The following is a 144,179-nucleotide window of genomic DNA, read 5'->3' as shown; positions in this document are numbered from 1 at the left end:
GTTCAACAATGGCATGTAATTACAATTCTTGATATAATCGTTCACAGCAGGGCGCTCCGGCGCCCACCAAGAGTCACTTTGAGGGCTTACAATGTTGTGGCAAAACCAACACCTTGTTCCGCCATTTCTGCAGAGCATATAGGGCAGGCCCCTACTTTCAAACATCCAATTTACAAACATCGCCTACTTGCAAACGGAAGGAGACAACAGCAAGTGAGATGAAAAAAGATGGACAACAAAACAAATTATACAGGGGTGATAACCCTTCCCTATGTTTTCCAAAAAGCTTAAAAATAGTTTTTTTGACTGGAGCTACACTTTAAAAATGTACCAGTTGAAAATGACAAACAGATTCAACTTAACACAACAAACCTACACAGTCCCTGTCTTGTTTGCACCACCTGTATACTGCTGTTCTGAGTATATAGGGCCTGGGGGCCACACACATTTCCTTTTTTTAATATGGGTACGGGGTTCCCCTTAATATGCGTACAAGACCCAAATAGGCTGGTAATGGGCAGGGAGGGCTACCCATGCCATTTTTCTGAATGATTTTCAACCATATTGCAGGAACCAGATATAACATTAAAACCGCAAGCAGTTTTAAATGGTGTTATTTCCGTTTAATGTCATTTTGTGCAGGGACTGTTCTAAACACGGGAAACACGTGGCACTTCACAGGCATACTACAGACACCCCCCAGGCACCATATTTAAAGGAATATTTCATTTTTTTTTTTCACTTTAATCGTCATTAAAATCAGTGCTCCCACCAAAACGGCCGCTTTTAAAACTTTTTATTGCATTGACCCATGTCCCCTGGGGCAGGAGTCAGGTCCCCAAACCATTTTTAGGACAGTATCTTGCATATCAGCCGTTAAAATTAGCACTTTCCATTTCGAACGTTCGAATCCCATAGACTTCAATGGGGTTCTAACGTTCGTTACGAACGCGGGGTCCGTTCGAAAGTTCTGGTGCGAACCGAACCGGGGGGTGTTCGGCTCATCCCTAACCTTCATTCCTCTCAGAGCAGGTTTCAGAGAGGACTGAAGGTCTAGTGGGGTTGGAGATGCCAGCTGATGAGGAGTAAGGAGAGGTCCGCTTTGTTCTTTGGTGTGGGTCTTTGAGGTACGCTTGCCAACGAGCTGCATGGCAGGTCAACATATGTCTGGTCAAGCATGTGGTGCCCAAGCGGCTGATGTTTTGGCCACGTGAGATACGCTTGAGACATATGTTGCAAATAGCAGCGGTGCGATCTGATGCACTCGTCTCAAAAAAGGCCCACACCAAAGAACTTTTAGAATAACGCGCAGAGGCAGTGCCCTGCACAGGCGGAGCTCTGCGGTGTGATTCAGTCGGTGTGCTGTCCCTAAGCTGGCCCCCGGAGGGCATCCTGCCTCGTTGGACATGTGCCTCCTCCTCCTCCTCCTCCCTCCTTCCAGGCACCCACGTGGAGTCAGTGCCCTCATCATCCCCTCCCTCTTCATCGCTGTAGCAAACCTGGCAGTATGCTGCAGCTTGTGGAACATGACGGCCAGATTGCTGTCCTTCTTGAGCATCCCCTCTCTCTGCGCTCACGCTACTGCCTTCCTCTAGCTGAGTGTCATCATCAGAGCCCACAAAACACTGGGCATCCTCCTGGAGCATGTACCCAACACTGTGCTCAAAGAGTTCAGGAGACTCCTCAGGAGGACGTGGTGGGTCTAGGGAAGGAGTCACTGATGATGACATTGAGAGAAGGGAAGACGATGCGTTGGCAGCTGCTTTGCTACTACCCTGAGACTGGGGGAGAGAGGATGAGGAGGATGAAGAGGGCTTGGTCATCCACTCTACCAAGTCATTGGCATGTTGCGGTTCAACATGTCCAGCTGCCGAAAAGAAGGACAAGCATGTCCCATGGCCACGTGCTGATGACAATGCACCGCGTCCACGACCAGCACTGTTGTCTCTAGACACAGAGCCTGCTTGCCCTCTTTTATCGGCTCGCGCCTGTCTGCCTCTCCTTGCTGGCCTTCCAGACATGGTAATGGCCTGAAGGGAGTTGGGTAAAACAGCAGTTGGGTAGTGTATATTGTGCTGGAGGCACACAACACCCACTAACTCCTGCAGATGCCTTTATTATAGAACACCAGAGATAAAGGGGTATATACAGATGTATACTGTGCTGTGCTGGAGGCACACACAACTTCCAATAACTCCTGCAGATGGCAAGTGGGCTCAAATAGAGAACAGCTATGTAGGTGGATATAGCGGTGTGTACTGGGTACAGAGCACGCAGACAGCACGCACTATCTCCTAACACTACTGACTGCAAGCTCTATTATTAAAGATAGATCACTAGCTATATAGGTGAGGTGAATAAAGCGGTGTATACTGCGGTCAGGGCACGCAGACAATAACCACTACACAACAGCAAGATCGAAAATCGTCCGAAAACGATCGGTGTGTACTGTGTTGAAGGTACACAGAACACCCACTGCTTCAGACGCCAACACACTACACGAGGCCGCCACAATGGTGGCCTTATATAGTGTGGGGCGTGCACTACACAGCCTGAGCTATGATTGGCCACAGGCATCCTGCCTGTGGCCAATCATGGCTCTCCCCGCTGCTGGCGCTGCGATTGGCCAAGCATGCGGGGTCACAGTGCATGCTTGGCCAATCATGAGCCAGCAATGCACTGCGCCATCGCAGTGCATTGTGGGCCGTGAGCGCCACACGAATTTGACGCGAACGGACCAAAATGTTCGGACTTCGCCGAACGGACGAACAGCCAATGTTCGAGTCGAACGTACGTTCGACTCGAACACGAAGCTCATCCCTAATCTCTATCATATCTCTATGATCTCTATCTGTCATCACTAGCTCTATCATCTCTCTCTAGCTTTATACTCTCTGGCTCTATCATATCTCTCTACAGGCACATCTCTCTAGCTCTATCATCTCTCTGGCTCTATCATCACTCTTTTCTCTGTATCTCTCTTGCTCTATCAGCTCTCTCTATCCTCTGGCTCTATCATCTCTCTATGATCTCTAGCACTATCTCTGTATCTCTCTCTAGCTCTATATCTATTATTATTATCTATCTCTAGATTTATTCTAAGCCTGAAGGTGCCAAGCGGACATATTTTTAGATTTTTAGCCGACCCGTCGGATTTAACGACCGTAAGAATAGTAGACCGTCAGAATAGTCGACCGTCAGATTTGTCGATCGTCAGAATAGTCGACCGTCAGAATAGTCGACCGACAGATTTGTCGACCGTCAGAATAGTCGACCGTCAGATTTGTTGACCGTCAGATTAGTCAACCGTTAGATAGTCGACGCCGTGCCCGAAGTGTGGTGAAGGGCTCTGTTACAAACTGCTGTTTTACAACATCGGGAGCATGTGAAAGGAAGGTACTATTAAGTGCGCAGACGCCGTTCTTCTTCGGAGACTTTTGCCATCTCCTTTGTCCCCCGCACCGTGCAAGCGCTGCGCCTGCACAGTATAGGGTGGACACTATCTGATGGGGGGACACTATCTGATGGGGGGGACACTATGCGAGCGAAGCCGTGCCCGAAGTGTGGCGAGGGGCTCTGTTACAAACTGCTGTTTTACAACATCGGGAGCATGTGAAAGGAAGGTACTATTAAAGAGGGATTCCACCTACAAAAAAAATATTAAAAGCCAACAGCTATATATACTACAGCTGCTGACTTTTAATAAATGGACACTCACCTGTCCCGCGGTCCAGCGATGCCGGCAGCCGAGGCCGATCGATCGCTCGGCTCTCGGCTGCTGCCGCCACCATTCTAGGTGTGGGAATCAGGAAGTGAAGCGAATCGGCTTCACTTCCCGGTTCCCTACTGCGCATGGGCGAGTCGCGCAGCGCAATAGGAATTGTCCGCGCTGTCTCTGGGACCCGTGTGTGTCCCAGCAGACAGCACGGCAGGACAGGAAGAGGCACAGATTCCCGTGGGAGTCTATGCCCGGAAGTGGGTGTAAATACCTGTCTTTGACAGGTATCTCCACCCCCCTCCCCCCTGAAAGGTGCCAATTGTGACACCGGAGGGGGGGAGGGTTCCGATCAGCGGAAGTTCCACTTTAGGGTGGAACCCCACTTTAAGTGCGCAAGGGCCATTCATCTTCAGAGACTTTTGGCGTCTCCTTTGTCCTCCGCACTGTGCAAGCGCTGCGCCTGCACAGTATAGAGTGCACACTATCTGATGGGGGGACACTATCCGATGGGGGGGACACTATTCGATGGGGAGACACTATCTGATGGGGGGACACTATCCGATGGGTGGACACTATCCGATGGGGGGGACACTATCTGATGGGGGGGGTCACTATCTGATGGGGGGGACACTATCCGATGGGGGGGACACTATCCGATGGGGGGGACACTATCCGATGGGGGGGACACTATCCGAGCGAAGCCGTGCCCGAAGTGTGGTTAGGGGCTCTGTTACAAACTGCTGTTTTACAACATCGGGAGCATGAGAAAGGAAGGTACTATCAAGTGCACAGGCGCCGTTCATATTCTGAGACTTCCGCACTGTGCAAGCGCTGCGCCTGCACAGTATACGGTGGACACTAACTGATGGGGGGACTCTACATGGGGGGACACTATCTGATGGGGGGACACTATCTGATGGGGGGACACTATTTGATGGGGGGGACACTATCTGATGGGGGGGACACTATCTGATGGGGGGGACACTATTTGTTGGGGGGGACACTATCTGATGGGGGACACTATCTGATGGGGGACACTATTTGATGGGGGACACTATTTGATGGGGGGACACTATGCGAGCGAAGCCGTGCTCCCGAAGTGTGGCGAGGGGCTCTGTTACAAACTGCTGTTTTACAACATCGGGAGCATGTGAAAGGAAGGTACTATTAAGTGCGCAGGTGCCGTTCATATTCGGAGACTTCCGCACTGTGCAAGCGCTGCGCCTGCACAGTATACGGTGGACACTAACTGATGGGGGGACACTATCTGATGGGGGGACACTATCTGATGGGGGGACACTATTTGATGGGGGGGACACTATCTGATGGGGGGACACTATTTGTTGGGGGGACACTATCTGATGGGGGACACTATTTGATGGGGGGACACTATCTGATGGGGGACACTATTTGATGGGGGGACACTATGCGAGCGAAGCCGTGCTCCCGAAGTGTGGCGAGGGGCTCTGTTACAAACTGCTGTTTTACAACATCGGGAGCATGTGAAAGGAAGGTACTATTAAGTGCGCAGGTGCCGTTCATATTCGGAGACTTTTGGCGTCTCCTTTGTCATCCGCACTGTGCAAGCGCTGCACCTGCACAGTATAGGGTGGAAACTATCTGATGGGGGGACACTATCCGATGGGGGGAAACTATCCCATGGGAGGGACACTATCCGATGGGGGGGACACTATCCGATGGGGGGACACTATCCCATGGGAGGGACACTATCCGATGGGGGGGACACTATCCGATGGGTGGGACACTATCCGATGGGGGGGACACTATCCGATCGAAGCCGTGCCCGAAGTGTGGCAAAGGGGCTCTGTTACAAACTGCTGTTTTACAACATCGGGAGCATGTTAAAGGAAGGTACTATCAAGTGCGCAGGCGCCGTTCATCTTCAGAGACTTTTGGCGTCTCCTTTGTCCTCCACACTGTGCAAGTGCTGCGCCTGCACAGTATAGGGTGGACACTATCTGATGGGGGGACACTATCCGATGGGGGGACACTATCCGATGGGTGGACACTATCCGATGAGGGGGACCTATCCGATGGGGGAGACACTATCTGATGGGGGGACACTATCCGATGGGCGGACACTATCCGATGGGGTGGACACTCTCCGATGGGGGGGACACTATCCGATGGGTGGACACTATCCGATGGGTGGACACTATCCGATGGGGGGGACACTATCCGAGCGAAGCCGTGCCCGAAGTGTGGCGAGGGGCTCTGTTACAAACTGCTGTTTTACAACATCGGGAGCATGAGAAAGGAAGGTACTATCAAGTGCGCAGGCGCCGTTCATCTTCAGAGACTTTTGGTGTCTCCTTTGTCCTCCACACTGTGCAAGTGCTGCGCCTGCACAGTATAGGGTGGACACTATCTGATGGGGGGACACTATCCGATGGGGGGACACTATCCGATGGGGGGACACTATCCGATGGGTGGACACTATCCGATGAGGGGGACCTATCCGATGGGGGAGACACTATCTGATGGGGGGACACTATCCGATGGGCGGACACTATCCGATGGGGTGGACACTCTCCGATGGGGGGGACACTATCCGATGGGTGGACACTATCCGATGGGTGGACACTATCCGATGGGTGGACACTATCCGATGGGGGGGACACTATCCGAGCGAAGCCGTGCCCGAAGTGTGGCGAGGGGCTCTGTTACAAACTGCTGTTTTACAACATCGGGAGCATGAGAAAGGAAGGTACTATCAAGTGCACAGGCGCTGTTCATCTTCGGAGACTTTTGGCGTCTCCTTTGTCCTCCGCACTGTGCAAGCGCTGCGCCTGCACAGTATACGGTGGACACTAACTGATGGGGGGACACTATCTGATGGGGGGGCACTATCTGATGGGGGGGCACTATCTGATGGGGGGACACTATTTGATGGGGGGGACACTATCTGATGGGGGGGACACTATGCGAGCGAAGCCGTGCCTGAAGTGTGGCGAGGGGCTCTGTTACAAACTGCTGTTTTACAACATCGGGAGCATGTGAAAGGAAGGTACTATTAAGTGCGCAGGCGCCGTTCATCTTCGGAGACTTTTGGCGTCTCCTTTGTCATCCGCACTGTGCAAGCGCTGCGCCTGCACAGTATAGGGTGGAAACTATCTGATGGGGGGACACTATCCGATGGGGGGGACACTATCCGATGGGGGTAAACTATCCCATGGGAGGGACACTATCCGATGGGGGGGACACTATCCGAGCGAAGCCGTGCCCGAAGTGTGGTGAGGGGCTCTGTTACAAACTGCTGTTTTACAACATCGGGAGCATGAGAAAGGAAGGTACTATCAAGTGCACAGGCGCCGTTCATCTTCGGAGACTTCTGGCGTCTCCTTTGTCCTCCGCACTGTGCAAGCGCTGCGCCTGCCCAGTATACGGTGGACACTAACTGATGGGGGGACTCTATCTGATGGGGGGACACTATCTGATGGGGGGACACTATCTGATGGGGGGACACTATCTGATGGGGGGGACACTATCTGATGGGGGGGACACTATCTGATGGGGGGAAACTATCCGATGGGGGGAAACTATCCGATGGGGGGACTCTATCCAATGGGGGGACACTATCCGATGGGGGGAAACTATCCGATCGAAGCCGTGCCCGAAGTGTGGCGAGGGGCTCTGTTACAAACTGCTGTTTTACAACATCGGGAGCATGTTAAAGGAAGGTACTATCAAGTGCGCAGGCGCCGTTCATCTTCAGGGGCTTTTGGCGTCTCCTTTATCATCCACACTGTGCAAGCGCTGCGCCTGCACAGTATAGGGTGGACACTATCTGATGGGGGGACACTATCCGATGGGGGGGACACTATCCGATGGGGGGACACTATCCGATGGGGGGGACACAACCCGAGCGAAGCAGTGCCCGAAGTGTGGCGAGGGGCTCTGTTACAAACTGCTGTTTTACAACATCGGGAGCATGTGAAAGGAAGGTACTATTAAGTGCGCAGGCGCCGTTCACCTTCGGAGACTTTTGGCGTCTCCTTTGTCCTCCGCACTGTGCAAGCGCTGCGCCTGCACAATATAGGGTGGACACTATCTGATGGGGGGACACTATCCGATGGGGGGGACACTATCTCATGGGGGGGGACACTACCTGATGGGGGGGACACTATCCGATGGGGGGACACTATCTGATGGGGGGAAACTATCCGAAGGAGGGACACTATCCAATGGGGGGACACTATCCGATCAGGGGAGACACTATCCGATCGAAGCCTTGCCCGAAGTGTGGCGAGGGGCTCTGTTACAAACTTCTGTTTTACAACATCGGGAGCATGTGAAAGGAAGGTACTATCAAGTGCGCAGGTGCCGTTCATCTTCAGAGACTTTTGGCGTCTCCTTTGTCCTCCGCACTGTGCAAGCACTGCGCCTGCACAGTATAGGGTGGACACTATCTGATGGGGGGACACTATCCGATGGGGGGGACACTATCCGATGGGTGGACACTATCCGATGGGGGGACCTATCCGATGGGGGGACACTATCCGATGGGGGGACACTATCCGATGAGGAGGACACTATCTGATGGGGGGACACTATCTGATGGGGGGGACACTATCCGAGCGAAGCCGTGCTCGAAGTGTGGCGAGGGGCTCTGTTACAAACTGCTGTTTTACAACATCGGGAGCATGTGAAAGGAAGGTACTATCAAGTGCGCAGGCGCCGTTCATCTTCGGAGACTTTTGGCGTCTCCTTTGTCCTTCCGCACTGTGCAAACGCTGCGCCTGCACAGTATAGGGTGGACACTATCTGATGGGGGACACTATCTAATGGGGGGGGACACTATCTGATGGGGGGACACTATCCGATGGGGGGGACACTCTCCGAGTGAAGCCGTGCCCGAAGTGTGGCGAGGGGCTCTGTTACAAACTGCTGTTTTACAACATCGTGAACATGTGAAAGGAAGGTACTATTAAGTGCGCAGACGCCCTTCATCTTCGGAGACTTTTGCCTTCTCCTTTGTCCTCAACACCGTGCAAGCGCTGCGCCTGCACAGTATAGGGTGGACTTGTAGCAGTAAACACCCCCCTTCCCCATACTCACCCAAATTAAACTTTACATCGTAAACTAGCGCTCTGAGAGATGACATCACTGACTGTAATTTTTGATTTATTGAGTTGGAAGTGTACAGAGGCTAGAAGATCGAGCAACCCTTGTGGATTCTGTGGATGGCCAACAAGGTTTTGATTAATGCATCAGCCCAAAACCGCGCGCGGTGATAAGTGATATGGAACAACCCGGGACAACAGCCAGGACCACCGCAAAGAGGTTCACGTCTTTTCAGAAAACTCTGGGAGATATCACACCATTTTGTAACTTTTCAAGAACTCTGCTAAGCATTGTTTTCATCTGAACTGGCAATGTAACAAATCCCCAATGCGGTCTGAGAAGAACAACATAAGCGTGCTCAGCGACGCACAGACCATGTAACAACCCAACTGACCTGACCTCAGGAAATGAAAATCCGGTTCCTGTACTTTCAACTTTAGCTTTCCTCTTTGTATTGTTTAATCAAATGAAGCTGATGGGGATTACAGAATCCTTCTCTGTAACAGCAGGGCCGTCTTTAATATTGATTGGACCCTGGGCAAAACTTTTCTTGGGGGCCCCCCATGCAGTTTTGCTCTCCACCTGCTCTGAGACATACAATAAATAACAGCTAGACTCAAAATCAGTTTACTTTACAGTATATCATTACCGCTCACTGACTGGTTGCTAGAGGTTACAGTGTATCATTACCGCTCACTGGCTGGTTGCTAGAGGTTACAGTGTATCATTACCACTGACTGGTTGCTAGAGGCTACAGCACACATTACAGCTCACTGATTAGTTGATAGAGGTTACAGCACATGATTTCTGCCTGTTGATTGGTTGCTAGAGATACTGTGGACATGACCTCAGGGGGGCATGATATACATATCAATGCTGTCGGCCATCCCTATTTACATGTGAATTCTGGTTATTTACATGGAAACACAGGGTCTGCAGGTGAGTCATCTGTACACAACAATAGGGCAGAGCTGGGCATCATTAGTACCAGAACTTCACACTGAGATATCGGGACACATCACATGACTAAAACCTCAAGGGACAAGGGAATTTAAACCAGGATAGTTGGCAAGTATGAGGCAGCTGCTTTGGGCCCCAGGACCATGACAGGGCCCAGGGCAGCTGCCCTTTTTGCCCTACCTTAAAGACAGCCCTGTGTAACAGTCAAAGCACAGGCTGAAGAATTCAAACTTTAGGATGCCTGTGGCCACTACTTCTTACTGATAAAACACATGTACAGGATCTGTTTTACCTGCCAAGGGATTTGTATTTAGGGATGGCCGAACTGTTCGCCCCGGTGGTCGGTTTGCGGCGAATTTCGGCTGTTCGCAATTCGCCCGATCGGTGGACTATTGCCGCTGTTCGCCCGACGGACTCACGTGTTTACTGTGTAAAAGAACTTTGACCTATGATGACACATCCATCATGGGGTACAGGACAGCCAATTGAGACATTACAGCACATGGACAATTGGACATTCCCCCTAACTTATAAATAGACCCGATCCGGCAGCCATTTTACATTCTTTCTACTGTCACTATAGGGAGAGGTTGCTGTGTGGAGCAGGGAGAGACTGCAGTGACCCAAATAGCTAGCTATTAGGTCCACAAAAGTCCTTTTAAGGACTGGTATGGTGTAGATGTAGTTCGGGATATAGGATTGAGGCACTGCTATTCAAGTCATTGTTGCAGCAGATTGTCTTTTGTCAGTGCAGACTGCAGAGAGGGACAGACAGGACGCTGTGTGTAGCAGAGAGCAGAGAGGGACAGTCAGTTTAATCATTAGCTGTTACTATTAGGTCCACAAAAGTCCTTTTCAGGACTGGTATGGTGTAGTAGTACAGGATATAGTTTTGAGTGCAGTGCTATTCAAGTTATTGTTGCAGCAGCCTGTGTTTTGTCAGTGTAAATAGGGACAGACCGGACGCTGTGTGTAGCAGTGAGGGACAGTCAGTTTAATCATTAGCTGTTACTATTATGTCCACAAAGGTCCTTTTCAGGACTGGTATGGTAATAGGGTTGTACACGTATAATATTCTTTCTTCCAAATATAGAAAGAATATTATACTTGACTGCTGCCCTTATGCTGCAGCAGTCCTTTATCAGTATAGGGACTGAGGTACAGTCTGCTAATCACAACCTGCTAGTTCCACAAAGGTGGCTGCATTCCGGGCTAATAGTGAGCGAAATCCTGGCTAATGGTGGCTGCATTCCTGGCTAATAGTGAGTGAAATCCTGGTTAATGGTGGCTGAAATCCTGGCTAATGGTGGCTGCGTTCCTGGCTAATGGTGGCTGCGTTTCTGGCTAATGGTGTCTGCGTTCCCGGCAATGGTGGGAGCTGCATTCCCAGCAATGGTGGGGGCTGCATTCCCAGCAATGGTGGGTGCGCAGATGGGCACTGACCCTTATTTTGCTTCAGTTTTTTTATTAAAAATTTTAAGTTTTTTTTTTCCTGAAACTTCCCTCTTAAAGTGAAGGTGCGTGCTATTCGCGAATAAATACGGTATATCCAAATAACACACCTGAGCTCATCTCTTCAACACACAGAGCCACAAAGGCAAAATAATTCTTGTTGGGCTGTGTATTAGTGTTCGAACGAACACACTTAGACCGAATTTTAATGGTTCAAAGAATGTCAGGCAAAATGGTCGGCCCTCGCGCATGTTCACTTCATCAAATCTGGCCCTCTTTGAAAAAATTTTGGACACCCCTGGTATATAGGGTTGAGTGAGGTACAGTCTGCTAATCCTTAAGGACTGATATAGGTCCACAATATATAGGGTTGAGGTGCACTACTGCTGACTGCTGCCCTATTCTGCAGCAGTCCTTTATCAGTATAGGGACTGAGGTACAGTCTGCTAATCACAACCTACTAGTTCCACAAAGGTCCTTATAAGGACTGGTAAGGTATAACATACTACAGTATATAGGGTTGAGTGAGGTACAGTCTGCTAATCCTTAAGGACTGGTATAGGTCCACAATATATAGGGTTGAGGTGCACTACTGCTGCCCTATTCTGCAGCAGTCCTTTATCAGTATAGGGACTGAGGTACAGTCTGCTAATCACAACCTACTAGTTCCACAAAGGTCCTTAAGGACTGGTATAGGTGTACTATTTGGTGTGCAGTATATAGTTGTGTAATACACGTATAAAATACTTGCACATATAGAAAGCATAGTATAGTGCGTTTCCACTGTGCAGCATTGTGACTGCTGAGCGGTTCTGCAGCGATACTACAAAGAGTGAGAAACGCAATCCAAAAAAAAAGTATTGTAACTGGTGTGATAGACCATTGGCCCCCAAAAACAACAGATTGAAGCGGGGTGTTATATACCTTCTTCCACATACATACTGCACTTCTGTAGAGAGTTTTGTCACAGGGTCATTTAAAAAAAATGACAGGCAGACGAAGAGGCAGGCCTTTCCGCAGGGGTGGTAGGGGTAAGGCAGGAGCAACAGGCTTGAGCCAAAGTGGGAAATTGCAGAAGGTGCGTGCGATTACGTCAAAGGAAGCACCAGAATTGGTTGAGTGGCTCACTCAGCCTTACTCTTCTGCACCCTCCTCATCCTCTCGATCTGCACCCTCTTCTTCACTCTCTGCTATGTGTACCCCCAAAGACACTACCACCAACAACACCACCACCACATACCTTCCGCTTGATTCACAGGAATTATTTTCCGATCCATATCAAGACATTTCTGATGCGCAGCCACTCTTGGCATTGGATCAGGAAGAGGAGGTAGCAACAACTGCCACTCAACAGTCTGACGACAGTACCCAGATCAGCCCAAGGAGGAGGTTGGTCCCCGGTGTTGCTGCCTACTCCGAGATCTCTAATTATAGCGGTGGGGAAGGTGACGTCGATGATGATGTGTCTAGTGATGTCACGTGGGTGCCCACAAGAGAGGAAGAGGAGGGGAGTTCAGAGGAAGATATGGACCATCAGATAGGGAGGAGAAGCAGGAATAACTTACATTGCACAGGAGGGATAAAGCAGACTGCTAATGTATCAGGAGCGAGTCATCGACCATGTACGGTCACATCTGGCGCTCCCAGGACGCCGACACATGGCTCCGCGGTGTGGGCTTTTTTTAACGTGTCCGCTGCTGACAATAGTGTTGCCATCTGCAATCTTTGCAATCAACGCATTAGTCACGGTAAGCCCAACACTCACCTAGGGACAACCGCCTTAAGAAGGCACATGAGCAGCCATCACCGAGCCGAGTGGGAGCAACGCTACACACAAAGCCACACTCCGGGCTCTCACCGTCCAGCCTCGTCTTCTACTTCTCCTTCTCCTCTCTCCTCACAATTGTCCTCCACTCCACCTTCCATCACGCCAAGCTCACGTTTTTCTGCAAAAAGGCAGGCTTCCGTGGGCCTAATGTTGGAGCGTAAAAAAAATTATGACGCCGTATAACCCTCTTGCCCAACAGTTGACGGCTGGCTTGTCAGAACTGATAGCCCACCAACTACTGCCATATAAACTGGTGGACTCAGGGGCCTTTCGAAAATTTGTGGCCATTGGAACACCACAATGGAAGGTCCCAATAAGGAAGTATTTCTCACAGAAGGGCATCCCAGAGCTATATGGCCATGTTCAGCGGCAAGTGAATGTATCTCTGGCACACAGTGTCGGTGCCAAGATACATCTGACCACAGACACGTGGTCTAGCAAACACGGGCAGGGAAGGTATATCACTTTTACTGCCCACTGGGTGAACCTTCTGACGGCCGTCAAGCATGTAACCCGTGGCACCCGTGTAGATTTGGTTTTACCGCCACGGATTGCATGCAGGCCTGGCTCTTCTTCTCCTCCTCCTCCTAATCCATCCTCCTCCCTCTCCTCTCCTCGGCTGACTCCTCCTTTTCCGCTGCTAGCGTCTCTTCCGCTGCGCCGCCCAAGCTCCCCAGAACCTATTCGACATGCCAGGTGAGACGTTGCCATGCCGTGCTGCGTCTGTTGTGCCTGGAAGCCAAGAGCCGCACTGGCCCGGCACTCCTTTCAGCTTTGCGTTCAGAGGCAGATCAGTGGCTAACACCGCTCAATTTGACAGTTGGTAAAGTGGTGTGTGACAAATGTGCCAATCTGCTTAGCGCATAGAAACAGGGCAAAATTACGCACATGCCATGCGTGGCACACGTCTTAAACTTGGTCATGCAGCGATTCGTTGTCAAATACCATGGGGTCCAGGACATCTTGCGGCAGGCAAGGAAAATCTCGGCCCATTTCAGAAGATCTTACACGGCCATGGCTCGCCTTGCTGACATTCGCGGCGACACAATCTGCCGGTCAGATGTCTTATTTGCGATTGCCCAACGCGATGGAACTCAACCTTCTATATGCTTGATAGGCTGCTCCAGCAGAAACTTGCAGTTAACGTCTACCTGTATGAACTCTGCGGCAGAACAGGTTCTGGGGAGCTGGGTTTTTTTTCACCACACCAGTGGCTGCTCATGCGTGACGCATGCAGACTTCTGCGGCCATTTGAGGAGATCACCAAACTGGTCAGTCGCAGCCATGGCGCCATCAGTGACATGGTACCTTATGCCTTCTTTATGGAGCGTGCATTGCGTCATGTCATTGATCAAGCTGTGGAGGAGCAGGAGCGGGAAGATGAGGAAGTCGCAATGCTGGATGAATTCCCAGGGTGGCTACTCTATCTGAGACAAGTCAACAACAGGAGTCTGAAGAGGAGTCAGAGGAGGATGGTGCCGGGGCGGATGAGGAGGAGCAAGAAGAGCATGCTTTAAACCTTTCTGGGATCCCTGTTGTTGTGTGTGGATGGGGAGAGGAGAATGAAGAGGACGACATTATCCTGGATGATGAGCAGGAGCCAGGCCACCATACCGCTTCCAGTTTAGTGCAAATGGGGGGCTTCATGCTCCAGTGTTTTAACAGGGACCCCCGTATAAAAAGCATAAGGGTCAAGGACCAGTACTGGGTGGCAACGTACTTAGACCCCTGGTACAAACACAAAATGGCAGAAATGTTACCGCCGTCACAGAGGGCTGTCAGAATGGAGCACTTCCAGGCCTTGCTTCGAGAAATGCTGCATTCTGCTTTTGCGTGCCCTGGCAGAGGAGCAATTTCCACTCCCAGAGAAGGAGTTGCGGGTACCAATCCAACAGCGCCTGCAAGAAGAGGCCGGTTTGAAGATGTGTTGGTGACTTCTGAAATGAGGTCATTCTTTCAGCCGACCCATCGACAGGTGTCATCCGGATCCAGCATCAGGGAACTCCTAGACCGACAGGTTAACGGCCGATGTGGACGCTCTGAGGAGTGATGAACCTCTGGACTACTGGGTGGGCAGGTTTGACCTCTGGCCAGAGCTTGCCCAATTTGCAATCAAACTGTTGGCTTGCCCCTCGTCCAGTGTCCTGTCCGAAAGGGCGTTCAGCGCAGCAGGGGGGATCGTGACCGATAAGCGTACTCGCCTAGCTCACGACAGTGTTAACTACCTCACATTTCTAAAAATGAATGAGGCATGGATCTCGGAGGAATTCAACACATGTGACCAGTAGACCATGTATATGTCTATAAACTATTTTTTTAATCGAGCACACAGACCTTCTTTCTTCATTTGGTTCACTTCCTTGTACAAAAAAAGCACACCGTACTATATGCCTGTACCCTCCTGTTTGAAGAGGTTGAGCGGTGTCATATTTTGGGGCCCAGCAGCAAGTTGCTGGTATCAGTGCTGCTGTTAGTGTTCTCTATCTCGGTGCTGGTGTCAGTGCACTCTATCACGGTGCTGGGTTAGACATGGGCGCCGTCAATAAATTTGTTTCGTTCTGTTCCATTACGATTCGTATTAAAATTAATTTGTACTTCGTATTTCGTGTCCGAAACTCTGTTTTGTTTCGTACGAAATATGAATTTGTATTAACGACGTTCGTTACGATGAATTTAAAGGCAAAAATATACCTCAATATGACAGTCGATGCTGATGGAAGTTTGGTTTTTATCTGAAATACAAAATTCCGTTGAAGAATTTTCTATCCGAAATACCAAGTTTCATTAGATGAGAAAGAGAGAAGCGGATTGTCTGCCATGCACCGCTGGTCCAGTTTGCGCCTGCTCCGCCTGGGGCTGCTTATTATGAGGGGCTCCCACCATCCCTGTGCTGTGCTGACTTCCTCCTGGGGCTGTACCTCTGCTGTGCATATTATGAGGGGCTCCCACCATCCCTGTGCTATGCTCATTATGAGGGGCTCCCACCATCCCTGTGCTATGCTGACATCCTCCTGGGGCTGCTTATTATGAGGGGCTCCCATTATCCCTGTGCTATGCTGACTTACTCCTGGGGCTGCTTATTATGAGGGGCTCCCACCATCCCTGTGCTATGCTGACTTCCTCCTGGGGCTGCTTATTATGAGGGGCTCCCACCACCATCCCTGTGCTATGCTGACTTCCTCCTGGGGCTGCTTATTATGAGGGGCTCCCACCATCCCTGTGCTATGCTGACTTCATCCTGGGGCTGCTTATTATGAGGGGCTCCCACCATCCCTGTGCTGTGCTGACTTCCTCCTGGGGCTATACCTCTGCTGTGCATATTATGAGGGGCTCACACCATCCCTGTGCTATGCTCATTATGAGGGGCTCCCACCATCCCTGTGCTATGCTGACTTCCTCCTGGGTCTGCTTATTATGAGGGGCTCCCACTATCCCTGTGCTATGCTGACTTCCTCCTGGGGCTGTACCTCTGCTATGCATATTATGAGGGGCTCCCACCATCCCTGTGCTATGCTCATTATGAGGGGCTCCCACCATCCCTGTGCTATGCTGACTTCCTCCTGGGGCTGCTTACGGTGCAGGTGTCAGTGCTGTATATCACGGTGCTGGTGTCAGTGCTTTATGTCACGCTGCTGATGTCAGTGCTGTATATCACGCTGCTGATGTCAGTGCTCTCTATCATGGTGCTGGTGTCAGCTCACTCTATCACGGTGCAGGTGTCAGTGCTCTATATCACGGTGCTGATGTCAATGTTTTATGTCACGGTGCTGATGTCAGTGCTCTCTATCACGGTGCTGGTGTCAGATCACTCGATCACGGTGCAGGTGTCAGTGCTCTATATCACGGTGCTGGTGATCATCTCCTGCACCCTCTTCTTAGCCTACCCTGACCTTCCCTCTCCTCCATTGCCTTCATGCGCTCCTGAGTCCTGAATTGTCAGAATTTCACATATAAAAAAAGAATGCTTGTAGTTGTCGATCCCAGATTCACCTCATACATGTGTTATGTCATTGGCCATGTGGTGGGACTATGTGTGCACAGCTAGTAATTATTTTGTGGCTGCAAATTTGACCTGTAGGTTTGTAAAGTTCGCCTCCCATTGAAGTCAATGGGGTCCGCCGCGAACGTTACAGTTCGTGAACTATCGCCTGCGTTCGCGAAACGTCCCGTCGGAAGTTCGTCCATCACTATTTGTATTTCTTTATATCCTGTTTTGAAACTTACACAGAGCAACACAGGTGGGAGACCTGCTTTTCCTATGCTGCAGTTAAGTAACAATTACAAGTCATATCCGGTCATATCCGACCCCTAGCTTGTGATTGGGCAGGGAAAGGAGAAGCAGATGACTGATGAGTACATCTCTTTGTCACTCTGCTCTTTCCTTGATAGTTACATTGGTCCAACAACATTTGTATGCAGGCTGCCCCTGCTAATGCCTACAAGTGAAGCTGATTAAAAGAACTGAAATCTAAGAAAAAAAAGGGGGGCAGGCCAGGGCAATCAGATTGGAGAGAAAAGTGCTAGAAGAGGCCTGATGTCCTCCAGACAGGAAATAACCTGTAATATCTGGTTTTCTGCAGCTTTTAATGCACATAGTAAGAAGCTCACAGTGTGCAGTGAAAAAAAGAATAAGCCATTTCAGTCCAGTAGAGCAGCCTGCACAACTGTGGAAGACTGAAGGGAAGGCTGGAGTTCAGCTTTTTATAAATCTTCAAATATATTACTGGAGAAGAGTAACCATTCTCAACCAGCGTTACTTCTGAGGTTTTTAGGTGTTCCTTGAACTGTGGTTGATTGACCTCCCATCTGATGGTGCTTGTATAGATCCTGCCTGGGCTAACACTCCTTGGCAGAGCTAGCGGTATGCCACTAATGATCTTTTTATCTGTCTTTAAGGATGGCATTTCAACCACCAATATAAGAGGACATTCTTCCTACCAATGTAAAGGGGCCTTTCTTCCTATTGACCACTAATGTAAAGGGGTAATTCTTCCAGTGGCCACCGGTGTAAGGGGGGCATTCTTCCTAATAGCCACCAATGTAATGGGCATTCTTCCTACTGGCCAGCAAGGTAAAAGGGACATTCTTCCTAATGGTTACCAATGTAAAGGGTACATAACTCTACTGGTCATCAGTGTAAAGGGGGTCATTCTTCCCTCTGGTCATCAATTTACAAGGGGCCTTCTTCCTACTGGTCAGCAATGTAAAGGGAATGTTCTTCTCACTGGCCACCAATGTAAAGGGGGCATTCTTCCCACTGGCCACCAATGTAAAGGGGACGTTTTTCCCCCTCTCCACCAGTTTACGAGGGAACTTCTTCCTTTAAAAATGGGCATTTATTGAAAGATAACTGATTGCACGGCATTCCCAGTCAATGCCTAATATGGGGAAAAGCGTCGGGTGGAGATGTGTTCTGTGACGTCACCACACATCAGCCTAAAGGACGAGGTCCACAGCTGTGTTTATTTTTTTCCCCTTCTTGCCACCAAATTCCTGTAAGTACAATCAGTTATCTTTCAATAAATGCCCATTTTTACATACTACACCATGACGTTTCTCCCTTCTCGATACTTTCTGTGCCAGAGAGCTGAGAGCACTAACAACAGAATGATAGGTGGAGCCGCCAGTGTATGAGATATTCGTATCCAGGCGAAATTAATATCCTACCAAGAGGGAGCTTTCTTACTGAAGTTTCAGGAGTGGAGCATCACAGCTGATCTAAATCATAGCAAGCAAGTGAGATCCCTATCAACTGGGATCCACTACTTCTGGTAATAAGTGCATAATTCCCTGTGTACTGGAGAGAGCAACGTTTTAAGCACAGATGTGTATGAACTCACACAAAGAGCACTTCTTTGGACACTTTTGTTATTATGAGATTTTAATGACACTTTTTAGTATGGACTATCCTTTCGTTGAGCTCTTTAGCACTGCAATATTCAAATAAGTTGTGCCCTTATTTGTTATATACCTTCTTTCTACTAGCCACCAATGTAAAAGGAACGTTCTTCCTACTGGCCACCAATATACAAGGGACCTTCTTCCTACTGGCCACCAATGTAAAGGGGACATTTTTCCTACTGGCCACCAATGTAAAGAGGACACTATACCTACTGGCCACCAATGTAAGGAGATCATTCTTCCAAATAGCCACTATGTAGTGGCCATTCTTCTTACTGCCCAGTGCCCACCAATATAAGGGACATTCTCATCCCTGATCACCAAATAATTGGTTTCAGCAAGGGCTGCCTGCTGTGACCTGAAAACAATTTAAGGGTTCCTCTGGGGTAAAAGGGTTGAGAAAGGCAGAATTCATGTATCTGCAGATTATTCTGTTCCTTATAGAGTCCATAACTGTATTACTAGACTTCCAGTTTCAACATTTGGAATCTCTGATCAGGCCAGGGTCAGAGAGTGCGTGCTTTATAGATCTCGGGTCCATCCCTACTATCTTGCTGATTTTACTAAAACCTGCTGCTCTGTTTAAAGGCAACCTGCACAGATAGAAATACCGAGGCTGCCACTACAGATCTGAAAATATAATTTTTTGGCTGCCAAGCTAATCCTCTGGCTTCAATGCTTTCTGAAACTTAAGAATCATTATGATAGCCAACTAAACTAGCAGTTTCAGAAGGAGATCAGTAACATCAGCTTATATGTATCTCGCTGGGCACTTACAGGGTACTCTGAAGCACTGGGTACTGGGCACTTAAAGTTATGGAAACCGTTTATAAATTTATAAAGTCTATAAAACACTCCATAACTGTTTTATAGACTTCCAGTTACAACATTCCGCATCTCTCACCAAGCTGGGGTCACTGAGTGCAAGTTTTATAAACCGTGAGTTCATCTCCTCTGCCCCACTGATTTCATGAACACCTGTTGCTTAGTTTAAAGGAAACTTGCACTGAGAATAATATAGGGGCAGTTCAGAAGTGCTGGGTACAGAGACCTAATTAGCACTGGGAACTAGGCACTCAGAAGAATTAGGTACTGGGCACATGGGTGTCCGCAGAACTTTTTTTGGGGGGGGGGCATCATTTTAGGGTCACTCATGCACCGCCCCTTTTCAACAATGTCATTATCACATTATCATGGTCAGAGTCTGCAGACAGAGTACATTCCCTAGGATAAGTAATGGATAATGGCCAACAGGCCCTCTTACCAGACCCAGCGAAACTACAGCAGTGATCCCTCCAGCTGGACAATTGCTCACTCTTGTTTCCCTGGGGGCGATTCTGGTCAGTAGTTTAGTATGTCTCTACCCTGGTAGTGGCTCAGCCTTTCTCTCTCTGGTGGTGCTGGGCAGTGTGGCTCTCTCTGGTGGCGCTGGGCAGTATGGCTCTCTCTCTCTGGTGGCACAGGGCAGTGTGGCTCTATCTCTGGTGGTGCCGGGCAGTGTGGTTCTCTCTGGCTTCCGCCCAGCACATTCCTTTCTTTGTCCTGTAGCACTCTCTCCCTCAGCTTTTTTCCAGGCTGCAGTCTCTCAATCTCTCTCTTGATCAAGCTGTAGCCTCCTCCCTGTGGAATATGGGGCCGCCAATCTTTGGGACTACATGTCTCATGATACTCTCCTCTCCTAGTCTCCTTTGATTGGCTCTCAGTTATGGCCAGTAGGGAAGGAGCGAGCAGGAAGCTGGGCGGGGAACCTGGTGAGAGCCGCAGTCTCTTCTCCCTGACAGGAGAAAGGAGGGGCGAGTGGAAGAAACCTCTGATAGCCCGCAGCTCGCCTTTCTCCTGTCACAACACCGCATAGTTCTCTGCTGGACTGAGCAGGGAAAAGAGCCAAAGTCACACTACACTAATGGGGGGGCTTGACAGCACCTTGATGGTGTCACCCCACTGGCGGTACTGCCTGCACCCTGATAGCAATGCAACTGTGCTGAATTTAAGATCCAATCCCTGATTCCGGGGGGGGGGGCACTTGACCCCCCTTGCCCCTAAGTGCTGGATACTGAGAACTAAGAAGAACTTGGTACTGGGCTTTCAGAAGCTGTGGGTATTGGGTACTCAGAAGCACCAATTATGCACCAATTATGCACACCTAGGCACTCAGCACTTGGCATTCAGAAACTCTGGGTACTGGGCACTTAGACGCACTGGATACTTGACTTTCTGAAGCACTGGATACTGGGCACTTTGAAACGCTGAGTATGGGGTACTTAAAGCTCTGACACTGGGCACTCAAACACTGGGTACAGGGCACTCAGGTCTCTGGATACTGGGTACTTGACTTGGTAATGGGCACTTAGAAACTATGGCCACTTAGACAAACTTGATACTTGACTTTCAGAAGCACTGGATACTGGGCATTTTGAAATTCTGAGTATGGGGTACTTAGAAGCTCTGACACTGGGCACTCAGAAACTCAGTACAGGGCACTCAGAGGGTCTGGGTACTTGGCACTAAGCGGCTCTGGGCTTTTAGAAGCACTGGATATGGGGCACTTTGAAACTCTGAGTATGGGGTACTTAAATCTCTGACATTGGGCACTCAGAAACTTTAGGTACGGGGCACTCAGAGGCTCTGGGTACTGGACAGTCAGAGGCTCTGGGCACTTAGAAGCACTGGGTACTGAACACTCATACACACTGGCTACTGCATACTTAGAAGCTCTGCGATTGTGAACTGGGCACTGAGAAGCACTGGGTACTGGACACACAGGAGGCCTGTGCATTGGGTATTCAGAAGCACTGGGTACTAGGCACTCAGAAACTCTAGGTACTGGGCACTAAGAAGGGCTGGGCACTCAGACAATGAGAACAAATTACTCAGAAACTCTGGGTCCCAGGCATTCAGAAGCATTGGATACTGGGCACTCAGAAGTATTGGGAACTGGGCGTTCAGGAGCTCTAGGCATACAGAAGTATTGGGTCCTGGCCACTCAGTATCTCTGGGTGTTGGACTTTCAAAAGTGCTGGGTGCTGCGAATTTGGTATTGGGCATTCAGAAGTGCTGGATAATGAGAACTAAGTAGAACTTGGTGCTTGACATTCAGAAGCTGTAGATATTGGGTACTCAGAAGCACTCGTAATTGTGCACACCTAGGCACTCAGTACTGGGCACTCTGACGCACTGGATACTTGACTTTCAGAAGCCCTGGATACTGGGCACTTTAAAATTCTAAATATGGGTACTTAGAGGTTCTGACACTGGGCAATCAGAAACTCAGTACAGGGCACTCAGAGGCTCTGGGTACTGGACACTCCGAGGCTCTGGGCTTTTAGAAGCAATGGATACTGGGCACTTTGAAACTCTGAGTGTGGGGTACTTAAAGCTCTGACATGGGCATTCAAAAACGCTGGGCACTGAGCACTCAGGGGTGATGAGTACTGGGTGCTCAGAAACTTTGGGTAGATGGACTTGCTACTGGGCACTCAGGGGCGATGAGTACTAGTAATGGAAGCATTGGGTACTGGGCCTTTAGAAACTTCAAGTACTGGGTACTCAAAAGTATTGGGTAATGGGTGTTCAAGAGCTCTGGGTATACAGAAGTATTGGGTCCTGGGCACTCAAGCATTGGATGTTGGACTTTCAGAAGTGCTGGGTACTGGGAACGCAACAATATTGGGTACTTCTGGGTCCATAGTGTCTCTGATTTTGGCAATAAAAAATAATTCCCACAGGCCCAAGAAAGTCATGTTTAGCCACCAAGTGTGCTCCTTCTGGTTTCCTTATGCCATTAAATTAAAAGGGCTAGAAGTCGAAGGTTTCAGATATGCAACTCTACTTTCGCACTGGTCCTTGTAGTCTTACAACCATCGGCATGTCTTTTGCCATACATTGTCTTCAGCTCTATCCGCCCAGCACCCTCCACATCATCACTGGCACTGTCTGTCTGGCATTTGCTGCCGCTGCTGTGCACAATCCAATAATCTCAAGGACATGCTCCTGTAAAGGGACCGCAGCACTATACACACCTCTGGCGCCCCCTTGTGGTCGGATAATGTTTGTGCAATCAAACAGCCTATCATTATTGTTCTTCTTTCAGCACAAACCTGCCCCTTATTAGTCTCATTATTTTATTTATTTATTTTATTTTTCACTTCTTGTCTGCTGAAGCTGTTGGTAGTAAAACAGTAAATGGGGGAAAATCTCTATAGCCAAATAAAAAAGAAAAGAAAAAAAGCTTCGATTTGACATACACTTTAAAATGTAAATTCCTTCAAAATTTCACACAAAAAAAAAAGCAAGAGGGATGCAATCCTGTTAATGACCTGAAAGCGCCAACTGGAAGTTTAACAGTCATGAATTCTCGCCCTCAGTTTGCGTTTACACTTGTGCAATTCTGCGCATGCTGGCCGGAGTGTGACAATGGACGACAAGAGGATCGGCATTTTTTCTCTCTGGGGCCCCGTTCACACCTATGTGTTTATTTTCTTTGTATCCTGGAAAACATGCGATGAGGCTTGACAAGAGGAACCTGATGTCTAGAGAACCAGCTCACACTGCCGCAACGTGCATTTGATTTGGAAAAGAGGTGCAGGCACTTTTTGGTGCTTTATGGCCCCCATAGACTTTAATGGGAGTGCATGAAAAACACCTGAAATGTATATAAAAAAAAAAAAAAAAAAAGTATGCAAATGCATTAAAACTTAACAAAAATGCTTTTAAAAATAACACAAAAAAAATGCAGGGAGATGCAGAGGCACAAGGGTGCAGGCGCTTCTTTTGGTGCAACATAGTGTGTTTTTGTGGCCCCCTTAGACTTCAGTGGATGCATATGAAAAACATATGGGAAAACGCATAAAAAACACATTTTAAAAAATGCACGAAAAAGATAAAAATACAGACGCACAAGTGTGAATCTAGCCTGCAAAAAATAACTAGCACCTAGCTGTACATATTTCCACTGGATCTTTCTTAAAAGAGCTGGAAAACAAATCCATAGTAAAAAAAGTGAAGTGAAAAGGGGGTTCTTATGTGAGGGAGAACTCGGAAGTGAAAGGGGAGGGGGGGGGAATTCTGATGTGTAATGAGGAATTCTGAAGTGATGGAGGAGCTCTGGTGTGCAAAGGGGAGCTCTGAAGTGAAAGTGAGGACTCTAATGTGAGAGGGGAGGCTCTGATGTGAGAGTGGACTCTGAAGTAAGGGGGAACTCTGAAGTAAAAGGGTGGGGCTCTGATGTGCAATGGGGGACTCTGAAGTTAAAGAAGACCCCAGATGTGCAAGGTTGGGGGGGGGCTGTGCAGTAAAAAGGGGTGGCTTTGATGTGCAAGGGGGGTGCTTAGAACAGAAAAGAGGGGCTTTGATGTAAGGCTGAACTCTGAAGTGAAGGAGAGGACTCAGAAGTAAAGGGAGTGGGGGACTCTGATGTGCAATTTGGGGAATTTCAAGTGAAAGAGGAGCCCTGATGTGCAAAGCGGGGTTTGAAGTGAAAGGGGGGCTCTAAAATGAGGGGGGTCTGAAATAAAAGGGGGAACTCTGCAGTGAAGGGGGGAGCTCTGATGGGCACTCAAAAGTAAGAAAAAAGAGCCCTGATGTGCAGGGGGTAGGGAGGGGGTGTGTGATGTGCAAGGAGGGGCTCTGAAGTGAAAAGGGGTCTCTGGTGTGGGGGGGGGGACTCTGATGCGCAATGAGGGGGGCTCTGAAGTGAAAGAAAAGCTCTGATGTGTAAAGGGGGGCCCTAACGTGAAAGGGGGGGCCCTGTGAAAATTTGTAAAATATACAATGTATACAGTGCTTAAAGTGATTTTCCACATTCATTGATGCTTTTTTTTCCCCATGCATCATACAGTAATGTGCATTCAGTTAAAAATATGCATAAAAGTAAAATAATAAAAAAAATTTAAAAGTTAAAAAAAATGCATAAAATTTAAATAATAATAACAACAATAACAATAATAAAAATGTAAAAGTTAAAAAAAAAAAATAGATGCATAAACGTAAAAAAAAAAATTATATATATATATATATATATATATAAAATAAAAATGTAAAAAATACAATAAAAAATGCATAAAAAGTAAAATAATTTTCTGTTAAAAAAAAAAAAGTAAAATAAGAAAAATGCATAAAAGTAAAAATATAATAATAATAAATAATAATAATAATAATAAAGTAAAACAAAAAAAAATTACATAAGTAGTACAAAAATATGCATAAAAGTAAATAAAATATATAATAATAATAATAATAATAATATGTAAAATATATATATATATATATATATATATATATATATAAACTACCATATAAACATATAATACAAATGTTGCACAGTATGGAAACACAGACACGTTGCAGAGCTGTGAATGGGGATAGGAAAGGGGTGGAAGAAGAAGAATTAGGGGTGTCAGTGTGAGGATTGTACAGGGGAGGTGACCACTCTGCTCTCTCCTTTACACCATCTATTACTCTTGTAGTCACTGCTCCCCCTGCTGGACACTATGTAGAGCTACAACAGGAAGAGGAGACGATTCCCTGCCGCTGTTGCCATGGAGAGAGGAGCTCAGGTCTCCATGGAGATGTAAACAAGCTAGAATCACACCACGTGGTAAGCATTGTGTGGCCTCTATGGAGGTTTATCAATATTAAACACACAGGGGAAGGTGAGCAGCTGATCAGGAGGTGAGTGAGCTGTGTGTGTGTGGATTTGGGGGGGATTTTTCGGATGGTAAATGGGGGGGCTCATTCACGTTGTGCGTCGGCCTGCCGTTTCTCTGCACCTGATCTACTCCAGTCACCCGCAAGGACATATAGAAAACAATTGTCTTCTATGTGCCCTGTTAACGCCACAATGCGGTGGGTTACAGAACGTCCAATGAAATGCGGACATGTTGCATTTTTCTACAACGTGTGGGAGTTTATGTGAACAAGCCATTTCCGCACCGCATAGGAATGCATGACTTTGATATTTTAAATAAAGTTTAAAAAAAAATGGTAAACAGTATCTGGCGCTGTAAGGCCCCCCACAGTGAAGGTGGCCTGCCTGGGGCCGGGTTCACACTGGAAGACGGTGCAGAAAAGGCGGATTCTGTGCGTGTTTCCTGCACCGCATGTGAACGCATTGTTCTTTTGAGAAGCAAATGGATGCCATTAATTGTCAATGGCACCCCAAAACGCGCCACGTTTGCGGCCACCAAACTGCATGATACCGCAATACCACGCGGTTTGGCGCGGCGTGATCTGAAGTAGTAATGCTTGTGCTACTTTTTCCATATTCCAGTATGTTTGGTAGCAGTGGCGGCCCGTCCATAAGGGGCACAGGCACGCCACACCCTTAATCTCTATGTGCCAGGCCCTTTAATCTCCAGGTAGGGCGTGGGACACATTGAGTTCTACAGGCAGGGTTTTTTTTTTTTTTTTTTTGCGATTAGAGCCTTCCTGCTACTTATCCCAGCCAATCAGGACAGGAAGCAGGTCCCAAGACCGGATTGGCCAGAAGGAGAAGTGACCGGATTGGCCAGCGAAAGCCATCCAGGACTAAGATGGGGTAAGTGCGGGGATGGTGGGCTTGCAGGGGCCATCCCCCCCAAAAAAATTAAAAATCGAGTACCAGTCACCACTGTTTGGTGGTCAGCTAAAATTAAGAGCTGCCAAAACTGGAACGCGCAGGCGTGCGCTCTAGTGTGAGCCGACCTTAGTTGTGAGCAATGAGGTATACAGTATATACGCCTGCCTTTACACACACATAAACATTAATGGCACTCCAGTCTTCTTCCGTAGGGTTTAATATTGAGTTGGCCCGTCCTTTGCAGCTGTAAAGGCTTCAACGCTTCTGGGAAGGCCGCCCACAAGGTTTTGGAGTGTGTCTATGGGAATGTTTGACCATTCTTCCAGAAGAGCATTTGTGAGGTCAAGTACTGATGTTGGACGAGAAGGCCTGGCTCGAAGTCTCCACTAATTCATTCCAAAGATGTTCTATCAGGTTGAGGTCAGGACTCTGTGCAGGCCAGTCAAGTTCCATCACCCCAAACTCGCTCATCCAGGTCTTTATGGACCTTGCTTTGTGCACTGGTCCAAATCATTTGGTGGAAGGGGGATTATGGTGGGGGGTTGTTTTTCGGGGGTTGGGCTTGGCCCCTTAGTTCCAGTGAAGGGAAATCTTAAGGTGTCAGCATACCAAGACATTTTGTATAATTTCATGCTCCCAACTTTGTGGGAACAGTTTGGAGATGGCCCCTTCCTGTTTGAGCATGACTGCCCACCAGTGCACAAAGCAAGGTCCATAAAAACGGAAAATTGTAAAGAAGGGGTGGGATGCTGTGTGCTGCTATGGGGATGCGTCAGGCAGCACACACACTGGGAAATAACTCGGCAGTTGGGTGGGTGCAAGTTAAAGTAGTAGTGTTTATTATATAGCTGAAGAATTGGCTCGAACAACGGCTCTTCCAAAATATACCGTTGATAACCGAGCCGAATCCACTCTATAGTGGGACATGAAAGTATGCCTGGAGGACCAGGTAGCTGCTCTGCAAATTGTCTCGGAAGACACTCTGCAATACGCTGCCCAGGAAGCTGCCACTGCCCTTGTTGAAAGAGTCCTAATGCCTCCGGGTACCAGCAGATTCTGAATGTCATAAGCTTTCTTGATGGTCTTGACCAACCAAGAGGCGATGGTGCGGGATGATGACATGGCTTGATCCATAGAGCTCTTCTGGCTGTAACTGATGCCAGCATAGCCCTGGCAGGGGAACAAATTACATCCACTGCAGCTTCTGCCGCAAAATCACCTGCCAGTTTCAATTCTTGAAGAGAACCGATTATCTTCTCCTGGTCAACCCCCTCACGAACAGATTTCTCTATATCGGCAGACCAACCAGAAATCACTTTTCCTATTGCGGCTGATGCTATCGCAGGTTTACATGCGCCACCTGCTGTGCAATATGCTTTTTTTAAACATCTTGATCAATTTTTCGATCCAACACGTCCCGGAAAGTTACTGCATCCTCTATGGGTAAAGTAATGTGTCTTGCAAGTCGCATCAAGGAAGCATCGACCACCTGTGGTTGGGATAGCAAATTCACCTTTTGTTCTTTCAAAGGATACAGTTTAGTAAATCTATTATTCAGATTAGCTCTCTTGTCCATTCTCTCCCACTCATCCTCGATGAGATCTTCCAGTTCTTTGATAAAGGGGAAGGACTCTGGTTCCCTCTTTAGATTAGGGAAGTACTTCCGAATCTTGCGAGGGGTCTCTTTCGCCTCGTCCCATCCTATGGCTTCCTTCAATTACTTTATGAAGGACTCCACTAGAGTGAAGTCAAATCCAGTAGCGGTCTCCGCATCAACATTGTCGGAATCTGAATCCGAATCTATGGGCAGATTCTGAGCTACGGAAGATGTGCTCGGGCCGGCCTTGTCTTGTTCAGAAACTGATGTCTCCAAGATAGTCTCCCATACAGACTCTCTGATGAGATCAGTCACCTCCATTAGGCTGCTTTCACACTGGGGCGGTATTCAGGCGTGTAGCGCCTGAAAAAAAACGGCCCCTTTAACTCCAGTGTGAAAGCCGGAGGGCTTTCACACTGGGGCGGTGCGCTGGCAGGACGGTGAAAAAAGTCCTGCTAGCCGCATCTTTGGATCGGTGTATTCACCGCTCCTATACCGCTCCTACCTATTGAAATCAATGGGACAGCGCGGCAATACCGCCGGCAAAGCGCCGCTGCAGCGGCGCTTTGCGGGCGGGTTTAACCCTTTTTCGGCCGCTAGCGGGGGTTAAAACCACCCCGCTAGCGCCCGCAGACCGCCGCTAAAAATAGCGGCGCTTTACCGCCGACGCCCACACCGCCCCAAAGTGAAAGCAGCCTTACAGATTCCTTTTCTCTGGTTGCTTCATTGAAGCAAGGCCAATTTGTCTGGCAAAGCTGGAGCTCCGCACACCCAGCAAGCGTTTGCCGTAGGGCTGGTGTGATAGCTCCTTTCGTGATGGGGAGAAGGTGACATTCTATATGAGCGACTATAATGAGAGTGACTGCGACCAGAGTGATGATGGCGAGATTAAGATCTTCTAGCTCTCCCATGACTGGAAGTATGACTGGAGCGTCTGTGATGCTTGGAATTGGTACATTTAGACCCGGAAGGGCTACCAGAAATCGCATGATTAGCGAATATGCACTCTTTTTTTTCTCTCCTTCATACCTACCAAGAATGTTGGCACCTCTTACCTCATATGCTAAGGATGGTCTGCTTGGGCAGTGGCTTCCATGAAAACAGGGCACTAGAAGACAGTATCTAGAAAGCATACAGTATAGGGTTGCACAAGTAGTCGCAGACATAAAAAGATCACTTATTAAAGAGGAAGTAAACCATGATGGGTTTACTTCCTCTTTCATTCCCTGCAAAGGTAAAGCATAATGGACTACTATGCATCGCATACTACCCCATTATGTGTCACTTACCTGACACAGGAGCCAGCGAAGTCACCGCTGTCCCCTGTAGTCCAGCGCATCCATCTTCTCGGTGGGTCTCGCCGCTCCGCCGCTGTAATTTGGCGAAGCCGCGATGACGTCACTCCTGCGCATGGGCACGGGAGCCGCCACTCACGGCATATCGCCGTTGACCACGGCGTGCTCAGTGCGCCTGCGCACCGCTGTCTACGGCGCATGCGCCGTAGACAGCGGTGCCTGTCTTTCTGCAAATACCTCCTAAACCGTGTAGGTTTAGGAGATATTTCTTGGACCTACAGGTAAGCCTTAATCTAGGCATACCTGTAGGTCAAAGTGTGTTGTAAGGGTTTACAACCACTTTAACACAAGCAAAAGAGATGTGGACTTACCTGAGACTGAGGGCAGCAAAAACACCAAGGAAAATCCTTTTGTAATATGGCTGTATAACCATCAGCAAAAACTGACAGATTACAAGGCTTTTTAAATTCCCCTCCTCCGTCACGCCGGTGTAGCGTCATATTTTGCTCCCCATTGTAGAATGCTCCGGAAAGTGACGTTGTGGCCAGAAATTTCGCACTGCGCATGCGCGATGTGTTCCAAACACTTGCACCATGCATTCCAGAGGATTTGCGACAATGCAGTTCAGTGAAACCATCAGATAATGTCACGGAAGTGAGGGGAGGTAACCGTAACGTTAACTTAACTTTAGACAGAGTGTCGTTAACTTTAGAGAGAGCGGGTAACCGTGGCTCGGGGAGGGGGATTACCTCCCCTCACTTCCATGACATTATGTGATGCTGTCACTGGTCTGTATTGTCGCAAATCCTTTGGAACACATGGCACAAGCGTTTGGAACTCATCGCGCATGCTCAGTGCGGAATTTCTGGCCGCACCGTCACTTCCGGAGCAAAATATGACACTACACCGGAAATGACATCACTGCACATGTGCAGTAGTGCTGTGTAGTCCCAGGCACCATCTTGGAGAAGGGCAAAAGTTCCAGTAGTATGACCTCACTTCCCCCAGCACCTGTGCAGAGAGTTGATGCGGACACTGCAGCCATCTTGGAGGCTCCCCCCGCCTGTGGAACTATAGAGCCCAGCAGAACTTTAAAACACACAAAAATGAAAGGAAATGACACACTTATAGGAGTGGAGATGGGTAGGAAGCCACTGAGATTTTTTTTAAGCTTCTTTAAAGCTTGCATGTGCCAGAAATCCTTGCCCCTGAGACCACCAGAGTGGGGCTCTCTCCATAAAGACTCCTTTAGAGGCTGAACAGGATTCTGACCTCAACCGATAGAACACCTTTGGGATGAATTAGAGCGGAGACTGTGTGCCAGGCCTTCTCGTCCAACATCAGTGCCTGACTTATGGAAGAATAATCCTGCCATTAATGTGGATACTTGACACGTACCACCTACCTAAACATTGTTGCTGACTAATTACACTCATGGAAACTGTATAGTTGTGGCCTCTTTCATCCGGACAATGCAACCTGCCACACTGCAAAAATGACTCAAGAATGACTGAACAACACAAAAATGAGTTGGAGTTGTTGACTTGGCCTCCAAATTCTCTCCAAACCAATTGAGCATCAGCGGGGTGCGCTGGAAAAACAAGTCCGATCCATGGAAGTCTCACCTCCCAACTTGCAGGACTTAAAGGATTTGCTACTGCCGGCTTGGTGTCAGATACCACAGCATCCCTCCAGAGGTCTACTGGAGTCCATGCCATGATGGGGCAGGGATGCTTTGGTGGCAGAAGAGGGATCTGCTCTGCATTTGTTTTGTTTTATTAGGCTTTCTCCCTTCCGTTTCCACCTGGTGATCTGGCTAGTAACAAACCTCCAGTATTAGAGCGCCCCCACCCTGAGTGAAGGAGCACAGGGGCACCTTGGGTCAGTCTGGAAATTTGATGTACTAGCAGATTTAGATACACTAAAAAAAATTGAAGCCAAACTCCAGCTAACACTACAGTTAGACAAGCAGTTGCAGCAATGTTTTTATTTCCTTTTTGGGATAAAGGTTTTACATAAATTGAATTAAAGCTGTTCATTGCAAGCAGTGGTAAATAGTTTGTCTCATCCATGTAATTTATATGTCTGCACTGCAGCAGTGCTTGTTCTGTTGAAAAACAACAGACTTACTGGCTGCATCACCAGATGAAAGTAGAAGGGAAAAAAAGCCTAAAAATGAAAATGAATGCAGTCATCACTTCTAAGAATTGGTAAGCTACAATATGTTTGCTTTTGTTATTAATACTGCAGTGAATAAACACATGAATAGAGGTCGGAGGTATTAAAGTGTTACTAAACCCACAACAGTAAAATCAGTGCGTATATGCATTAAAGCATGCTTGTTATAGTCACTGTGGAACCTAAAGGGTTAATCCTTGTCGTGTAAAAAGGCTGTGTGATCCTGTCTTTTCTGATCCTCCCCTTCTTCCACTGTCCCCAATCTATCTCCTGATAGTACAGAGCATTGAGGACACTTTGCACATGCTCAGTTTGGTGTGTATTGCTAGAGAGTTTATTTTTTTTCTTGGGCGGGTGCATGTGATCAGCGCAGGGCCAATCAGCACTGTCCAGACAGGGTCCGGGGACATGCAGCCACATCGGATAGTTAGGGGAGAATGAAAACTCCTCCTACAAGCTTTAACCAGACACTGATAGAAGTCATAAGACTGCTATATACTGCTGATGAGAAAAGGCATTTCATATTTACTAAAATAATTGGATTTCCATGTTCTGTGTACTGTAGGAGACAAGATATAGTGGATATAGGGTCCTGGGTTTAGTAACACTTTAACCACTTAAGGACCGCCTCACGCCGATGTACGTCGGAAGAATGGCAGAGCTGGGCACAAGCACGTACCTGTACGTTGCTTTTTAAGTGCCCAGCCGGCGGCGTGCTCCCGATCCGGTCCTGAGCTCCGTGGCTGTGGGACCAGCGGACCCGATCGCCGCTGGTGTCCCGCGATCGGGTCACAGAGCTGATGGAGGAGGAGAGGTCTGTGTAAACAAACCTCTCCCCATGCTTCCTACTGTGGCTGTCACCGATCGTCCATTTCCTTTTATAGGGAAAGATTATCAGTGACGTCACATGCCAGGCCACGCCCCCTGCAATAAAGAAAACACATAACATCATACATAACACCTACACTGCCCCCTAGTGGTTAACTCCTTCACTGCCAGTGTCATTTACACAGGATTCAGTGCATTTAAATAGCACTGATTGCTGTATAAATGACAATGGTCCCAAAAAATGTGTCATAAATGTCCGATGTGTCCGCCATAATGTCGCAGTCACAATAAAAATCGCTGATCGCCACCATTACTAGTAAAAAAAAAAAAAAAAAAATTATAAAAATGCTATAAAACTATCCCCTATTTTGTAAACGCTATAACTTTTGCGCAAACCAATCAATAATCACTAATTGCGATTTTTTTTTTTTTTTTTTTTTTTTTTTAAACAAAAATATGTAGAAGAATGCGTATCGGCCTAAACTGAGGGAAAAAAAATGTTGGGGGGATATTTATTATAGCAGAAAGTAAAAAATATTGAATTTTTTTCAAAATTGTCGCTTTATTTTTGTTTATAGCACAAAAAATAAAAACCGCAGAGGTGATCAAATACCACCAAAAGAAAGCTCTATTTGTGGGGAAAAAAAGAACACCAATTTTGTTTGGGAGCCACGTCGCACGATCGGCCAATTGTCAGTTAAAGCGACGCAGTGCCGAATCGCAAAAAGGGGCTTGGTCCTTTTGGCTGCAAATTCATCCGGGGCTTAAGTGGTTAAATCAAATGTGATCTAGGTGATCATGTTGGGATTTTGTGTATGGACACCACTTTGCACAGCAGCCCAAGACACGCAGTCACATGATCTGGCTGGAGTAATGCGATATCCGGTTGCTGTGGGTCACTGCACTTTATACTTCACCTTTGCTGTTTGCAGCACTTCGATGAATACACAAGGATATCTCCATCAATGTGATGTCATTGTTACAGCTGACGATGATACTCGAGGTCCCATGTGATTTATATTGTTTTGTGGTTTTCCAGGATCTTCCCTTCTGTGATCGGGTCACGGCACCAAATTCCTGAACATCTCCCACTGACCCCCCACAAACACCCACAATGTCATCTTTCACTCTGGAGAGATCCGTTGTGTCACGAGAGAGCACGGCGTCTGGATCCAGTAAGTGTTCTTTTCATGTCCTGATCCTTTTTTAAAGGGTTCATTGACATCTTTGCACTGATGTTTAATTTGCTATTTTGCCTTTCTCTGGTTACTCTTTGCAGGTTTAATAACATGAAGTTTTCAAATATCAGCTTTTCTTTTGATTACACACAATTTTAGACCCAATTACATCATCACTGGGCCTCTGTGCTTCTCTATGCAATGCAGGCAGTATATGGGGTGAGGTGCACAGGTTGCTGTACATAACTTTCCAAAAACCTCATGGCTCCCTGCCCTGCATTGTCTCCCTATTGGATGGATGTCACTCTGGAGGGGTGGGCATTCCTAGGCAAGGCTGTATTTACATATAGACTGCGTTAGGTAAAACCCACATGCTTTGCTGAGCCTCCGTGATAGAACTGAAATCCAATCTATGAAAGGTGCGGGCCCAGGGATAGTAAAGCTGAGAAGGAAAGGGCTAGATCAGTGGTCTCCAAACTGCAGCCTGGGGGCCAGATGTGGCCCTTTGCTTTCCTTTATCGGGCCCTTGGGACACTGTTCCTCCAAGTATTCCTTCCACTCATACCCCTAAAGTAGGGTAGTATTCCTTCCACTCATACCCCTAAAGTAGGGTAGTATTCCTTCCACTCATACCCCTAAAGTAGGGTAGTATTCCTTCCACTCATACCCCTAAAGTAGGGTAGTATTCCTTCCACTCATACCCCTAAAGTAGGGTAGTATTCCTTCCATTGACACCCCTAAAGTAGGGTAGTATTCCTTCCATTGACACCCCTAAAGTAGGATAGTATTCCTTCCATTGACACCCCTAAAGTAGGGTAGTATTCCTTCCATTGACACCCCTAAAGTAGGGTAGTATTCCTTCCATTGACACCCCTAAAGTAGGGTAGTATTCCTTCCATTGACACCCCTAAAGTAGGGTAGTATTCCTTCCATTGACACCCCTAAAGTAGGGTAGTATTCCTCCTACTGACACCCGTAAAGTAGGGTAGTATTCCTCCTATTGGCACCCCTAAAGTAGAGAAGTATTCCTTCCACTGACACCCCTAATGTAGGGTAGTATTCCTTCCACTGATACTCCTAAAGTAGGGCAGTTTTCCTTCCACTGACACCAAAAGTAGGGCAGTTTTCCTTCCACTCATACCCCTAAAGTAGGGTAGTATTCCTCTCTTCCAATCTGAGACTTGGAGCAGTTGCCAAAGAAGAGCGGTCCAAAATTTCAATAGAGTGGTGTAAGAAACTCATTGATGGTTACAGGAAGCAATTGATTTATTTTTTCCAAGGGGTGTGCTATCAAATATTAAATAGAAGTCCTGTCAATTTTTGGAGCTTTGTGTGGAATGTGTCAGATTTGGCTTTTTTTTTTCTCCGCTTTTTTTGTCATGCCGATACAAACAAAAGAAATAAACATGAGAATGCCTAAACATTTGTAATTGCAACAAAAGTGGTGCATTATCTGACAGAAATGCAGGGGTGGCAATATTTTTGGCCATGACTGTATGTACCGCGTTTCCCCGAAAATAAGCCCGGGTCTTATATTAATTTTGGCAGCAAGAGACACAGTAGGGCTTATTTTCCGGGTAGGTCTTATCCTGTCATGGCTGTCTTATCTCCCCCTCTTCCTCCCTGCATGTCAGGAATCCCCAGTGGAATCAAGTAAAAGTGTATGTTTCTGTAATATAATTGTGTCAAATACCTTCGGTACAGCGCCGCCCGGCGCTTTCATAACCAGAAAGAACTCTCTTCCCCGCTCCGAGCACTGCAGGGGGGCCGAAATCCTTGCTGACAGCAGGTAGGAGAGCAACTGGAGGTCAGCTGAACCGAAGGTATTTGGCACAGTTATATTACAGAGACATACACAGTTTACATTATATACCACTATATTATTATTATTATTATATGCTTACAGTGTTTCCCTGAAAATAAGACCTACTGTGATTTTCGAGGAGGGCTGCAATATAAGCCCTACCCGAAAATAAGCTTTAGTTGAAAGTGCTTGTAAAATGCGGTGGCTCAGTGTTCTCTATACAGCACTGCAGTATTTGTCAGAGCTATATACATGTATAATAATAGTGTATGACTGTAAGTGCAGAGTGTAAGCTCCTCTGGTGTAAATGTACATATGTCAGTGATATATATAACATGAAGACCTTATCTCCTCGGACAGGAGGCGCTCGTACAACATCTCACCGCTCTGCTCCAAGGTCCATAGTGAGCTCCGCTAAGTCCGGCACCGACACAAAGTCTGTGGTTTCAGGTAGATGGGGCTGTGGCGAGGTGGGATTTCGTGCCACCATCTGGGTGTCTAGTTTTTAGAACTGTCCCACTTCTCTCTCCAGCTCAGGCCAAAAAAAAGAAGAATGAACCAAACCCCTTCAAGATCTCCCCAGATGCCGACTTCTTCCTCATTCGGGATCAGGAGCGGGAGAAGATGCAAATGGCGAGTACTGAATACACAGACATGACCAATGGCACACATTGAAAGACCAGTAACCCTGGTATTGACTTGGTGGTAAAATCACGGCAAAATGCAGTAAAATCGCAGCAAAATGTAGTCAAAAGCGCTTTTGGTGTATATATATATATATATATATATATATATATATATATATATATATATATATATATATATATATATATATATATATATATATATAATCATAATCTCTACATACATTATATACACATTTTTAGTATTGGATAGAGTAGGCAATGGTAAAACTCCTTTTTTTTTTTTTTTTTTTTCTCCTATAATATAATATATATATATAATATAATGGTAAAAGGTTGAAGATTTTTATATTGAAGGTTTCAATATCTCCATCCTTGTACAGGAAAAGGAAAAGAACAAAAATTTGAAAGTCCACCAAAAGGGGACGTACACCACAATGATGAACGCCAAGATGGCCAGGCTACGTAAAGAGATTGAAGCGGAGGAGATGGAAGAAGCTGCAGAGGACGGGGAGAAGGCTGTGGCTGTACTGGACAATCCTTCTTGGAAACTGGCGGTGACCAGAGGTGAGGTTGGAGGGGAAAAAAAATGACCATTGCAATTCAATAATGGGGCATGCTGAGCTAGTGAATAGCACAGAACCAACCCTGAGCCTCATAAAAACTTCCATCACCCTCTAAATCGGCACCATACTACCCCCAGAAGTGCACTTCCACCATGCTTCCCGGGGGGGCGCTGTGGCACCTACAGACCTGGGACTGGAATAGCTGGTGATGATGGGTAGAGGGGAGCCCAAAAGGCCATGTATTACTTTGCTTCCTGGTTTGAGTGTCACTTTCCCCTGCAGCTGTGTCCCAGGAGGAAGCGAATGGAGCATGGTCTGATTCTAATTCACTATTGTTCTTCCAGATAGACAAGTCCCGAGGGAAAGTCTCCATGAATTCATTGATAAGAAGAAGGAAATGTTCCTCCTGCAGGTAACATAATCTCTGGGCCTCAGTTGTCTATGAGAAATTAGTTCTTATATACGACCAGTTGTTCGATTCGATATTCTTAAAATAAAACCTGGAAGCTCATTGGCTGGTAAAGTAAATGAGGTTCGCTAACTTCAGGCATCCATTTGGGCCTGGTGCAAAGTTACTTATTTCTCAAAATGAGCTAATTTGCACCTGACTGCTAAAACATCTTGCAAAACTGTCGAGTGCCACTTCTACAAAGTCTAGCATGATCAAATGTGCCATTTATGATTGGTAGTATTCCCTGACCGTGAAACGTGACGAGATCCAGAAGCTGGAGGCCATGGCCGCTGCTGAGGAAATGAAGCTGGAAAAGGCCGAGCAATTCTTGGAGGAAGATGCTGTGAGATTTGATGAGTTTCTGAAACAAAACGACAGGAACTCGGTGGAGGCCTTAAAAAAGTGAGTCCATATATCCTAAATCTTACCATGGTCCAAGAGCCAATACCATAATTGGTGGTGATGTCCAGAGAGGTGCCATACTGCTAGATCATTTCCATTTTATCAGGACATGAAGGGTGCTATACATTTACTGGTACATCGCTGAGCATATGCGCACTGATGTGGCCCCTGGCTGCCAATCCCCTGACTGTTGTGTCCGGCTGGGGTGTCAGGTGATTGCTATGATTGGTCTATGAAATCAGATGATTACAATGTAAATAAAACAGTCATGAATGGCTTCCATTCATGACGTTTTTGTTTACTATTGTGATGCTGTGATTGGCCCTCAGCTATCACATGGTGCCTGGATCAATCACAGCACCCTCTGCCATGTGATTAGCTGTAGCCAATCACAGATCACAAGCTGTCATAAATGGCTTCCATTCATGACAGCTAAAACTATTGCTTAGAACAGTGATCATTACTGTTATAAACAATAATGGTGTTTATTTTTTACATACTGGGCTCCATTGACAAAGTAGTATCTTACCGCTCAAAGGGCCTGGTATGGATTAGGGGGGGACTCCACGCCATTTTTTTCTTAATTTTTTCATTGCCGGTATTTTTTTATTTATTTTTTTTACATTGAGCCGTCAGCTGGGCTAACAACTGATGGCTCATTGGTTGTTAAGGACACGGCCGTCTGCTCCTTAACAACCATGTTGTTTACTGGTTGTAAGGATGCCAGCGGCTGCCAGTTCTTTAAGTATCGCATGCCTGGACCACTGCTTATTTACTGCATGCTTTTTTTCCCTTTAGGCCCCTTTCACACTGGGGTGTTTTTGAGGCGCTACAGTGCTAAAAATAGCGCCTGAAAAAAATCTGGCCCCTTTCACTCCAGTGTGAAAGCCGGAGGGCTTTCACACTGGATCGGTGCGCTAGCAGGACAGTGAAAAAAGTCCTGCTAGCCGCATCTTTGGAGTGGTGAAGGAGCGGTGTATTCACCACTCCCACCCATTGAAATCAATGGGGCAGCGTGGCTATACCGCTGGCTGCACTTTGCGGGCGGTTTTAACCCTTTTTCGGCTGCTAGCGGGGGTTAAAACGCCCTGCTATCAGCCCCAGACCGCTGCTAAAACTATGGTAAAGCGGCGCTAAAAATAGCACCGCTTTACCGCCGACGCCACTCCCGCTCCAGTGCGAAAGGGGCCTTTAGCGAATTGACTTTCATTCCTGTTGTATGCGCTATTTACCAAGCTTGTAATTTACATTTTCAGGATCGCATGTAATATTTGGGAAAACACCTAAATACCACATGCGATCTGGTTCTGTGAATGGAGCACTGTTACCAGTGAATATCCTTGATCACCACCACATCAGTCATATAATGACGCTGTACTGCATTGGCGACAATATGTAAAAATTAATTGTGCTAAAAACCCAAATGTTGTATTTAATTCTTTAATTTTCCAAAATCTTCTGATAAAAAATTGCAACTTCAAAAAACTTGTCATGCCTCTTACGAAATATGATGGGCTGTACACTTTCCAAAAAGGGGTCATTTGAGAGATACCTGTACTGTCCTGCCATTTTTGGGGTTCAAGAAATTAGATAGACCGTCAGGACTGATCAATTTTTATATATATATATATATATATATATATATATATATAAATAGATCTCACAGTTTGTAGACGCTATAGCCTTCACACAAATCGATTAATACCTGTATATACTTATCGTTTATTTTTTACCAAAGACATATAGCGGAATACATTTTGGCCTAAATTTATGAAAACAAATTAGATTTTATTGGATATGTTTTATAATAGAAGGTAGAAAATATAGTTTTTTTTTTTTTTTTTTTTTTCTTAAAACTTTTCAGTCTTTTTCAACAAAAAATATAGCAAATCAGTGAGAGGTAAGAGGTGAATAAATACCACCAAAAGAAAACTCTATTTGCCTAAAAAAATATATACATTTAATTTGTGTACAGTGTTGCATGACTGAGCAATTGCCAGTTAAAGTAGCGCAGTGCTAAATATCAAAAAATGCCCTGGTCATGATGTGGGTAAAACCTTACGGGGGGTCAAGTGGTTAAAGAACCAGGGCCATGGGAACACCTTGGTGCCATGGGTTATATGTAACAAAAATGTATCTTTTGGGTGGGCTGACCCTTTAAGCACTGGAAGATCCCTAAACAGCAGTAACCTATCATTGATTCTCAATTTTTTATTACTCAGAGCCGACAAGGAAACAAAACTAAAGATGGAGCAAGTTGCACAAATCAAGAGTCACACAGCCCAAATGATGAACATCAAGAGGTACGTAGTTCATTTTCTCGTATTGTTACTCTTGGGGTTAGAGATGGCCCACGGGTCCCATCCAACTGACCAATTAACAGTTATGACAAAAGGCACCTTCAGGAGGGGCTTATGGAAAGATGGTCAAATTGGAAGCCACTTACTGGACGCCTCTTGTTTCTCTCTATTAAGAGAAGGATGTTATCTGTTCTTTGTTCCTTCTCCAGTGACATTTCAAAGTGTGAGGAGATCTTAAAAGAGTATCTGATGTACAAAGAATTCCTCTTCCGCCTGTCTCCCAAAGAGTGGAAGGAGGAAGTAATGAAGAAGAAGAAGCAGAGGAAGAAATCTCTTCCTCCTGTCTCCAAAGAGAAAGAAAAACAGGACTCTGAGACCAAAGTATCCACCTCCCCCATCCCAGGAAGGAGTAAGTACATCAGAATGGGCCGCTCTTGTGTTTAACGCTCATAAAAAGGGAGCGAACACCACTGTAGGCTCTCTAGAAAATGGGGCTAAAAACATCTTCCCCGCCCCTTCTTCACTGTTAAAAAGAACCTGTTGTTGCTAAAGGTTAATCAGATCATGCAACACCTCCAACTCTCAGTAGTAGAACCAAAATAATGCACTAGAAGGCAGCACCAGTAACTATTCATTAGATCCACCAGCACAACACACAGGAACAGATCAGGATAAGGACCACTAAAAACCAAGTCTGGCACTGGTAGTGCAGGGGGTACAGATAATAAAGGGTGGTATGGGTAGAGAAGGGAGGGCAAAACTGTGGAGGGGGGAAGTGGAGATGGGCACAGGTAAGCAGAGGTGGGCACAGGAAGTGGAGGAGGGTTGAAGGAATAGGAAGGGGGAGAAACAAGTGTGGAAGGGGGAAGAGGTAGAAGAGATGGGCAGAGGTAGCAGAGGTGGGCACAGAAAGTGGAGGAGGGGTACAGGTAGAGAAAGGGGGAGGAACAAGTGTGGAAGTGGGAAGAGGTAGTGGAGATGGGCACAGGTAGTGGAGGAGGGTACAGGTAATAAAGGGTGGTACAGGGAGAGAAGGGAGGGCACAAGTGTGGAGGAGGGGGGGGAAGAGATGGTAGAGGAGGTGGGCGCAGGTAGTGGAGGAGGGGTACAGGTAGAGGAAGGGGGCACAAGTAGGGCAGGGGGGTACGGATAGGAGGGGCATAGGTAGTAAAAAGTAATTGAGGGTTCTGATAGTAGAAGGGGATACATGTAGTAGGGTGGGGACACAGGTAAATGACAGACACAGGTAGTGGAGTGTGCTATTCAGGGGTACTACTAAGGTTAATACACATTTTACAGTTTGTTTTAAAAATTCAAACCTTTTCCTCTATATTAAAAATTATGATACATTGATTTTGTAATGTTTACAAGGAAATCTTAGTCCTCCAAAAACATTCATTGCGCCATAATGTACATGGCACCTGTGGCCACCAAATGGACAAGAGCAAAAAGTATCTCTTCCATGGATCTCAGCGTTGTGTTCTGGAAACAGATCTCAGGTGCGTTTGTTTTTCTTTTCAGAATCTGAGACACATTCTTCAGGCAAAATCAGTCTTAGTCGTGATTCTGGCCGCGATCCCCGACTGTCTTCTAGGCAGAGCCTGAAAACAGTGGGGTCCAAGAAATTGTAAGTGTTGTATATATCGTCTGTATAAGCTGGGTTTAGCAACTAAAAGGTTGAAAGGCTGAAAACGAAAAGGTTTACTATCTGTTGTCTTGTCTGTGGCAGACATAATTTAAAGTTATGAACACATTTCCAAATATGATGGCCTTTAATTTCTTTTTTCAGGAGTAATGCATCCTACCAAGCAGAAGATAAAAGTGTCTCAGAAAGCCTAATATCCTCAGATAGTGAAGAGGTGGGTAGTACTCTGTTTACAAGGTGGGCAGTTGAAAACGATAGACCTTTTTTTCTATTATCCGATACTGAGAACCTTTTAAAGGGTCAGTCCTCTCAGCACTGATATGCTATATGGTTAAGAGGTGTGAAAATGTAATTTCTGGAATGGACTGTAAAAAAATGCTTATGTAGGAGAATTGTCCTGGTGGAGAACCGACTTGTCAGGCCAGAGTTCCACTCTTTACCTCTGAGTAGATTCCCGTAACCTTTTTAGTAACAATGTTGGTTGACCATTATACCGTGTTCTATGAACTCGTAGTGAACGGTCCAAAAACTCACCAGCATGAGCGTACAAGGGTTCGCTATCTGTCCACATTTGCATCTGTCCTTTGTGTTGTTGGTTGTCTACTTCTTGCGTTATTGTATACATCTTCCCGCCCCTCCTTAACCACTTCAATACAGGGCACTTTCACCCCTCTTCCTTCCCAGCCCAATTTTCAGCTTTCAGCGCTCTAGCGCTTTCAGTGACAATTGCGCGGTCATGCTACACTCTACCCAAATGAAATTGTTATCATTTTGTTCGCACAAATAGAGCTTTATTTTGGTGTTATTTATTCACGACTCCGTTTTTTTTTTTTTTGCGATATAAGCGCAAAAAAAGCGGAAATTTGGAAAAAAAACAATATTTTCTTTTTTCTATTTGAAAAGAAATCCAATAAAATCAAATTTTGTCATAAATTTAAGCCAAAATGTATTCTGCTACATGTTTTTGGTAAAAAAAATTCCGTTAAGTGTATAATAATTGGTTTGTGTGATCACGGACATATGTACGCAAATGATCATGTACATATGTGTGCAGGTGATCACGGACATATGTGTGCAGATAATCTTTGGGACATGTGATTTTAGTGGGACATATGTGGGGGACATGTTTTTATTATTAGGGACATGTGTTTTTATTATTTGGGGACATGTATGTTTTGGGGACATGTGTGTTTTGGGGACATATGTGGGGACTGTGTTTGTACTGTGTGGTGTGTTTTGTGTTTACACTACACTGATGATCAGTGAGTAAAAAGCTGTAAAAAGCAGCCCATACTCACTGATCATCAGCCGGCTGCAGCGTTCTGCTCTCCTCTCCTCAGCGGTGACTTCCGTGTGAGGAGAGGAGAGCCGATTGCCTAGCAACCGGCTGTTTGTTTACATCACATGACGGCCGTGATTGGACACGGCCGTCATGTGATCAGGAGGGCCAATCACAGAGCCCTCCTGCCGATCTGAGATGTGCCGTGTCCGGGTGACACGAGCACATCGGGATCGCGCCGCTGCGCGGGCGATCCCGCTACTCCTGAAGGACGTTCCTGAACGTCCTATCAGGAGTAGACGGCTCCCACCCGGCCGTATATATGCATTGGCCGGGTGGGAAGTGGTTAAACTGTGTATGCCATTCAGAAACACTTGATTCATTAATGGAATGTTACCATAAGCCTGTTGTAACAGAGATGTTTAACTCGCATTTTTGCAAATTTTCATGCAAAAATTTACGTTAATCTGCTGCTCCATGTTCCTGTCACTCATTTTCTGCCAATAGCGCAATGCACATGTGTTATTTCTTCTACTCCTCCATAAATACGGAGTCAACTGGTCTGCAATCCAGGCAAGTGCAAGTTAAAACAATAGTAAACATGATGGAGTTCAGGTGTTTTCAGTTAATGGTAGTGGTAATGCTACAGCATATAAAGAAATTGTAGGCAATTGTGCACTTCCAACTTTGCATCAGCAATTTGGCACAAAGGCAGATCCAGAAGGACATGGGGTTGATTTACTAAAACTGAGAGTGAAAAAATTTGGTGCAACTGTGCATGGTAGCCAATTAGCTTCTAACTTCAGTTTGTTCAATTAGGCTTTGACAAAAAAAAAATGGAAGCTGATGGGTTTCTGTGCAAAGCTGCACCAGATTTTGCACTCTCCAGTTTTAGTAAAGCAACTCCATGGTTTAATATTTGGTGTGGATAAACTTGAGTGGCTTAGATAGAGCCCTGACCTTAACCCTATCCAACACCATTTGTGGGCAAGATTTTCTCATCGAACATCAGTACTTGACCCAATAGTGGTGTTTTGGTTAAGCACAAATTTACGCGAATCTGGTAGGCAGCCTTTCCAGAAATGTAGAATCTAATATAGTCACAATGGGCCATCATTTTGGAATGTCCAGCAAGCTCATGTAGGTGTAATGGTCAGAGGTCCCCACACATTTTTGGAAGCCACATACTGTTCTGTGGAGTCTTCATTTGTGTTTAATGTGTTTTTAGAAAAACATCTGCAGAAAGAATACTCGTAGACCAATGGCGGCTATATGTTGATCAAAAGTCAGTCGGTTCACCAGGGACCGGACAAATTTCGATCCATGTATGGGCAAGCTGGTTGTACAGAAGTCAATCCACTTGGTCTATCTGTGTGGGTTTTTCCAGAAAAATTAGTGTCGTTGGCTATAGCACAGTGGATCAGTGCCATTTGGGCACAATAGCACAGTGGGAGTGATTCTCCATCCATGTAGATGGGGGAATCAGATTGTTTTTTTTTTTCATTCAACTTGCTGGTTGAACAAAAAAAATTGTAAATGTATGGCCAACGTACATGTTCAGGCTTGTTGAATGCATTGTATCTTTGTGATTTGAACCAAAGACTTTGATATCTGACTAGGAACCTGAGCTGTACTTCACCGACCCCCAGCAGCTCCTGGACATCTTCTCCGAGTTGGAGGAACAGAATCTTTCTTTAATCCAGAACTCACAGGAGACAGAGGAAGCTTTGGAGGAAATCAAACATACTATTGCCACCACTGAGGAGAAAATGTAAGGCTGAATAAGTAATAGAAAATACTTGAATGTTAAAAGAGGCCTAACCTTTATCTAGATTACATTTTGTATGCCAAATCACGGTTTTAAAGAAGCGTTGGGCTGCATTTACTAAAAGAAAATAGACTGTGCACTTTGCAAGTGCAATTACATAGTTACATAGTAGGTGAGGAAAATAAATAAATAGACAAATGCCCATCAAATCCAACCTATGTGTGTGATTATATGTCAGTATTACATTGTATATCCCTCTATGTTGCGGTCGTTCAGGTGCTTATCTAATAGTTTCTTGAAACTATTGATGCCCCCCGCTGCGACCACCGCCTGTGGAAGGGAATTCCACATCCTTGTCGCTCTTACAGCAAAGACCCCTCTACATAGTTTAAGGTTAGACATCTTTTCTTCAAATTTTAAAGCGGGAGTCCACCGGGACTCCGCGTTTTTTTTTTTTTTTTTTTTAAAAGCCAGCAGCTACAAATACTGCAGCTGCTGACTTTTAAATAGTGACACTTACCTGTCCAGCGCGCCCGCGATGTCGGCACCCGAAGCCGATCGCTCGCTCGGCTGCCGGGTCCCGCCGCCATCTTGGGTATGGGAATCAGGAAATGGAGCCTTTCGGCTTCATTTCCCGGTTCCCTACTGCGCATGCGCGAGCCGCGCGGCGCAATCCGGACGGTCCCCGCTGCCTCTGGGAGCTGTGTGTTTCCCAGCAGGCAGCAGGGCACTTGCGGAAGGGGGCGGGCGCTTGCGGAACGGGGCGTAACGTATGCCCCGTTCCGCAGAGAGCTAGCCCGGAAGTGGGTGCAGTTACCTGGATTATCCAGGTAACTGCACCCCCCTCCCCCCTGAAAGGTGCCGATTGTGGCGCCGGAGGGGGGGGGGATTCCGATGAGCGGAGGTCCATTTTAGGGTGGACCTCCGCTTTAATGAGTGGCCACGAGTCTTGTTAAACTCCCTTCCGTGAAAAAGTTGTATCCCTATTGTGGGGTCACCAGTACGGTATTTGTAAAGTGAAATCGTATCCCCTCTCAATCGTCTCTTCTCCAGAGAGAATAAGTTCAGAGCTCACAAACTTTCTTCATAACTAATATCCTCCAGACCCTTTATTAGCTTTTCTGCCCTTCTTTGTACTCGCTCCATTTCCAGCACATCCTTCCTCAGGACTGGTGCCCAGAACTGGACAGTATACTCCAGGTGCGGCCGGACCAGAGTCTTGTAGAGCGGGAGAATTATCGTTTTTATATCTGGAGTTGATCCCCTTTTTAATGCATGCCAATATTCTGTTTGCTTTGTTAGCAGCAGCTTGGCATTGCATGCCATTGCTGAGCCTATCATCTACTAGGACCCCCAGGTCCTTTTCCATCCTAGATTCCAGATTGCAGTTGCTCACATGGTAAGGGGCCGGGACCGGTGATCAGCCAAGTCTCCGTGACTTGTACAGGGGAGGACTTCCTTTGACGGCCTCTGGGAAATTGAGGTCCGCTCTGTAGCTGTCATTCGGCTATGGCCCGGACCTCAAGTGGTTAAAGCGCTCCAAGCATGCCCCAAAGATGCTGCTTGCAGGACTTTTTTTTTTACGACAAAAAGATCTAAAAACACTGAAGCAGCAAACTTTGTGAAAATTAGTATTTGTGTCCTTCTCAAAACTTTTGGCCATGGCTGTATGCTGTCACAGGTTTTTACTGTGTGGTAAGTCAACCGATAAGCACACATTCGTATTGAAACTAGACCTCCATTAATGGTAGAGATACTGTTTCTGTGATACCTACATTTTTTGGTATTTTTTTTTTTATCTATTCTAGATAATAGTGCATCCCCTAAAAGTATATATTCAATAGCTGTAGCAACCATGTATTTTTTTTACTAGGGAAAATGAGACACAACAGCTAAAAGATCAGATTGCACATCTGAAGACTTCCATTGCACAGGAGGAGGAGAGGGCCACAGACCTTGAGCTCAAGTCCCGGGTGTTTGCCTTTGGTCAATACAAATCTGAGGATCAGGTGAGGTGGGGAGGTTAATTCTATTAAGCAGTGGTACCCAGAGCAACCAATTTGATTTCAAATCACCAAAAGAGGAATTATGATTGGATACTTGATGATTTCTTATTAAATAAGCCTCAGGGATGTTTTGGGTGATTTAGAGGAAGCATTCGCTTAATTTCAGATTATTGGAAATTTGAAAGACAGCTATAGTTGTTCTGTTCTATTCTATTTTATAAAGCAGCCTAAGTAAGAATAATCTTATTTCACTTTTATATTTATTGCAATATGTTTCCATTTTGAATTTGAATTCTTTTTTTTTTTTTTAAATCAAATCCTTTTATTATTTTACACGAAAACAACATTGACACAATACAGACAAAACCACAAAAATAGAAATCACACCAAACCAAAACCCCCACAAAAATAAATAAAATAAGAAATTTTAAATCTGGATCATTCATAATAATAATAATTTATTTTGGATTTGCTGAAACTTGTCACTATTATAATTCAGAAATTCGGATACATCCAAATCTCTGAATTATGAAAATTTTGTCCGAATTTTCGATTCGTAAAGAAACGAATCGCATATGTCTATTTAGAGCATCCTCTTTGGGATTTCAAACCCTAGGACAACCTTTCTCAATCTTTTCACCCCAGAGGAACCCTTGAAAGAATTTTCAAGACTCAGGGAATCCTTCCAAAAACCAATTCATTGGTGGTTAATGGGAAAATGTCCCCCTTGGGCTCATGCAGCTGGCTATGCCAAGTGGCCCTAGAACTATGCAGGCACCATCAAACGGGAGGTCAACCAGCCACAACTTATGAAACCTTGCACAACCTCTGGAGGAACCCTGGTTAAAAACGGCTGCCCCTCCTCTCTTCTACTGCATTTTTCATAGACTAGTGTATATTAAGGAATACATATACTGTATTTATCGGCGTATAACACGCACTTTTTTCCCCCTAAAATCAGGGGGAAAGTGGGGGTGCTTGTTATACGCCGATCTCCCACAATTTTCAACTCTTTCTGTGGCTTCGGGGGTATTTTAGAGGCACTCGGCCGTTCCCGGCTATCTTCGGCCGTTCCCGGCTATTTTAGGCCATTCTCGGGTATTTTCGCCCGCAATCGACTGTGGCCAAAAATAGCCGAGAGTGGCCGAGAACTACCGAGCGCCGCCGAGATACTCAGGACATCCGCTCTGTATCTCGGCGGCGCCATTTTTAAATGACAAAGCCACAGAAAAGACTGCAAATGACTCACGAGACTAAATGCAAGGCTGCAAGTGACTGACAAGGCTGCAATGGAAGGCTGCAAATGACACTGACAAGGCTGCATTGATGGGCATTTAAATGTCAGGTTTTTTTTCTTAAACTTCCCTCCTAAAAGTTTTTTTTTTTTTTCTTTTAAATTCCCCCCTAAACTTGGAGTGCGTGTTATACGCCGATAAATACGGTAAATTAAAGCAATTGTGCCTGGCATTCTGCTTTATATATCTTCCCTGGAGAGCACTGATGTACTGATGTTTTCAGTGGTGCTGTTGGTAGTCACCCCTGATTTTTGTTCACAGGACAAGATGCTGACATCTCTGAGCTCCAAGGTGGAGGACGTTTACAGAGCTTGTATCGGGGAGAACCGAGCAAATCTAAACGCTCTGCAGATGTTAATGGTGATTGAACACCAACTGGAAGAATTGATGGACAGCATCGAGGTCATCCCTAAAGAGAGGATAGAGATTGCCGAGAAGGCCAAAGAAAAGGAACGCAGGCTGAGGTCTGTACAGACTTTCCTTACAGATTTACATTTTTAGGGTTGGTGTTGACTGGATTTGGACAGCTGTGTTTGACCTGCAGTTGGTCTCCATCTAAGCTGCATCAAGCTGCATCAAGCTGCTTTTGCATTCTCTTCTAAGGGATAGAAGCAGTTCTTTGGCAAGAAAAGCCCATCATCACAGGGCTGTAAGGAGTAGAAAAAAAGTGGAAATCTAATATGTTGGGATGTTTGTGCAAGTTTAGCACAATTCAGCATATAGAAGCCGCAAGGACTCATAATTTCATTGCTTTATCACATCCAAGCAAAGTGTATTTGAGGACTTGTAGGTTGTAGCTGCTTTGTATAAGTGGTAGACTTGGCTATAGCTCTTATTGATGAGCACGTTCAGGTTTTGTTTGCACATTGGACACTATGGGGCCTATTTAATTTTTTTAAAATTCACTGTGCGAATGTTTCAAACATTTGCACAACCATCATGAATAATTTCCAGATTAGTGTTGTATGTTTTCTTCCTATGATCATCGGCTCCAACTAGTGGCTATAATGCAGTATTTTGCTGATTGGGGTATTTCAGGAAAATACCACATTATGGCGACTAGATGGAGCTGACGATCAAAGGAAGTAAACATATTACACAAATTAAGAAGATTTTTTGTGATCTTGAGTCATACAACAAATCTTTAATAAGTAAATAGACCCCCTTAACATCTGGAGCAGTATCTGTAAAACAGTATATTCTTATGGTGGGCATACACATTGTGTATTATTTTAGTGGATTTTCTGCAGCACGCTCACATTGATATACAGTCAGTATAGGATTATGGGAAATCCGTCCCATTCATATCAGTCTGAGCAGTTTTGTGTTCCGTTTCCATACGTCATGCGTGATCATGTATGATGTAATAGAAGTAAAAAAATGACAAGTATCATACTCTGTTGAAAGTCTGTTCAAAGTGAATCTCACCATAAAGGAATGCTTTCATCCCCCAATATTGGTCACAAGATGACAAGCCCACCCACCATGACAAGGTGGACTCTTCTAAGGCAGGGTCTCCACCAAACTACAATAACCTGACCTATTCTATGCTAGTCATCTTTATCTGGAAATCCCAAGCAGTGTTGTCAGAATTCAGTCTGCTGTCATGTGACCTTCAGCAGCACCTCTTTTGGGAGTAAAGACCAGAGATCCTCTGCTGTTGGCTGTGCCTGTTGCTGACCAGTCTTGTTGCCACACCCTCTATTGACAATACTGCTGGAGTTTTCAAGACCTGTGAAGACCCCGCCGATTGGCACCCTGGGTCCCTACCTGGACTTCAGCCCTAAAGCTAAACTCCGGAATAATCCAGTACTGTCAATGTGTATTCCTGCTCAAATCTTGGTGTGCTTTGTGTATTTCTTCCATTGTGAGACTTTACCTCTGTGCAAAAACTTCCTGTAGTAAAGACCAGTCACTGCTGCTCTCCCTCCTTGTGCTGGGTGGCTGGACTTGTCTCCGCCCCCTCATGTAATTTTCTGTAGTGGGTGGAGCCTTCTGGGTACCTCCAACAGTTCTGCTTTTTGCATAGACTATGTACAGCACATTGATAATGTTGCTGCTACTTTTAAAAAGTAGTATCTGGGTTTAGTGCGCAGAAAGTGGATTGATATCTGTTGTCGCTATTGAGGAATATACAGTATAGTGTACTGTGTATAATATAAGTGAGAGTTTTTGTACCCAGAGTTCATCTTTTAAAAACGTGACTTTACTTCTTTTCGTTCCTCAGACTCAGAGAGGAGAAGATTAAACAGCAGAAGTTGCACCAGGAGGAGAGGCTACGCCGGGCCCTGGAAAGAGCACAAGCCGACCCAAAGAAAACAGTAAGGATCCTTCAGTGTTCTGGGATTATTCCTTCTTGTATCAAACGCTGATCAGATGCCTCTAGTGCCCTGATGTCCAAATTGCAGCCCAAGGGCACATGTGGCCCTTCGGTACTTGTAGTGTGGCCCTCGGACCCAAGCAGTCAGTCGTGGGAGCATTGATTTGTAAAGGCACTGCAAAGATGGTGCTCTCTAGTAGCATGTCCCCAGACTCTGGCTGCGTCCTTCACCATGTCTCCAGTCTCCAACCACACCTGTAGCATGTCCATAGTCTTTGACCATCATCCATGGTAGGGCCACAGACAGTCTTCTGTAGTATTATATACAGCAGTGGTTGTCGTTTTTTGAGCTAAAGGGGGCCCCAAATGTGGCCCCAGACCGCTCCAAAGGGCCGTACATAATGTTCAATATATTTTAATGCTTTAGAGGACTGTCAGAGACTGCAGACCCAATAGAGGAAATGAGGGTCACAGAATGTGGACATGCTACATTTTTGGCTGGGGATATGCTGCAGAAGACAAAACAAAAATGGGAACATCAGATCTGAGTGCCGCACATCACATACCAAAGAGTCACATGTGACCCTCAGGCCCATGGCTGCCCCAAGACATTGTGCTGCCTGTGTCCAAGAATGAAATGCTGTGCCCCCCCCCCCCCAAAAAAAAATCACGCCCATTCACCAAAGAGACATCTCCAATCCAGCAGAGTCATCCCCGTATAGCAAAGAGACCTCTCCATATAGCAAAGAGACAGCCCAATCCAGCAGAACATCCCCATATATTCTGCAAGAGACATCCCCATATGTTTAGCAAAGAGAAATTTCCATAAAGCAAAGGGACATCCCCATATAGTAAAGAGACATCCCCGGTCCAACAAAGAGACATGCCCAATGCTGGGAAGCATGATGCAAGGATGACACTGCACGCTAGAGGGAGGAAGCCTCAGGTTCTTGGGCAGTGCGCCCCTGTTGCCTCAGGGTCGGCCCTGCTCGGGCCGCAGGTTGGGCACCAGGGACATATAGTGAACTTTATGTGAGACCCTGTGGTGATGTCAGAGGCCGCAGTTGAGGTCCTCTAAACCTTATAAGTTGACAAGCACTGCTCTTATGGTTTTGCAGGCACTTGGAAAATATTTCTGTAAATTTTCAGGTGTTGAGGAATACGGTTAGATGAAAGTATTCCAAAGTAAACTATTTGTTAAACATTCTCACCCCAGCATTTGCAGTTTACAACTTTCAGTGCTGCTGGTTTGCTCTATCAGTGTTGCTTCCCTGAACTTCCACTCTTTTAAAAAGGAAGGAGTTAGCAGTGGACAGTGCAATCTTAAGCCAGATTTTTAGCTTGAAGAAGAGAGGGAGGAGCAGGGGAGTTCCTTGCCATGCTAGGCTATGGGGCTGTGTGTTTCTATTGATGCACACCCACCACAGCCCCGCCCCCCCACAACCACCACACACCCCGTCCTTGCAAATTAATGAGTGATAATTTCATGTTATCCCACAGACCGGCAGAAGACTCATGACACGATCTGATCCACCTGCACTGAAGCTCAGAACAGACAAGGACCAGGACAAAATCGACAAAGAGAAGGAGGAAGCTCTGCTGTTCTTCACCTAATACCCAACAAAGACTTGCCAGCTGTACTGTGAGCTCATCATATTACTGGATGAACTGACCTGTGTTCAGCTGAAATAAATCATTGCAGTAAATGTTTATCTGCCATTATTTTCTATGCAACAAACATGGAAATGGAGATCATATAACATGCTGCTACTGAGAAAAAGGATGCCAATACTGATCTTTATCTGAAAATGTCAGTTTTGGGTGAAATGGACAGGGTTACATCTCACTCCGCATCCCCCCCCCCCCCCCCCCCACCGCAAGATGTCCCCAAACCTCTGGCATGGTGGACAGGAAAGTTGAGACTTTGCAGCTAAGTTACCTGTTGCACCAGCCAGCCAGTTCTCCCTGTATTCCGAGGGAGAGTCCACTAGAGGGCGATGGATGCAATATTCCTGAACCTGCTACTGGATTCTTACTGGGATTATACAGAAAACCCATATAAGGCTGGATTCACACCTATGGCATTTTTAGTGCTTTTTGCATTTTGCAGATTTGCACTACAGAACGTGGTCCATAGGAAACCATGTTAAATGGACTGTAGTGCAGATCTGCGAAATGCAAAAAGCACTAGGCTGGATTCACACCTATTCAATTTTAGTGCTTTTTGCATTTGGCAGATTTGCACTACAGTCCATTTAACATGGTTTCCTATGGATGTAGTTCACATCTGTGCATTTTATGGAAAGGGCCAGGGACTTTTTTTCTGCTTTTTGATTCCATAGACTTCAATGGATTAAAAGAGTGTATTGAAAAAAGCAAAATGCAACCTGCAATATGCGAACTGCAACCTGCATAGGTGTGAACCAGGCCTTATACTTGGGAAACATTTACTGTAAAACTAATTTGCATAATTGCATTAAAGCTGAAGTTTAATTTGCTTAACATTTTGCATTCCCTTGTTCATGCATTCCCCATCAACATATCATTTTTTTAAATAAAACCTGTTCAATTTACATACCTTATTTTAGGTCTGGTGACATCATCACTGGGACTCTGCGCTGCTCTATGCAATGCAATCGATCATGGCGGGTGGCAGAGAAAAAAATGGAGCGGCTCATAACTTCTTAAAAACATCACAGCACACTGCCCGAGTACATGTCTAAACGCAGGGGTCTCAAACTGGCGGCCCTCCAGCTGTTGAGAAACTACAAGTCCCATCATGCTTGTGCCTGTGGGAGTCATGCTTGTAACTGTCAGCCTTGCAACGCCTCATGGGACTTGTTTCAGAAAATCTGGAGGGCCACCAGTTTGAGACCCCCTCCTCTAAAGCCCCCTTAGCCCTGATGCATACCTGCCAACTGTCCTTGATTTCGAAGGACTGTCCCTGATTTGGTGCAATGTCCCTCTTTCCTCCTCATTTGCCCCTCATTTTGGTCTGATCTATATAGTTGTATATAAAATGCACTTTTTATCTTTCAAAAAGTGTTTCCCAGCACTAAACCTTTCATCTGAGTTATACATTTCTACATTTGTAGATTCCAAAAGCTTGCAGAACACATAACTGACAGCACAATTCTCCTTTTACGGGGGCGTGGCAAGAGGTGTGTCCTATGCCTGCTTACTTTTGCAGATAGGTGTCCCTCATTCCCATCTCAGAAAGTTGGGAGGTGTGCTGATGCTAGCAGTGATTTGGCTCTTTGGAGGAGTTATGCAAATATCAAAAATGCCTTGATGGGCGTGTGTGAGTCTGAAAGAATGTGTGTTCCAGGGCAGACTTATTTGCTTGCAGACCACCCTAGATAACACCCACATGTGATGCAGAGACTCCAAAATTGAAAGGACTGAAATCCAATGAATTAAATAGGGCGGGTCAGGGACAGTCAGGCTGGGGAGGAAAGTGCTGGATGGTTCTGGGTGTCCTCCAGCCAAGAAATGAGATGGGCTCTGTCTGACTTGCTGCAGCATCTAATGCACATTGTGAGAATCTCGCAGTGTGCAGTGGAATCAGAGTTAGCCCCTGTACACACGGTCGGAGATTTCGACAACCAAATCCGTCTGATTTTGTCCGTCGGATTGTGTCCGAGACTGTTGCATACACACGGTCGGACTAAGTTGTCGAAAAATCTGATCATTCAGAACGTGATGACGTAATTTCATTACAATGGGACTACGTTCAGGCTAGTAGCCAATAGCTTTGATGTAGGAATTTCATCTGAGCATGCGTGGCACTTGGTCCGATCAAAATTCTCTACACACGATCAGAGTATGTCCGATCAAATCAGTTGGTCGGGAAATATTTCCAACAAGTTGGAAAATTGGGTCCGACGGAATCAGTCCGATGCATACCACACACAGTCGGATTATCCGACAACACAGTCCGAAAGGACACATTCCGACGGATTCTCAGACCGTGTGTACAAGGGCTAAGTCATTTCATAAAAGCTAAAAAGCCTTAAGGCTGAAGGAGAGGAGCACGACGGCCAGGAAACTAGCATTGTTTAAGAAAGTGGTCAGCAATGGCAACCTACATGGTCTCCTTTACCTCTCACAGTCAGTGTTGTAAGAAACTTTGTTGAAAGTCAGGGGACCCTTAAAAAGTTATTATGTGTGAGTTGCTGCCCTCTAGTGTCTAGTGAGGAAAATACATCAGGTAAAGAATCAATGCACAGAATGTATTTGATTTGCAGGTCTCTGGAACTAAAACAGAATTGCTTGTTAATTATGTGCCATCATACTAAGAAGTGTGCAAAGAGGGTGACAACGCTTCAGCTGAACTGAGTAAGTGTTGTCACCCATGACAAGAAGTGCCTTTAGATACAAATTACTTGTATCATTTAATTGAAAGCAGGGCATATAAAAAGAGTAAGCTTTCTGACATCACAGGAAAATGTATAACAACAGATGGTTTAGGTGTGTGGGTTTAGATACACTTTAACCACTTCAGCACCTGTACAACAGTGGTCTCCACACTGCGGCCCGGGAGTCCGGACGTAGCCCTTTGCTTGCCTTTAATCGGTCCTTCATAACAACAATCAGACACTATTCTTCCCACTGACCCCAATCATGGGGCACTATTCCTCCCACTGACACCAATGATGGGGCACTATTCCTCCCACTGACACCAATGATGGGGCACTATTCCTCCCACTGACCCCAATGATGGGGCACTATTCCTCCCACTGACCCCAATGATGGGGCACTATTCCTCCCACTGACCCCAATGATGGGGCACTATTCCTCCCACTGACCCCAATGATGGGGCACTATTCCTCCCACTGACCCCAATGATGGGGCACTATTCCTCCCACTGACACCAATGATGGGGCACTATTCCTCCCACTGACACCAATGATGGGGCACTATTCCTCCCACTGATACCAATTATGGGGCACTATTCCTCCCACCGATACCAATGATGGGGCACTATTCCTCCCACCGACACCAATGATGGGGCACTATTCCTCTCACCGATACCAATGATGGGGCACTATTCCTCCCACTGATACCAATGATGGGGCACTATTCCTCCCACTGATACCAATGATGGGGCACTATTCCTCCCACTGATACCAATAACAGGGCACTATTCCTCCCACTGTGGCACTATTCCTCCCACTGATACCAATGATGGGGCACTATTCCTCCCACTGATACCAATGATGGGGCACTATTCCTCCCACCGACACCAATCATGGGGCACTATTCCTCTAATCAATATTCACTGTTGTAACACTAATATTCCTCCTGATTAATCAGAAAGCTGGTTTTGACACCGATCACCCGATTGGATGAAAGGACAGCCGATCCAATTGGGTGCCTAGGAGGAGGAGGAGGAGCTAGGAGGACTGCGCCCTAAGCCCACCCAGTTGTGTGACATTAGCAAATTTATATTCGATAATGTCTTCCTGCTTCTTCTCCCAGCCAATCAGGATGCGGGTCCTGAGACCCAATTGGCCAGGGAGTCTTAAGGCCCATACACACGATCTGACTTTTTGACAACAAACATGCAAATGAGCTGTTTTAAGGCAACATCCGACCGTGTGTACGCTCCATCGGACAAACTTTTTCGGTTTTCATCAGACTTTTGTTGGCTGTTTGAATGGACAAACTTTCCGGCAACAAAAGTTCGATCGTGTGTACAGGAAACCATAGGACTTTTGTACAAACTACAAACACGCATGCTCAGAACCAATGCAAAAGATCAGACAACAATACAGAAGTTGACCAAAGGTGGCGGTAAAGAGCAGAAAAAACACGTGCTTTGGTGAAAGTTGGCTGAAAAAGTCCCGCTGTGTGTAATACATTGCAATACAACTTCACACCCTTTGTATAAAAATTCACTGGAAAGTTTGTACAAAGTCTGATTGTGTGTATGAGGCTTTAGAGCGAGCGAGTGAGGGGGGGGGGCAGGTTTGTTTGGTGAAACCATCCCCCCTCAAAATATTGAGCACCAGCTGCCACCGATTTGGGTACAGTGTAGCATGAACGCACAATTATCATTCTAAGCCCTCGTACATACTGCCAGAAATTCAGACGGAAAAGGTCCGATCGGATTATATTGTCGGAAAATCCAATTGTGTGTGGGCTCTATCGGAGTTTTTCCGTCTGAATTTCCGACAGAAAAAAATTTCAGAGCAGAAATTTTCTGACAACAAAATCCGATCGGACTTTTTCCGATCGTTCGTAGAGAATTTCAATCGGACAAAGTGGCACGCATGCTCAGATCAAATTACGAGACCAAAGCTATTGGCTACTAGCCGCGACGTAGTCCCGTCCCAACGAACGTCATCACGTTCCGAATGATCGGATTTTCCGACAACTTTGTCCGACCGTGTGTATGCAACACCAGTTTCGGACAGTATCGTAAAAAAATTTCAACGGATTTTGTTGTGGGAATGTCCGACTGTGTGTACGGGGGGGCTAATGCCGCTTACACACGACCACACTTTCCAGCAGAATAGGTCCGAAGGAATCATTCCGTCGGATATTCTGATCGTGTGTGGGATAATCCGATCGTTTTTCTTTTAAAAAATCAGACGGACCTAGAAATAGAACAGGTATTAAATCTGTCCGACGGATTCAACTCCTATCGGGAAAACCATTCGTCTGTATGCTGGTCCGACAGACCAAATACGACGCAAGGGCAGCTATTGGCTACTGGCTATTGAAGCCTTTTCTAGTCCCGTCGTACGTCATCACGTTCAAAACAAACGGACGTTTGAACAGACTTTAGTCCGTCTGTGTGTGGGCAAGTCCGTTCGTTCAGAAAGTCCATTGTAACTCAGTTGAAAGTCCGTCGGGAAGACCGTCTGACCTTTTCTGCCGGAAAGTCCGGTCGTGTGTGTAGGCGGCATTAGTGTGACAGCACTGAAATCTGAATATTGGCCTTGGCAGGAAGGGGGTGAAAGTGTGTCCGGTAGGCAAGTGGTTAAAAGGTTAGTCCATTTATCAGAAAAAAAAAAAAAAAAGTGAACTAAGTCCCTACAACCAGCCACTGAATAAACATTGTCCGGATAATAATTCACAAAATTTTTAATGAACACAATTTATTTCTTCCAGCTGGCAAGGCAACAATGTTGAGTTTTGGAAGGACGCTATTTTAAGTATGGGCGGAGCTTGGCGTCCCAGCAGATAAGACGCTGCTCCTGGGACTCTACACCTGTTACCATGTTGCTTTCCTTCCGCAATGTGATAACATTATTATTAGACCAATCAGTTCCCTTCCAGTGTAAAATACACGCAGAGTACATAATACATCATCACATCTGCTTATAGCTGCCATTTCTTTTTCATCTTACACCATCCAGCATTTAATCACCTTTCTAAATGAACCTCTTGCACATATGTAATGTATATAATATATATATATATATATATATAAGCCACCTCCATCAAATCATTCTCTGCAGCTATTACCTTTTGTACCACCACCCCCTAGCTTTAGAATGTAAGCTCTACGAGCCGGGCCCTCCTGTACCTTTTATATTGTACTGTAATTGTGTTGTCCCCCTATACACTGTAAAGCGCTGCGCATACTGTTGGCTCTATATAAATCGTGTATTTTATATATATATATATATATATATATATATATATATATATATATATATTATTATAATAATATATAATAATATAATATATATAATGTATGTAATGCAGCAAAGCGGGTGGTCTTTAACGCCAACATGGCACATAAATGCGTCCATAGGCATCCGAGGTCTCTGTGCTGAGGGCACACAGTGACTGAGCAATCATAGACTTTGATAGATTTTGAAGCACCTGAGTAGAACAAGAGGCTCCAATAGGCTTCAAAATAGGGTGGGCTTGGGGCACAGAGCATTGTGTCTGGAGCCCACCCAGTTGTGTTGCAACAGCGAATGATGCAACACTAGTCCTCCTCCCAGCCAATAGGGAAGTGGGTCTGACACCCGTCGCCAAGTTGGCTGAAAGGACAGGTGATCTTATTGTATGCCTAGAAGGCCTGATCTCCGCCGCTGCCCGATGGGCCCGTCGCCTAGATGGGTTAAGTGCCGGTGGACCGGCAGACAGCGAGGGGGGAGTTTGAGGTGCCACGGGGGGGGGGGGGGGGATGGTTGTTTGTCGCCCCCCAAATAAAAAAAACACCAGCCACCTCTGTTTTTCACTATATTGTTTTTTTTATTTTGATTTCCATTCAACAAGAGCTTAGGAGGGCTTAGGAGAGTCATTATCTTCTTACACTTCAAGGACTAGAAGAACATCCTCTGTACTAGTGGTGTTGCATGAATCTATTTATGGCCGCTGTATCCACCCCCTATTCAGGCATCTGGCCATATTTTGGACTCCGGGTTCTAGCGGCGGCGGGGGGGGGGGGGTTCGGGTGTTTTTGAAGCACCTGATTAGAGCCATAGGCTCTAATAGGCTTCAAAAAAGGTGACCTACGAGCACAAAGCATTGCACTCACAGTTAACCCAGGTTTGTTACAAAAGCGCCTCTAAGCGCCTCTCAGCCAACACTGAACCGCCTCTCAGCCAATCAGGTGCGCGGGTCTGTTACCCATCACCTGATTGGCTGAAACGATAGGCGCTACGATTGGACGCCTTTTGGGAGGAGGGGAGGAGATGCACAGAGGACACAGGAGACGCTGCAAGGTCCCACTGTTCGCCACCGTCACCCGCTGCCTGGCCGAGACAGGATAAGTGTTGGGCAGACGGCAAGCAGGTAGGGGGTCACAGTGGCACTATTTGATCGTTACAGTGGCTGCATTTAATGGGGCACAGTGGCATTGTTTGGGCATAGTGGCAGCGTTTGATATGCAGTTTCATGGGCATAGTGGCAGCATTTGATGGGCACAGTGGCAGTGTTTGATAGCACAGTGGCTGCGTTTGATGGGCACAATGGTTGCGTTTGATGGGCACAGTGGCAGTGTTTGATAGCACAGTGGCTGCGTTTGATGGGCACAATGGTTGCATTTGATGGGCACAGTGGCAGTGTTTGGGCACAGTTTGATCGGCACAGTGGCAGTGTTTTGAAGTTCAAAAAAAGTAAAAAAAAAAAAACTATACAACCACTTTAAGCTGCCTGTGGATGGTGCCAAGTCAGCAAGTGACCATACCGTTCATACAGACTGGGTTTGATTTACTAAAGCTGGAGAGTGCAAAATATGGAGCAGCTCTGCATGGTAGCCAATCAGCTTTCAACTTTAGTTTGTTCAATTAAGCATTGGCAAAAAAAAAAAAAAGCCAGGAAGCTGATTGATTTCTATGTATAGCTGCACCAGATTTTGAACTCTCCAATTTTAGGCACCATTCATTACAATGGGCCTCCTACTGCTCCAAAGACGCGCTGAAGAAGCTCAGGTACCAAATTTTGCATATGAGCCAAGTGCATTTTGCTTTTTTTTGCTAATTTTTGGGATTTTTTTTTTTTTGCATTCTGTTGTGTGTAAAATCCGCGACTGCTACCTGCCTTGGGGCTTCCATTTAAAAAAAAAATGGCAACGCAAGGGCGTTGTGTGTTTAAACGCATTTTCCACACATTTGTAACGCTAGTTTCTGCCCGCGGTTCTACTACGCTCAAGTGTGAAGGGGACAAAGCTGTCTCTTCTGATGACATTATAGATGGAGATCAGACATGGCTGCCTTGTCTCCTTCTTCCTCCTCCTTTTACAGATGTGACAATGAACTTTGTGTTATAATTGTCTATACAGTTTTATATACAATGGAGATTGTAAACCCATCTAGTAATGTGTATTGTCTTATTGTATGTGTGTTGTCTGTCTCTGGATTACAGCGGAGAACCTGGAATATGTGCAAACCTCAACACAATGATAAGACTCTCCCAGCATAATGTCAATCTATGTGCAGAACCAAAACATTTGTTTTGTTTCTTTTTGATTTGTTATTTACATATATTTGTTTAGTTACATTTTTTTTCATTCATTTAAATCCGTTTTTGGAACTTGATTTGTTTATTCATTTTTGAATCAATTCAAATTTTTCAAATTCAACGTTTTCTAATCAATTTCGAACAGTTTTCGAATTTTGAAATGTTTTCGAATTCGAATCGTTTTCCAAAGAGAATAAAATAGAATAGAAAATAAAGAAATAGAATAGAAACAATTGAATAGAAAAGGCTATAACAGAAAATAAAAGAATATAATATAATAGAGTAAAACAAAACAAAATAGGATAGACAAAAAAGGAACATAATAGAATAGAAATGAAAGGGATAGAATAGAATAAAAAATAATAGAATAAGAATAATAACTATCTTCTGAAATTCAAATAGAATAGAATAAGAAAAAACAATAGAATAGAAATAATATAACCATTTTCCAAAATTCAAATACAATCAATTTGAATTTGTATAGAATAGAGTAAAATAGAATATAAAATGAATAAATAAAATAAAATAACACAACAGTATCGTAAAAAAATAAAACAATAGAATATTCTTTCTATACTATTCTGTTATTTTCTATTATATTCTAAACTATTCTTTGTTAATCTATGTAAATTCGAATTGATTCTATTTCAAATTCAAATTTCAGACGATGGTTATATTCTTTCTATGTTATTCTATTTGTTTATATTATATTCTTGTCTATTCTGTTCTTTTATTTTCTATTCTATGTTGTTCTGCTTTACTCTATTATCTTCTGTTCTTTTATTTTCTGCTATATTCTTTTCTAGTCTATTTTTTTTTTCTATTCTATTCCTCAATTTTCTATTCTATTGTAATCTCTTTGGAAGTTGGAAAACTATTCAAATTATAAAACTATTCAAATTCCAAAACGATTTGAATTCAAATTTCCTCTTAATTTTTATTTTTTTTTCATTATTAAGCATTCATTTAATTTTGGTACTATTATAATTCGAAAAGTCGGATACACCCAAATTTCCCAAAATTTGTCTGAATTTTAATTTGGAACGAAACTAACCACACAGATGTCACACTGTGATATCCGACTCTCTGATACAGTGGGGAAAATTATTATTTCATCCCCTGCAGATTTTCTAAGTTTGCCAACTTGCAGAGAAATGAAGGGTCTATCATTTTTATCATAGGTGAATTTTAAATGATGGAGACAGAATATCAACCAAAAATCCAGAAAAAGCACAGGATACAAATGTTATAAATTGAGTTGCAGTTCAGTGAGTAAAATAAGTATTTGATCCCCAAGCAAAACATGACTTAGTAGTTGGTGGAGAAACCCTTGTTGGCAATCACAGAGATAAGACGTTTCTTGTAGGTGGTGACCAGGTTTGCACACATCTCAGGAGGCATGTTGGTCCTCTCTTCTTTACAGATCTTCTCTAAATCCTTAAAGCGGGAGTCCGCCGGGACTCCGCGTTTTTTTTTTTTTTTTTTTTTAAAAAGCCAGTAGCTACAAATACTGCAGCTGCTGACTTTTAAAATAGTGACACTTACCTGTCCAGCGCGCCCGCGATGTCGGCACCCGAAGCCGATCTCTAGATCGTCTCTCGGGTGCTGCCGCCGCCATCTTGGGTATGGGAATCAGGAAATGTAGCCTTTCGGCTTAATTTCCCGGTTCCCTACTGCGCATGCGCGAGTCGCGCTGAGCAATAAGGACGGTCCCCGCTGCCTCTGGGATCTGTGTGTTTCCCGGCAGGCAGCGGGGCACTTGCGGAAGGGGGCGGGCACTTGCGGAAAGGGGCGTAATCTACGCCCCTTTCCGCAGAGAGCTATCCTGGAAGTGGGTGCAGTTACCTGGATTATCCAGGTAACTGCACCCCCCCTCCCCCCTGAAAGGTGCCAATTGTGGCGCCGGAGGGGGGGAGGATTCCGATGAGCGGAAGGTCCATTTTAGGGTGGACCTCCGCTTTAAGGTTTCTTGGCTGTCACTTGGCAACGCAAAGTTTCAGCTCCATCCATACATTTTATTTAGAGGGCTTTCACACTGCGTCGCCCATAGCGTCAGCGGTAAAACTCCGCTATTTTTAGCGGCGTTTTACCGTTGGATTTGCAGCGCATTTCGGCCGCTAGCGGGGCGCTTTTACCCCCCCGCTAGCAGCCGAGAAAGGATTAAAACCGCCCGCAATATCGGCGTTATTGTAGCGCTGCCCCATTGATTTCAATGGGGAGGAGCGGTAAACGCACCGCTCCTTCACCGCTCCAAAGAAGCTGCTGGCAGGACTTTTCCTGACGTCCTGTCAGCACACAACTCCGGTGTGAAAGCCCTCGGGGCTTTCACACTGGAGACAATGGTGCAGTAGTTTGAGGGGGCGGATTGCAGGCGCTATTTCTAACGCTATAGCACCTGCAAAACGCCCTCGTTGTGAAAGGGGTCTTAGGATTAAGGTCTTGACCTTAATGTGCTTCTTCTTGAGCCTCTCCTTTGTTGTCTTGGCGGGATGTTTTGGGTCATTGTCATGCTGGAAGACCCATCTTCAGTGTTCTGGCTGAGGGAAGAAGGTTCTCATCCAAGATTTTACAATACATGGCCACGTCCATTGGTCCCTCAATGTGGCAAAGACGGCCTGTATCTTTAGCAGAGAGACATCCCCAAAGCATAATGTTTCCACCTCCGTGCTTGAATGTAGGGATGGTGTTATTAGGGCCATATTCAGCACAAAAAGGCACATGTACAGGCCCGTCTGAAGTTTGCCCGTGAACATCTAAATGATTCAGAGAAGGATTGGGAGAAAGTGCTGTGGTCAGAAGAGACCAAAATCGTGCTCTTTGGCATTAACTCAATCCGCTGTGTATGGAAGAAGAAAAATACTGACTATGACCCCCAAGAACACCATCCCTACAGTCAAGCATGGAGGTGGAAACATTTGGGGCTGTTTCCCTGCTAAAGGTTGCCGCACTGAGGGGCCAATGGACAGGGGCATGTATTGTAAAATATTGGATGAGAACCTTCTTCCCTCAGCCAGAACACTGAAGATGGGTATTCCAGCATGACAATGACCCAAAACTTACCACCAAGACAACAAAGGAGAGGCTCAAGAAGAAGCACAGTAAGGTCATGGAGTGGTCTAGCCAGTCTTCAGACCCTAATCCTATAAAAAATGTATGGAGGGAGCTAAAACTTTGAGTTGCCAAGCGACAGCCAAGAAACCTTAAGGGTCCGTTCACACAGGGGCAACTCAGATCCGACTTCAGGTCGCCCCTAGTCGCCTCAGGTCGAACAACATGTAAAAATCAATGTAAGTGAATGAGAGCCGTCTTAATGCACACTACTGAAGTCGCTCCGACTTCAGAAAAGGTTCCTGTACTACTTCAATCCGACTTTTAGGTGACCGGTAGCCATTGATTTCAATGGAGGTCGTCTCCAAGTCGGATCTCCGTCTATACAGGGGTGACTGACAGAGTTATCAGTTCTCAAGAGGGAACTCCACGCCAAATTTATTCAAAAAATTTGGCGTGGGTTTCCCCTCCGAGAGCATACCAGGCCCTTAGGTCTGGTATGGATTTTAAGGGGAACCCCCCCCACACCGAAAAAATGGCGTGGGGGTCCCCCCCAGATTCATACCAGACCCTTATCCGAGCATGGCCGGCCAGGAAAGGGGATGGGGACAAGCTCGCACCCCCCCCCCCTCCTGAGCCATACCAGGCCGCGCGCCCTTTTTTTTTTTTTCTTCTCACGCTAACAGCGTGAGAAGGAAAAAAGCGAATCACCGGCTTCTGTTTGAAGGGACATCAGTCCCGAAGAGGAAGAGCCTCTGTGCCCACCAGTACCACCTGCCAGTGCCAGCAATCAGTGCCCACCAATCAGTGCCCACAGTACATCAGTGCCACCTATCAATGCCCACCAGTGGTGCCAATCAGTGCCTCATCAGTGCCACCTAGCAGTTCTGCCTATCAGTGTCACCTACCAGTGCTTATCAGTGCCACCTATCAGTGCCCACCAATGCCACCTATTAGTGCTCATCAGTGCCACCTATTATTTCCCAATCACTTACATCAATGAAGGAGAAAAATTACCTGTCTGCAAAATTTATTAACAAAATATAAAATGGTTTTGTATTTTTTATTTTTTTTTTAACAAAAAATGAAAAACCCACAGGTGATCAAATACCACCAAAAGAAAGCTCCAAATAATGATACAAATTTCATTTGGGTATGGTGTTGTATGACCTCGCAATTGTCATTTAAAGAGTGACAGCGCCAAAAGCTGAAAATTGGTCTGGGCAGGAGGGGGGTTTGGTGCCCAGTAAGCAAGTGGTTAAGGAGGTTTGAAGGCCCCTGCCGTAGTGCGTTGGGTTGCCCCTGAAAACCGTATACATTCAGTGGCTCTGCAGTGTAATTCTTCCTGTGTTTGGAAGAAGGAAAAAGTTTACTGTAGATAATACCCGAGCTGACCTTGTAGCTGTCATACCACCTGTGAATGAGTAACCGCAGCCCTGCGCCGCCAGCCACACTTCCAGCTGGGTTTATTCAAGCTAATCTCCGGGCACAAAAACTTTTATTTAAATATTCTCCTCAACAGCTACAACTCCACATTAAGTGCTCCAAATACTTTTGCAAACCCAGCTTATCCCTTAAAGTAAAAGTAGCTGTAACCTCATTATTGTGCTGTACATAGCCTGTGCAGAGAGTAGAGCTGTGGGAGGGACTCTGCAGACTCCACCCACTAGAGCAGGTGTCACTATATGGTGGACCGTGGTCCGGACACGGACCAAGTGACAGTCCTGCCTGGTATGCAGCCGCACCATTCAGCAACCTGAGTGGACTACTCTCCTGTGTATCCTTGTCTGTCTGCCATCGCCACAGCTGCTGTCAACCTGAAGTGGGCTGGAGAAGGTCTACATGGTGAGCGGGAGCTGCCCAGCTTTTCAAATTAAAAAGCAGGTGATGGGTTGCTAATATGAGAGGCAGTCCTAGCAACCAATCACTTGCTTGTTAACATAAAAAGTTGACAAGCTCCCGCCTTCCGTGCAGACCTGTTTTAGGTCCCGCCCTCTGCCCTGCTGTGTTAAGGGAGAGGGGACCTGTAATTGCAAGGGGGACTGTGTTTTGATGAGGGGCCATGATGTGAGGAGGGGGTGGAGCTGTGAGATGAGAGAGGGTCTGTGATTGCAAGGGGGTCTATGTTTTACTGGGAGCTGGGATGTAAGTGGGGAGGCTGTGATGTAAGGCGGGGATGGAGCTGTGAGATGGGGGGGCCTGTGATTGTAAGGGGGGCTGTGATGAAAGAGGGGCTGTGAGGAGGAGGGGGCTGTTATTTAAGGGGGAACTGTGATTGGTTGGAGGGGGGGCTGTGATGTAAAGGGCGACTGTCATGTGAGGAGGGGGTGGAGCTGTAAGATGAGAGGGGGGTCTGTGATTGCAAGGGTGGCTGCGTTTTACTGGGGGCTGTGATTTAAGAAGGCGATGGGGCTGTGCGATGGGAGGGGGGTCCTTAAATTTCAAGAGGGTTTTGATGTGATGTAAGACTGTGATATATAATGGGGTCTGTGATGTAAGGGGGACTATTATATAAATGGAGCTGTGATGGTGAGGGGGGACTGTGATGTAAAGGGGGACTGTGATTGGAGAGGGGGTGAGATGTGATGTAAAGGGGGACTTTGATTGGAGGAGGGAAGCTGTGATGTAAGGGGGGCTATTAAGTAAGGGGGGGGACTATTGTGAGGACGGGGTGAGCTGTGATGTAAGGGGGAGGTCTGTGATGTGAGGGGGGCTATGATGTGATGATGTGATGAAGGGGGGCATGATTGGAAGAGAGACAGAGGGTTTGTAATGTGAGGGGGGGCTGTGATTGCAATGGGGACTGTGTAGTGAAGGGGACTGAGGACACTGATGTAAAAGGGGGGGTCCGGTCTGTGATGTGAAGGAGAGCATTGAAGACACTGATGTAAAGGGGGAACGAGCTGTGATATAAAGGGGGGCGGACGAGCTTCTGATATAAAGGGGGGGCGAGCAGTGATATAAAGGGGGGGAGCGAGCTGTGATATAAAGGGGGGGCGAGCTGTGATATAAAGGGGGGGCGAGCTGTGATATAAAGGGGGGGCGAGCTGTGATGTAAAGGGGAGGCGAGCTGTGATGAAAAGGAGAGGCGAGCTGTGATGTAAAGGGGAGGCGAGCTGTGATGAAAAGGAGAGGCGAGCTGTGATGTAAAGGGGAGGCGAGCTGTGATGTAAAGGGGAGGCGAGCTGTGATGTAAAGGGGAGGCGAGCTGTGATGTAAAGGGGAGGCGAGCTGTGATGTAAAGGGGAGGCGAGCTGTGATGTAAAAGGGAGGCGAGCTGTGATGTAAAGGGGGGGGTGAGCTGTGATGTAAAGGGGGGGGTGAGCTGTGATGTAAAGGGGGGTGAGCTGTGATGTAAAGGGGGTGCGAGCTGTGATGTAAAGGTGGGGAGAGCTTTGATGTAAAGGGGGGGCGAGCTGTGTTGTAAAGGGGGGCGAGCTTTGATGTAAAGGATCTAAGTCATAGAGCAGAAGTGGGATTTGGAACTCTGCAGGAAGGAAATGTTACTGACTGGATCTTTGTGAATTTTATTTTATACCCCTGCTCACTACACTCTACAGGAGGGGGTGGAGACAAGACCATTCACCCTGCACAAGGAGAGAGCACAGGGCTGTGGGAGGGTTCCAGCAGTCTCCACCCACTACAAGATGCCTGTAGAAAACTACAGGAGGGGGCGGAGACAATGCCAGTTACCCTGCATTAGGAGACAGAGGAGCGGGTGCTTTGCCCTACAACATTACATTTTGAAAGGCACCTCAACTCAATAACAGGTTAGGCCCCTTTCACACTTGTGTGAATTTTCTTGCGACTTTGAACATCAGGGTCACGTGACAAGTCATACCCCATGATTCCCAATGATCACTTTTCATACTTGTGCAACTTAATTCATATCTGTGCGACTTCAAGTTCCTGCACTACTTTGGTCCGACTTTGATGCGAGTTGAGGTCCATATCCCTGAAATCGTGGAAAAATTGTGGCAAAATCACATGACTTTCAAGTCGCGGTAGTGTGAAAGGGGCCTTAAGTGCGGTATCACGTAACCCGGATGTGTAATTGTGTGCTGGTATTTCTAAAATGTCACTTAATGAAGATTTTAATCTTTAAAAAGAACGGTTTTCCTAATGTGACTGTGTGGTTTGGGACGTTTGCCATGCTGGACTAAATAAAGATGGGGTGATCGGAATAAAATAATAATCATTAACAGGAGGTTGGCACGTATTACTAGCTTAGTCATGCCTGTGTGTTCTAATCGTACTGCTGATCATTCCACTCATTCTCACAATGATATTGTTAAATTACACAGCCAGTGCTAGCTGTACATTACTTTCCCTGCACTGCTGATTGCACAGCTCTGTCCGGCATGCTGGAAAATCTCTGAGAGGGACACATCTGTCCGGTAGAAGCACTCATCACCCCTAGTGTAGCTTCCTAAAATCTCTGTACAGCAGAGCTCAGAGTGGGAGAAGGTGAAAAAGTACACAAGTTAAGTGTGTTTCAGTGATAAGAGCATGCTGATAGCTGGAGAATGACAGAAAGTGTACTGCTTCTCCATTCACTGACAAGTTAAGCCTCTTGCTCTGAGCCTGTGCAAAGTAATTGCTGCATCTGTCCCCTGCCTGGGAAGCCTGGGTGTAGCATACATCCTTCCATAGATATGAATGGCTGTGTTGGCAACTTTTTAACTTCAGAATGAGGGACACTTGAAGGTTGAATCGACCAGCGGCGCGCTACGTGCACTGCGGCAAAAGTGGGTGTGGTGCGGACTGACAGTAGGACAGCCATCAAATGCAGCTTTGCTGTGCTCACGAATGCCTCACAGAGCCCATCAATGTGGCCTCACTGCCCATCAATGCGGCCTCACTGTGCCCATGAATGCGGCCTCACTGTGCCCATGAATGCAGCCTCACTGCCCATCAATTGCAGCCTCTTTGCCATGAATGCAGCCTCATTGCCCATAAATGCAGCCTCACTGTGGCCATGAATGCAGCCTCACTGCCCATCAATTACAGCCTCATTGCCATCAATGCAGCCTCACTGTGTCCATCAAATGCAGCTTTATGTGCCCATGAATGCGCACTCATCATTGCCTGGATCACACACGCAGCAGGCATCTCCCGCCGTTTGTGACGGAGCTGGTTCTGTGTGTGTTTGGCGGCCTTGTAACAAGGTCCCGCCTCCTACACTGGCTGATGTGATAGGCGGAACACTGAATCAGTGTTCCATGTAGACTATCACACAAACCAGTGTGGGAGGTGGGACCTTGTAACAGCGCCGCCGAACACACAGACCCAGCTCCGCAACACACAGCGGGAGATGCCCACTGTGTATGACACACGAGAGGAGGAAGAGGGATGGGGAGGAGGTGGGTGGAGCTAAAGCTACCTTTACCTTGGCTGTGAGTTAGTAACAGGGAAAAGACACAAGAGCGTTTAGCGGTAATTGAACTCAATGTATTGGTATGGGTTATGCCACGTACACACGATCAAATTGTCCGGCGTACTTAGTCCGCCGAAACGCATTTCACCGGGCAATTCGATCGTGTGTGGGCTTCAGCGGACTTTTCCAGCGTAAAGTCCGGCGGACTTAAAAAGTATTTTTGCAGTCCAATCTTTCCGCCGGACTTGGGTTTCAGCGGACAATATGTTCGTCAGTATGCTAGTCCGACGGACTAAGAATGACGCATGCTCAGAAGCAAGTACGAAAAAGGAAGCTATTGGCTACTGGCTATTGAACTTCCTTTTTCTAGTCTCGTTGTATGTGCTGTACGTCATCGCGCTAGCAAACGCCGGACTTTCTGTGTGTCCGTGTGTGGCCAAGTCCGTTCGGTAGAAAGTCCGCCGGACTATGCGCCGGATTGTTTGCTGGACTAAGTACGCCGGACAATTCGCTCGTGTGTACGCGGCATAAGAATAAATGATGGTGTAAGCGTAAGTGAACACACAGAAGGTAGGTTCAGACACAGTCTGGTAATTACTATGCCAAGGCAACTTTGAATAGAATTCTGTACCACTAGACTGGAATTAACGCATGAATCAGAAAAGTCAGCAATGAGCAGTCCATATAAGCATTAACTGCAGTGCGGTTAAGAATACTGTAACTGTATACTCATAGAGTATGGCTAGGATATAGTGCAATATCCTCTGAGAGGTACCTCTTAGCATAAGCAATAGGTGAAGGTCTCTGTGTAGCAGCTGTAAAGGGGCAATCATTCCTAACTCTGCTGGCTAGCGTTGGGGCCCAGTTCTATCATTGGTGCACATGAGAATAGTCCCAATCACACCTGCAGGCAGCTAATAAAACTACTAGGTGACTCTATGGTTAAGTTCCTAATAGGTTCTGTCTCTCTTTCTAGCAGCAGATAGGAAATCCCCACAGCAACAGCTCACCACACCCAGCGATATTGCAGTTCACCAATACCATTGGGGTACCAGGGATTACTATATACCAGAGAGTATTATATTGTCATATTGTTCATGTAAATTGTATTTTTTTTTGTTTTCTGTATGTATCTTTTGTATAATATTTGATGTCTTTTATCATCAATTATTTACATGATCGAACAGTGTATGTGTTGCCTTTATAGTCCCATTGAAGGGGGATTTCTCTTTAAATTGTATATTAGGGATGTGGCAACCACATTACTCTAAACTGACATGGTGAAATACTCTCTCTTGCAATTCACCATCTGGTCACACACAGCGAGTAGTCCACATTCTGCTCCACACCCAGGTGACTCTGGCTATCGACACCCCCAAACTCAGTACTCTGAATGCCCCTCAGGCTGCCGATATGCAGCAGGAATGGCGCCCACTGCACAGCAATGTGCATTCTTCAGGTTTCCTCATGGCAAAAAGAAGCGGTGTCCTGTACAGCCTGAGAAAATGCAGCTTTTTCCCCTCTTCCCAGCAATCTCCCCCTGGAAATACAGTTCAAAAGCTCTAATTACAGTAGAGTTTCTCTCCTCTGGACTACAGTTCCCCCAGTGCAGTGCTGCCTGACTGTATATTGAACCCTTCTTGCTCAGCAACTCCCTCCTCTGGCTGAAACAGCAGTTAACCAGTTCAACACTACAGGGCAGCTGCTACAGATGTTTTGGATCAGAACCAGGACCAAGGTCTGGTATTTTTATATGTGCCCCTGATCAAATTATTGAATATAAAGCGTGCATGCGCTGAAGTAACCACTCTGACACCTTTTGGTCCAGTGTGAAAAGGACTTTCTGATTTATTTCCTCTTTTTCCTTGCAGTTTATATAACACCGACTAGACATAAAAAAACAAGCAAGGTGAGATGTATGCAAAACATATTATTGCGACATATTACTGTAACAAATGTATGTATGTATGCTTTTAGCTGATTTAGCAAGTTTAGTAATTAATCATAGCTATATTGGGTATTTTGGTAACGTCTTCTTCTTCCTCGAGACCTTGGATGTTGATGCCATGTCTGTCTTGGGTGCAGTTCTCGGAAAAGAGGCAGTCTTTTTATAATTCTTTGTGGTTTGGCTTCAAGAGAGTGGAGGGGGGGGGGGGGGGGGGAGCTAGCAGTTATCTGAAGTAGAGTTATGTCCTGTACACACGGTCGGACATTCCGACCACAAAATCCGTCTGATTTTTTCTGACGGATTTTGTCAGAAACTTGTGTTGCATACACACAGTCGGACAAAGTTGTCGGAAAATCCGATCATTCAGAACGAGGTAACAATCATTGCGTATGAGGGGACTACTTAGAGGCTAGTAGCCAATAGTTTTGGTCTCGTAATTTAATCTGAGCATGCGTGCCACTTTGTCCGTCGGAATTCTCTATAATTTGTTGTTGGAAAATATTAGATCCAGCTCTCAAACTTTTTCCGTCAGGATTTCCGACAGAAAAAGTCTGATTGAGTCCACACACGATCGGATTTTCCGACAACATAATTCGATCAGACATTTTCCATCGGAAAGTCCGACCGTGTGTACAGGGCATTAAGGTTAGAATTACATTACAAATCCATTACAGTTCCCCCCTTAAAATGTCTATTTTAAATCTGTCCCTTACACTAAAATCCTACTTCACCTGGCCCATTCTCATCAGCAACTCTTTCCGGACTGCATATAGAGAAAGGCAGCGACTAACTCGCTACCCCCCTTGATACAGCCTGGAGAAGGACAGTCAGGTGCTGTCTGTCCCTATAACCCTATGGTGTTACATCTCAGGGGAGGGAGTGTCTGTAATGGAGACGAGTGCATTTCATAATCTTCATCTGGTATTTCCTGGTTCATAAATGTGGAAGTGGCTTGGTCAACAGCTTTTTCTACACGCTTTTTAAGACAGGGGAGAATACAGCAGACTATGACAGCCAAGGTCACCAAAATTATCAGGATGACCATTCCTATTGTGACGATCCGGGGTGATTAGGTTCAAGTGGTGCATCCAGTTTTCCAGGAACGTGCCACTCCAGACTGCGTTTTTAGGGCATGGCAGACCATTTTTATTTCAAGGAAACAAAAAAGTTCAAACAGTAATCTTCCCTCGCAGGGGGTTCCACCATCACTGTATAAATGATAGCCTCCTGGCTTACTCGCTGTCAGCTTCATGCTGTTTTGGTCACAGGCTACACCTGCCTGCTTCAGACATACACATAGACTGCCACCTGCAGTTTTATACTCCGAGACTTCCTGTCTCTTTGTCCTGGAGCCGTCTCCTACTGGGAAACCTCCCAACCTCCTAGGCCAGACTCCCTGTCTGCCAGGCGGAGCTGTCTCCAAGTCTGAGCACTGACTTCTCTTCCTGGGACGTTTATGAACCCAGCCCACAGGTATGCAATTAGTATTCCTGCCAAAATCAGGCATAAACTGCGCATATGCACCTGTGACATGGGGTCGCATCTCCACACTATCTGTGTTAATAATCCCTGCCACCCCCCCTTGATCCAGGTGAAGTACTGATCCCAGGGGTTGGTGAGCCCTGAATTCCTCTTTAATTCTTTAGACAAATCCTCAAGTTTCCTGGTGGCCAAGGTCACTTTACCATTTGGGCCAGTGTTGTCTGGGATATAAGTACAGCATGTACTTGTTTCAGGTAACATTTTACACACACCCCCCTTTTCAGCTAGGACCATGTATAAGGCCCTTTTGATTTTGGAAGGTCATATGTGAAGCGGCTTCTAGTTGTTCAGCTAAACTTTGGAGTGCATCTCTAGTGTAATTGACAAACCTTTGTTGGTTGTAGTAGATGTAATTTATTCAGTCTACATTCTTGTTTACACCAATGTTGGGGACTCGAGTCCCTTGCTTTGAACTCATCTGGGACCCCTCTAGGGACCTCTATGGCATCTATGTATACATTGTCAAAGCTTCCTGCTGGGCCACTCCTACACCTCCTGTTAGGCCTGGGTGTGTTATTTGCGTCTGGTTCTATCTGTGGAGTAGCCTCTGAGAAAATATGCAGAGGCATTATGGCCTTGGCCAGTGCACACTTTCCTGTCCTCTGTTCTGTCAATCTGCTTCTGATTTTCATTCATCCGCAGATCCAGCACACGTCTCCCAAAGACTAGACTTGATTTTGCACTAGATCTGAAGAGGCCTCACTATAAGATTCACAGTAACCCTTAGTGAAATTCCCAAGAGATTTACCCACTCCCTGATACAGTCCATAGCATGTGTAATTGCCAGGATATATGGTGATACCTTCTCCTGGCTTGGGGGTCTTGGTAACTATGGGATATTCCTTCTTCCAATGTTCACACAGGGAGTGGTTAGTGGTTGTATTGGTAAACAGGCTAAGGAAACATGTCTCATGTTCTGAAGGTATGTTTAGGGGTACTGTTCCCAAATGAGGCCTAGCCCCCCCCCCCACAAACATAACAATTGGTTTTGTCATGTTTCCCTGCACTATACCTCATCCACTGTAGCCACAGGCTGACATCTGAGAACCCGGTTTCTGCAGCCATAGTATCCTCAAAGGTAGGATCTGCTATGGCCACCATGTCCTTTAACGTCTGTGTATGGGGCCTCAGGGGGTTGGAGATGGATGTAGATTGGGGAACTCCCCACTCTGGGTTAATGAACATATCTTTCAGTTAGAAAGGTTGTCTAAGCCCAGAATACCCACTTCCCAACCATAGGCCCAGGACATAGGTCCTGCTGTCTCCTGGGCTAGGATTCCCAATGGTCAACTCCTTGGTGAAATACTGATCTGTGTGCTTGTTGATTGTCATTCTAAGAGTGACCTCCCATTATTATCCTTTTTATTTTGGGCGCTTTCAGATTTGTACCCCCAGTGTTCCAACCCACTGCTCCCCAGGAATCACAGTTGTTACCCCAATAGGTGTCAGTGACACATACATACACAGGCATGGGTCCTATTGTTTCATCCCAGGACTGGATCTTGTACATAGTACCCAGAATTATCTGTTCATAAGAGGATATAAAAGCGGCAACGTGTGCATTGGATGAGTTATACCAGAATTGGGTTATACCATTTTTTTGTTTGATGGCTACGTGGTAGTTGTTATTAGAACCTGGAAAGGACCATCGTATTTGGGTTCAAGGGTGTTTTTTCTCACAAACTTCTTCACCAGGACCCAGTCACCAGGGACTAAGGCTGGATTCACAACTATGCAGTTTTAGTGCTTTTTGCATTTTGCAGATTTGCACTACAGAATTTGTTCCATAGGAAACAATGTTAACTGGACTGTAGTGCAAATCTGCAAAATGCAAAAGCACTAAAAATGCATAGGTATGAACCCAGCCTAACTTGTGTGACCCTGTATCTAGCTCAGGATCTGGAATGGAGGAAAACACTTGTGAGTGGATACGGGTTAATTCTCGAGATAAAGCAGTCTCATAATCAGTCAATACATCAGATTGAAGCTGTAATTGCTGTGGAAAGTAACAACCCAGTCTGGGGGCTGAACCAAACAGTATCTCATAGGGTGACAAGCCATGGTTTCCACTTGGAGTGTACCTAACACTGCATAAGGCTATGGGCAGGCTATCTGGCCAACTCATTCCCATTTCCTGAGACATTTTTAGCATTCTAGATTTTATTGTGCCGTTTAATCTTTCCACCTTCCCACTGCTCGGAGGATGGTATGGGGTGTGGAAAGCTAGTGTGCCCCCCTAAGGCTGCCCATAGTTCTTTGGTTACTGTGGCCGTGAAAGCCGGGCCTGGTCACTCTCTATAACCTCTGGGATGCCATATCTGCACACTATTTCCTCTAAAAGTCTTTTAGCCTTGGTTTTTGCTGTCATGTTGGTGATGGGATAGGCCTCTAGGATATGATGACTAACGCATACTCATATTGGCCATTTTTTTGGCATCTGGATGTGGTCGATCTGTATCCTTTGGAAGGGGTACTGGGCTTTTGCCAGATGCTTCAAAGGTACCTTTTCCGTTCTTCCTGGGTTACATTTAGCACAGATGGTGCATGACTTGTAGAAGTTGTTAGTAAGTGGAGTAATCCCCGGAGCCAAGTAGTATTTGTTGATCAGGGCATTCATCAAAGTCTTTGACAGATGAGAGGCACCGTGGGCCCACTGTACCACTGCAGGAAACATTGATCGTGGCAAACACAGCCTCTTGTTTAATTCCATGATCCCTTCAGTTTCTGCAGCTCCTTTCTTTAGCCACACTTCTTTTTCTTATTTGTCAGCTGCTTCTTGTTGCTCCTTGAGATGGGTCCTGCTCACTGGAGGGCTTTGTAGAATCATGGTGGTCTCTACAGTTTCTTTAGGGGTATCCACTGTATCATCCAGGATGGGTGTATTCACTCTGCTGGCCACTTCTTGCGTCCTGTTTGCAGCTTGTTTCGCAGCGGTATCTGCCAGGTGATTGCCTCATGCTTCTTGAGAATTCAGCTTGCTGTGCGCCTTTATCTTAAAGAGGGATTTCACTTAAAAAAAAAATTGTAAAAGCCAGCAGCTACAAATACTGCAGCTGCTGACTTTTAATAAATGGACACTCACCTGTCCCAGGATCCAGCGATGTCAGCAGCCGAGGCCGATCGATCGCTTGGCTCTCGGCTGCTGCCGCTGCCATTCTAGGTGAGGGAATCAGGAAGTGAATCATTGCAGGTTCACTTCCCAGTTCCCTACTGCGCATGTGCGAGTCGTGCAGCGCAATAGGAATGGTCTGCGCTGTCTCTGGGAGTGGGAGTCTATGCCCGGAAGTGGGTGCAAATACCTGTCTTAGACAGGTATCTGCACCCCCTGAAAGGTGCCAACTGTGACACCGGAGGGGGGGAGCGTTCCAATGAGCAGAAGTTCCACTTTAGGGTGGAACCCTGTTTTAAGTATAGCCACTTGTGCTGGTAGGAGTAGGGCATCCATTAAGTTCTTGATAGCGGCACTGTGTTTTACAGGTGTACCTGCTGCTGTTAGGAACCCTCTGGTTTTCCAAATGACCCCAAAATTGCAGGCAACACTGAGGACGTATCCTTCTGCCAACTTGCATGCCATTGTTAGGGCCTGGAGTTCTGCTTCCTGGGCAGACATGGAGGAAGGTAATGCTGAAGCCTGAAGAACTGTATCTTCGGTAGAGACTGCGTATCCTGTGTGGTACCGTTCAATGCTGTCTGCATACCTGGAACCATCCACAAAGATTGCAAGTCAGGATTCTCAAGGGCTGTTTCACTGACTGTAGGCAGGTGTGAAGTCTCCATTTTCATCACCTCAAAACAGTCATGAGCGGTGAGATGAGGATCGCGGTGAGATAAGGATAATTCTCCAAAGAGTTTCCCTCCTCGAGAAGTAGAGTATCACATCGGAGGTGAGTGATGTTATCAGAGAGAAGTAAGGCACATTGGAGTCTGAGGTGTCTCTGTGAAGACAGGTGTTTAGGTTGTACTTGGTTTAATATGGCTGTTATGTCATGAGGGGCGAGGAGGATTAGATGGTGTGTCCAGAAGGTCAGCGGTCTTGTCCAAAAGGGCTTGGGCTGCAAAGACTGCTCTAAGACAGGAGGAGGGTCCCCCCTTGGTCACTAGGTCCAGTTGGCAAGAGTAATGGGTTTGAGCCTGTTGCCATGGGCCTGAGCCAAAACTCCTGTAGCATGCCCTTGTCTCTCTGAGACAAACAGTTTGAGAGTCTTTTCATAGTCTGGGAGGCCCAATGCAGGGGCCGTGGACAGAATCTCCTTCAGAACTTCAAAATTGTCCACAGCTTCTGGGGAAAGTGAGAAGGGATGGGATTTCAGGACGTCATAGAGAAGTTGCATCAAGAGGGAGGCGCCAGGGATCCAAGAGCGGCAATAGGAGATTAATCCTAGAAAAGGTGTGAAGGGGCTTTTGATCTTGAGGCAAAGGGATGGCAACTCTTTCTTCAGTAAGATGTTGAGTGCCTTGGGAGATGCAGTGACCTAGAAAAACCACCTTGTCTTTGCACCACTGGACCTTTTGCTTTGAGGCCTTGCATCCTTGCTCGGCTACGTAGTGGAGGAGGCTTTCGGTAATAAAAGTCTATGCCTCTTGGCAATCTGCTCCTGGCTCTTTTCCTTTGCTTCCTTTGTTCTCTTAGCAAGGAGCTTGGCATACTCTGATGCTTCCTCCTCATTCTTCTGAGTGTGCTGCTTCTTCAGGGAAAAACGTCTGTGCTTGTGTTGAAGAACTCTAGGTTTTACAAGACACTGGATCTTGGGGGCCTTAGTCTTGGCCTTCTCGCTCTAATACCAAGTCACAGGCCAAACTACCATCCTTAGGTCTCTCCAATTTCTGCCCCATCGTTAGCTATTGAGAAGTTTATGTGTCCGGGCTCAGGATTTGTATGGCGGTTTTATGAAGCGGTCTTGGACTCCAAAGGGTCCGACAATCCTCTGACTGCCACCTGTCCTCGTTCGGACCACCCTCCAATATATAACGCTACTTTGCTACGTTCTGTCTTGATGACTGAGATATTTATCTGCTCAGGCTTTTAGACAAGTCACGATGCTGTCCTGGACTCCAGGGTCCAACAATTCCTCTATCCGTCACCTGGTACCGGTTCAGACTATATCACAGTCTCAAGTTAACTAGGACAAGTTAACGAGGACAAAAGGATAGAGAGAGAGAGAAAGGAACGTCTACAGTGTACAGTGATTTCAAAAGTGTCTTACCGTTTTTAGAGGTGATCGGTCTCCATCCAGAGGTGATCAGTCTCCATCCAGTCTCTGTATTGGCTTGTCCCGGTCCTTCTCGATCGGCTAGCCTCCGGTACGGAGCCCACAGCCCCACGCTTGAGCGCCAAATTGTTTTGGATCAGAACCAGAACTAAGGTCTGGTATTTTTAGATCTGCCCCAGATCAAATTATTGAATATAAAGCATACACATGCTGAAGTAACCACTCTGACACCTTTGGTCCAGTGTGAAAATTACTTTCTGATTTATTTCCTCTTTTTCCTTGCAGTTTATCTATCTCCTATGCAGTTGAACACTGGCTAGACATAAAAAAACAAGCAGGGTGAGATGTATGCAAAACATATTATTCCGACATATTACTGTAACAAATGAATGCATGTATGCTTTTAGCTGATTTAGCAAGTTTAGTTATTAATCCTAGCTATATTGGGTATTTTGGTCACTTCTTCTTCGTTCGATGTTGATGTCATGTCTGTCTTGGGTGCAGTTCTCAGAAAAGAGGCACAGTCTTTTTATAATTCTTTGCGGTTTGGCTTCAAGATAGTGGGGGGGGGAGCTAGCAGTTATCTGAAGTAGAGTTAAGGCTATGCAATGACATAATATTACATATTGAAATAGGCATTTTAGCATTCTACCTATTACCTTATATGGCTACTTTATGCGATACCTTAATCACATCCATTACACAGAGAGCACCTGCAGCCAGTGTCTCTTTCACTCTCATTCATATGTGTGCATAGCCTACTGTATTTGGGTGTGCACCCTAAAGCGCAAACATAAATGCGTGTCACACGCATGTGTGTATATATACAGTATATACACTATATTACCAAAAGTATTGGGACACCTGCCTTTACACACACATAAAATTTAATGTCACCCCAGTCTTAGTCCGTAGGGTTCAATATTGAGTTAGCCCACCCTTTGTGGCTATAACAGCTTCAACTCTTCTGGGAAGGCTGTCCACAAGGTTTAGGAGTGTGTCTATGGGAATGTTTGACCATTCTTCCAGAAGCGCATTTGTGAGGTCAGGCCTTGATGTTAGACGAGAAGGCCTGGCTTGCAGTCTCCACTCTAATTCATTCCAAAAGTGTTCTATTGGGTCAAGGTCAGGCCAGTCAAGGTACTCCACCCCAAACTCGCTCATCCATGTCTTTATGGACCTTGCTTTGTGCACTGGTCCAAATCATTTGGTGGAAGAGGGATTATGATGTGGGGTTGTTTTTCAGGGGTTGGGCTTGGCCCCTTAGTTCCAGTGAAGGGAACTCTTAATACGTCAGCATACCAAGACATTTTGGACAATTTCATGCTCCCAACTTTGTGGGAACAGTTTGGAGGTGGTCCTTTCTTGTTCCAACATGACTGCCCGCCAGTCACTGACCTCAACTGATAGAACACATTTGGGATCAATTAGACCCCTTCCACACTGGGGCGGTTTTGAGGCGCTTTAGTGCTAAAATTAGCCTCTGTTAAGCACCTGAAAACCGCTTCTCATTCACTCCAGTGTGCCTTTTCACACTGGGACGTTGCGCTTGCGGGACAGGAAAAAAATTCCTACAAGCGGCACCATTGGAATAAATGGGCAGTGCTTCCAAAGCACCAAAAAACTGGAGTTTTTATAACCCCTTTATTAGGATTAAAATAACCCGCTAGCCTCCGAAAAGTGGAGCAAAAGCGGCGCTTAAACAGAGGTAAAATTCCACTAAAATGAGCGGCGCTTTACTGTGACAGCGGCCCCAGCGTGAAAGGGGTCTTAGAGCAGACACTACGAGCCAGACCTTCTCGTCCAACATCAGTGCCAGATCTCACAAATACGCTTCTGGAAGAATGGTCAAACATTCCCATAGACACACTCCTAAACCTTGTGGACAGCCTTCCCAGAAGAGTTGAAGCTGTTATAACTGCAAAGGGTGGGCCAACTCAACGTTGAACCCTATGGACTAAGGCCTCATACACATGGTTTGATTGTTGTACAACCGAACATCTGATTTTTGGCAAAAGCGCATGTGCAGCATTTTGTCTACCATACTAACTATCCTCAAATTGTCGTTTGACAAAAACAAAAGTATTAATGTACTATGAGACTAGAAAGAGGGAGTTCATTTCTCTAGCGCCACCCTTTGGGCCCCTTCTGCTAATTTCGTGTTAGTAGAAGTTTGGTGATCGTTGATTTGTGATTTTCAGATCGTACAAAACAAAAGCCTTTTAAAATACGTTTGGCAGAACTCTATCAGTATCCCCAGCAAAACAGCTTCATTATTATCCCATTAAGGCTGGGTTCACACTGCTGCGGCTGGGAGACCCGGATGTGATTTGCACCGCACTGCAGTGCAAATCACATCCGATCTCTGTGCGATGCAAGTTCAGCCATACAGATAGTATGGCTGAATTCGCATCGCACCCGCTCCAAACTCGCACAGGACCCTTTTTTGGGTCGGCAGCAGAATCGGATCACATGGGTGTTCACACCATGCGATCCGATTCCTGTCCGAGTTTGCAGATCGCACTGCGATATGCGAACTGATCTGGGGGTGTCATTAAGGTTTCACTGACACTCCCAGCAGTCCGCATAGGGCAGTGTGAACTGCCGGCGGGAGGCATGCGATGTGGGAACCCGCCGCGGATTCGCGGCGTTCCCACATCGCTTCAGTGTGAACCCAGCCTAAAGAAGAAGAGAATGTGCACTGCATTTCCACCTTTCATCAATTGCCGCGTCACGAGTGTTATCTCTAGTTTACGAACGCTAGTCTACAAGACCGAACTCTTCCGGCTCGTTCCTTGATTCCGATCATGCGTGTTTGTACTTTCGACTTTTGTGTGACGATTTCTGTACTGACCATCCGAAAATCAGAAGTTGTGTTCACATCCAACAAAAATTTTATAGCTGGCACATCTATCTTTTGTCTGATGTAAAAGTCAAATAGTCTGTCGAATGCACCGTACTAACAATCCGAAAATCCGCAGACAGCTCGTCTTCGAGACTTTTCCCTAAGACTGGGATGCCAATAAAGCTCATGTGCGTGTAAAGGCAGGCGTCCCAATACTTTTGGTAATATAGTGTGTATATATCAGTGGCAGCTGGGGCTCAAAATTTTTGGGGGGGAGCAAACAAACTGAAAAATTCTGAAAAAAACCCCATCAATTGCAGCCTCACTGTACCATCAATTGCCACCACTGTGCCCATCAAATGCAGCTACTGTGCCATCAAACGCAGCCACTGTGCCCATCAATTGCCGCCACTGTGCCCATCAAACGCAGCCACTGTGCCATCAAACGCAGCCACTGTGCCCATCAAACGCAGCCACTGTGCCCATCAAACGCAGCCACTGTGCCATCAATTGCAACCACTCTGCCCATCAAATGCAGCTACTGTGCCATCAAATGCAGCCACTGTGACAATCAAACGCAGCTACTGTGCCCATCAAACACAGCCACTGTACCCATCAATTGCCGCCACTGTGCCCATCAATTGTTCCCACTGCACCCATCAATTGCTCCCACTGTGCCTATCAAACGCAGCCACTGTGCCATATCAAATGCTGCCAATGTACCCCCCCGCTGTCTGCACTTACCTGGATGTCTTCTCCCATCCTCTCCACCCATCTTCTGCTATGATTGGATGCCTGCCGTCCAATCACAGCACCTGTCGTTTCAGACAATCAAGTGATGGGTAACAGATCTGAGACCCTGATTGGCAGAGAGGGGGTTTAGTGTTAGGAAAGCAAATATTCATTCGCTCTTTAAACACATCGTGTGAGCGCCCAGCATGGTGCTTGCAGGTCGCCTTTTTTGACGCCTAGTAGGGCTTATGGCTCTAATCAGGTGCTTCAAAATCACCCCCCCCCCGTTACTGTAATTCAGGTGCCCTGTGCCCGAAAAAGAGTGGCAGCGGCGGCCATAGATAGATTCATGCAATCTATTGGTGCTACGGGGGGGGGGGGGGGCGGCAGGAGAGAGTGGGTGGCGCCCCCTTATGGATGCACCACCACTGATTTTATATATATATATATATAATACTGGTGTATGTAAAAGTATATACATACTGTATATGTAAAGTGCTGCATAAATTGACGGTGCTATATAAATACCTAAAATAATTTTCTTTTAACACTGCCGGTGTGAATGAGCCCCTAGGGGCCCATAGGTGAATGTTAGAGCCCCTGACAACACATCTTTATTTTCCTAGCACGGTGCCCTGTGTACAGTAGCTGTTCTCCGGGTTATTTTGTATGCGGCATTGTCTGCTGGCAATTACAAGGGAAAAGATTTGCAGATCAGAGGAGCATGCCCACCCATCGCATTGTTCCAGGATTGTCCTGCAGAGTCCCTGTCTGCTCTGTACTGACATTGGACTCCTCCTCTGTCTTCCCACCTCCTGACTCTGGAGATCTCTCAGCTACTCCAGCAGTCAGATCTGTGCTGTCTCTGAGTCTGATTGCAGGTGAGTGCAGTGCATGCATGTTGTATGTCTGGGGGAGCCTCTGCAGCTATAGTGGAAAATATGGGGATGTCATCTCTATCAGACAATGCACAGTGCAATAGGGATCTATCCATGGCAATAACTTTACCAATATTAGATCAATAGAAGAGGAATTTAGATCAGATTCATTCTGATCTGTTACTTGCAGGCTTGCAGCTGCCATGGGGCTGCAGATCTGCTGGGACTTGTGGTTCTGCAACAGCTGGAACACTGCATTTGCTTTAAGACATATTAATGGTTTTAGTATTAGAAAATAAGCCGCCTGCATCATGTCTGTTCTTCTTAGCAGCCAATGAGACGTTGTCTTTTACTTTTACTGTCTTACCTGTGCTAAAAAGTTGATGGGGGGGGGGGTTTCCTGGTTGCTGATGGCACTTTATGTGCTACTTTGGTCTCATTCACATGTGCGGCAGCTCATGCCTCCCCTCTGAAAAAGGAACCATGGTGGATTGCTTTTCAGAGGGCACTTGACTTACAGCTCCTTCGTTGCCTGATAACCCTGTAAATGCCACAACACTGGACCACAATTACACACACACTATATATATATATAATTTTTTTTTCTTTTTAGCAGAGACCCTAGGGAATAAAATAGCGGTTGTTGCAATATTTTATGTCACATGGTATTTGCGCAGCACTCTTTCAAAACTCAATTTTTTGGGAAAAAATACACCTTAATAAAAAAACTAAACCGTAAAGTTAGCCCATTTTTTTTTTTTTTTTTTTTTTTGACCAAAAGTTTTGATTACCTGTTTTTATGTATTTAAGATATAGTTTTTTTTTTTTTAATCTAAATTATACATACAAGTGAACTGATTGGAGGTTTGCTTTATTTAATAAATGTTTTTTTTTTGGTATCACGCTTTCACGCTGCGGGCAGGCGTTGACAGTAAAACGTTGCCACTAGCGGGGAGCTTATAACCCAGCTAGTGGAAGATGAAGGGGTTAAATGCACCCGTGTAGCGCCGCTGCTGAAGTGCTTCTGCGGCGCTGCCCATTCATTTCAATGGGCAGAAGTGGTGGAAGAGCGGTATATATTGCTCCAAAGATGCTGCTTGCAGAACTTTTATTAAATTTTTTTTAACATCCTGCCAGCGCATCGCCTCACACTGAGACAGCAGGGGAGCCGTTTTGCAGGCACTTTACAGGCGTTAAAAAACGCCCTATACAAAAGTGTAGAAAAATGTAAAAAAACATTTTATATATATATAAAAGCTTTATAGTTTGCATAGATGTTTTTTTGTATATTTGTAACATAGAACTCGCTGTGATGGTCGTGTTTTAGTTAACTTACTTGACTGATTTTTGGTTATTTGACTTGAATTGCTCACAGGTGTTTTTTCCATTTGTCAATTATCAATTAACATTACACATGCTTGTGTTTAGGTGTGTGTATATATAATATATATATGCCTGCCTAGCACTTTAGCTATGATTAGGCTGGGTTCACACTGCAGCGATGCGGGAACGCCGCGAATCCGTGGCGGGTTCCCGCATCGCATACCTCCCGGCAGCAGTTCACACTGCCCTATGCGAACTGCTGGGAGTGTCAGTGAAACGTTAATGACACCCCCAGATCAGTTCGCATATCGCAGTGCGATCTGCAAACTCGGACAGGAATCGGATCGCATGGTGTGAACACCCATGCGATCCGATTCTGCTGCGGACCAAAAAAAGGGTCCTGTGCGAGTTTGGGCCGGGTGCGATGCGAATTCAGCCATACTATCTGTATGGCTGAACTCGCATCACGCAGAGATCCGATGTGATTTGCACTGCAGTGCGGTGCGAATCACATCCGGTTCTCGTAGCCGCAGCAGTGTGAACCCAGCCTTAGGCTGGGTTCACACTGCTGCGGGGGGAGATCCGGATGTGATTCGCACCGCAAATCACATCCGATCTCCGTAGCGATGCGAGTTCAGCCATACAGATAGTATGGCTGAATTCTCATCGCTCCCGCAGCAAACTCGCACGGGACCCTTTTTTTGGTCCGCAACAGAATCGGATCGCATGGGGGTTCACACCATGCGATCCGATTCCTGTGCGAGTCGGCAGATCGCACTGCGATATGCGGACGGATCTGGGGGTGTCATTAACATATCATTGACACTCCCAGCCGTCCGCATAGGGCAGTGTGAACTGCCGGCGGGAGTAATGCGATGCGGGAAAACGCTGCGGATTTGCGGCGTTCCCGCATCGCAGCGGTGTGAACCCGGCCTTAAGCACGGAACCAGGTGTGAAATGCGTTAGTAGTGCTTGTCAGTTTGTATCCTGTGCTGTTGATGCTCTTGCTCTGTATTTACACGTAATAAAGGTGAATATATTGGAGTACAGCCATACAGCTTTCATTGCCCCGCAATAGCGTGCATTGCAGGCAGTTTTGGATCGGTTGCCCCAAAGCCTCATCATAGACATGCATGGGTTGTGTGACATGCTGTTTAATGTTTGCATGTGTACAGCCCTGAGCCTGCAAGCCCTTGTTCATGCAGGTCAGCCCCCTAGCTGCGTATGTTAAAGGACCCCTAAAGAAATAAGTAAGGATGAGCTCAGGTGTGTTCGCACACCCCACGTGCAGAGCCCGCCAGGAAGTCGGCGCGGCGCTGCGCTAATCGGAGGCAGTGAGAATTTGTCCCGATGCACGGCTGCAGAGATCGGGAAATGTCTCACTGCCTGTGATTAGCACAGCGCAGTGCTGACTTCCTGGCGGGCTCTGCACGTGGGCTGTGTGAACACGCCAGAGCTCATCCTTAGAAATAAGGAGTTGAGTGCGCCTCTCCAAAACCTACACAGCATACAAATCGGGTTGCATACGTGCCACAGCTGTACTGCAACTGCCCTATAAGGATGAGCTCAAGCGTGTTCACATACTCCATGTGCAGAGTCCGCCAGGAAGTCGGAAATCACTGCCTGTGATTAGTACTGCGCCGACTTCCTGGCAGACTCTGCACGTGGAGTATGCGAACGCGCCTGAGCTCTTCCTTACTGCCCTGTAGTGCGAGCTTTTTGGGGTTAAAACAGGTGGTGACCTACCTCAACTGCCCTCTGAAAAGTGATCCACCGTGGTTCACTTTTCAGAGGAGTGGCTACCATAGTAAACGAGTCAGATACTGTAATACCCCCATACCCACTATTTGATTTTCTGACGATTTTTTTTTTTTTTTGTCTTCAGATTTAACAAAAACCATGTAGTGTAGGGGCCTGACTGCATAGATATTGAAACTCTAAAAGCGGAGTTCCACCCATATAAAATTCAGCAGCTACAAAAAGTTTAGCTGCTGACTTTTATTAATCGGACACTCACTTGTCCAGCGATGCGGGCGAACAAAGCCCTGCACCTCTCTGCGGCGCAGGCATTGTCACTGCGGGCACGCACTGCGCATGCGCGAGCCATGCTGCACACTGTGACTGGCTGGTCAATCACCTGGGACGCAGGGAGGGATTTGCACTAGTAGGGATGATTGAGGGTTATTCGTGCTAGGAGGAGGGGTGGGGGGGAGAATGTGTGCTTGAAGGGGAAATTTGAGGGGTAGAGGATTTGTGCTGGGAGGGATGATTATTTTTTTTTTGGGTGGGGCACATTTGTGCTGGAGGGGTTGAGGGGCGTCAAAGATTTTTGCTGAGAGGCAGGAACTCAGCGGGGGGGAGGATTTGTACTGGGAGGAGGGGAATTTATGCTTAGGGTTAAGCATGCAGATAAGTGCTGAATTTTTTTTTTCTTTTGGGGAGATTTTTGCTGACACATAATGCTCATGCATCTTGGGGTAGGGGAGATGACCTTGTCCCGGCACTGTGTGTATCCATACACATGTAGGAGTTTGGGGGGCAGAAATCTGAACGCACCAAAATGGTGTTCAGGGGAGGAGCTTATTTGCAGAAAAAAACGAACCTAAGCCCTAGTCGAATTTAGCACTTGAGCATTTCTCCATTTCAATGACCAGAATCAATTCATATCCTGGCCAATGAAATAAACAAACGCCCAAGCGCTTGACGCGCCTAAACGCAACTAAATGCAACTTGGGGGCGTTTTTTAAGCTGTTTTTCTCCTCCCAGGAGAAGAGCGTTTATGAAAGCCCCAGTGTGCATGAAGCCTTCTAACCGTCTCCTGAAATAGATGAACTTCTTAGTAAGGTCATCAAGTGAGATGGTTTTAGGTGGCACACAGAGCCTTGCGCCAACTCCAAGCAGGCAGAGCGAGTTTCTCCGATGTCATCCCTTCATGTTTGTGTAGAAATCAGATTTACTAATCTCCTGCGACCAACAATAGGAGCATTGTACCGGAAGGATCGAGGTGCAGAAAGTGTTATCCCTGGTTCACACTGGAGCTCTTTTGACCAGGGGTACCTGGGCTAAATGAGGACACAAGAAATATCTGAAGGCTCCATTCACACCTAGGCAATTGGAATCACGGGGTGGAGTCGCAACGCGTGGCACTGTCGCCCAAAAGGAGCTCCTGTTTGAGCATCAAGCTTCACACGTTGCGACTTTGGCGCAATGGCAGGGTGATTTATTGACCCATAATTGCGTACAAAATCGGACCATGATTGGGGTGGCATTAAAAACGAATGGCATCCCAAACGCGTCCAGGGTTTTGCCACGATTTGGAATCTCAGAGGGCCCATCCACAATTCAAATCCCTTAGGTGTAAATGTAGCCTTGTATCTCTATATCTGCAGATGTGCAGAATGTACTGGAGAAGATTAAATAAATTTGGAGCACTCAGAATCTGCTGCAGCCGTGCATTGCCAGCCAATCGACTTCTATGTTTTGCTTGTTCAATTAAAGAGGAATCCTCTTTAATTGAAGAGGAAGACCCCTTTCACACTGCCGCGCCCATAGTGTCGGCGGTAAAATGCCACTATTTTTAGCGGCGTATTACTGTTGGATTTGCAGAGCATTTCGGCCGCTAGCGGGGTGATTTTACCCCCGCTAGCGTCCGCGGAATGGTTAAACCTGCCCGCAATAGCGTTGTTTTGCCGGCAGGTGATGCAGCGCTGCCCCATTGATTTCAATGGGGAGCAGCGGTGGAGGAGCGGTAAACACACCGCTCTTTCACCGCTCCAAAGAAGCTGCTGGCAGGACTTTTGCTGACGTCCTGCCAGCGCACCGCTCCGGTGTGAAAGCCCTCGGGTTTTCACACTGGAATGAATGGAGCAGCAGTTTGAGGTCGGATTGCAGGCTCTATTTCAACGCTACAGCGCCTGCAAAATGCCCTCGGTGTGAAAGGGGTCTAAAAGTCAGTAGCTATACATAATGTAAAATATAAATATATATATGTGTAATGATTTTTATTTTATTTTATTTTTTACATATATTGCTTTATACTGCTGTGGTTCAGGAATGTCTTGGCTGGATGGGGTAGAATGCCTATATGCGTTTTATGTATACTTTTATGTATACGATATGCTGTTTACTTGTTCATTTGTCTTTCAAAGTGGTTAACTTGTGACTGTTTTATTTTGAGAAGTTTCTATACTTTGACACACATATCTGTATGGTTTCCTTAGCAGAATCTGTGTAGCCCCCTTTTGCTTTTTTTGTTTGACTTCTGCCTGAAATCATCTCTTCTAAGTTTCTTTGTTTCTGTCGTTTGCCTTTGTTTGTTATCAGCTCTTTTCCTTCTATTTCATAAACTGTTTCTTTTTATAATGTGTCTTTTTCCTCTTTCTTTACCAAATACATGGTAGACGTGAGTACGATCGCTTGGCCTATATTATATGGCTTTTTGCTTATATTTAATTTTATATTTTTTTTCACTAATGTCCGACGCAGTAATATGCCTCGGATAGAACATTGTTTATTACTTAATGTTTTATAACCGTGCCTTACATTAGTCAGCTTCCGTTCTCTGGCAGTGATCGTCTCTCTCTACTATTGTTTGTGGTATGTTTGATTGGAGCGATGGAAGAATCTCTGATGTGATGGGGTATGGGGGGGCTCGAATGTGATGGAAGAACCTCTGATGGGATGGGGGACCCCTGATGTTGTGGGGGACCTCTGGGGTGATAGGAAAACCTCTGATGTGATTGGGGGGACATCTGATGTGATGGAATAACCTCTGATGTGATGAGGGGGATCCCTGATGTGATGGAAGAACCTCTGATGTGATGAGGGGGATCTCTGATGTGATGAGGGGGATCTCTGATGTGATGAGGGGGATCTCTGATGTGATGAGTGGGATCCCTGATGTGATGAGTGGGATCCCTGATGTGATGAGTGGGATCCCTGATGTGATGAGTGGGATCCCTGATGTGATGAGTGGGATCCCTGATGTGATGAGTGGGATCCCTGATGTGATGGGTAGAACCTCTGATGTGATGAGGGGGATCTCTGATGTGATAGGAGAACCTCTAATGTGATGGGGGGGGGGGTCTGATGTGATGGGAGGACGTCTGATGTGATGGAATAACCTCTGATGTGATGAGGGGGATCCCTGATGTGATGGAAGAACCTCTGATGTGATGAGGGGGATCCCTGATGTGATGGAAAAACCTCTGATGTGACGAGGGGGATCCCTGATGTGATGGAAGAACCTCTGATGTGATGAGTGGGATCCCTGATGTGATGGGTAGAACCTCTGATGTGATGGGTAGAACCTCTGATGTGATAAGGGGGATCCCTGATGTGATGGAAGAACCTCTGATGTGATAGGAGAACCTCTAATGTGATGGGGGGGGGGGGGGTCTGATGTGATGGGAGGACGTCTGATGTGATGGAAAAACTTCTGATGTGATGAGGGGGTCCCGTGATGGGAGGACGTCTGATGTGATGGAAAAACTTCTGATGTGATGAGGGGGTCCCGTGATGGGAGAACCTCTGATGTGATGGAAAAACCTCTGATGTGATGAGGGGGACCCGTGATGGGAGAACCTCTGATGTGATGGAGGGGACTGGGGTGGGATGGGAAAGGGGTGGAGGGACTTATGAAGAGATAGAAGAACCTCTGATGTGATGTTATTTCATCAAGGTGGTTGTGTTTTGTGCATGAACCTAAGTGGCTGTTCAAACACAAATGTTATAGGGTGACAACGTTCTGTCCCTGTCTCCTAATTGTTCCGTTTTGTCACATAACTGTCCAATGGCCAAGTGGCCGCTCAAACACAAAATATTTTAGCCTGGGGGGGGGGGGAGGGGGCTCAAGATTTTGCATACTTTTAAAGGGGGCCACAACTGAAAAAAGTTGAGAAATGCTGAACAAGATACATTTGTTAATCACTTCCCGACCGACTCACGCAGATATACTGCGGCAGAAGGGCACATACAGGCAGAATCACGTACCTGTACGTTACCCTTTAAGAGGCGGCTTGCGGGCGCACGCCCACCGGGAGCTCCGTGAGCGTGATCGTGGGTCTCGTGGACTGGATGTCTGTAGGGATACCCGCGATCGTCACACGGAGAGGCAGAACGGGGAACTGCTAATGTAAACAATCATCTCCCCGTTCTACCTAGTGACAGGACACTGATCACAGCTCTATGTGATCGGGAGCAGAGATCAGTGATGTGTCACACACAGCCCCTCCCACCCACAGTTAGAACCACTCCCTAGGACACATTTAACCCCTACAGCGCCACCTAGTGGTTAACTCCTTCACTGCCAGTCAGATTTACACAGTAATCAATGCATTTTTAATTGCACTGATCGCTGTAGAAATGTGAATGGTCCCAAAATTGCGCTGAAAGTGTCCGATGTGTCCACCATAATGTTGCAGTCCCAAAAGAAAATCGCTGATCACCACCATTACTAGTAAAAAAAAAAAAAAAAATGAATAATAAAAATACCATAAAACTATCCCCTATTTTGTAGACGCTATAACTTTTGCGCAAACCAATCAATATTGCTTATTGCGATTATTTTTTTACAATATGTAGAACAATACGTGTCAGCCTAAACTGAGGGAGAAAAAACGTTTTATTTTTTTTTGGGATATTTATTAGAGCAAAAAGTAAAAAATTTTTTTTCAAAATTGGTGGTCTTTTGTTTATAGCGCAAAAAATAAACTGCAGAGGTGATCAAATACCACCAAAAGAAAGCTCTATTTGTGGGGAAAAAAGGACAGCAATTTTGTTTGGGAGCAACGTCACGCGACCGCACAATTGTCTGTTAAAGCGACGCAGTGCCGAATCGCAAAAAGTGCTCTGGTCTTTGGCCAGCCAAATGGTCCGGGGCTTAAAGTGGAGTTGCATCCAAAAAAAAAGTCATGAATGTTCCTCAAAAAACAAAAACAAAAAATTTGGAAAAAATATTATTTTTTTACTCGCCTCTAAATGCCTGTTGCTAGGGGGTCCCTCGTAGTCTGCCTCCTTCAGTGCCTGGACTGGTGACATCACTTCCCCCTCGGCACAGGAAGGGCTCAGCTCTGCCCCCCTCCCTCTTGTCAATCATCTGTGACACGTGGCAGGTCCCAGATGATTGCGCAGCCAATCACGGCGGCACTTGAGCATGCGCAGTGGGTGCCCGGCTGTGAAGCCACAGCTGGGTGCTCAGTTACAATGTCGGCGCCGCCGAACGGAGGAGGGGAGACGAGCCGGGCTTCGATCCCCCGCATTGCTGGACCCTGGGACAGGTAAGTGTCCGATTATTAAAAGTTTAAATTTTTTTTTTTTTTTTTTTAAATGGCAACACCACTTTAAGTGGTTAAAATAAATCGGCAACATTTTTTTTTTATCTTTTCATGTCACAGTTGGGCGGATCGTCATGTTTTGGTGAACTAAACTCACTTCTGCACCTTGACCCTTTAAGACCTATAAGAAATTTGATTAGGCCGTTTGCTGGGGACGGCGAGGTCTCTGAACTGCGGTAACCTCCAGGAACATCCAGGGCCAAAATTTGCATGTGTTAGCAGATTGGGCAAACCCCTGGGAGGCTGGAGCAGATCCGTTCTCTGATTGGTGGAAAGGGGCCAGTACCCTCCATAGTAAGGAAATCATTATGTAGGGCAGTAAATGTGTACAGTGCCCGCATGGCCTTGTGTTTTATTGTCGCAGATAAAACGTAACACTGTATATAGTTTATGGGGAGGGAAAGGTCAGGGTTATTGATCAGGACGATGTACAAAAAAAACAAAATCTGTAACTTGGGCAAAGTACATTAGCACTGCCCATGCAGATTGTCTTCCCATTATAGTAGATGTAACCCCCAATCGCTAAAATCCCATAGAAGCTTTAGCTTTCATTTCAAAAGTCATTTACAATATATTTAAATCTGAAACTTACATTAATACAATCGCCGGAAATCCTGCCATGAACATCCTTGTTCAGGCGCTTCCTGTTATAGGGTGACAACGTTCTCTCCCTGTCTCCTAATTGTTCTGTGTTGTCACATGACTGTCCAATGGCCAAGTGGCCGTTCAAGCACAAATGACTCGGGCAAGGTCTACTCTGGTCACCATCATAAAGCCCACCCCTGAGAAACGCCAGGCAGCCATCGCTGGAGTGCATGTAGAAAGGAAGGGGCTGCAAAGAGGCTGCGGGAGATCAGCAATGCCGAGATCCAACAAAGAATAAAAAGAGGTGACGATAGAATTTGGCAATAGGCTATTGTTTATGATACATAGTGCTTCGGCAGACTAAATGCCATTCAGTTCGGGTGCGTTCACATGTGCAATGTGCTCTGAAGGGCGATCTGCATTTGATCACTTTTCAGAAGGCATTAGTGAAGAGGCATTGTGTCCAATTTAACCCTTTAAATGCTACACTACTGCACCGCAATCCCATAAATTTGCTTGGGTTGTGATTGGCGGCTTTGTATAGCTGTCAATGGCTTCCTGTCTCGTGTAGGGTCACAGGAACAGGAAAATCTGCCCAATTGGTTCACATAAAAAAAAAATATATATATATATATACAAATCCTGTCCTCCTTCTACTCAAAATTGAACAAAATAAAAAAATGACTGAACTGGACTTTAATGAACAGTTTATGACATTGGCATTGGAGGGCCATCCTCTGGTAGAGTATCTATAGGACCAAACTTTTACAGCATGTAATACACCTCATTATGTACAGTATATGTGTGTTATGAATGCCGGCATCAATGTATTTTCACTTTGTGTCTCTTCCCAGTTGGTTCCGTCTACCAGAACCATGAGGATAGCTGTGATTGGCCAGAGTCTGTTCGGCAAAGAGGTCTACAAGGAGCTTGTAAAGGAAGGACACCAAGTAGTAGGAGTCTTCACCATCCCAGATAAAGATGGCAAAGCTGATCCTCTAGGTAGGAGATTAAATGGTTCAGTAGGTAGCCATGGCTGAAGTCCACAGTTAAATTACGATGAGGGACACTGACTGTCTAGAACAGCCATTCTTAACCAGGATTCCTCCAGGGTTGGCTAAGGGTTCCTTGAGCTGCGGCTAATTGACCACACATCTGATGGTGCCTATATAGTTCCAGGTCCCACTCCACATGGCAGAGCTAGCAGCATGACTTCAAGGGTGTCGTTCTGGCAACCCCTGTAAGGTGGGCATTTTACCCACTTACCACCACCAATGTAAGGGGCATTTTCCCAATGAGCCCCAATGGACTCACCTTACTAGGTGTTCCCTGAGATCTAAAAATTATTTCAAGGGTTCCTCTGGGGTAAAAAGGTTCAGGTCTGTCTGCCCCCCCCCCCCACTTCTAAACTAATAGCACCCACCTAAAGTGGTGGGCGCTACATTTGTAAAGCAATGATTGTCAATCCAGGTGTACAGGGCCTCAAATGGGGCCCCTAACACTACCAAAGTGCCACACATAATGTTCAGTAAATGTAATGCTGGAGAGAGCAACCCTAAATTTGCAGACATACTAGAAGACACCATGGTCTGAGACTGAGGATATGCCACATTCGATTTTTAGCTCCTCTGGGGTGGGGACTGATCTAAATGATTCTATGCTCTTTGTAAAGCAATGGTTGTAAACCAAGGTGTATGGGGCCTCGAATGTGGCCCCTAACACCGCCAAAGGCTTTCACATAATGTTCAGTAGCTGTAATGCTAGAGAGAACAACCCTAAATTTGCAGACATGCCAGAGGCCAGAGGCCATAATGGTCTGAGACCGGGGACATGCCATATTAAGCTCCTCTGGAGTGGGGACTGATCTAAATAATTCTACGTTCTTTGTAAAGCAGTGATTGTCAACTAAGATGTACAAGGCCTCAATTGTGGCCCCTGACACCACCAAGGGGGCCACACATAATGGTCAGTAAATGTAATGCTAGAGAGACCTGTTATAAATTTTCAGACCTACTAAAAGACATGAAGGTCTGAGATTGGGGACGTGCCACAGGTTTGGTCAGAGACTGGGGCTATGCTTTAAAAGACAGTGAGAGGTGGGGACATTTTACATAGAGATCAATTACCCTTTTAGAAATCAATACCCCCACAGAACCAGGGGCCACAGAGCAAGTGCCAAAGGGCCGCATGTGGTTCTCAGGCCACCGGTTCTGCACCATGACTGTAAATCTTTGAGGAATATAATGACGCTATAAAAAAAAAAAAAAGAATGTTTTTGAGAGAAATTGTTACGTGCATACATTGAGATGGCTATTTTAAGTCTTGCCCATAAAATGAAAATGTTCTTGGAGACTTAATTGCAGCAATAAAGTTTTTGTTATTTTCTTTTTTTTCTTTTACGATAAATGTTATTGCTGGACAAAAAGAAAATACCGGTAGTTACAAAGATAAGGATCAGTAAGGTAACAAATATACAGAGGGGGTATGTTGACTAGCAAAGTTTGGCATTGAGGTCTTGACAGGTCAATGTCTATGCCCTTGTACACACGGTCGGAGATTCCAACGGAATGTGTCCTATCGGACCGTTTTGTCGGATAATCCGACTGTGTGTGGTCTCCATCGGACTGTATCCGACGGACCAAGTTTTCCAACTTGTCCGTAAAATTTTCCGACAAAATGCTCCGATCGGACATACTCCGATCATGTGTAGCCTACTCCGACAGACAAAGTGCCACGCATGCTCAGATCAAATTCCTAGACCAAAGCTATTGGCTACTAGCCTGAACGTAGTCCCTTCGTAACGAAATAACGTCATCACGTTATGTACGATCAGATTTTCCGACAACTTTGTCCGACCGTGTGTATGCAACAGTTTCGGACAAAATCCGTCGGACAAAATCCAACGGATTTGGTTGTCAGAATGTCCGACCGTGTGTACAAGGGCTAAGAGGGAAAAGGGGTGCGAGGAGTTTGCGGTTGTACAAGACGTTTATGTTAAATTGGCAAAAGTTCTAAAGCGCAAGTACAATAAGATTATATGTAATCTGTGATGAGAAGGAGTAGGATGGGTTAAGCAATTGTCAGCACTAATCGACAAAAAGAATGAGAAGTGATTGGAGAGGTAAGTTGTAGTTGTGGGAGTCAATTTGGCCACTTACCAGTAGAACTTCATTAGAACATTCGTACGGAAATTAGAAAAAATATTTGTCGGTGCATTCGTACCATTCTGGATATCAGAAATGTGAAAATACATAAAAACCCTGAGCAACTTTTGTTGAATTGCCGTGCCAGTTTTTCTAGAATTTCATTAGTGTGAGAAAAATGCCACCCTTCTTTGATTTCCTTCGTCCCTGTGGTCAAAAATAATCATCCATAGCACCATACTAACTGTTAAAAAAAAAAATCAAACACTCTTGATAGCTTCAGTCATTTTTTCTAATAAAATTCTATTGGTGTATGGCCAGCTTAAGAAAAGAAAGGACAGAGAGGAAAAGAGAGGAGGAAAATGGAGACTTAGACCCCATACACACAATTAGATTTTCAGCAGATTTTTGTCTTCAGATTTACCAAAAACATGTAGTGCAAGAGCCTGCCTGATTGCATATAAATTGAAACTCTTAAGGTTTGACCTCATATTATATGTTTTTGGTAAATCTGAAGACAAAAATCTGCAGGAAATCTAATGCCGCGTACACACGACCGGACTTTGCGGCAGACTAGGTCCGACGGACTTTTGGCGGAGTTCCCGACGGGCTTTCCGAATAAACGGACTTGGCCACACACAATCACACCAAAGTCTGACAGATTCGAACGTGATGACTTACGACCGGACTAGAATAAGGAAGTTCATAGCCAGTAGCCAATAGCTGCCCTAGCGTCGGTTTTTGTCCATCGGACTAGCATACAGACGTGCGGATTTCTCCATAGAAACTGGTGACTCACTCAGGTTGAACTGGATGGACTGGTGTCTCTATTCAACCTTACTAACTATGTAACTGGGTTCGGTGGAAAAATTTGAAACATGTTCTATATCTAAAGTCCAAGATTTTTGGACAAGCAAAGGTCCGATGGACCCCACATAAGATCGAATTGCTGTCGAAAAGTCAGATCGCGTGTACGCGGCATAATAGTGTGTATGGGGGCTTTAGACCTCTTTCACATTGAAGTGGTTTTCAGGTGTTTTAGCATTAGAAATAGCCTCTAAATAGCGCCTGAAAACCGCCTCCCATTTATTTCAGTGTGTCTTTTCACACTGGGGCGGTGCGTTTGCGGGACGTTAGAAAAAGTCCTGCAAGCAGCATCTTAGGGGTGGTTTGGGAACGCTGTATTTAGTGCTCCTAAAATGCCCTGCCCATTGGAATAAATGGGCAGTGCTTCCCATACAGCTGGAAAGCGATTCGGAAGCGCTGCAACACGGGCGTTTTTAAGCCCTTCTTTGGGGGTTAAAAGCGGCTGAAAAAGCTTTTGGGTTTGATGGCACTCTAAGGTCCCCTTCACACTGAGACTGCAGCCACGTAAGCGCTAAAGCACCGCTTGTTTTAGCTACTCTTTACCGCTGTTTAAGTGGCGCTTTAGCGCTTACGTGGTTGCAATCTCAGTGTGAAGGGGGGTCTTAGAGTGCTATCAAACCCAAAAGCTTTTTCACCTGGTGATCCAGACAAGTGAGTCTGTTGTTTTTCAAAAGAACAAGTTCTCCAGAGTGTGTGAGTTACAGAGCTAATACAAACCATTTACCACTGGCAGGGCTGCTTACACTGATCAGATTTTATTTATTTATGTAAAACCTTTATCCCGAAAGGAAAAAAAACTGTTGCTAGGAATTTGGCTTATATTTGTTAGTGTACCTACTGTAAATCTACTAGTACATCTAACACTCCCCTTCCCCCGAATTGACAATCCTGTGTCTAAAGGTGCCCCTTCATCCAGAGTTGCACTTTAATACAAGAGGTGTGTTACTGGCCAGATCACCAGGTGAAAACAGAAGGGGAAAAAGACTAGAAAAAGAAAACGAATGCAGCCACCACATCTAATGATTGGTAAGCTGCAATATATAACTTTTTGTGGTTTTGAGTTTAATACCACTTTAACCACTTGCCGACCAGCCGCCACAGTTGTACTGTGGCAGAATGCCACAGCTGGGCGAAACAGTGTTATGTAACGTCGCTTCGCCCTGTGGCCACTAGGGGCGTTCACACGCACACACCCCGAGCCGATGCGAGTGCCCAGTGGTCACGATCACCGCCGGGCTCCCGCGTTCGCCTCTGACACACGGAGAACCAGGATGTGTGTGTGTAAACACACAGTTTCTGGTTCTCTGAGGGGAGAACAGACAGGTCGTCTGTTCATACAGAGTATGAACAGCGATCTGTCATCTCCCCTAGACAGTTCCTCCATCAATGATGGGCCCCATGTGCTTGTGGCTGCTCTGTTCCTTGAACTCTTTCATCTTCTGCCCCCCAGATACCCCAACACCCTCCATCTGTGACAGGTACTCATCACAGTGCAGAGTACGCTTGCCTTTTCTGCCCCCCCCCCCCCCCCTTTCTCTTTCATTGAAATTGCACTAGCAGTTCTCACAATGAAAAGCTCTCTATGAATGGAGGAGGATGACCTTTCATTCATCCGCCCATTCTCCATTCATTCACAACGCAGAGGTCAGGAGGATGTATGGATCTGGTGAATGATTCAGTTTACTTTGTACCAACCCTTGAGACAGAAGGGGGATAAAATGAGAGAGATCAGGAGGGGTAAAATTTAATTAAGTTAGGCTGGGTTCACACTGAAGCGATGCGGGAACGCCGCGAATCCGCGGCGGGTTCCCGCATCGCATGCCTCCCGCCGGCAGTTCACACTGCCCTATGCGGACTGCTGGGAGTGTCAGTGAAAAGTTAATGACACCCTCAGATCAGTTTGCATATCGCAGTGCGATCTGCAAACTCGGACAGGAATCGGATCGCATGGTGTGAACACCCATGCGATCCGATTCTGCTGCGGGCCAAAAAAAGGGTCCCGTGCGAGTTTGCGGCGGGTGCGATGCGAATTCAGCCATACTATCTGTATGGCTGAACTCGCATCGCACAGAGATCGGATGTGATTTGCACTGCAGTGCGGTGCGAATCACATCCGGTTCTCGTAGCCGCTCCAGTGTGAACCCAGCCTTAAGGATCAATGGGACAAGTAATAAACAGGAAATTGGCTTGTTCTGGTAATGAGGTGGTGAATATAGTAGAGGATAAAGAATGTGCAACCCTTTTTTTTTTATTTATTTTTTTTATTATATTTCTTATTTTTTTATTTTGTCTTGGAAGCAATTGGCCAAAGGTTTTGGTGAGATGATGGAGGCCTAGAATGGAGGTAGAGGTAAAAGAGAGAAACTATGGCAGTGATGGCGAACCTTGGTACCCCAGATGTTTTGGAGCTACATTTCCCATGATGCTCAACAAAAATGTGCATGAGTGCATGAGCATCATGGGAAATGTAGTTCCAAAACTGGGGTGCCAGGGTTCGCCAACACTGAACTATGGGATTGTGATAATATGAGGGAAAATATGGAGGACTGGTTGGAAGATCTTCTATAGGTTCTTGTATAACGTGGGTCCCTCACTTGAGGGTCTTAACACATTCTTTGTGCCGGCAGGAGCCGAGGCAGAGAAGGACGGAGTCTCCGTATTTAAGTTTCCCCGATGGAGGTTGAAGGGCCAGGCCATCCCGGAGGTGGTGGAGAAGTACACAGCATTGGGGGCAGAACTGAACGTCCTGCCCTTCTGCTCCCAGTTCATCCCGATGGAAGTGATCGATGCCCCAAAGCATGGTTCCATTATCTATCATCCCTCCATCCTGCCCAGACATAGGGGAGCTTCAGCAATCAACTGGTAAGTGTGCGTACAAGGCAGCCACACGAGCGTGAACGATCCCGGTGCCTCTGGCTTGGGAGAAAAATGACACAAGCAGGGGTGTTTTCTGAATACAGGGGGCCCCTGTGCAGGAACATAAGTTGGGCCCCAGAGTGGACCTCCAACAAGGGAGAGCCATGCCACACTCCCACCACCTACACGTGGAAATCATTGAACACCTCCACATGCTAACAACCAACATTCATCGATAACGCTGACCGCACGCTGCGCAGGATGGTGGGTGTGGGCAGATTGTGTTAACAGTGGGAGGGTTTTAGAGGGGCGTGGCTACATAAAACCTTTTACAACATTCGGCACATTCATTTAAATGAAATTTAACTTTTCCCATTAAGTATGATTTTCAGGCAAGCAAGTCAGTGATAATTTAGCAACCTTTACACCACCCCTTCACGTCAGGAGTCCCCCTTATATCAAAGTTTCCTTTTACAGCAAAGTAATATCAGAGTCCCTACTTGCATTGGAATTCCTCCGTTAGATCCCCCTTTAGATCAGAGTCCCCTTATTACATTAATCTGCCTGTAGATCAGGAGCCCCCTTATATTTTTTTTCTTTTACATCAAATTTCCCCCTTAAATCAGTCCCCTCTTACATCAGGCGTTCCCTCCACCCCCCCCCCCCCCTTTTAATTCAGAATTCCTCCTTAGTTGAGACTCCTCCTTTTCATCAGAATCTCTCTTTAGGTCAAGAGTCCCCCCTTAGGTCAGAATCCTCTCTTAGATCAGAGTTCCTCCTTAGGATTAGACTCTTCCTTTAGATCAGTGTCCCCCTTACATCAGAACCCCCCCCCCCCTTTTATCAGAATACCCCATCTTAGATCAGAGTCCCTTTCCAGATCAGGAGCCTCCCACCTTTAAACTGGACTCCCCTTTATATCAGAATCTTCCCTCAGATCAGAGCCCCCTTAGATCAGAAGTCCCCCTGTAGATCAGAATCTTCTCTTACATAAAGGTCCCCCCTTAGATTAGAGTTACTCCTTGTGTGAGAAACCTTTGTGCAAGCTGAAGGAAAGGTTACCATATTTTTTCTAATAGATTCATTCCTGCAACATCAGCACCATATAGTGTCCAAAGTATAGTACATATTTCTGAAATACCTTTGAGAGAAAATATACTGCATTTTGGCCACTAGATGGAGCTGCAGATACAGGCATTCATCTATTAGGAGAAATAAGGGAAATTTTCCTTCAGCTTGCTTCAGAGATTGGTCAATGAATGGATTCCCTTAAAGTAGGAGTTCAGCCAAGGTTCTGAGTAGTATAAGATTAGAACATCTGTCTGGTTTATATTGCAGTCTGTGTCTCTGTTGGATATCAGTGCCTTTCATGGTTGGTGCTGGAACAGGAAGTGAGGATAAAACTTCCCAAAGGGGACATGACAAAACCTGACAGAGTGTCTAACCACTACCCATGGGGCGATGTATGCCTAGTAGCATGGCCTAACATGGTGTTACATTTATATGGAGTCTTAAAGGACAATCCCTCATGTTTTCATAAATCTTGCTTTGCAGGACTCTGATGCAAGGAGATAAGATCGGGGGCTTTAGCGTATTCTGGGCTGATGACGGTCTGGACACGGGAGACATCCTGCTTCAGAAAGAATGTGAAGTTCTTCCAGAGGACACAGTGAACTCCATATATAACAGGTTCCTCTTCCCCGAGGGGGTTAAAGGCATGGTGAGCATACAGATTTATTGTCAATGGAGGGAGTCTATGAGTTATTGAGGGCCCATTTAGCGGTTTGCTAACATGCATATCTTCGATCTTAGATCAGGAGTCTCTCCTTTAGATCAGAGATGCCATTGAACAATTGAAAATAATGGCCTACCAATGCACCAGAATCACAAAATGATGCATATATCAAAATTGTGCTAACAGTGTGAGGGGTTCAAAATTTGTGTGCATATTGCAATGCAGAGAACACAGGGTCCAGAAGTGCTTAAGATGCATAGCTGAGGGGTCAGGAGAGCATGTCACACAGAGCCTGGTATGGCTGTCAGCACTATCTTCTGCACTGTTGAGGGGAATTGAACCCCCCCCCCCCATCCCCTCCTTATCTACGCCCCTGTTGTAAACTACTAATCTACTCAATGTACTGTACATACATGCCAACTGTACTGGATTTGCCAGGACAGTCCCACATCAGGAAATAACTGCGGGGAACTGGGCTGTAAGTGGGTGGTTCTCACATATTAAAGGGCAGGACAAAACCATACAGTGCATGTGATGGGTGGTCCCTACATATTTAGAGGCAGGGCCTGGACAAAACCATCCCAATAAATGGGCGTGATTTGGGCATGCCCGCTGGGAAAGTGGACGGACAAAGTGAGGGCCATGGGCAGAGTTAACAGTCCCCCAGAATCAGGAACCATAATACTTGAGGGGAGGTGCAGCTTGGTATGGTGGCAGTAAACACTCAGCTACAGAGAAGAGATCTATTAATGTAGAATCCAATAATTCACAGCAAGCACAGTGGGAAGGCACCTGACTGGGAACACTTGCAGAGTGTAGTGGAGCAGACCTCAGATGTGCAGACAGTGTCTACCTTGGAGGGCGGAATGTGGCTTGGCTGGTACGTACCCAAATGGGGAGGCTTCCAGAGTGTATCGCTATTCTTTCCCTACTCATCTGGAACCTCTTCCTATAGCTAATCGCTGTCCCTACACTGCCCACATACCAAGCCTGGGAGCCGGGGTCGTAAATAGACTCTGCCTGACCTAAGATGGCTGCTAAAGTCACATGGGATGGCAGCATCCAACTGGATAGCTTCCCCAGTGACCCAGGAAACTATAGCGGAACCATGTTCCCCTTGACTTCCTCTCCCTCTGTAATGCTGCTTTGGTCGAGCGCCACCTGCAGTGGATAAAGTAGACTGCACCTACCTACGTACTGGTAAATATGACCACGTAAGGAAGATGAACAGATGCAGATATATTTAAAGTTCGGCCTAGGTGGCAATCATAGCTGGTCTCATGGATACAGTAAAGGAGTAAATGTAGCACCGAGGCACATGAAGTGAATTATTCACCAGGTTGAAGTAAAGGGATAACACCAAGTACAGTGTGGAAAATAATTACTTGATCCTCTGCGGATTTTGTAAGTTTGCTCACATATAAAGAAATGAAGGGTCTGTAATTGTTATCATAGGTGTATTTTAAATGATAGAGACAGAATATCAACCAAAAATCCTAAAAAAAACACATGATACAAATGTTATAAATTAAGTTGCACTTCAGTGAGTAAAATAAGTATTTGATCCCCTTCCAACCTACAATAATTCTGACTACAGTATGGGCTCATGTGGTAAACAGATTAGTCCTGTCAATTTAAGAAGTGCTCCTAGGGACAACTTGTTATGTGTATGAAAGACATCTGTCCACAGAATCTCTTCCATTCAAACCTCACCATCATGGGCAAGACAAAGAGCTGTCAAAGGACATCAGGGACAAGACGGTAGACCTTCACAAGGCTGGAATGGGCTACAAGACCATCAGCAAGAAGCTTGGTGAAAGGGAGACAACTGTTGGAGCAATTATTTGCAAATGGACGAAATACAAAATAGCCATCAACCGCCCTCTGTCTGGAGCTGCATGCAACATTTCGCCTCATGGGGTGAGGATGATCATGAGAAAAGTGAGGGATCAGTCCAGAACTACACGGGAGGAGCTTGTGAATGATCTCGAGGAAGTTGGGACCACAGTCACCAAACAAACCATTGTTAACATAATACGCCAACATGGATTGAAATCCTGCAGCACTCCCAAGGTCTCCCTCCTCAAGAAGTCACATGTACAGGCCCGTCTGAAGTTTGCCTGTGAACATCTAAATGATTCTGAGAAGGATTGAGAGAAATTGCTGTGGTCAGATGAGACCAAAATCAAGCTCTTTGGAAATTAAGTTGACTCGCCGTGTTTGAGAAGGAAAATGCTGACTATGACCCTAAGAACACCATCCCTACAGTCAAGCACAGAGATGGAGACATTATGCTTTGGGGCTGTTTCCCTGCTAAAGGTACAGGCCGACTTTGCCACATTGAGGAGCCAATGGATGGGGACCATGTATTGTAAAATATTGGATGAGAACCTTCTTCCCTCAGCCAGAACACTGAAGATGGGTCGTGGATGAGTTTTTCAGCATGACCACGATTCAAAACATACCGCCGAGCCAACAAAGGAGTGGCTCAAGAAGATGCACATTAAGGTCATGGAGTGGTCTAGCCAGTCTCCAGACCTTAACCCTATAGAAAATTTATGGAGGGAGCTGAAACTTCGAGTTGCCAATCGACAGCCGAGATGATCTGTAAAGAAGAGAGGACCAAAATCCCTCCTGAGATGTGTGCAAACCTGGTCACCAACTACAAGAAACGTCTGACCTCTGCGATTGCCAACAAGGGTTTCTCCACCAAGTACTAAGTCATGTTTTGTTTGGGGATCAAATACTTTATTTTACTCACTGAACTGCAACTCAATTTATAACAAGAAAGGAGAAACAACCACATCTAAGCACTGGTAAGCTGCAATATATTACACATTTTATTGTTGGGTTTAGATGCACTTTAGTTTTCTCTCACCTTTGCCTAATAAAATGCTCTGTAAAGTTTTAGTTTTTGTGATTTTGTGGTGTTTGGGAACCAAATTTAAAGCTATTTTAACACTTTTAATAAAATGTTTACTTTTGTAGGTAGAGGCTGTGAGGTTGATAGCAGAGGGAAAAGCTCCAAGGATCCCTCAGCCAGTAGAGGGCGCCACTTACGACCCCATGCAAAAAAAGGAAAATGCAAAGGTAAAGCTGTTATATGCACTGCAGTTCTAAGCCCTTGTACACACGGTCGGACATTTCGACAACCAAATCCGACGGATTTTGTCCGAAACTGTTGCATACACATAGTCGGACAAAGTTGTCAGAAAATCCAATCGTACTTAACGTGATGACGTTATTTCGTTACGACGGGACTACGTTCAGGCTAGTAGCCAATAGCTTTGGTCTAGGAATTTGATCTGAGCATGCATGGCACTTTGTTCGATCGGAATTCTCTACACATGATCGGACAAAGTCCGATCGGAGTATGTTGTCAGAAAATTTTATAGACAAGTTGGAAAACTTGGTCCGTCGGATACTCCAATGGAAACAGTCCGATGGAGCCCACACACTGTCGGATTATCCGACAACACGGCCCTATCGGGCATTGTCCATCGGAATATCCGACCTTGTGTACAAGGGCTTAAGGCCAGTTTTAGCACCAACATTTTCTTTTCTAATACTTTTTATTGAAAATTTTACATATCAAATTCCAAGACAAAAGATTGTTTACATAAGATGGATATTTCGGTATACAAAGTGATTTCTCAAGGTACTAGAGGTATGGGCAGAATTATATATTCCAACAAGTGTACTCGTTACATTTCTTATCTCCAGGTCTTTTGTTTCAGCTGGGACGTGGGGGAATGCAGTTCCGGCACCTCCAGCACTGAATGCATGTAATAATAATGGGTGCTGGGGTGTACTGGAGGGTCTATTGTTGTTGGGTGGGATGCTTCTTGCAGTCCGGGACATCCAAACCTCCACCTGGATCCAAGGTCTGGATAGCAGACTTCAGTCACCCCATCGGAAATATGGACCTGGCCTCAGAGTTCCCGGGGCTGCTGCGGATCATCCTTTCGGCATACACCAGGACTGTGTCTGAGGAGGAATACCTGGAGCTCAGGCAGCAGGTTCGGGTGGAGCTCTGGATTGGAGCCCTCCAGCGAGCTGGTGTAAAACAGGGCAAGTTCTTTCCAACCCACGAGCAACAGGCCAGTGACCAACGGGCATTGTGGATGGCATTCCTGGGAGAGCGGAACCAGGAGCAATGGGTGACTGAGTTGGAAAGGCTGGTCCAACAGGAGATAGAGCTGGACAATCATTATCGGGCTCTGCAGTGGCATGCAGAGCAGGGATATTTAGGGGAGACAACAGAATGCTCTCCAGCGGGATATGACTTTGGAGGCCCTGGATTGCTGCGGGAGAGCCTTACAGATCGTTTTGTGTTTGGCGATGAAAGGGAACCTACCCTTGTTGAGGACCTGTGAGAATATGGAGAGGCTATGCTCGGTCTTGCAGGGTTCTCAAAACTTAAACCTGATCTGGACCATTTGATAAGGAAGTACTAAGGGGATTTGCTAAGGGGGAGACTCGGAAGGGGGGAGCCTATTCTCTGAGAAAAAAAAGCGCCGCCTATCTCTATATACTATAACATAATAAACTACGAGAAAAACCTGTAACAAAAAAGTTAGCACATTCTTGGGTCCGTGTCACTCCTTTAGACTTCATGAGAATGAAGAGGAGGGATCCACAACCATGTGACCATGTGGCCAATGTCCATATCGCCATGTAATGTAACATGATTGGGGGAGAGGAGGCTAAGCCATGAGTACATGTTGTAATTTGAGTCTGATAGAATCCCCACCATATTTCACGTACAGCCAAATAGTGACAATGGCTTCTTTATGAGTCAAAGCTGCAGTGTGACAATTCTGGCAGATACCATAACTGTCTGTATGTGGAAAACAATACAGTCTGGGTGATCAATACATGTTGCAAGGATTTCAACAAACTGTTGCAGATTCCCACCATTTTCTGTTCAGAAGAAAAAGCTGTTTTCTTAACAATGGGGTTTATTTTTTTACTAAAACTGGAGAGTGCAAAATTTGGTGCAGCGCTGCATTAAGACCAATCAGCTTTCAGTTTTTTTTTTTTTTGTCAAAGCTTATTTGAACAAGCTAACATTAGAAGCTGATTGGCTACTATGCACAGCTACACCAGATTTTGCACTTTCCAGTTTTAGCAATTCAACCCCAATGACCTTTTCAGACATATTACTGAATAGTGTCTGGTTCATTATAATCACCTGGTGCATTCTTCGTCATCTAATTAGAAAAGTTACCGGGTCTGCACCCTTTTAGAAGTATTTTACCTCTTATGAAGTATTTCATCAAAAATAAATTCTTACGGCAGAGGATGCCTAAAATCTGAATAAACTATAAACTCACGCTAAGGTGATCAAAATAATATTAATAAAGACACCCTACAGCTGCTGTCGCAAAGGTGCTAAAACCTCAAAAACTAAAATGGATATATAGACAGTGCTTGCAGGCTGTTGATGCAAAACCCACAAAAAACAATCAATAACGTGAAAACATATAAATAAACACTTGCAGTGATAATAAAAAACATCAGGTGTATATAAAGGAGTGAATATGCACAGTCTATTTTAAAGTGCTGGGTGCTCTAAAATTAAAGTGCATAAGTGCTCCAAAAATTCTTGTAGGTGTCGTGTGCCACACTCCCATCTTGTGACCCCACTCGCCAAAATTTATAGACCCTCAGCTTTTGCAGTCTGGGGTCAGGTTTGCTGTGATCTATATGATTTGGTATAACATAAAGATGTTCTTGCAGACATATCAGAGTGGATCAACCATGCTCAGAGAAACTAAGACAGAGAGAGAACTAATATTGAAACACAGCTAAAACTGCATCAATTGCGCAATCAGGGCGCCACTTCAAGATGGCTGAATGAACAGACATCAGTGTAAAAAGTCCAGGTACGCCGATGATCGGCGTGCATTTCACAGAAGGTGGAAGTTGCGTCAATGCTTGGTGAAACCGGAAGTATGTCAATGTGTTTCGCCCCTCCTCCAGGGCATCATCAAAGGATGTCCATTGATGAGCTAAGGAGCCTGGACACTTGGCCCCTCTCCCCAGCAACAAGCTGAATTGCTGGCAACGGGGAAGAGCGCCGCTGGCCTCTGCCTAGCACCTACAGTGTCTCTATATCTTCAGGGAGCTGGGGCAATCGGCCCCTCTCCCCATCAGCAGACTGACCCCGGAATGTCAAAAGCACCCAGCTGATGCGTTAGCATCCGGACAGAGAGTCAATGACCTCTGCACCACACCTACTGATGACAACTATTCCTTACAACAAAAATGGAGATTGTGGCCTAACTATGTGAGTTCACTCTGCCCGACTAATGCATGTCCAGACCAGGTGGAGGTCTGGGACCTTGTTAGTTGACTTTTGATGGGAAGAAGTATGACATACCTAGCCAGGACTGTGGCTTTTGGATGGGACTGGGAGCAAGCCTCTTACCCACTGACTATGGGCCCTGTATTTAAGGGAACACTACTCTTTGGAAGGTGTATACCTGGGGGATCCGTGGAGTGGTCTTGTTACTTTGGATTCAAGTCCATGTCTCCCCAAGACACACAGACTCTGGGACTCTAGGCCCGGGATCCATGTTAAGGGCCTAGATGCTACATTGCCAGCAATGACTGCTCCACACTGTGGGACTCATAGCAGATGTTGATGTCATCAGCAAGCCACCTGTCTGGGGTTGCCTGCTATAATGTGTTTATTGTAAGTAGGTCTAGTGTGCCTCCTAAGGGTCTTTCATCCTTTTGTTAATTCTGCTATTTAACTTACCTATTGTCTGTCTGCTAGCAAACTATTGAGAGAATGCGTTTATACTTGTAATAATGTGTATTGTACTTTCTGAGCTAGAAGCCGGCAAGTCTGACCTGGAATGATACCGCTGAGTCATCCAGGTGGCTAATTAATGTAATGCTTATAGGTCGGCTGTTGTAATTATATTTCTGTGTACAGGTTGTATTGTTAGGGTAATATAATCGGGGGGGGGGGGGGGGGAGGGGATGTCCTCCTGTGGGATATAAAAGCACGTGTCTGAGTTAAAAATAAAGAGTGCCAGCTTTGCAGCTAAAAGAGTCCTGTGTAGTTCTTGGTTGCAATATGTATAATACCTGATATTTATGTTCAGACTGGAGGAAGTGGTATATGACGAAAGCTCTCAAGTGGAGTGTGTGGGACCTTCCGTTAAAGAAGGAATAGTTACATAGTAGGTGAAGTTGAAAAAAAGACACAAGTCCTTCAAGTCCAAGCTATGTAAAATAGTGCCCCATCATTTGTATCAGTGGAAGGAATAGTGTCCTATCATTGGTGTCAATGGAATGAATAGTGTTTGGGGGGTTTTAACTAATCTTTGAGCCTAAAATGACTCTGGCAGCAAAAGGGTTCAATGAATAATGGGCTTGTGTATGGATTATACATGCTATTTCATTTTTTTAAACTGTAGAGGGCATATAGAGTAGTAGGGAGGTCTAAAGATCTGCCTGGTGAAAAAACCCCACTCCACTCCGAAAGGGAAAAATCTGTTTTTGCTATAATTTTTATTTTTTTTATACCATGACATAGTATATTCAGAATTCAAGGTTGTATAATAAAAAATCCGGTATAGTAAAATAAAAGAGAATGTTTAATATTTCACATTCGTAAGTAAATCATTGCTACATTGTTTGTTACATATGTGTACATTCATTGTGAAGAACATATGAAGGTCAACATATTGTGACCTACAGCAGGGGTCTCTAAACTTTCATTGGCATCAGTGGTGTCCAATCATTGTTATCAGTGGGAGGAATAGTGCCCCATTGTTAGTATCACTGGGAGGAATAGTGTCCCATCATTGATATCAGTGGGGGGGAATAGAGCCCCAACATTGGTATCAGTGGGAGGATTAAAGCCCCATTGTTGGTGTCAGTGGGAGCAATAGTTCCCCAACATTGGTGTCAGTGGGAGGAATAGTTTTTCATCATTAATATTGGTGGGATGAATAAAGCACCCGTTGTCGCTGTAAGTGGGAGGAATAGAGTCCCCAATCATTGCTATCAGTGGAAGTAATAGCGCCCCATCATTGGTATCAATGGGAGCAATAGTGTCCCATCATTAGCAGGAATAGTGCCCCATAATTGGTGTCAGTGGAAGGAATAGTATCCCATTGTTGGTATCAGTGGATGGAATAGTGCCTCATCATTGGTATTAGTGGGAGGAATAGTGCCCCATCATTGGGAGAAATAGTGCCCCAACATTGGTATCACTGGTAGGAATAGTGCCCCACCATGGGTGTCATTGGGAGGAATAGTGCCCCATCATTGGTGTCATTGGGAGGAATAGGGCCCCATCATTGGTGTCATTGGAAGGAATAGTGCCCCATCATTGGTGTCATTGGGAGGAATCGTGCCCCATCAATGGTGTTAATGAGTAGAATAGAGCCCCATTATTGGTGTAAGTGGGAAAATTGGTTCCCTATCTTTGGTATTGGTGGAAGGACTAGTGTCCCGTCTTTGGTGTCCTTTAAAGGATTAGTGCCTTGTATCAGTGGAAGTTATAGTGCCCCAAGTGCCATATAAAGGCAAGCAAAAGGCCACATCTGGCCTGCGGACTGCAATTTGGAGACCCCTGATCTACAGTATAATTGGTATTTGAACCAGTTGCTTTGAAATCAATCATCATCTTTTCTCTCCCATCAGATTAATTGGGATCAGCCGGCAGAAGCGATCCATAACTTTATCAGAGGGAATGACAAAGTGCCTGGAGCCTGGACAGAAGTCAATGGAACGGTGAGTGCCAAGTGCTGAGCAGACGTGAAGCTCACCCACTCAATGCCATGTGCTAGGTCAAGGTTGACGAATGTGCTGAGCGATCAGTTATCTGTTTGAAAATGAACGATGCCATCGTATTCGAGGACAGTGCTTGTGACATGCTATGTATCTGCCAATATTTCCAAGGACGCTGTTCCTGGCAATAGATGCTCATTTTGGGACTGGTTTTAAGACTGGTGCATCTGCCCATCTCTGTGACCTCCCAAGCTCTGCTGATGTCCAAAACTGCACATTGTATCCTGGATGTGATTGTGGAAACAGGTTAACAAAAATGTTATTTAAATTGCTTGTATAGGCATGGCCCACATTTATGCTCAGACCACCACCTCTTCTGCAGATCACTTATTTATTACAGATATATATAGCGCTTTCTATTTACACAGCACTTCACACAATTCTCTGCCCTCAAGGAGCTTACAATCTAAGGTCCCTAACTCACACTCATACACTAGGACCAATTTAGACAGGGTGCAGTTAACCTACTAGCATGTCTTTGTGGGAGGAAACCGGAGTACCATGCAGAAACTCGTGAGGCACAGGAAGAACATGCAAATGCCAAGCAGGTAGTGTCATGGTTGAGATTTGAACTGGTGCTCCTAGTTGGAAGTGCCAACCACTTAGCCACTGTGACCGTTTTACCTTGTTCCTGTTGTATGCTAAAAGCCATTTTTTTTCTGTCTGTGCTGGCTGTAGTTCCACCGCAAGCCGAAGCTCAATTTGGGGGGGGGGGGGGGGGACTACCAGCCAGAACTGTAGCCACGGCCCCTTTCCTGTGCAAGAAACAACTTTTATGACCCTCTGATCATTCCCAGGCTTATACCTTGTTCCTACTGAATAGTAAATTACCGTTTTTTTATTCTGTCTTTTCTGGCTGTAGCTCCACCCCAAGCGGAAGCCCAATTTGTGAAAGAGCTACAGCCAGAACTATAGCCACGGTAGCCACGGCCCCTTTCCTGTGCAAGAAACAACTTGTATGACTCTCTGATCATTCCCAGGCTTATACCTTGTTTCTACTGAATAGTAAATGACCGTTTTTTATTCTGTCTGTTGTGGCTGTAGCTCCACCCCAAGCGGAAGCCCAATTTGTGAAAGATCTACAGCCAGAACTATAGCCACGCCCCATTTCCTTTTCAAGAAACAACTTTTATGACTCCCTGATCATCACCGATCTAACAAATCTTTTGCACGGAAAACTGAATTTCCTATTGATGGTATGCCCCCAAAACGACATCTCCCAAAAGCCCTCTCTCTACACACAGCGTAAACAGGTCCTTTGGAGTCAAGGCAGCAGGGTTGTCTTGTTGGTAAAGGAATTAATGTTTGTATGTGAAGAGGGACAGGAGGGGAGTGAGTTCTGTAGTCCAGCAAGTAGGGTTGACAACACTGCTTTGATGTCAGTGTAGTAGAGGGTCGGTGTTGACAGCCCAAACCGGATGTTAGGAGCTCACTGGATTCCTGACAGTCAACAGGCATTTTCCTGTGCTTGCAATGTTCTTAAAGGGTTAAAACATCCAGAAATATTTTTCTGAAACACTTCAATAAGAAAACTATACTGCATTTTGCCACTAGATGGAGCTGAAGGTAAAAGTATTTATCACTTACAAAAAAGACAGTTGCATTACATTCAGTGTGCATGATTGCTTATGACATTCATGCAACAAATGTTTTATAAAAAGGTCCCCTGCATGTTCCCTTTTTATCTTGTATTTTTGGGCATTGTCATTTTGTATGTCAAATATGTCTTAAAAAAAATCAATCTGTGCTTATAACAAACACCTGTCTTCTCTTTTTCATCCAGAAACTGACGTTTTTTGGTTCGTCGTTCACCAGTTGCGCACCGAATCCTGATGGGCAGCCTCTTGAGATTCCAGGGGCATCTAAACCAGGCGTGGTGACCAAGAACGGGCTGGTGCTTTTTGGCAATGATGGGAAATGGGTGAGCATTCAGTACAAATCTCTGGTGGAAACATTTCATAGTTTTATAAATGTGTAAATTGTAACACTTTAATTTATTAATTTTTTTCTGGAGGGTAGCTCATTGTGAAAAACATTAAGTTTGAGGACGGAAAGATGATTCCGGCTTCGCAGTATTTTAAATCCTCTGACAGCACCACCCTGCAACTCTCTGAGGAGGAAAAAACCATAGCAAACGAGATTCGGGTAAGCTGAAGCGCCAAACAAATGTCCATATATCTGAAATCGCAGAGGGAATAGGGCTTGTTTATATGACTGTGAAAAGCAATACACTATGTATTTTTGGCAGCAAAAAGAGCTTTTTCAATGGGAATACCGTGCGTTAATGCACAGCCCTATTCATGTCAATGTGTCACGTTCTGTGGCAGTACATTTTTCTGAAGGCAACAGGAGGATCTATTTTTTATGCACCACGTTGCAAAGCAGCGCAACCGCAATATGTTTCTACCCCCATAAGGCTGCTTTTTTCAGGGATAGGGCTTTAGTTTGGTAGTACATTTTGGATACATATATTTTTATTTTCTTTGTTTTTTGTTGGGCATATATAATAAAAGAAAATTTACGGCTGAGCGGGAGCACTGTCGCATGACGTCATCCCATCCACATATTCGGACACAGCAGAATACTAATCATTGTACTGGCCCAGCCCCGGTACCATGTGATCACTGTGACCAATCACAGCGATCACATGACAGTTATACACAATGAATATAAACAAAAAAACAATGTGTGTCATCAGGGGCGGACTGACAACTCATGGGGCCCCCGGGCAATAGGAGAAGATTATGGGACCCCTGGGCAATAGGAGATCATGGGGCCCCCAGGCAATAGATTATTGGGCCACACACACACACACACACACACACACACACACACACACACTATACACACACACTATACACACACACTATACACACAGACACACACTATACACACAGACACACAATATACACACACAGAATACACCTATGCACACACTGAAAAGGTACTAGAGAGGCAGGGCAGCTATAATCTTGGGATTTTTAACACAGATTTTTACATTATGTGCCTGGTTTTATTGAGGCTGGCAACCCTGATGGGGCCCCTTAGTGGCATGGGGCCCTCGGGCAGTGCCCGAATGGTCAGTCCGCCCCTGTGTGTTATCCCATGCCCCCGTAACTTCTGCGTTCCTATAATTAGTGCTGTTTGGATGGCAGCACATAATAGTACATAATGAATGGCTGCGAATGAAAGCCATTCATTGTGTTTTAAAAAAAAAGTAAAAATATGTTGGCTTGCGCCTCTCATTACTAATGATTTAAATATTTCCCTCCTTACTTATAGCTAAAAAGATCATTGGGGTCAGTGGGTACTCATCTGAGAGGCAGAAATTGCATTTTAGCACCCAAGGAACCCCTAGCAATTTCTGGAGAACTCTAGAATTCCATGGAATCCAGGTTGAGAAACTCGGGTTTAGATGTTAAGACCAAGTGCTGAACATGTAATCCAGGAGTAATTGGACAGTGGATGTAGCCATTTTGCCATCTTCAAATCCTGTTGGTCTTAATGGATGAAGCATATTATAAATGGAACTGCGTACATTGGAATGGAATTTTATTAGCTTATATTGGCATGTGGGTTTAGAACTATCATAATTATATCTACAGCATAAACTATGCTGGCTCCTCTACTCATCCAGAATGTCCCGGTGGAAGCCTAACCTGCCTAACCTACGTGTAGTTTGTGTTCTTCAATAACGTTCCTCCTCAGCCAACAGAAGACCAATCCTACCTTCTTGTGTATGTTGCAGGCCACGTGGAAACGGATCCTGACCAACGTTGCTGATATAGAGGACTCTACTGATTTCTTCAAGGCTGGTGCAGCCTCCATGGATGTAGTAAGGTTCGTTGACAGCATGCTAAGCTAAGCGTTAAGTCATTCAGTTTTGTTTTGATTGTTTTGAAGACCTTTAGAAGTTTGTAAATGGGTGTTTTATATCATTTTTGAAATTAAACAATCTCTAATTAAAAAAAATAAACATTTCTTATAATGGTACCTACACAAAACTACCAACAATGCTAGGCTTTCTAATAGGATAATCTAGCATTGCTTGCATCCTTGGAAGCACCTTGTATGTAGTGGGATGTCCTCCCCTCTGTGAGTAATTTATCTGTCTGTGTAGTGTAATATTACCGCTATTCAGCTTTTATCTGAGCTTTTAGCAAGCTGTAGCTTTTAGGTCGCCAATTCCCTGGCTGCAAATGGTTAATGTTCATATACGCTATTTTATATCTAACTTGTCAAACAGAAATGTTAAAAATAAGTATTAAACATAATGAGCCAGGGTAAGAAAAATATAAGAATAGCAGGTGGCAATATGTTCATGGGGCTGCCCAGGCCATAAACTGGTAGAAAAAGGCTGTTTGCACCAACTGGTTTGGAAACAGTTAAAGCGCCAGCAGCTTTGCCAAGTCAGCATTCAAGCAAGGCCACTAATTAGGCAGTATAGCCATCTATCCTGTACTGGGCCCGGGCCCCATCAGTTCAAAAGGGAGCCCCCGGCACCTGCTGAGCATGGGCCGGCTGTACTGACTTACTGCAGACACTGATCTTCTGCCTCCCACTGCAGCACTGCCAGCTTCTCCTCTTTCTCCCTCCAGTGTAATGCAGGGGTTTTGAGCCTGGCACATGTGCCCCTTTCATCTGCTGGCCAGACCCCACGTGTGCCCCTTTCCCCCACAGAGCTTCCGGCTTCCCTCCTCTCCCACTGACAGCTGCTATGGGCACACGGGATGTTTCAGGATGAAGAGTAGTGTAAGGGGCTGGTAAATATGTATTTTACTGGCCCCTTCTTTTCCTGAATGAACACGGTGAGTGTTTAATATACTTCAGTTTGTGAATGAGCAGGAAGCCGCAGAGCGCTTCCTATTCCTTCATCTGTGCAGCTGAGGCTGCACAGAAAGAGACTGATAAGTCTATGTCCTCAGTCACTTTCGGTCGGATGGGGCCTTGTCAGGTAGGCTGTATGGGGACCCGTGTTTTCCAACAGGATCCCGCAGTTCAGGCATTGTACCTGATTGGGGAAGACAGGGCAGGGTGCGACGTGGCTGATTTAAGGGCCAGTTACATTGAAGCACCAGCCTGTTATGTCTATACACGCATGGTCTTTACCATTAGTACAACTACTACCACTACATACAGTACACCCCTCACATTTTTGTAAATATTTTATTCTATCTTTTCATGTGAGAACACTGAAGAAATGACACTTTGCTACAATGTAAAGTAGTGAGTGTACAGCTTGTATAACAGTGTAAATTTGCTGTCCCCTCAAAATAACTCAACACACAGCCATTAATGTCTAAACTGCTGGCAACAAAGGTGAGTACACCCCTAAGTGAAAATGTCTAAATTGAGCCCAAAGTGTCAATATTTTGTGTGGCCACCATTATTTTCCAGCACTGCCTTAACCCTCTTGGGCATGGAGTTCACCAAAGCTTCACAGGTTGCCACTGGATTCCTCTTCCCCTCCTCCATGATGACATCACAGAGCTGGTGGATGTTAGAGACCTTGCACTCCTCCACCTTCCGTTTGAGGATGACCCACAGATGCTCAATATGGTTTAGGTCTGGAGACATGCTTGGCCAGTCCATCACCTTTACCCTCAATTTCTTTAGCAAGGCAGTGGTCATCTTGGAGGTGTGTTTGGGGTCGTTATCATGTTGGAATACTGCCCTGCGGCCCAGTCTCTGAAGGGAGGGGATCATGCTCTGCTTCAGTATGTCACAGTACATGTTGGCATTCATGGTTCCCTCAATGAACTGTAGCAATCAGGTACAATGCCGCAGTTCAGGCATTGTACCTGATTGGGGAAGACAGGGCAGGGTGCGACGTGGCTGATTTAAGGGCCAGTTACATTGAAGCACCAGCCTGTTATGTCTATACACGCATGGTCTTTACCATTAGTACAACTACTACCACTACATACAGTACACCCCTCACATTTTTGTAAATATTTTATTCTATCTTTTCATGTGAGAACACTGAAGAAATGACACTTTGCTACAATGTAAAGTAGTGAGTGTACAGCTTGTATAACAGTGTAAATTTGCTGTCCCCTCAAAATAACTCAACACACAGCCATTAATGTCTAAACTGCTGGCAACAAAGGTGAGTACACCCCTAAGTGAAAATGTCTAAATTGAGCCCAAAGTGTCAATATTTTGTGTGGCCACCATTATTTTCCAGCACTGCCTTAACCCTCTTGGGCATGGAGGTCACCAGAGCTTCACAGGTTGCCACTGGATTCCTCTTCCCCTCCTCCATGACGGCATCATGGAGCTGGTGGATGTTAGAGACCTTGCGCTCCTCCACCTTCCGTTTGAGGATGCCCCACAGATGCTCAATATGGTTTAGGTCTGGAGACATGCTTGGCCAGTCCATCACCTTTACCCTCAATTTCTTTAGCAAGGCAGTGGTCATCTTGGAGGTGTGTTTGGGGTCGTTATCATGTAGGAATACTCTCCTGCGGCCCAGTCTCTGAAGGGAGGGGATCATGCTCTGCTTCAGTATGTCACAGTACATGTTGGCATTCATGGTTCCCTCAATGAACTGTAGCTCCCCAGTCCTGGCAGCACTAATGCAGTCCCAGACCATGACACTCCCACCACCATGCTTGACTGTAGGCAAGACACACTTGTCTTTGTACTCCTCGCCTGGTTGCCACCACACATGCTTGTCACCATGTGAGCCAAATAAGTTTATCTTGGTCTCATCAGACCACAGGACATAGTTCCAGTAATCCCTGTCCTTGTCTTCATCAAACTGTTTGCAGGCTTTCTTATGCATCATCTTTAGTAGAGGCTTCCTTCTGGGACGACAGCCATGCAGACCAGTTTGATGCAGTGTGTGGCGTACAGTCTAAGCACTGACGGGTTGATCACCCCCACCCCTTCAACCTCTGCAGCAATGCTGGCAGCACTTATACTTCTATTTCCCAAAGACAACCTCTGGATATAATGCTCAACGTCTTTGGTTGACCATGGCGTGGCCTGTTCTGAGTGGAACCTGTCCTGTTAAACCGCTGTATGGTCTTGGCCACTCTGCTGCAGCTCAGTTTCAGGGTCTTGGCAATCTTCTTATGGCCTTTGCCATCTTTATGTAGAGCAATAATTATTTTTTTCAGATCCTCAGAGAGTTCTTTGCCATGATGTGCCATGTTGAACTTCCAGTGACCAGTAAGAGAGAGTGAGAGCAATAACACCAGATTTAACACACCTGCTCCCCATTCACACCTGAGACCTTGTAACACTAAGCCCTTGTACACACGGTCGGAGATTCTGACGGAATGTGTCCGATCGGACCATTTTGTCGGATATTCTAACTGTGTGTGATCTCCATCGGACTGTTTCCGTCAGAGTATCCGACGGACCAAGTTTTCCAGCTTGTTGGTAAAATTTTCAGACAATATGCTCCGATCGGACATACTCCGATCATGTGTAGAAAATTCCGATCAGACAAAGTGCCACGCACGCTCAGATCAGATTCCTACATCAAAGCTATTGGCTACTAGCCTGATGGTAGTCCCGTCGTAACGAAATAACGTCATCACGTTCTGAACGATCGGATTTTCTGACAACTTTGTCCGACCGTGTGTATGCAACAGTTTCGGACAAAATCTGTCGGACAAAATCCGACGGATTTGGTTGACGGAATGTCCGACCGTGTGTACAAGGACTTACAAGTCACATGACATTGGGGAGGTAAAATGGCTAATTGGGCTCAATTTGGACATTTTCACTTAGGGGTGTACTCACTTTTGTTGCCAGCGGTTTAGACATTAATGGTTGAGTGAGTTATTTTACACTGTTATACAAGCTGTACACTCACTACTTTACATTGTAGAAAAGTGTAATTTCTTCAGTGTTGTCACATGAAAAGATGTAATAAATTATGCACAAAAATGTGAGGGGTGTACTCATTTTGTGAGATACTGTACGTCTACAATGGTGGAAACAATTAAGTACATTGCTGACTGGTTGTTGCTTGTTTCTGCTCTGAAAGTATTTGCTTTGTTCTGTCTTAATCGATGAGCCTGATTGGAGAAATGGTGTGTTTGCTTCTGTTTCTGCCGATATAGTCCTTTGGAGCTCCAATCTCTATGTTTATCATCAGGTTGGTGGAAGAGGTGAAGCTCAAGTGTAACGGATTACAGCTACAGAACGAGGATGTCTACATGGCCACCAAGTTTGAAGAATTCATTCAGATGCTCGTGAGACGGCTCAGAGGGGAGGATGCAGAGGAGACGCAAGTCATAGATTATGTAAGCATGCAGGGCTGGTTTACTAAGACTCTCTCACCTGCTGAAAAAGTTTACAATAATTTTTCCCTTTAAATAAGCTCTCTGTGGAAGCAGTGATCTCTCTGAAGAGGTCTATCACACCCCCTGCTGAGTCAGACCTATAGATCTGTAGTCAGAAAAATCCATATGCTCTGCTGATTGGAGAGCTTTAGCTCTGGGCCAGCAAGGAAGGGCGGGTTGGACCTCTGTAGAGATATCGCTGCTTCCCTACAGAAAGCAAGGGTCCTACACTGCAGTTTCTGGTAGGGAATCAGCTTTTCCACTCTGCTTTGTATATCTTTTGTTTGGATGTACCCAGAATGTATTTAACTAATTTCAAATGAAAATGTAATTGGATATTAGGTCAATTGCTTGGGTATTCCCTTGGAACTTTGGCTCAGCTCATTCTGTTGTCTTCTTCATCCTGTAATATACATTTAAAAGCCATCAGATACAGTGAGAATACAGGAAAACTGAATAGATCTCCTACATTCCAAAATATTTACTTAGCATTACAGTGGCTCTTTTCATTAGGGTTGCACAAAGAACATTTCTAAGGTATACAAACAATCTCGGTTATTTCAGGTGGAGAAGGATGCCAACAATATGAAAATCAGAATGCCTCATCAGTTGTTCATCAATGGCCAATTTGTGGACGCCGAGGGAGGAAAAACCTATGACACCATTAACCCCACTGATGGTAGTGTAAGTGTGACCACATTTCAGCACAAACACAAAACATAGTTTACTTGTAGCCTCACGGTTGTTCCCTTTATAGACCATCTGCAAAGTGTCACTGGCCCAGTTGTCGGACATCGATAAAGCCGTATCTTCAGCCAAGGAAGCCTTTGAGAATGGAGAATGGGGCAAGATGAACCCAAGGGACCGGGGTCGTCTAATGTACAGGTGAGGGTCATCGCCAGCTTTGGTAGTCCGATCTTTTGGTTCTACTATAGGAGAGCCTGCGGTCCAACACCATGAACAACAAGCCATTGCGGGTATTTTCAGACTGTGAGAGTTGGGGTGAGCTTCAAGTCCAGTAGGAGCCATAGATTAGGTTTTCTTCTGGAGGTACAGTCTGATTTATGCAGGTACTTCTTTGACAGATCTCATCAATGGCAAAAATAAAATAGCAGTTTTCTGTGAAGACAACATCACAAGGTCATAAGCAACCAACATTTCTGGGCCTTGCAGAGTCCCTTCCCCCAAGGTCCTGAAATGTTAGTTTCTTATGACTATCTGGTTTTGGCACGGCACCATCCATAGCAATTACTCTGAACACCCAAATATTTTTTAAAGTTCAAGTACTGTAAGGAGTGCAGTTTTTCTTTGGACTTTCTCAATGATAAAGAGAAATTGGTGTATTTTTTTTAGCCTGTTGGCATCTTAGATTGTAAGTTCCTTAAAGAGGAAGTAAACCCTGATGAGTTTACTTCCTCTTTCATTCCCTGCAAAGGCAAAGCATAATGGACTACTATGCATCGCCGCTGTCCCCTGTAGTCCGCCGCATCCATCTTGTTGGTGGGGTCTCCCAGCTCCACCGCTGTCATTCCGCGAAGCCGCGATGACGTCACTCCCGCGCATGCGCACGGGAGCCGACACGCGCGGCAGCTTCGTCGCCGAGAATGCCGCGCTCAGTGCGCCTGCGCGCCACTGTCTACGGCGCATGCGCCGTAGACAGCGGTGCCTGTTTTCGGGCAAATATCTCCTAAACCATATAGGTTTAGGAGATATTTCTTGGACCTACAGGTAAGCCTTAATCTAGGCTTACCTGTAGGTCAAAGTGGTTTGTAAGGGTTTACAACCACTTTAAACTGGAATAAAGGAATAATGCTGACCATATTCCAGTGGGAATCTGATCAAACATTTGTATGGAAACTCAGAAAAACCATTAATTGCAGCAGTAAGAAGTACCACTATGGACTCAACAAATTTAGTATGAAAGCCCTGACCATGTCAATGTTTCAAATTCTATTGTCAATTTTTGGATGCACAAGCACATAAAAAAAAAATCCTGAACCAAGACCACATTCACAGTTAGTATTTCTTTCATTCTATAAGTTTTTTTTTGTATTTTTCTTGAGCAATGATCCTCATCACTATGGTCAAAAATGATCATTTTACCCTTTTAACTATTAGAAAATGAAACAAACGTTCCAAAAACAATATTTTTCTCAGTGAAATTCTATTTATGTATGGCCAGATTAAAGTGATACCAAACACACACTACATTGTCCCTTCTATTTCTGTATGGGGATGATGGCACTGTAATTATTTTAATAAAAAAAAAAATCGAAGTACCTTTTTCCTAACCGATATACAACTGCCATATAACCCAGATCTCTCCCAGCCTGTCTTTATACATCAATCTGCATGAAACCAATACTATGGCCAATGCTGAACTGCTTTTTTGCGACAATGCAAGTCTGCAATGGTAAAAACCTTATACCACCTGACTTTCATGTTCAATTTACTACCCATTCTGGTTAATACCCCCCACCTGGAAGGTACTGGTGTCTAGGCCCCCTTTCCCTTGTTGGTCCATAGGTCTAGTTTTTGTAGTAGGTAATACGACCCCATTCTATTTATTTATTTTTTTTGCAATGATCACTGTGTCACTTTCCAGGCTGGCTGACCTCATGGAGGAACACCAGGAAGAGCTGGCCACTATCGAATCCATAGACTCGGGCGCGGTGTACACATTAGCTTTGAAGACCCACGTCGGGATGTCCATCCAAACTTTCCGTTATTTTGCTGGCTGGTGCGATAAAATTCAGGTGAGTTGTTCATTTTTTTTTTTTCAAATCTCATTGCACTCATTGAAAAAAATCCCAACTTTAACTGCGGTTAGCTTGTGATCACCTGTATCTCTTTCAGGGCTCCACCATCCCCATAAACCAAGCACGTCCCAATCGGAACCTGACATTCACCAGGAGAGAGCCAATCGGGTGAGTGTAAGGCCGCGTACACACGGGCGGACTGTATGGCCTACTTAGTCCGTCATACAATCCGACGGACAGTCCGTCATACTTTCGAATGAACGGACTTGACCACACACGGATGCACAAACAGTCCGCCGAAAGCTTGCGCGATGACGTGTACAGCACGTACGACGGGACTAGAAATAGGAAGTCCAATACACAGCAATGCAACCTTCCGCCGTGTAAATCCTTTCTGAGCATGCGCCATTCTTAGTCCGTCGAACTAGCCTACTGACGAGCGGATTGTCCGCTGAAACCAAAGTATGACGGGCAGAATTTAGAAAAATCCGAAATACTTAGTACGCCAGACTACACGCTGAAAAAGTCCGCTGACGCCCACACACGAGCGGACTGTCCGCTGAAATGTGTTTCGACGGACTAAGTAGGCCATACAGTCCGCCCGTGTGTACGCAGCCTAATACTTTGTAGACATGTGCTATTTGGTTTGTTTACATTAACTTTTCGTCTCAAAATTTCACTTTTGGAGTGTCGGATGTATCCGAATTTCCGAATGGACAAATGTAAATGAATCGGAACAAAATTTTTTTATTAAATTAACAAATGCATTCCTTAACCACTTGAAGACCAGCCTTTTTTTGGCACTTTTTGTTTAAGTTCAGATCAGTATTTTTGCTAGAAAATTACTTATAACCCCAAACATTATACATCTTTTTTTTTTTTAGCAGAGACCCTAAGGAATAAAATGGCAAGCAATTATTTGTTATTTCACACAGTATTTGCGCAGAGGTTTTTCAAACACAACTTTTTTGGGAAAAAAGACACTTTAATAAATAAATAAATAAAAAATCACAATATATGCCTCATTTTTTTTTTTTTTTAAATATGAAAGCTGATGTTACCCTGAGTAAATAGATGAGAATAAAGAATTGCCTGACAAATTATGTTGGCACCACATCCCATAAATTCGACAATCGAAAAAAACAAGCAAAATGTGATTTTTAGGGTGCAAGAATTAAACACCGGAAATAAATCAATAATATTTATTTAAAGATAAAAACGTAGAAAAATTACAGTTACATTATTACTAGGTGTTTACTGCATTTACCTCTCTCTATGGTCACAACAGTTGATCCTTTTGTGGGATTCCCTTTTGACCATTATGTGCCTCTATGCTAACCTTCAAAATTTCGATTAGTCCATCTATATACAGTAGATAGTGCTCAACAAATGTAATTGTCCCGAGGAAGCTACTATTCGTGGTGAAACATGTTGAGAATTTGTTGAACTGCACATTCTATAACTGTAATTTTTCTACACGTTCGATTGACTTTTTATTCTACTATATTTTTATCTTTAACTAAATATTATTGATCTATTTCCGGTGTTTAATTCTTGCACCCTAAAAATCCCATTTTGCTTGTTTTTTCTATTGCTGAGTAAATACATGTAACAACATGTCGCGCTTTAAAATTGTGCACACTCGTGGAATGGCGACAAACTATGGTGGTACTTAAAAATCTCCATAGGCGACACTTTCAATTTTTTTTATAGGTTACCTGTTTTTTTAATCCTTTTCATTCCTATTACAAGGAATGTAAACATCCCTTGTAAGATAAATAAGAATGACAGGTCCCCTTCATGGAGAGATCTGGGGTCAAAAAGACCCCAAATCTCTCCTTTACCTTTAAAAGCAAAAGATCTAAAAAAAGAAAATTGGTCTTTTGCTTTAAAAATAAAAAGTGTTTACTTCTGTGAAATGGCAACAAATTATGGTACAAACTACGGTACTTACAAATCTCCATAGACAACACTTTACTTTTAAATTTACAGGTTACCTGATTTTTTGATAATTTTAATTACTATTACAAGGAATGGAAACATCCCTTGTAAGAGAAATAAGGATGACAAGTCCTCTTTATGGATAGATCTGGGGTTAAAAAGACCCCAATTTGCTCCTTTACCCTTATAAGCAAAAGATTGAAAAAATATTCTTTAGCTTTAAAAAAAAAATTTGTTTACTTCCGCCTTAGACCGGAAGTGATGTCATGACGTCGCTCTGGTCCACCCAGGCCATAAGGGTGATCAGAGACGATCTGGTCTCTGTCCACCTCTGTGACCAGCCGGTTGCACCATAGGATCCTTTCCTGGACATGCCAGTGAAAACCGTAAGCCCGAGGAACACCGGTGAGTGGCGGGAGGGAACGTGCATCCTGCCACTTCCGTCAGCGATCCAGCGGCTAATGAGCCTCTCGGACCGCTTTCATGAGAAAACCATCAAAAATAATATTCCTGGGGTTATGGCTGAGAGCTTCAGCCATAAGCCCGGTAAACCACTTGCAAACCGCAAAGTATATACACCTATTGCGGTCGGCAAGTAGTTTTGTTTCATTCAGATTCATTGTGAAGCTGGTTGTTAAGGACACCGCGGCTGCCCGCTTCTTAACAACCGTGACTCATCAGCTGTCAGCGAGGAATCAAAACAAACAATTCCGGCATTAACATTTAAAATTTTTTTTTTTTAAACAGTGTTGCCCCCAAAGCACCCTCCCCATGTTGAGGGCATGTGGCCTAGTATGGTTCAGGAGGGGGGTGGGGCGCTTGCTTGCCTCTTTCCTGGCCTGCATGCTCAGATAAGGGTCTGGTATAGATTTTTTTTTTTGGGGGGGGGGGACCCTACGCAATTTTTTTTTTTAAAACCATTTTTTATGCAGTTCCAATAAAATCTATACAAGACCCGAAGGACTTGGTATGAATTGGGGGTTGGACCCCAATGCTGTTTTTTTTTTTTTTTTTTGTGGTTAAGGATGCGGCGGTGGCCTCCATCCCCTTAACAACCGCTATTTCTGAATAAAACGAAAGCATGCCGAAGATGTGACACAACGAAATTCTTTAATTAACTAATGCGTCAGAAACTAACATTTGCGACGTGCACATGTCTAATACTTTGTAGGCGTTACGGCTGTTATAGAATTACCTAATCATTCTGTATTGATAGCTAAAGACCCAAAAAAAATGTTGCTGTAATAATGAGAATTTAGTACCCGTAAGATGTGACTATTGATGGAGCATTATACAAAAAATATAATAAATTCCCTTTAATTCTGTTCCTTACCCTGAATTGACAGTGTGTGTGGGATTATCATCCCGTGGAACTACCCACTAATGATGTTGGCCTGGAAGACCGCCGCCTGCCTCGCCGCAGGTAACACAGTGGTCCTCAAGCCCGCCCAGGTGAGACTACCAGTGTAGTAAGGAGCTGATAGAAGCTTTACAGTTGCATCTTCTATATATATATATATATATATATATATATATATATATATATATATATATATATATATATATATATATATATATATATATATATATATATATATACATATTTACATATTAATGTGTGTGTGTGTAGGTGTATGTGTATATATATATTATTATTATTATTATTAATTTATTTTCATTTTTTTGTAGTACAGAGCAGATTGTAGTAATACCAATCTACAGTTGTATTTTATTTTTTCTTCAATGATACATTCCAGCCTAATTAGATTTTTTTGTTAATATCAGCATTGCAACTCGCCCCAAAACTGCAAGGGTTTCAGTGCTCATTTTTTTGCCTTAGGGTTGATGTGATACCCTATTCCTCACTAGACGTGCACTGCCCAAAAATGTGTTCGTTTTCGTTTCATTCGTTTTTTTTTTTGCTTGTTTTTTCCGTTTTTCAGGTCATTTGTTATGATTACAAGCTGTAAATTCTAAAATTCATAAATCTGAAAATAAAGAAAATTAGAACAAAATCCAAAAATTCTAAATAATAACTAACTAATAATAACTAACTATTAAATGATAGGTATTGGTATTTCCTTTCAAAAAATTGTCTGTTAGTGAACGTAATGAGTACGAATTTTCCGAAGTTCAGAATTATCTGAAATTACGAATGCTGCATCTAAACAAATGAAACGGAACAAATTCACAATAAATAATAATAAAACGTTTTTATTTATTATTATTAATGTGTTACGTTCCATTTGTTTAGCTACAGCAAATGTTTTTTCCGATAAATCGTAAATTCAGATAAATTCGTATTCGTTACGTTCACTAACAGCCAAATTTGAAAGGAAATTCTAATACTTATCATTTAATAGTTCATTTATTATTTCAGATTTTTGAGTTTTTGGATTTTTGAATTTATGAATTTCCAAATTCTTTTATTTCCGAATTTTCAAATTTACAAATATTCGGGAAAAATTAGTTAAACGGGTTTTCGTTAATTCGGATGTTTCCGAATTAACAAGTTTGTCGATATTCGTTAAATGAATTTGGAATGAAACAAATTGCACATGTTGCAGCCTCCTCTCTAAGGTGCTCCCAGCCTTGGACGCATGCCTGTCTGATCCATGTACAAAGTAGGGTTAATAGTCCTGCGTTGTAGGTGATGATGCATAGGGACTGCCCACAGCGCAGAGCACCAGAGGGAGAAGAGGACGGCGGTAAGATCAATAATGATTTTTCTCTTGTCCTAGACATATTTTACATTTAACCCTTCTAGTGCACCACTGTAAAGGATTTTTACAGGAAAGTAAAATATTATTTTGTATCCAGCATTGCATAGCCTTGTATGCTCCTGATATTTTGCCGCTTGTCACATGACTCTCCCCCCCATTTGCCTCAGGTGACGCCGCTAACAGCGCTGAAGTTTGCAGAGATGACTGTAAAAGCCGGATTCCCCAAAGGAGTGGTGAACATCTTACCAGGAGCCGGTATGTATATTGTACAACTTACCGACAACAATCCTTCATATGGGGGAGAGCAGGAATAATGAAGTGTTAAAGAAGCGTTACCCCTAATTCTGGAATTCATTCCTATAAAATACACCGCTCTGCACTACGAGCAAGTTGTCAGCAATTCAGTCCATAAATGAAGTGTTCTTTGCAGCTATCCCATAAACCACCCACAGGGGGATGTATATGACTTGAAAGGGCTCTGGTCACACCTATGCGCATGCCTTTGTGCCCCCAACACTGGATGCTACAATGCATGGTAATGGGCACAGCTCCCAGTAGCGTCTGGTGTTTAATATTTTTGGGGGAGGTGCAAACAAACTGAAAAATTCAAAAAAATACTGAAAAAAAACATCAGTTGCAGCCACACTGTGCCCATTAGTTGCAGCCACACTGTGCCCATCAGTTGCAGCCACACTGTGCCCATCAGTTGCAGCCACACTGTGCCCATCAGTTGCAGCCACACTGTGCCCATCAGTTGCAGCCACACTGTGCCCATCAGTTGCAGCCACACTGTGCCCATCAGTTGCAGCCACACTGTGCCCATCAGTTGCAGCCACACTGTGCCCATCAGTTGCAGCCTCACTGTGCCCATCAAATGCAGCCACTGTGACCCCCAACCACCCCATCTGCATTTAACCAGCACCCCTCCACCCCCAGCTCGTCCGTTCGCTTGTTGTCTGACTGGCATTTACCCCATCTTGTTGGCAGTTCAGGCAGCAGGTGATGGCAGTGAGGTGTGGGACAAGCGTGGCATGGCATGGTAGAAGGGGAAGCGCCCATGCGCCTTTAATGGTTGAGCCGCCCCAGACAGCTTGCCGTATAGATGTTTATAGATATGAATGTATTGTGGTGCCGTTCATTCTAAATATCACCCTAACATGCTTCTCATAATGTGCATTAGAGGCTGTGATGAGCCAGATGCAGCACCCCTCATTTCCTGGCTTGAGGGCATTCAGTGTCATCTTTCCCTTTCCTCCCGCATGCCTGACAGTCCCTGGCCTGACTCTTTCTTTCATTGGATTCATAGGTGTGTGCAGCCTGTGGAATTAGGGTGTGCACCCCAAAGCTCAAACACATGCCTGTGTGTGTGACAATTTTTTTTGACCCTGGCACATTGATCTCCCTGCTGGCGCAGTGAAAAAAGTGTGTAAGCACTTCTCGTATTGGCAGAGCCGATAAGAGGTATATCTTTCCCATCTCCACACCTGCACACAGATAATGTGCACGAGATGATCAGGGTGGGCCCAGGCACACCCAGCATACCATGTGCGCACACCTTTCCCTCTCCTCTTCATGGCTCAGCCATCTGGTTTTAATGCCCCCTCTCCCCCCAAGCCACACATGTGGACGATCCCTTAGAGGGGGATTGTTGGGAAGCCAGTCAGTCCATTTATTTACAAATGAATATCTCTGCTCTTTATAGGATCTCTGATTGGACAACGTCTTTCCGACCACCCCGATGTCAGGAAACTGGGGTTCACTGGATCCACCCCTGTAGGCAAACAGATCATGAAATGGTAAGTGGGGGGGAGGAGGGGTGTAATATTATAGACTGTGTATGAGGCTGGCTTGTAATAATATAAACCTTCAACAATTCCTGACGTTTTCCAGAATTGGAAATATTAGATATTTTTGAATGCAAGGGGAAACTTTAAGGTCTGTGGTCTCTGAAGGGTGCTCCCTGTTTGGATCGCTCTTCAGAGAGCATTTTACAGGCAGTGAGGAATACAATGTATCGCCTCCTCACCGCCTGCTTTAACCACTTGACCTACCGAATGTACTGCGCGCAGCAGAGTGACCACATTCACTTGAATGGACAACGCTCAGCAGGCGCTGCACCCGTTGAAAGTCACAGGTGGTATAATGCCCAGAGCCAAGCATCACGGCTGCAGTATGTGTCACCTCCGGCTGCTGATTTTGCAGCTAAAGAGGGAGCAGTTGTTGGGTGGAAAAAACGCGGATCAACTGTGGGGCTTACAACCTCTCAGCCACAAGTGTGAAGGAGGCTTCATGTATATTGGTGTATAAACCCATTGCCAACCAGCAATGTACCAGTACATTGCTGGACTTCAAGTGGTTGTACAGGGATGATGCCAGGCATCATCCTGGTACCGTTTTTTAGAGTTGACAGTTGGCTCTCTTGTAGTTGGACATGTGCAATTAGTTTCGTTCCAAATTGTTTTTTTAACCAATTTCGACAAATTCATTAATTTGCAAATATCGAATTAACGAAAATTCGAAAATATCCGAATTAACGAAAATCTGTAAATTTGAATATTTGTAAATTCCAAAAATCGGAAATTTTGAAAATCTGAAATAATAACTAACTATTAAATTATAGGTATTGGAATTTCCTTTTAAATTTGGCTGGTTGTGACCATAACGAATTTATCCCGAAGTTACAAATTATCCGAAATAACGAATGCAGCATCAAAACGAATGGAATGTAACAAATTAATAATAATAAATAACAATAATAGTAATAAAAACTTTTTATTATTGTTATTTATTATTAATTCCTTCTGTTCCATTTGTTTACATGTGGCATTCGTTATTTCGGATAATTCATAACTTGTATTCCTTTCAAATTTGGCTGTTAGTGAACGTAACGAATACGAATTTATCCGAAATAATGAATGCCGCATCTAAACAAATGGAACGGAAGGAATTAATCATAAACGGCAATAATAAAAAGTTTTTATTATTATTATTTATTATTAGTAATTAGATGCGTTCCATTTGTTTAGATGCAGCATTCGTTATTTTGGATAATTCATAACTTCGGATAAATTTGTATTTGTTACCTTAACTAACAGCCAAATTTTAAAGGAAATTCCAATGCCTATAGTTTAATAGTTAGTTATTATTAGTTAGAAAATCCGAAAATTCAAAAGGATAACTAATAATAACTAACTATTAAATTATAGGTATTGGAATTTCCTTTCAAATTTGTCTGTTAGTGAACGCAACAAATACGAATTTATCCCAAATAACGAATGCCGCATCTAAACAAATGGAACGGAAGGAATTAATAATAAATGACAATAATAAAAAAAAATTATTATTGTTATTTTTTATTATTAATTAGTTACTTTCCATTCGTTTAGATGCGGAATTCATTATTTCGGATAATTCGTTACTTCAGATAAATTCATATTCGTTAATACGTTCACTAACAGACAAATTTGAAAGGAAATTCCAATACCTATAATTTAATTTTCTACATGGAAAGACAAACTCAGGTGTCAGACCCACACATTCGCAAACGCCGATCGTCCCACACATGTGAGGTATCACCACGAACGTCAGATTCTAGCACCAGACCTCCTCTGTCAATCTAAAGTAGTAACCTGTAAAGGCTTTTAACCACTTAAGGACCAGAAGGACTTACCCCCCTAATGACCAGGCCATTTTTTGCGATACGGCACTGTACGACGTTGTACCCAAAGAAAATTGGCGTCCTTTTTTTACCACAAATAGAATTTTCTCTTGGTGGTATTTGATCGGTTTTAATTTTTTGCGCTATAAACAAAGACTGACAATTTTGAAATAATTTTTTTTTTTTTTTTACTTTTTGCTATAATAAATATCAAAAAAACAAAAAAATGTATTTCTTCATCAGTTTAGGCCGATATGTATTCTTCTACATATTTTTGGTAAAATAAATATTTTTGGTAAAATAAAATAAAAATGTAATAAGCGTATATTGATTGGTTTGCGCAAAAGTTATAGTGTCTATATATATTTATGGCCTTTTTATTTTATATATATATATATATATATATATATATTAATGACTGCGACATTGCGGCGGACAGATCGGACACTTTTGACACTTTTTTTGGGACCAGTGACAATTGTAAAGCGATCAGTGCTACAAAAATGCACTGATTACTATATAAATGGCATTGGCAGGGAAGGGGTTAAGACTAGGGGGCGATTAAGGGGTTAAATGTTCTCTAGGGAGGTGTCTCTAACTGTGGGGGGGGGAGACTGATGGGGAATAGAGAGAGATCGCTGTTCCTAATCACTAGGAACGGATGATCACTCTGTACACCCCTGACAGAACGGGGATCTGTTTGTATACATTGACAGATCCCCGTTCAACTCTCTCTGTGGAGCGATCACCGGTGGCCGGCGGACATCGCTGCCGCACGCATCGGCACGCACGTGCCTGCTTTAGCTCTTAAAGGGACCACCATATCGGTACGGCGATTTGCGGGAACGAGCCGACCTGCTGCAGTATAATGACGGCGACTAGTCGGGAAGTGGTTAAAGTGTCTCCTATGGATAGTAAAAATTATGTTGTTTGCGCATGCCCATGCAACAGCAATAATTTTAAAGCGTGACATGTTTGGCATCTATTTACTCACTGTAATATCATCTTTAATATTTTACAAACAAATTGGTTTATGTATTTTTTGCATTACATTTTAAAAAAAGTGTGTTTTAAAAAACACTGCACAAATACCATGTGACGTAACAAATTGCACAACCCACCAATTTATTCTCTAGGGCCTCTGCTTTAAAAAAGAATATCTAATGTGTGGGGGTTCTGAGTAGACATGTGCAATTAGTTTAGTTCCGAATTCGTATTTTAATTAATTTTGACAAATTTGTTATTTCCGAAATTTCCGAATTTCCGAAATTTAAATTTTGGAAATTGGAAAATTCAGAAGTTTGGAAATGCGGAATTTGTAAGTTCAAATTTTCGGAAAGTTCCGAAATTCAAAATTTCGGAGATTCTAAAATTCAAAATTAGGAAATTTAGAAATTCAGAATTTCGGTAATTTGAAGATTCAAAAATTTGGAAATCCGAAAATAAGTATGAAAATCTGAAAATGCTAAAGAATGAAGATCCGAAAATCTAAAATAGCTAACTAATAATAACTATTAAATTATAGGTATTGGTATTTCCTTTCAAATTTGGTTAGTGAATGTAACGGGTACGAATGTATCCGAAGTTACGAATTATCTGAAATAACGAATGGAACGTAACGATCTAATAATAATAAATTACAATAATAATAATAATAAAACCTTTTTTATTATTATTAAATTGTTCCATTCCATTTGTTTAGATGCAGCATTCGTTATTTCGGATAATTCGTAACTTCAGATAAATTTGTATTTGTTACGTTCACAAACAGACAAATTTGAAAGGAAATTCCAATACCTATAATTTAATAGTAAGTTATTATTAGTTAGAAAAATCTGTAAAATTTGAAATCATAACTTTTTTTTTCAGACTGCCCCATGCTGTCACGTGACAAACACACAAAAAAAATGTGGAGTGTGAGAATGGGGCTTCACTGCAAATTAGCTTTTGAGGTGCGCGGTGATGATACGGAGCGGATATACACAATAATATATTTTGCCTTCCCCCTCCAGCTGTGCGGTGAGCAATGTGAAGAAAGTGTCTCTGGAGTTGGGTGGGAAATCTCCCCTTATCATCTTCACTGACTGCGACCTGGACAAGGCCGTCCGAATGGTGAGACTTTACCATATGAACAGAGCCAGCTGACAGGGGGACAGTTGGGGGTCACCATACACGCTACAGTCTGGCCGTACAATTCCTGTACAAATCAACCTTAGATCTGTGTAATAAGAGGACCGACCTAAACTGTCCAGTTTAGATGCAAATAGGCAGATCCTTGCTCTATATCAGTGATTCTCAACCAGGGTTTCTCCAGAGGTTGCTAGGGGTTCCTTCAGCATTGGGCAGAAAAATGCTGACTATGACCCCAAGAAAACCATCCCTACAGTCAACCATGGAGGTGGAAACATTATGCTTTGGGGCTGTTTCTCTGCTAAAGGTACAGGCCGACTTTGCCGAATTAAGTGGCCAATGGCCAGGTCATGTATTGCAAAATCTTGGATGAGAACCTTCTTCCCTCAGCCAGAACACTGAAGATGGGTCTTCCAGCATGACAATGACCCAAAACATACAAGGCAACAAAGGAGTCGCTCAAAAAGAAGCACATTAAGGTCCTGGAGTGGCCTAGCCAGTCTCCAGACCTTAATCCTATAGAAAATTTATGGAGGGAGCTGAAGCTTCGAGTTGCCAAGAAACCTTAAGGATTTAGAAGAGTGGACCAAAATCCCTCCTGAAATGTGTGAACACCTGGTCACCAACTACAAGAAACGTCTCACCTCTGTGATTGCCATCAAGGGTTTCTACACCAAGTACTAAGTCATGTTTTGCTTGGGGATCAAATACTTATTTTACTCCCTGAACTGCAACTCAATTTATAACATTTGTATCATGTGTTTTTTTTCTGGATTTTTGGTTGATATTTTGTCTCTATCATTTAAAATTCACCTATGATAAAAGTTATAGACCCTTCATTTCTTTGTAAGTGGGCAAACTTACATAATCTGCAAGAGGATCAAATAATAATTTTCCCCACTGTATGTACATGTGTGCAGCCATATTTGATCATTACCTATGCAAGATCTGCTTCTTGCTTTGCAGTGCTGCACAATGATGGTAAGTCACTGCTCCTCCCCAGAATATGAGTTTATAAACCAGCCGCCTCATTGAAAGCAATGCACTCCGTGTTTTACTGATATCTGATCTCACTAGATCAATAATGTCATATACTGCAGCTTACCAGCCCTTAGGTGTGGTGGCTACATTTGTTTTTCTTTTTATATTCACCAGATAATCCTGACAGTAACACATTTCCTGTTCTGGGGTGACAACCCCAAGTCACTGTAGAATATCTTTGGAGCAATGTCATCACGCTAAAACCGGACTATAGAGCACCTTCCCCTCTCCTCATCACCAAAACATAAGGGGAAGTGTTCTATAATTATCCGATGGAGCTGGGAACAATGTAACTGATAACAATCCCTATAGGCAGAGAGAACAGGAAGTTTTTAGCTCACAAGTCTTCAGGATCTTTTCTCTCTCTATCTCTCTTTTTTTCTTTTTTTTTTAACAGATATAACAAAATACTTTTATTGTGTATAACCTCCCAATAATTAAACACCATAAATAAATGTAAATCTAGATGTAAACATGTAAAACTCATATTATTTTATAAGTTCAATGTTAGGTTTTACATGTTTACATTTAGATTTACATTTATTTATGGTGTTTAATTTATTGTATTTGTTTAGATGTATATTTAAATGTGTTAATTTTATGTAATTTATTTAATTCTTCGTTTTAGATTTGCATAAATGTATTTAATTTCTTTAGATTTACAGTTTATATATATATATATATATATATATATATATATATATATATATATATATACATACATTTAGATGTACATGTATTTATTTTATTCTTCTTATTTAGATTTGTTTCATAATTTTTTTTTACTGTAGTTTTAGATCAATGTATTTATATTTAGATCTACATATACATAAACATACATACAAATATAAACATATTGCGTAATTATTATTATTATTATTATTATTATTATTAACGATTTATATAGCGCCAACAGTTTACGCAGTGCTTTACAATGTATAGGGGAAACACAATTACAGTACAATACAAAATGTACAGGAGGGGGTGGTGGTACAAAAGGTAAGAATGATTTGCGGAGAATGATTTGATGGGGGTAATAAATACATACCTAAATATAAACATTTTAATATATGCATAAATTTATATATACAGTATAATACATATATATAATAAACATAATAAAAAAATATACTGTATATGTTACTATTTACGATGCATCTCAGGGCATTACTATTTCGTTTTGTATATATAGACATGTGGGCCGTCAATAAATTTGTTTTCGTTTTATTCTGTTTCGTATTAGAATTTGTATTTCATAATTCGTGTCCGAAATTTCGTATGTTCGTTAACTTTTCGTAACCATTACGAATGTTCGTTATGATGAATTTATCATTATGAGGGGCTCCCACCATCCCTGTGCTGTGCTGACTTCCTGGGTTTTTAACTTTTAGGTTCGTTAACGAACATTCGTAATTGTTACGAAAAGTTAGGAATTTGGATCCGAAATCCGTAAACCAAATTTCGTATTTCGTCCAAAATTCGGAAGCATAGCAATACGTATTTCGGATCCTCCCGAATGTGCGAATTTACGGCCATTCATACGAATTTTCGATTCGTACGAAACTAATCGCACATGTCTATTATGCATTTCTTGTTTTCTTAATGATGTATCACACCACATTAAGGCTAAGCTCACACTTGTGCGAGTCGGGGACACTTGCAAAATCGCTCGTGTTCCCAACTAGCAGGCAAAACATGTCTCTCGCGCGCTCTCAATAATAAATACATAAATATATAAACACAAAAATATATATGTTAATAAATGCATACATGCATATTGATAAATACATTTGGGTTTACATTTACCTATTTTATTTTAGTTATTTCCATTTTTAGATTTATATATAGGAGGCAGAAGGAGTGCAAAGAAAGCATTTGATCCTTCCAGTGACTCCTTTTACAAATCTTATATCTGTATTCTCCTGTAGGGAATGAGTTCCGTCTTCTTCAACAAAGGGGAGAATTGCATTGCAGCTGGAAGACTGTTCATAGAGTCGTCTATTTATGATGAGTTTGTGCGGAGAGTGGTGAGTGACGGCGATAATGACCCCCTAGAAGGGGCGAGTACGGGATTGGAAAGGAGATGCAGACAGTCAGGCTGGGTTTACACCATTGGGAATTGGATGCAGATTTCCGCACTCTCCATCCTGAAGGATCCTATTGTGTGCTTGCAGCTGCCGGCAGGAAGGAGAGGAGGAAAGCCGGGAGCACTGCGGTGGTAGGGGGGCACACAGGGGACCTGGGCAACAGGAGGAAACATATGGTACACAGGGAGGGTGATCGGTGTGTGTTGGTGGGTGGGAGGGGGCAATTACTGGAACCAATCCCCCCTGTATGGCTCTCTGCAGCAGCTGAAAGCCAACAGCAGGGCGAGGAGAAGAAGCCAGCTTTCAGCTGCTGCAGAGAGTCATACAGGGGATCGGTTCCAGTAATTGCACAGGGTATGGTGCACAGGGAGGGTGATCAGTGTATGTTGGGGGGGGCAATTACTGGAACCAATACCCCCTGTATGGCTCTCTGCAGCAGCTGAAAGCCAACAGGAGGGAGAGGAGAAGAAGCCAGCTTTCAGCTGCTGCAGAGAGTCATACAGGGGATCGGTTCCAGTAATTGCCATACCCCCCCCCCGGCCACACCGATCACTCTCCCTTAACACATCCAATCCACCCTGCTGTCCTTTGCCCTATACAGGAAGACCCGTGGTTACCCCCTGTACAATGGGTGTTGTATATCTGCATTTGACATGTGATTGATATGTACCTCAAATCAACAGATTCCCAATCCATGTCTTCACTTTCCAGGTTGAAGAGGTGAAGAAGATTAAGATTGGGGACCCTCTGGACAGGTCTACAGACCACGGCCCTCAGAATCACAAAGCTCATTTGGATAAACTCCTCGAATTTTGCAAAACAGGTGTGAAAGAGGGAGCCACACTGGTATACGGAGGGAAGCAAGTTCCTAGACCAGGTACACCGGTACCAGCTAATATAGTGGACCCAGCATCAGATATGCTTCCATGTATACTCAGTAATGTGTCATTGTAACGCTCCCAGGTATTTATTACCTTTCACGGAGATCCCAGTACCCCCCCCACGAGAGTTTAATCTGCTTTTGTCTCCAGAAGGACAGAACCATCTTAGTTCGGACATCATCCAGGTTCACCATCCACTTTCTGGACTGAGATGACGGCTTAGTGATGACCCAGCAATGTAAATCCTGGTGCTTGTGCAGTTCTTAGAAACATAGAAAAGTTACGGCAGAAAAAGACCAAGTAGTCCATCAAGTCTGCGCTTTTTTTTTTTCTTTATATATTTATCCCAGCCCTTTCCATAAAATGCACAAATGTGAACTACATCCATAGGACATCATGTTATATGGACTGTAGTGTGTTTCTGCAAAACGGAAAACGCAGTAAAAAAATGCATAGGTGTGAACAGGCCTTAGCCCTGGAACAGGTGGCGGCTGCATATTGCTGCCTCTTCCTTTTCTCTGAATAAAACCACAGAGGGAGTGTGCATGCTGGAACTTGCTATTCTACGGCATGGAACGCCAGACTTTTTTTGTTTTTTGTGGTATGTATCCCAAGTGGTTATATTTTGTCTATTGTATTGTATAGCGTTGTCATCATAAAAGAGACCGAGCATTTGGATATATTTTTCATGTTAAGTCCATGCATGCAGTAATGTGTACACGTAACATGCTTAGGTATGTATTACCTCTTATAGAGTTTCCGGAAGGATGGTGTCATCTTTGTTCAGGCATCATCCAGGGTTATCATCTACTTCCTGGAAACCATGTAATCAGAGTCCCTGTGCACTTCTTGGCTGTGTTCACAAATGTCTGACACTGGTCAGATCAAAGTTACAATATTGCTGATCACTGGGGGGGGAGAGGAGACTGAGGAAATGCTTTCTTCTGCCTGCAACAGACTGATGACCTCATTTCAGCCTAAGTAAAGGCACTGAATCGGAGCCCAAGGATGACTTTTTAATAAGAGTTGAAGAGCTTGTTTGATGGCACTCAATATTGTAACATGTTAAGATTTTGTTCATGCAGATTCCCCCTTTAACATGTTTCAGGCACTGGGGGCTGTGGAAGGGTACATGTGCAGCAAGACTTACTACGGGGGAGATTAGCAATTTATGTAGACTGGTGCAATGTATCACAGTACAATCACATGGACGGCTGGCGAGATAAGCGGCACGTGTACTTCAGCTGTGTCTATAACTGATTGGCTGGAGCTAGGCCGTAGGAGCAGAATTGTTTTTTTTGGAAGTCACTGATCAGATATCTGATTCATCTGATGTACCTCCGCCGTGATCGACGTCTCTCCAAAAAATCTGGGTTCAATATCCCGGGATTCACTCAGCGGGGCAGGATGAGTGTTCCTGTCTCTGTGCCAGGAGCGCCATCTGCTGTATTAATTCAGGAAGGGCAGAGGGTCACAGAGCGGCTGGGGACAGAATGTGTAATGTGCAAGGGAGGATGGGCTGATTTAAAGCTAATCTCCCTGCAGAGATCAGATCACCGTTTATTCCAGCATAACATACAGCTAGCATAAGTACCTGAATCTGATTTCATATTACCCTCTTGGAATCCCCGTGATTAGCAACACTCAGACTGGAAGAAGGAGAGGGAGTATTGGGAGCCAGTTCTGGCTCTGCTGGTTCGTTCAGTGCAGGCCGGGAGCGGTGAAAACGCGTACAAGTTAGCCTAGCAGAAGGATGACATCATCTGTGTGCTTATCCAATCACATACAAGCAAAGGGGTGTGTCCTGGACCAGGCTGTACTGCTATACTTCACAGGGGGTCAGGAACATACTCTTCTGTCTGCTAGTGATGATGGATCGGGATCGAAATCACCAGAATTAGAAATTATTTGGCAGCTAATTATCTAATTTATCTAATTATATAATCGATCTATCTATTTATCTAATATATCTATCTAATCGATCTATCTAATTATCTGATCTATCCAATTATCAAATCTATCTAATCTATCAATCTAATTATCTAATGTATCTAATTATCTAATGTATCTAATTTTCTAATCTATCTATCTATCTATCTATCTATCTATCTATCTATCTATCTATCTATCTATCTATCTATCTATCTATCCATCTATCTAATTAATCCATCTATCTAATTAATCCATCTATCTAATTAATCCATCTATCTAATTAATCCATCTATCTAATTATCAAATCTATCTATCAATCTAATTATCTAATGTATCTAATTATCTAATCTAGCTATGTAATTTTCTGATCTATCCAAGTATCTAATCTATCTCTCTATCGATCTAAGTATCTAATCATCAAATCTATCGAATGATCTAATTATCTAATATATCTAATTATCGAATCATCTAATATATCTATCTAATCTATCTATTTATCAAATCTATTTATCTGTCTAATTAGCTAATCTAGCTATCTAATTATGTACTAACTATGTAATTATCTGATCTAACCATGTAATTAATCTATCTATCTAATTTTCTGATCTATCCAAGTATCTAATCTAGCTATCTAATTATCTTATCTAATTATCAAATCTATCTAATGATCTAATATATCTAATTATCTAATCATTCTATCTATCTATCTAATCTATCTAATTATCGAATCTATCTATCTAATCTATCTAAGGCTTTTTTTCTCAGAAAATACAGTAGGCGCGGGTACTCCCAGCTTCTGTGTCACCCCTTGTCTCCACCCCCTACCCACCTCTCAGTACCGCCACTTTTAGAGAATATACAACCAAGTATCGTTTTGTGGTGCAAAGTAATTTGTATGGAATGTGTTAACGATAACTAAAAAAAAAATAAAAAATAGATCCCCTGCAACCAGCAAAAATATATATCCCCCTCCCAGCAACAAGAGATCTGACCAGCAACAACAGATCCCCTGGGCAATAATAAATCCACCCCAGCAACTATAGACCGTCAGCAGCAACAATAGATCTCCCAATGACTTGGATAAATGTATAAATAACGAATGTCGCATTGAAACAAATGAAAAAATTAATAATAATAATGAAACCCTTCCTCAGCAACAATAGATCTCTTAGCAGCCAGCATTAATGAATTCCTCAGCAAGGGAGCATCAGCAGACCCCCCCAGCAACCATAGACTTTCCCAGAAACAATAGATACCTCCCGACAACAATCGATCCCCCCAGCAGTCATCATCAATAGACCCTCCAGCACCCTTCGTCATTATATACATTCAATGCTGGCTATGCTGGAGGTGCCAGAACTGCGTTCCCCCACATCCCTGCTGAGCCCTGACTCTATCTATCTATCTATCTATCTATCTATCTATCTATCTCCACTGTCTCCAAAAGTAAATGGCTGGAGTTCCATTTAATAGGTGCCATCATATACCTTTTAGATTTGCAAAGAGTCTCCTCTGTGCACTGAAGAAGTCCTAGAACTTTCTATTTCCACTGTGATTCTTCCTGCAATCTGAGCTCCAGCTGTCCCCTCTCTTGGCATTGTCGGATATTGAGAGGGGGGGCAGAGTTTAGATTTGGGGTAAAAAATTGAGCTATCTCCACTGCGCTATCTGGGAGCTCCCAGCGACTCTGCGTCAATCTGGAGGGCCCCGCTCAGCTGCATTGTGTTATGTAAGCTCTAAATAGAGACAGGTTGGCAGTGTAGTCTGCGCTCAATAGGATATGGAGACTCCTGCCATTGCTGTCGTGACCATTCCTTTGACTATTCTCTTTTTTTTTTTTTTTTTAGGTTTCTTCCTTGAACCGACAATATTTACAGACGTCACTGATGAGATGTTCATCGCTAAAGAAGAGTCTTTTGGCCCAGTGATGATAATATCCAAATTTGAAGATGGGTAAGGGCAGCTGTGTCACTTGTCTGCTGTGGGGGAGGGGAGGTAGTTGTTTAGTCATGCCTGCTGAAGCCCCGGTGTGAATATTGGACCGCCATTAAAAATCATGGGGCCCGTACAGTCTACCCGATAGACCCCCTCCCTGGAGTCTGCCCATACGTTTTAACACCCTCCTCCTCCCTCGGTGTCTTTTCATAAACTTGAAGCAACTTCCCTCCCCCATCCCGAATGTCTCCCCCCCCACCCACCCTCCATTTGAGTGTTGCCCCAAAATTTTAGGTGCCCTCTTTCCATCCAGTGTTTCCCCATAAACTTTAAGTGCCCCCGCCCCTTCACCAAGTGTTTCCCCATAAACTTTAAGTGACCCCCTACCCAGTGCTGCACTACCCCCACCCACGTGCAGAATACATGCCAAAAATTATCAATTTTCCCCACCCCAATACATTTTGCACCACTATTTATCCAATACACTCTACACAGCCATTCTCAGACAGGGTTCCATGGAACCTGGAAGTTCCATTCAGAGGTTCCTAGAGCTGTGGTTGATTGACCTCCCATCTGATGGCGTCTGTATATTTCCAGGGCCAACAACCCTTGGCATAAGGTGACCAGATTTTTAAAATGGAATCCGGGGACATACTTTTTTTTAATTTATTTTTTACTAGTAATGGCAGCAATCAGCGACTCGTAGCGGGACTGCGATAAAGCCGCGTAGACACGACCGGTTTTCCCATCGGAATAAACTCCAAAGGTTTTTCCGACAGATTTCCGACGGAGTTCCACTGAAAATGTCTTGTCTACACACAATCACACCAAAGTCCAACCGTCTAGAACGCGGTGACGTACAACACGTACGATGGGACTAGAAAAAGGAAGTTCAGTAGCCAATAGCTTCCGTCTCGTACTTGCTTCAGAGCATGCGTCGTGTTTGGTCCGTTGGAACAGCATAGAGAAGAGTGGTTTTCCCGATAGGAAATGATTCAGTCGGAAATATTTAGAACATGTTCTATTTCTAGGTCCGTCAGAATTTTCGAAAAAAAAAAAGTCAGATGAGGCACAAACATGATCGGAATATCCGATTGAAAAGATTCTGTCAGACTTTTTCTGTCTGACATTCCACTCGTGTGTATGTGGCATTAGCGACACTTTGTGAGAACCAGTGACAATAATACAGTGATCGGTGCTAAAAATATGTACTGTCACTGTACTAATAACACTGGCTGGGAAGGGGATAACATCTAGGGCAGTCAATGGGTTAAATGTGTGCCTAACAAGTGTTTTCTCACTGTGGGGGAGGTGATTTTACTAAGGGAAGACATAGATCCCTGTACCTGCTTTGCAGGAACACAGGATCAATGTCTTCCACACTGACAGAATGGTGAACTGCCTTGTTTACATAGGCAGACCACTAGGCGAGTCCGCCGGATCCGCTGATTGGCTCTGATACCCAGAAATGCAGGCACACCTATATATGTGATCATGTGCAGCGTGACCACCCTGCAGCAGTAAATCTGCTATCAGGCGATCGGAAACTGGTTAAGTTATCAGCATTATGATAACTCACAGGCAGGGGGCGCTCTATCATGGCTCTGGCTGGCTCTGTCACAGTGTGTAACATAAAATGGCTGCTGGGTGCTGATTTTGTTAACTTCTGACCAATAAGTGCCCCTCGCTGCCTGTGAGTTCTGATACCATCCATTATGCCAGAGAGACAGACACAGTGCAATGTAGTCTATTCACAGACACCCCCAAAGCACACCTGTGTTGAAGCCTTGAAGGCACTGGCAGCCCCACCATTGGATCTGCTTCCCCTCTATTCCTGCTGCTGGACATCATCAGCTGAGCTCAGCTGCCTCTCTCTGCCCGTCGTCGCCTCCGCCGGCCTCTCGGCCTCTCAGCCTCTCAGGTCTCACTCTCCGGGCCCCGGATACTACTGGGTGGGGAGCGGAGGAAAATGACTCTGCCGGGGAAGGTAAGGAGATAAGCAGGCAGGCGGCTGGCCGGGATTTGAGCCAAGGCAGAACATGTGAGCGGAGCTGAATGGGCATGTGCCGGAAACTGAAGAAATAGTCCATCTGCTCCGACCAGCACATCATCATCAGAAAGGGACACAGATAATGGAAAAAATACACCCCCCTAAGCTAGTAGGAGTGGGGTGTGTAATTCATATTCTGCACTGACTGTCTTCGAAAATTTCCCCAGCTCCTGTTGAAGTCAAATCCGGGGACAAAACCGGGGACAGACTTGGTCCGGGGACTGTCCCCTGAAACCGGGGACATCTGGTCACCCTACCTTGGCAGAGCCAGTGGCATGACACCAATGATCTTTTTTACTATCTGGGAGAGGGGACATTCTGACCACAATATAAGCAGGGTTATCTTCCCACTGACCCCCAATGAATTGGATTTAGTAGGGGTTCCCCAAGACCTGAAAATTCATTCAAGGGTCTCTCTAGACCAGCAATTCTCAACTAAGGTTCCTCCATAGTTTGCTAGTGTTTCCTTGACCTGTGGCTGATTGACCCTCCCATATGATGATGCCTGCACAGTTCCCAGGCCAATGCTACTTGTTAATGTCAGCGGCATGACCCAGATGATCTTTTTAGCTAAGGGGGACATCCTGTCTGCAATGTAGCGGAGGCATCTTCCCACTGACCTCTGATGAATTGGTTTTAGCAGGAGTTCCCGAGATCTGAGGGGAAACCTATTTCATGTTCCTCCAGGGCAGCCATTCTCAACAAGGGTTCCATGGAAACTTAGGGTTCCTCCAGAGGCTACTAGGGGTTCCTTGAGCTGTGGCTGATTAACTTCCTGTCTAATGATGCCTGCAAAGTTTTAGGGACAATGTCACTCGGGTATTACGCCAGTGATCTTTTTACCTGTCTATAAGGGGGCATTCTTGCCAATGGCCACCAATGTTAAGGGCCATTTTTCCCATTGACCATCAATAAATTGGTTTTAGCAGGAGTTCCTCGAGGCCTGAAAAACATTTTTAGGCCGGGTTCACACTATAGCGATGGGGGAACGCCGCAAATCCGCGGCGTTTACCCGCATCGCACACCTCCCGCCGGCAGTTCACACTGCCCTATGCGGACGGCTGGGAGTGTCAATGTTATGTTAATGACACCCCCAGATCCGTCGGCATATCGCAGTGCGATCTGCCGACTCGCACAGGAATCGGATCGCATGGTGTGAACCCCCATGCGATCCGATTCTGTTGCGGACCAAAAAAAGGGTCCCGTGCGAGTTTGCTGCGGGAGCGCTGCGAATTCAGCCATACTATCTGTATGGCTGAACTCGCATCGCTACGGAGATCGGATGTGATTTGCTGTGCGAATCACATCCGGATCTCCCCCCGCAGCGGTGTGAACCGGGCCTAAGGGTTCCTCTGGAGTAAAAAAAAAAGGGTGAGAGTTGCTGATTTAGAGGTTCCATGATAAGTTTGGTATAATAGTAGTCAGCCCACCCTAAAGCAATATTTTATTTACAGGTGAACCCTGTGCACTGAGCGCCTACAGCAACCAATCCAAATCTGTTTTGTTAGTGGGCTAACTAATGAGAGCTGATTTCTGATTGGACACTGAATGCACCTTCTGTCCTTTTGTCATACATGATCACCAGACATCTAACTGACGGTGTGTTCTGATTTTTAGAGACATTGATGGTGTTCTGAAGCGGGCCAATGACACGGAGTACGGCTTGGCGTCCGGCGTGTTCACCAAGGACATCAACAAAGCTCTGTACGTCAGCGAGAAGCTTCAGGCCGGCACAGTGTTCGTCAACACGTACAATAAAACAGACGTCGCTGCTCCATTTGGAGGCTTCAAGCAGTCGGGATTTGGCAAAGATCTAGGTGAGAATAAACATGGTTCTATAATGTATACAAGCAATGGACAGAAAATGGAAACTCTGTCTCTGCAGCAGACATCAGGTCACCTCCACCTCTAGTACATAACTATAGCTCTGAAATCGGCAAAATTCATGCTCCTTGCTGATTGGGGAACTCTTGCTTTTACTTACTAGGGGGCGTGTCTGACCTCTGCGGAGAGACCACTGCTTTCACACAGGGAGCAAGGGTTTCTTCTGTGCAGCATGCTGGCTGGGGACAGGCTTTTTTTTTTTACACCTGGAATGTATTAAGCCTACTTATTTGGGCTTTAATGTTTTAAAAGTGAAGTCTGCCATTTTAAAGGTGTATCGTGGTAATAAGTGCTAAAATCTGTGCGTTCATATACTTTGCCACAACGCATGGCTGTACACTTTCTCTATGTGTGGTGGGTTGCCGTTCCATACATTGTAAATGGCTTCCCAAGACATTGAAAGGTAGATTGCAACACCAACGCATGGCAGTGCACAGCAATGCGCATTCCATGTGTGGCGATGCACTGCATTGTTAAAAAAGGGTCTGCTGCAGGAGTGTATGTACAGGGATCACAGGGTTCCCAATTGTGACCTGGCACCCTGCTACGCCTGGATAGGAGGGCTGCGTCTTGTAGAGGAACTGATCCCCTCCAAGCAGGCGCTGAATGCCTGCTTCCCCTTCCACAGACATAAAACAGCTGCAGGAGGGTAATTGAGGGCATCAATTCCTCCCCATGCCACTCCCGCTGCCTCCCTGTTTCTGTGCTGCTGCCCCCAGGCCCCTGTGTCCTTTCCTGCCTTCTTACAGCGCTGCCGGATTTTCCCCTCCCACCTCTCGCCAGCTGCTGCAGGGGATCTGTCAGGAAAGAGAGCGGGGAAGGGCCCGGTAAATGTGTCATTTAACAGCCCCTTCCTTGTCTTAATCTGGAGTGATCTCTGACTCTATTTTTCCCCAAAGCCCCCTAATGGGGGGGTCCTAAAAAAATGTAAACCTTAAAAGAAATTGTAAAAAAAAAAAAAATAATAATAAAATAAAAAAGTAAAGAGTAAAAAAATAATGAAAAAAGTAAAACAACCAAAATAAAAAAACTACTGACACCAGTGGCGGAACTACCAGGGCCGCAATGGTTGCACTTGCGGCTGGGTTGATGGAGTTCCAACACCGTGGGGGGTAGATGTGTTGTTTACCGACCCCTTCCTTGTCCTAATAAATTGAGTCAGTGATATTTTTAAAAAATGTTTTATTTTTTATTATTCATTCATAGCTGGGGCATAGTACTGTGTTTACTATGCCTCTTTTTTTGAATGAACGGGAATCTCTGTACAGAGCTATTCCTGTTCATTCATTCTGTGTAGCTGAGGCTGCAGAGAAAAGGACTGAAGAATCTGTCCTCAGCCCCTTTCTCTCTCTGTCTCAAAAGTGAGACATCAGGGGTCTGTTTAGACCCCTGATATTTCACATGGGGTCTTAAAAAATAATAATAATTGTATTAAATAAAATGGTTAAAAAAAAAAAAAAATAAGCAACCAAAATAAAAAACTACTGACACCATTGGCGGGAGGTGGTTCATTGTGGGACTGTAATAAAGGGTCCAACAATGGGAGTAAAGGGCCCCAGGATCAGTGGGAAGGGGCCCTTCATGATTTCTTGCATCGGGGCCCTGAAGGTTCTAGTTATGCCTCTGGTCCGGTGCCTACATTCACCGGCAAAATATAAGCAGATGAAACTTTGTTCTGGGAGGAAACCATCATACAAAGGGAAAGCATACAAATTCCATACAACCTGGGAGGGGGGGGGGGGGGGGGGTGTTGGGGGGCAATGGAATGTAGGACCCTAGAACTGAGGCACCTTTTGATTTCGTTTCAGGCCAAGAAGCATTAAATGAATATCTAAAGACAAAAGCTGTGACCATTGAGTACTAGAAGGATGGTGATCTACACAACAGACTGGAGATGCTGTTTCTGGACTGTATCAAATGAACGTTCTTTTTCTGAACCTTCTCCTCCGTCCGGTCTCTCCCACACCTTTTTTTTTTTTTTTTCGCATTTAAAGGCGAAGTAAATTTCTCGATCTCTTCAGAGCTGATATAATCAGTTTGCTTCATTAACAAGACCACCTCAGGGACAAGATTACGGCCAAATTAAATTATAAATGAGATTTTATTATGTATGGATGAATGCAATCGTTTCATGAGGCAGAAGATAACTTAAAGCAGAACTCCAACCATAACTAATAGACAGGTGCACTGGGGAAAAATTTTGTTTTCGTTTTATTCGTTTTTGTTCTTTTTTTTTTTTCATTTTTCGTGTCATTTGATATGATCCCAATGAGTAAATTCGTAAATTCAAAAAATCGAAAATTCGAAAAGCTGAAAATAAGAAAGAAAATCAAAAAAGTTGGAAATAATAACTATTAAATTCTAGGTATTGGAATTTCCTTTCAAATTTGTCTGTCAGCGAACGTAACGAATATGAATTTATCTGAAGTTACAAGTTATCCAAAATAATGAATGCCGCATCGAAACAAATGAACAAATTATTAATTATAATTAAACGTTTTTATTATTATTATTATTATTATTGTTATTAATTTGTTCTGTTCCATTCGTAATTTTGGATAATTCATAACTTCGGATAAATTCGTATTCGTTCCGTTCACTAACAGCCAAATTTGAAAGGAAATTCCAATACCTAGAAT

General features: G+C 44.9%; 2 protein-coding genes across 6 annotated transcripts; both read left to right on the top strand.

Annotated features, from left to right (window-relative positions):
• Window positions 1-25,448: 25,448 nt before the first annotated feature.
• CFAP100 (cilia and flagella associated protein 100) lies at window positions 25,449-51,765 on the top strand. Of its 4 annotated transcripts, none has more exons than XM_077451752.1 (16): window positions 25,449-25,539; window positions 33,437-33,572; window positions 35,740-35,829; window positions 35,912-36,012; window positions 36,407-36,590; window positions 36,934-37,001; window positions 37,279-37,442; window positions 39,665-39,745; window positions 39,952-40,151; window positions 41,264-41,369; window positions 41,532-41,601; window positions 44,286-44,437; window positions 46,308-46,443; window positions 47,997-48,199; window positions 49,963-50,056; window positions 51,556-51,765. In XM_077451752.1, exons 2-16 carry the CDS (start codon window positions 33,512-33,514, stop codon window positions 51,667-51,669), a joined length of 1,824 nt encoding a protein of 607 aa, XP_077307878.1. In that variant the 5' UTR covers window positions 25,449-25,539; window positions 33,437-33,511; the 3' UTR covers window positions 51,670-51,765. The 4 variants fall into 4 exon arrangements, with proteins under 4 accessions (XP_077307878.1, XP_077307876.1, XP_077307877.1 ...); XM_077451750.1 differs by having other exon boundaries at window positions 25,504-25,613; XM_077451751.1 differs by lacking the exon at window positions 25,449-25,539 and adding an exon at window positions 30,395-31,601.
• Window positions 51,766-81,433: 29,668 nt separating this feature from the next.
• On the top strand, window positions 81,434-143,934 carry LOC143927595 (cytosolic 10-formyltetrahydrofolate dehydrogenase). Of its 2 annotated transcripts, none has more exons than XM_077451749.1 (23): window positions 81,434-81,565; window positions 91,659-91,806; window positions 97,442-97,676; window positions 99,225-99,390; window positions 102,394-102,495; window positions 108,073-108,162; window positions 110,003-110,140; window positions 110,239-110,364; window positions 111,968-112,059; window positions 116,333-116,480; window positions 117,084-117,203; window positions 117,277-117,404; window positions 119,125-119,275; window positions 119,376-119,446; window positions 122,566-122,671; window positions 124,110-124,197; window positions 125,645-125,738; window positions 129,613-129,712; window positions 132,700-132,798; window positions 133,570-133,681; window positions 137,519-137,624; window positions 141,274-141,473; window positions 143,349-143,934. In XM_077451749.1, the coding sequence occupies exons 2-23, from the start codon at window positions 91,680-91,682 to the stop codon at window positions 143,402-143,404; spliced, it is 2,655 nt and encodes an 884-aa protein (XP_077307875.1). In that variant the 5' UTR covers window positions 81,434-81,565; window positions 91,659-91,679; the 3' UTR covers window positions 143,405-143,934. The 2 variants fall into 2 exon arrangements, with proteins under 2 accessions (XP_077307875.1, XP_077307874.1); XM_077451748.1 differs by having other exon boundaries at window positions 133,570-133,735; window positions 143,349-143,933.
• The last annotated feature ends 245 nt before the right edge of the window (window positions 143,935-144,179 follow it).

Source organism: Lithobates pipiens, unplaced genomic scaffold (genome assembly GCF_037356315.1).
Source record: "Lithobates pipiens isolate NorthernLeopardFrog02 unplaced genomic scaffold, aLitPip1_a1.2 Scaffold_23, whole genome shotgun sequence".
Classification (NCBI taxonomy): domain Eukaryota; kingdom Metazoa; phylum Chordata; class Amphibia; order Anura; family Ranidae; genus Lithobates; species Lithobates pipiens.
Note: the sequence above shows the minus strand (reverse complement) of the source record. Positions and strands in the feature narration are given on the sequence as shown.

Bases quoted from the DNA above. Each gene is read 5' to 3' on its own strand.
- CFAP100 (XM_077451752.1), top strand. From the start codon at position 33,512: ATGTCATCTTTCACTCTGGAGAGATCCGTTGTGTCACGAGAGAGCACG. The intron at 37,002-37,278 runs GTAACATAATCT...TATGATTGGTAG, and splicing joins AGGAAATGTTCCTCCTGCAG to TATTCCCTGACCGTGAAACG. The intron at 50,057-51,555 runs GTAAGGATCCTT...GTTATCCCACAG, and splicing joins AAGCCGACCCAAAGAAAACA to ACCGGCAGAAGACTCATGAC.
- LOC143927595 (XM_077451748.1), top strand. From the start codon at position 91,680: ATGAGGATAGCTGTGATTGGCCAGAGTCTGTTCGGCAAAGAGGTCTAC. The intron at 117,204-117,276 runs GTAAGTGTGACC...TTCCCTTTATAG, and splicing joins TTAACCCCACTGATGGTAGT to ACCATCTGCAAAGTGTCACT. The intron at 132,799-133,569 runs GTGAGTGACGGC...TTCACTTTCCAG, and splicing joins ATGAGTTTGTGCGGAGAGTG to GTTGAAGAGGTGAAGAAGAT.